This window comes from Onychostruthus taczanowskii, unplaced genomic scaffold (genome assembly GCF_017590055.1).
Source record: "Onychostruthus taczanowskii isolate IOZ18803 unplaced genomic scaffold, ASM1759005v1 scaffold237, whole genome shotgun sequence".
Taxonomy (NCBI): domain Eukaryota; kingdom Metazoa; phylum Chordata; class Aves; order Passeriformes; family Passeridae; genus Onychostruthus; species Onychostruthus taczanowskii.
This window is the reverse complement of record NW_024499651.1, coordinates 52857-197035: the sequence shown is the minus strand read 5'-3', so window position 1 is coordinate 197035 and position 144179 is coordinate 52857. Positions and strand designations below refer to the sequence as shown.

Below are 144179 nucleotides of genomic sequence, written 5' to 3'. Positions count from 1 at the left end.
TCCCTAGTCCTGCTAACCACACAATTTTTAATACAAACCAGGATGCTGCTGACCTTTTTGGCCACCTGGGCACACACTGAATCATGTTCAACTCTGACAACAAGCACGCCCAGATCCTTTTCCCCTAGGCAGCTTTTCAGCCACGCTGCCTGAAATCTGTAGGGCTGCCTGGGGCTGTTGTGACTCGTGCAGGACACCACACTTGCCATGTTGAACCTCATACTGTTGTTCTCAGTCTCAGTCCATATCCCTCTGCAGGGCCTTCCTACACTGCAGCAGGTCAACACTCCCACCCAATTTAATGTCATCTGCAAGCTGACTGAAGGAGCACTCATCCAGGTTGTTGATAAAGATATTAAACAGAACTGGCCCCAACACTGAGCTCTCAGAAACCCCACTGGTAACTGGCCACCAATGGGATGCAGCACCATTCACCAACCCAACCTAGGGGGTTTTTAACTCAGTGAAGAGTGCACTGGTCTAAGCAATGAGCAGCCAGTTTCTCCAGGACAGTGCTGTGGGAAACTGTACCGATGACTTAAATGAAGTCCATGTAGACACATCCACATGAACATGGCTCAGTGAGTGCTTTCACCAGCTCCCTTAGTACCCTCAGGTGGATCTATTCTGGCCCCACAGATTTGGGAGTGTGGGCAAGCAAGTTGCTGACCATTTCCTCCTGGACTGTGGGGCCTTCATTTTACTCCCCATCCCTCTCTTCCAGCTTGGGGGCTGGGTACCCTAACTGGGCAAAGAAAGCATTACAAGCCTTAGCATTTTTTGCCTCTTTAGTTGCTGACATGGTGTTGGCATGGTCTTCCTACATGGCATCCTGTAAAAGCTGATTACCCTGTGCTACAACCAAACACAAAGGCTACACCTCACCACTTGAGTTATTTTCTAGTACTTCAATTGAAGAGAAGAAGCATAAATAAGAATAGCAAACAAAGCTCAGAAAAAAGGGAGGTTTAATTCTCTGACATTACTGTCCCCAATGGTGCATTATTACCACTTAAAATAGGTGTAATTAATTCTAATTCTAATCCTGCTCAGAATTTGCATATTAGGGACAGGCCTAAATCTTCTCTAAAAAAATGTAATATGCCATATATCTTTATGTCTGGTATTCATCATATTAATGTATATTATTTTTCAGGAGTATCTGCACTGTTTGGGATCATTTCTGAATGGAGACTGTATGGTAGGTCTAGTTCAGAAATTTCCTGATAAATTTTCTGCTCCAAAAAACGGCCAAAAGTCATAAAAGTTTTCTTGCCACTTATTAAAACTGATGGCCATTTCTGAACGCTTCTCAATATCCACCCAAAGAACTAGAGAATGGAGCTCCCAGCCTTAAGCCCCCCCACCCCCCAAATTCTCACTGAGTATACTGACCAAAACCTTATTTCCCAGAATGAAAAAATATGACCCTTTTCCCTCCAAATTATTAAAACTTTGAAATTATGAGGTTTTCAGGCAAAGATGTGGGAAAAGGAATACTAGTTCTTTGCAAGTGTGTGTCTGTGCCCAGGCAGGCAATCAGCAGCACTGCTGGCGCAGAGAGCGGGAGCAGCGATTCCAGGGAAGTCTCTTCTGCCCTTTCAGCGCTTCAGGCGTGGTTCCAGTCACAGCCGGCAGGGGGCGCTGCTGGCTCCCGGGGGGCCGCGCGGGTGCGGTGATTGCCCCGCGCCTGCAGGAGGCGCTGTGTGCGGCTCGGCCGAGGCTCCTCACGCAGCAATGGCGGCTGAGGCGACGGGAGATGGCTTCCCTTGTGAAACTCATGGGGAGCAGCCAGTTTCACTGCCACTCTGGGTCATGACCTGGACTGTAGCAGAAACCTTGGAGCAATGGGCTGGAACAGCAGAGGCGAACAGATCCAAGGGTAGCAAATAAGAGTGTAGCAATAATCCTGGCACAGCAGCAGGAACATCATCAGCCGGGTAGACCAGGGGGGTGGGGGTGGAACTAAAGTGTAGCGAAAACCTCAGTGCAGGAGCAGGAAAATGTGGGGGCTAGACACAGGGGGAAGTCGAGCTAAGTGTAGCAAACAACCCCAGACCAGTGGCAGGAAACAGCCGGGGCAGGGAGGTCCAGTTGGGCAGCGATGGACCTTGGCGTCACTCACTGGCAACTGGCAGTGATGGTGAAGGCGGGCAGGTCCAATCGAGCAGCAGTTGATGTTGGCAGCCGGTAGAAATGGAAAAAGGAAATAGACAGAGCCTGGGATCAAATCACAGCTCAGCCCCATCAAGAAAAGCACCTGATCCCCACACCACATGTGGCCGCTCTCCTCTCCCCTCTGATTGTGGAGAGGAGAAGGGGCTGACCCCAGCTAAGTCTTGGTTAGACCCCTACATCTCATGATATTGCTGCACTTCCCAAGAGAAACCCCTCAACCAGAAAGCTCACTCCTCAGCTAAGAGACTGCTGCAACCATACCCCTTCCCCCATCCTCCCCCAGGCCCATCTCAGTGGAATTTGAAGATGCCCAGCCATGTTTTTGTCTCTTAATACTGTCTGTTAATCATCTCCAGGGCAACAAATAGGAAGAAAAATTCCCCGAGAGAAAGAAAAAAATGAAAAAGTCTACCCCCCAACACAAAGATGATTACTTTTCCTTTCCGTAAGACAGTTTGGAATTTCTACTTCTTGTTTCAGAAAGTGAGAATTTTGACTTTTGGACCAGCTTTACCATCTTATGTCTGAAGTAGACAAATCATTATCATAAGAAAATGAACACCATGGAAGAGTATTTTCTGTGCATTTCACCTTCCTGTAGTCTCCTGTGGGTCCATGTGGTATCCTTAACATTAGAATTTTAACATAGTGGTCAGACCACACCCTTGCCGTATTCTGCCTTCTAAAGGCTGCCTGAATGGTGAAGGCAGTTAAATGTGAGTAGGCACTTGATGCAAGGAACTGGGACCTGTTGATCTGTCACCCTGAGTGCAAATGCAGAGGCAGGTTTTGCCCAGGCAAGTTGGCTCAAGCAAAGCCTGCAGCAGCACCAGCTGCAGCTCAGGCAGCCAGCAATGAGTCTGCCAGCAGGACCATCGTGACAAGGGGGGACCTGCAGAAGATTTGCACGGCTCAGCTCTCGGAAGGAAGAAGAAGGAAATATCAAGCTCATCTGGCTGTACTACTGATTCACCCTTGACAAAAAGAGAGCACCCTTCCTCAAGGCTTTCCACAGCTGCTCACAACAATCTGATGAAATCAGTACACTAACCTTGAGCAGGGGTGTTTTTGGCAGCAGTCTCCTCATGCACGGGGTCACCTTCCTGTGAGGCAGACACCCAGTTACATACTCTGGTTCTCGTTTATTTTCTGCAAAATAAAGGCATTATGCTGCTCCACTGCTGCTTGTCCATTGTGCATCCAAGAGGGGACAAGACAGCTGCCAACTGGCACTAAGCTGATTTACATGCAGTGGTGGCATGAGTGGGGAGATCAGAAGATTCAGGGCTAACTAGATTCAGTCATAAGATAATTTTGGTGTTTATGATCATATGTCTGTGATGGGCATTACTCAGAGGTACAAGCCATGCCAAAAGGAGAGAGATCAAGATTATTGCAAAGCCCCAAACAATAAAAATAAATCCATGTTTGAGGAGGGAGATGCACACATTTCATCCTTGCCTAGACATGACTCATCAGTACTCCTCACTCCGTGCAGCCTGAGGAGCTACCCCAGAGCTTCCCTCCCTCTCCCTCATTTACAAACCATGTTGGCCATGGATTTACAGCTATATCACTTTCCCTGCACACCGACAGGCATATTGTGCATAGAAATCCCAGGACTACTGTTAAATAACTTTTTGTCAGCAAAAAAACCCCAATTATTTGCTTTCATTGCCTGACCTTACAGCCACACTACCCACCACTTAGAAACATTGCTTAATTTTCATCATAACATTGATGAAACAAGGAATTGTTATAACCAATTTATAGAGACACAGAGTTTGCTCACAGTCAGCAGCAGATTCCACAGCCAAAGTCAAAAAACTTAAAATCCCACAACTTAAAAAGTAGAGAGTCATCTGTCATCTGTCTCCTTGATTACTCTAATGTTACGTGAGAGAATTATTACAGACAGTCATGTCTCACTGTTGTATTCCATTTTATTTAAATGGTATGCTCTGTCTCACCCCTCCGAAATGTATGGTACATTTTAAGCCTGTGGTCCTGCCCTGAACCATCCTGCATCTGTAATCCCATTGGCCCAAGTCTGATTCCGCGCCCACTTCAATTCCCCTCTTAAGCTGTGCTAGGGGATCAGTCTGGCTCTTAGCCCTTCCTCGCTCTCAGCCTCAACCCCCGTCTTGCCCCTTCCCTCCCCGAGGCTCCCCCTTCCCCCCTTTTCCCTCAGTAACCATGCTGTACCCGGGTTTGGGACCCCAAATAAACCTTCATCTGCTCAGCACCCTCAGAAGCCGTGTGGAGTCTCCTTGCCTGCCTGCTGCTGCCAGCCAGCTCACAGCCTAGGGGGCCCTCCGGGGACCTCCCCGGGGTGCCCCACCTCAAAACGCACCGCAACATCTCACTGCTTTCTAAACTCAATGACCAATTCCCAGATTTGCAAATAATGGAATAAGAGAAGAAAGACATTATAGGACAGGTTTATCTTTAAGCTTAACAACATGCAGATTAATTGCACAATACAACCTCAGGGGATTATGCAAACAAGTACCACATTGTATACATTAAAGCAGAAAGGAAAACAGCCTAGTACAAAGGAAAAATACTTCAAAACTACAGCTGTGGTCAAAGAACTACAAATACATTTATTTAGAAGTTTCTACTGGAAACCTTAATGAGATATCTTGGTCATGCTGGACAGAGCCTCCTAGGGGGAGTCTTCATGCTTCTCTAGCCTTTAAAAGCAACTGTATTACCATTGCTTCAAATTCCCCCACCTCTCACTCCTGCCCTTGACAGTACATGTGGTCCTATAAGACATTTCCCAGATCAGAAGAACAAGATGCCAACTCACTGTATAACTTCCCTTTTAAAAGAGCTAATTTAAGTACTAAGACATCTAGTTTCCAAACAGAATCTTAACCCTGAAGAAGGTATTTCCTAAAGAGAAAGGCATAAAAATTAACCCAGAAAGTTGCTTTTCCAGATATACAAGACCTAACTTGAAGACTTCTGCTGTTATATCAAATCAAAGGAAAAAAAACTTCCTCCTGTTCATTGATAATTAGAAACTGTGTGAAATGAGAAGAAGCTACACACAAGATATACAATTTCAAAGTGTAAGATAAGAAAAAGAGTTTCAATGCTCTTTTCTTGCCTTATACTGCATACAGATTTTTAAAATCCAAATAATTTTACTCTATTTTTAAGGGGCTAAACTTCTGCTTTGTTTCAATATAACAAGTACTTTGGAATATTATTAGAAGTTTGCGCCATTTTTAATTGTTGCATAGCTATATGACAGAAAAATAGTCTTTGACCATTTATAAATTCTTCCTGCCCCTCTACTCTACTCTGGTGAGATCCCACCTGAAGTGCTTCATCCAGCTCTGGGATTCCCAGCAAAGGAATGACATGTATCTGGAATGAGTCCAGAGGAGGCCACCATGATGATTAGAGGGATGGAGCATCTCTCCTATGAGGAAAGGCTGAGATAATTGAGATTGTTCAGCCTGGAGAAAACAAGACTTTAGTGTGACTTAATTGTGGCCTTCCAGTGCCAAGAAAGCTGGACAGGGGCTTTTTTGCAAGAGAACAGGATAAGCAGGAATGGCTCCACACTGAAAGTGAGTAGATTTAAATCAGAAATTAGGAAAAAATTGTTTGCTGTAAGGGTGGTGAGGCATTGGAACAGGGTGCCCAAAGAAGCTGGACGACCCATCCAGTGGAAATATCCATCCCTGGAAATATTTGAAGCCAGGCTGGATACAGCTTTGAACAACCTGGTCTGATGGAAGGTGTCTGTACCCATGACAGTGGTGCTGGAACTGCTAGATGACCTTTAAGGTCTCTTCCAAATGAAGATATTCTGTGATAAAAATAAGTAAATTATACTGATAGATCTCTCATTTCTACAGACTTACTCTTGCACTTGTTTTGTATAATAAGGAGATATTTCATTTAAACATTGGGTTACAGTGAACAGTGTTGGGTGAACTTAAATGCAGAGAGTTTAGCCTGACTGAACTCTAGTGATTCATGAAGATAAGCTCATTATAACTTCAATAAAGAAACCATATCTGACCCAAAGGAACAAAAATCAAAGCAAGATATAGCTGGAGTGCCAGGGAAAATTGCTGTAAGTATGCAGAATAACTGCATCACGTGCTTCAGAGGAAAAAAAAAAACAGCAAAGAAAAAAAAATTTTTCTATTAAAAAGCCACCATTTTTAGGATATTTTCAGGGGTTAAGAATTGATTAAAAAAAAAAAAAAGAGAAAAAGATAGATAGAAAGAAAAGAGATAAATAATCTATTTCAAGGCTAAGTGAAATTTTGGCAAATAGGATAAAGATTAATTATCTCTCTCCCTGCTTGTTTGTAGTTATGCTTTATGCAGACAATTTTTAATTATTTGTGAGCTGGAACCTAGAAACCTTTTTCTGTGTCTAAATATCTACAGAGAACAGCAGTTTCTGGAAAAATACTTCACAATAGAATAACCTGGAAAGAACAGCAGAAAAGATACCATAATCACTGTCCTTTTATATTGTTCTTGCTGGGAGATGAAAAATATCAGTGTATGACATTTATGATGGGAAAGGAATCCCTCTTTCTGCACTTTTCCACTATTCCAAATGAGCCCCACGTTATAACATACACATCACCACTATAAGCTTCTGTACTCTTTTCCAGCAGTTATGCATAAACCATGTTTTAACCTCCAAACCCAACATAGTATAGCTGAGACCCTGCCTCGTGGTTTGCAGACTGCTTACACACCTCTTGTCTTTCTCTTTTTTCCCGCCATCCTGTCCTTGTTCTGCAGCTGCATGATATTACCACCACAGCAAGCACCTTTTACTGTCTGACATACAAGGGCCTTTCACCTTCTTGGAAGCACTAGTTCTAGCAAGGTACTTGTTTGTTCAGTGATTCCTCAGGACATGGTTAACATCTTGCACTTTCTGCTAATTTGACATCAGGCTTTTCATTATTGTAACACCTTCCACTTGGAAATCCCATAGATAAAAGTTATTTGAAGATAAAGCAGTTTTGCTTTTTATGTCTCTCTCATTTTTAAATGAAGATTTCCAAATCCCTGCAATTGTCATTGCTTTCACTGGATACTGACGGGGCCACCTTTCAGCACTATTGTGTACAGAACTTCCCACTCAAACCAAAAAGGGACATCATTCTAATAACATGTCATCTGAAGAACAGTTATCTCTTCCTCCTTCAGATTGGCTTCCTCTTCATATTAGGATCTTTTGTGTCCATGACACAGACCTGTCAGGAAAATCTCATTAAGAGGGATGCTCACAAATGAAGTTGTGCTAATGCATAGATCTTGGTGCTTGGGTATTAGCTTATTTCTTTTCCCATGGGGCAATCCACCTATTCTTACCCTACAGTTTCCTTCTCTTTGTCTGGAAAATAAGAAATTTTTGCTGATTTCAAACATATGCGTAGCATTTCTGCCCTAACCTCTTTTAAAACAAGCATTCATCATTTAATCTTGAATCATTAATGTAACATTTCAATTTTTCAGGTAAAAGCAGCCTGAGATGTTGTAACCATAGGCCTCAGATGCCCTTAGGAAATTCAACGTGCTTTAGCTAAGCTGTTCTCAATTTCAGGATTGTGGGTGTTTGGAATTAGCACTTGTCACATTTATCTTATGTTAGAGTTGTTACAAATGCATCACCATGACTTTTTAACAAGCTGCCACTATAGATTAGTACTACCTAGCTTTTACATTGCATTTTAGATGTGAATCTCAAGCACAATACAGAAGATGGTAAGAAATGTTTCTGTCATTAAGCAGACAAATAAGAGTGAGAGGCAGTGTGGTTAAAAAGCCTGCAAGAGGCTGCTCAGGAAAGCCATTCCTGACAACTTACACGGGGTCAGTAATATCCTGAGCCAGTATGATCTCTCCCTGCCTGCCAAAAAACTTCAGAAACAACTTGGAGATACAGGTCCAAAGAGTAGGGTTTCCATGCCATGCTATGGATCTTGAACCCTTGATGCTGCAAAAGAATAAGGGCAAGGCACAAGGCACCTTGCAAGACTCCACTTCCACAGGCTGACCTTCTCCTAAAATGTATTCTCAGTTGCTTTTTCACCAGGAGTACTTTTTCTGTTCTAGAACACTCCAGTGCCATATTTTCAGACTCTATTCAGACCAGATCCTACTGCTGAAACCACTTGAAATCTTCCCAATTTATATGTGAAAAGCAAAGAAAGACGCTAATCAAAACATGCTTCCATATGAAAATGTCAGTAACCATCTAAAACTGCAATGTATTTCTTTAGCAGATGATTAAAAAAAAAGCTGGCTCTTAGCCAGCCACTCTACTCTGCTGTGCTGTACTGTATCTTCCTTCACTAAAGAACACTGAAGCTTTTTTTACTAATCTTTAACACTGTAAGCAGCAGTCTTCAAAAAGAAAAAAATACGTTCAAGCACCCTTTTGATAGAATAAAACAAAAGTAGTTTAGAAACCAGGTGGAAAAAATAGCAAATTTCTAGTTTTTAAAAGCCAAAAGTTTTTAAAATACTTATTTTAAAACATCCATGGGAGATGTCATTGGCTTGAATAAACAAAATTCCTACTACATAGTTCAAGAAAGAGAAATCTGTGAAGGAGAGCCAGATATCCAAAGCTGAATTTCTTGGTTACTTGCAGAAGGAAGCAGATGCATAACATGCATAGAGGACCATGCTTAAGTGTCTCTGAATCTCTTTATGCCTGACATGTTTTAAGACTACTCAGAAGACATCTCAGGGAGAACTGGAGCACTAAAAGTGTTTACACCTGTGTGTGCCTCAGCACTGCATCTTCTGTCTCAGTGACAACTAAATATTTGCCAATGTTGGCAAAGGGATCAGTGTGACACACCATAAGTTTTCTGCTGTTTATCCTCTCTTTGTGGATCTTTTTCAACACTTTGGAAAGTGGATTCATGCTACTTCAGCTATATTATATGGTTTAAAAGCAACTGGAATAAGAACAAATGGTAATTTGCATACCTTGAGTACAGCACTCAAAACAGAATGAAAAGCACTTTCAGACCTACTTTTGAATGTTTGCACTTGCATGGCAACTTCAGGCTTCAGAATAGGACTTATGGTTGCCATTTAAAATTATTCAAAGTATTATGAAGAAAGGGGCAAGATGGAGCTAAACTTTCAAAGGACAAAAACAAAATTTTAAAAATATGTTTCATAATCATATTACGTGGGTTCTAATTTGAAGATTTTGTGCCCATACTCTTCTTGTAGATAAATCTGCATAGTTAACCCATGTTTTCTTGTGATGCATTACTTGTATTAGAGTGGTTGTATTTCCTCCAGAATTCCCAGTCAGAAATTTTAAACACTAGGAGAAAGAGGAACCTTAGGACACCAGGAGAAACCAAAAGACTGCAGGATCTGACAACAGAAGGAATTATATTTTCAACAACAGAAATAGATTTTCTATGGAAAAGATAACATGATTCGTTAAAAGAAATCAGATTTTCAATTAGCCTTAATTACAAATAGTTACAAATAGTAATGCCCTTTTTATTGGTAGAGGGGCAGCAGATAGTCTAACTGAATTTCTGTAGTTAATCAGTACAACGAATAAATTATCTAGTTAGATAATGATTTAGAAATAATACACACTTCTAAAGGAATTACTTTTCAAATGAGCTGATTAATATTTTTCTTGTACTACAATTTTCAATTTGCTGGCCTCACAAATACTGCACACTGAGAGAAAATAATCAATTTTAATGTCCAAGCAATTCTGTCACAACCTTGATATTTAGTGTATATACACACAAGGGCATGGACAAAATGGAATCATTCACTAAATCACACTCATATTTGCAGACAGTGTATTCAGTGTGTTACATTAAGCAGTAGATGTAAAAATAATAAAGATACCTATTGATATTTCTATCTATGCATTAGTAAGTTTATGCATTTGTTCCTGGGTGAAGGGCTTTTTGTTTTGATTTAATAATGTAATTTATTTTTTTCAAAATGAAGAAACTGGCAATAATACCATAGTTTTTGGTTAAGAAAGGAACTCTGTATTGTTTAGAGGAAGAGCTGAAAATAAACTATAAAAGCAAGAATGTGATATTCAAAACCTTTAATGGTACACAAGGGGGTACTCAAACCATCCCACTCAACTTTGTTTTTATTTTTTTTAAAGGGAATGGAAAAAACAACAAAAGTATTCACAAGGACAGTGTAGGATTATTTATTTCAACAAAATGGGTGTTCACAGCCATCTTATTCCCTGAGCCAATATTTGGAAAACACTGTATTCTAGAAGCAGTTTCTAAAGCGCCCTACATCTTAGCAAGACAGAAGAGGGTAAGGAAATTTCAGTCAGTATTATGACCTATATAAAAGAAATACAGTAAGTAAAATTACTGAAATGATACCTCAGGGATTACTATACTGAATAGATGTTAGATTTTTTGTCTTAGAGGATGATGATTAAGAAAAAGTGGTTTCAAGCTCACAGGGTAGCATTCATGCTACTCTCTCAGTTAGAAGCTTCATTATTGTTTCTGTGCCCTAAATCTTGTCCTATAGATATGCTCAATTTTTCCTTGTCAAGGCTGATTTCCTCCTTCTCAATCTTTTTTTTTTTTTTTTTCACTTATCAGGTTCTTCAGATCTTATTAGAGATAATCAGAAAGACATTATTTTTCTGCTGAACTGAAAGTTGGAAACATTATTGCATAGAGAAATGACAAATTTACTCCTCAACACAAAATAAAAAAAAAGCTAAATTAAAACATAATTATAAGCACTTTGTTTGTCAAAAATAGCTTTTTTCCTATGCTTCCTTTTTAAAAAAAAAATCAGTGCTTTCCATTGAAGTCTAGCCTTTCAAAAAAAAATCAAAAATATTTTATCAATCCTAAAAATTCTCAAAGCACAAGAGACTAAAAAAGTTTCAATGCACAAAAGACTAAAAAAAGAGGATAACACAAATCCCATAAAAAACTCACATGAATCAAAAACTTGCCTTCATGAGAACATAACCATCTAAAAGAGCAAAGCGGCCGACACCACTCTCCTTCAGTTTCTCCCCACTGCCTGCATAAAGAAACCTAGTCCTCTGCCTAGTGTCTTTCTTTTTCTCTGGCTTTCTTCCCATAGTCTTTCTTTTCCAAAGCCATTCAGTTCCAGTTCAAACCTGTTTAACCAAAGCTTGTGGCAGGCTGCAAGGAGTCACATCTGGGGCTCACTGCCTCCAGAAATGTAGAGAGGATAAGCCAAGCCTCTTTCATCTTCAAAATTATTTTAAAAACTGTAACTTTTAGATGGAAATGAGGATGGGTGGCAACAATAGGGGGTGACCCTTTATTCATATTTTCTCCCTTTTTAAGCCCTTACCCAACCTTATGAAAGGATGCATATGGGTAAGGAAGCTTTGTGCCACATGCCTGTACTCTCTGGGTAGGCAGTGGCTCAAAACCAATGCAATCACCAAAAGTAGAGGATGTATTTTGGCTTCCTGGCCTCTGGAAAGGTGTGCTTGGCAGGACTCTGGTAATTTCCATGTCCCCTACTCCTTGGCCATTTTCAAGCAAGGAGTAGGGGACATGGAAATGTCCTGTTTTCCTGTTTGCAGAAGAGCAGTTTCTAGATCTGGGAACTTCCTCCTGTTCCTTCATCTCCCACTCTAGCAGTAGTCACATATTGAGTATATTAAAGATTAGGAAGAGTTTATCAAAGTATTTACACAGTCCACACTCCTGTTGATGTGGCACTCTCCTAGCTGGCTTTCACATATTACTAAATACAACCCATCAGGTCATTTCTGCATTTGTTGTACCAATGAAATTTTAATATGTATTTTCATTATTTTAAAAGCTTATGTATTTCTGGCATTGTTTATCCTTGGTTTTGTCAAATGCACCTAAAATAACATACACAATCCCTAGCACATCCTTGTTCCCAAATTATCACACATTTAATTCACAATAACCGTTCTTGCCTTTTGCCTTATGTTATCTTCAATGAGCAGTAGAGTTGCAATTAGCAAAATCTTGTGAAAGCAGAGCCATACCCATTCAGCTTTGGCAAAACAGAGCTAAAGTTGTACTGATGTGATTCAGCTTCCATTCTGGAAGCTGACAGCTCTGTAAGATGCCTTTCAGCACTGAGAACAAGGATTTCCCTTCCTCACTCATACTGAGTAACCTGGAGATGTAATTTATGATGAATTCACACACAAAATGGTCAGTGGTTCAGTACAAACCAAACATAAGCAGACACATTTCTAAACCCATCCGTCATGCTGCTTACACAATCTGTTGATCCACTGAACAAATATATGTTGAAAGATTAGGCGGGAGTTGACTGCCATTCAGTAAAATAAATGTGGACTAGACTAATTTTCTGCCTGACTTGACACTTAAGGATTTGTATTAAAGGAGAGGGGGAGGGAATTCCAGCCACCTCGATTTTTGGAATGAGATTACCCTTCCAAGAACCTCACACAGAAGTCCCTACCAATGCTCTTTCACATACCAAATCATCTGTTTTTTGAATAAAATTGCTAGGCAAGCAATGAACTGGTACTAAAGGAGCACTAATTCTGCCTATTCAGGTTTTTTTTCTTGGCAGAAGAGAAAAAAAGCAGAAGGATGAAGTCGTATGGTGTACAGCTGTAAGTTAAAAGTGCTGTCATGGTCTTTGTTATACTGTTGTTTCACAACAGAATTGAAGAAAACTGAAGATCATTAACTGAGGAACAGCACTCATGCTGCCTAGGGCCATCCCCTGGCATCCACTAAACCTAGTATTTACTCAGCTTTTCTTTGGTGACAGTCCTTCTAAAAGCAACAGCTTTCCTAGAGGAAGACTCATTGGGTTTTCTCAGAAAAATCCTTCACCAAAAGACATTCTGGGTTTTGGAAATTGTGTCCAAAAACTGCTTTAAATAATGATTTGTTGAGATTAGAAGTAATGCCTAGAGGGAAATAAGCTTGTTTTATGATTCAGGTTTCCCAAGAGACTTGGGAAATACTGGCATCCCCAGCAAAAGGGCTACTGAAAGTTTAGGTGGGTGAATTACCTCAGGTAATTCATCATCACAAAGCATTACCTTTTCTGAGAAACAAACAAACAACAAAAAAAGAAATCCAACAAAAGAAGAAAGTTTCTCATGTGTTTTCATACAACTCTGAATGCAATTATAAATATTTTCACTAGGAATTCAACAGACCTCTGAAGAAATATTGAAAATAAAATAGATACAGCTGTTTTGTCAGGCAGACTGGGCTTTTAGAAACATGGCACAGAAAAATGTGATAAAATTCCAGATTCACTGCAGTCAGCTTTTCTACAGCTTTACTACAAGTTTGAATGACTGTACGTTTTCAAAAATTTACCCCAAAACCCCTCCATCTTTCCATTGTGAGCCCAAAGTTTGAATCCCGCATGCTTCTGGGAATGTGTTTTACTGTAATGATTCCAGGAACTTGTACCAGGTGTCAGTCTTGTGGTCCTAGGTCTCCTGATAGCATCTCAGAACCTTCTATCCTATGATACCTGAAATGCATTTGTAAAGATTTTGGAACAGGTGACAATTTTCTAAGCATCTTGATCCCAACCTCTAACTCTTGCTGCATTCTCACACAAGACAAAATTTGCCAGGCTGGATATGAATACCATTACACAACCCCTTATTGTGCAGTACTCTCTTGGACCAACACTGGCATGTTCCCTTGAATGTTTTGCTACTTCACAAATAAAAACACCTTGCAAGCATCAGTGCTTGTTTCTCTTGTGTTATAAAAAAGCTACCCCTTCCATTTATTTCTTTTGTTTTCCAGTAAAAAAAAAAAAAAAAAAAAAAAAAACAAAAAAAAAAAAAAAAAAAACAAAAACAAAAACAAAAAAAACCACCAAAGCCTTACAATGCTTAACCTGGTCTACCACTTCACTTTTTTGCCAGTCTGTTTAATTTACTCTGAAGCAGATCCTATGGTCTTTAGCACAGGATGCCTTTTTGGTTTGCTTGTTTCAACAAGTGGAGCCTAATGAAATGCTGATTCCTACTGGACACTACTTCACTACCGAAAGGAGCATGTCAGCAAAATAAGTAAGCCCATTGTTCCAGGTACAGCAAACACTGTCCAAACATTACTGCGGCTGATTGCGTCTCACTGGCTCATGTGCAATCACTAGTCTCTGAATATTAAAGTTCAAGTTCACTGCAGGGATGGAAGCATCTTAGAAAACAAAAAAGCCTTCACTTAATAATCGCCTAATACATATGTAAAAACACCCAGGCATACTCATTCATCAGTGCTAGTAGTTTGGTATTTTCTTCAGGTCTTTTATTCAGATGGAATTTTTCCTCCATTTGTAGTAGCTATTAGAGTGTCTTTAAAGATTTAATTCTACCAGAATCAATTCACATAAAAACATTTTATTTAGTTTCTCAGAATTACTTCAGCTTTACCTTTCTTTGATTAAACAAGATTTAATAAGATTAACTTTAAATTATTAAATAAGAACCCCTGTCCCAAATTTTGGGTACTTTTGGCAAATCTTTGAAATAAGAGAGAAATCCAAAACAACAAAAAGGTATAGGAAGAAAGAGTCTGGAAGCATGGGCAAAGATATCTATCTTATTTAGGACCAATGATTCTTATTCAATAAACTGATCCAGCCATAGGTAGGAATAAGGCAGCAGCATTGGCTGAATACATTAGAAATGAATCCATAGTATTCAAATATCTAGATTAATCCCAGACAAAACACAATGTATTAGCTATCTCTAGATACCCTAAGCCAATAATTCAGTCTTGTACACTGGTGTACTTAAAAAAAAAAAAAATAGAAAAGGGAAAGAAAAACTAGACGAGAAAAAGAGGGGGGTAAAGAAAAAGATTAATTGAATAGTTTAAACCCTTCAAAAATAAAATAATCGGGCACTTGAGATTAGTTTGGCAGACCAAGGCTTTTTAACCTAGCTGCTAAAATTATACTAGAAAAGAAAGCTACAATATGGTTCTAATGAATTCATTTGAGACAGTTTGCATTTTAAAGAAAACATAAACTTGACCATCTGGATTAAGTTATGGCAGATTGCTGAGTATTTTTCTTCCTCCAGTCCCACGTATATGAGTAGCAACATCATATTTGGCACAGCAGTAATCTGTGATAGGATCCATGGCTCTTTTGAATGCCTGCTGGTACCTGCTCCAAAATTGTGCAATTGAATGGGAGTCATCATGACAAATGACAAACAAGGAAAATGTAATTTGGTAGCTTCCTTTCCTTCAGACAGCCACTATTATTGCTCTTTCTTTTCATGATGTCATAACATATACTCAGCAAGTGCCATCTATAGACACCCAAGTCAATGTATGAGGCCATTAGTGTCTAAAATGAGTGTTTTGCACACACATAAACACACACACACAAGATTAGCACCTGCCCATAAGATATATGTTATTCATGAGCTCCTAGGAGTGCAAAATATACCTAGTTCAGAATAACTTCTTTGAATTTATTATTCTTCTTCCATTCTCCTCAAGATAGATGGATGTTCCACTTTTTCTCCCTACTCACCTGAAAGGAGGAAACAGACAAGTTATACTTGTTATATTAGGGTTAGCAAACAACAATGAAGAAACCAACAACTAAAAGTACACAGACAGCACATAAGAAATCCTGAACTAGGAGAAAGTGTTTAACATCTACTGAAGTAGCCCAGTTCTCTGTCAAGCACAAAGTACTTGCTCTTCACAAAGCACAACAAAATTATATACAACTGATACCCAGGTCACGCTCATCTGTAAAAACTTTTAAACTTTCTGCCCTGGAGATGAATTTGCCAGCTGCTAAACCCAAGAATTTTACAACCATTTTCTTAAACAAAGACTGAAGTTTCAAACACACTTAAATTAAAATTTGCAAGGATAACAAAATGAAATCCTGTTTGAAAGATGGGAAGTTGAGACTTGGAGTTTTTATCAAAGAGAAAACTCCCACAGTGTATTAAAATACCTGACCCAGCAAAAGGTAAGCAGTGGCAAGAAGAATGTATTTACGATGTCTTGAGAACACAGAACAGGTCGCCCCTGATTTCTGTTTGAACTGCAGTGAACCTTGAATCTCATGAGCAATTTGTTCACCTGTGTGTGCAAGCCACATTATTCACTGTGTTTCATCTCGTAGGGCACATTTTGCATTACCACCAATATCCTCACAGAGTTTTTGTTCTATGCTTATTACGCTGAGAAAATAGTATTTCTACATCACAGAAACTTTAAGTTACACTTGACAACTAGCAAACATAATCTGTACATCTCAGTGCCATTGTAGAGAGTACATGGTGTCTAACTGGATAAGAACACAATGGATTTTATAATAGCTGAAGCTACAAATAGCTGAATAAGGAGCAGAAAAGAAAGTCTCAGGATCTCCTCTGTTCCATTATACTGTGTCCTGAATACATGTGCATATCTGACAGCACCTACAGGAGTGCTGAGTACTCCGAGCTCTTCTCCATTAAGCATGCCCAGAGGAAGATGACCATGAAAAGACTGCTATTCTTTTGAATCTACACATTACATTATTATCACTAGCCAAGCTCACTCCAGTGTTCCAAGTTCATTTCAACGTTCCTGTGACTGCTCAAGTTATACAAAGACCTTTTAGGACAACTTGAGTACAATAAGAGCTTTCTAGTTCTTTTGCAGTTCACCTGCAAAAGAGTAAGTCCTTCTCCATAAAGCCAATGCTGCATGTAAGTGCTGCATTTGAAGTAAAGGTAGAGTCATCTCAGCTGCTTCATGGGAGGGTGTGATTTAGAAAGAGAAGAGTTTTAACAGTTCTCAAGGATGGAAACCACAATGGCATTTTTAAGATAAAAATTCCTTTTTCATTTAACAAAAGGGGGAAAAAACACGACATGATTTTACAGCCCACTCAAGACTGAGTCACAACCATGGAGGAGTTAAAATTATCATTTTTTTCCCCTACTCAAGAGAAAGAATGGTCCACAAATAATTTTTCCCATCAAGCTATTTCTGCTGGACAGGACAAGGAACATCTCTTTGGTCTGCACAGCAAATGGAAATGAGGCAGTAGTCCTTACTCCAATAGCATTTTGAAAAAAACAAAACAAAAAAAACCCAAGCAAAAAATCCTCCCCAAAAAGCAGAGAAGCCATAATGTAAATATCTAGACACTGAAACATGTTGTCCATAAAACATTTGGTATGTCTATTCTCAAAGTTAAGCAAAATCCAACTGGACAAGTGTTAAGCATCTCAGCTTTGATAAGGAGCTGGCAGGAGGTGAGAAGTCTTTAAGATAAACATCAGCATAAGGATTATGTTTCCTCCTTGGTTTTATTGAAGTAATGAATAGACACTAGGGAGCAAGAAAAATATATGGAGATAGGGGCTTACACTAAATAAATGAGGTAATTTTATGGGACAAATACAAGAGAACTGGCTGAAAATTAACTAGATTTTAGCAAAGAAAGGCATATATGTGTTAATATAGGAGACCTACAGTGGCTGTGAAATGTGTCATCCTCCCCTTGGTGGAGCAAGTAGGTCTACAGAGAAAGGCTTTTTTTCCAGTCAGTTGTTTGGTTTGGTTGTGGTGGTTTTGTTGTGGTTTTTTCCCAACAAATTTCCCACTGGATGCCTGAATTGGTAGTTATGAGACGACCTCCCTCCACCCACAGCAGGAAATCAAGCACATATTGATTGCACAAATGACATTCATTGCAAAGCTAGCAGAAATGACAAAAAAGCTCCTTCTGCCAGTACAAGCAGATACTACCCACTGTGGCCTCCTAAGCTGCCAACACCCAGTAGATTTAGATTTAAAACCATTTTTAACTAGTTTCATCTAAAGAGGTTAGTCCTAATTTACCATTCGTGCAGAATAGTGCAGCAACCAACACACTCACCACAGGGATTCCTCAGGACTGGATATTTTGCTTATGTGCAACCCCAAGACAAACAAACATCAAGGAGAAAAAAAGAGTAGAAGAGTTACAGATGTTAGAGAGCTCCTTCAAATGTCCAATTAGAGAATTGGAAAAAGGAAACCCTTCCTCTTAAAAACTCAAAACTGAAGCAGAAAATAAATCAGTGAAAGTAAGATCAAATTAAAGCGGTTCTTCTAGAAGGGAAAAGTTGATTGCTGTGGAATACTCATACAATTGCTCAGAGCTGAAGCTGCTCTTATTGTTTAATTTCTGTTTTCTTTCATTTTGCTTTTGTAATATGAATTTCTTCACATTGGCATAGCAGCAAACTACCTCCCAAGGAGCTGGACAGACAGTCAAATAGCTGGCAATGTTTTCCTTTTGATTTAATGTCTTGCTCGAGGCATATTTTCAGGCTTTGGATGAAAGCTTGGGAAATTGCTATTATAAGTCTTTGACTTTTAAAAGCAGTGTAGTGGGGAAGACACTGCTATAGCACATATTGTGAAACGTTTCAAAGCAACATGGCAGAACACTATTCTGTCACTACCCATGAGCATAACAACTCAAATATAAAACCTACTTTCAAAGATTTCTATGGTAGTAGACCTAGAAAAGCTACCATGATTTTGAACAATACCTGTGGTTTTCTTCATTATTTGCCAGATTTCAAAAAAATTAAAGAGCAAAGAATTTTCAGTAAGATTACCAAAGGATTTTTTTAAATTTTATTTTAGGAGGTAAATGCCATACAATGTTCAGCACTTAAGTGACATGGGCCCGTATTACATCAAAAGAGGAGCTTGTAATGTCATACTATAATTATGTTATGCTAAAAAAGGCAGAGCCTTCGTCTGGGCAAACACCTGACCTGTTTCCTGCTGTATATATATCCAGGTTTCAAAGTTTCCAGCTTGACTGATCAAGAGTTAATAAACATACTTACACTGGGTGTTTTCAGTCTTTTCTGGATATTGTGTTCCTGAACAGGAAGGTGAAATTCCTTACAAGTAAGATGCTTTCCTGGGAACAGAGAGGACCCCTGATGGTACTTACATACAGCTTGTTTTCATTAGAACAGTTACAAGCAAGCTGTCTCAAGTAAGAATGCTGAAACCTCTGCCAAAAGCACATTATAGTTTAACCCGGTTGGTAGCCATTGCCTGGTTGGATAAGACCATTTCTCAGGAACTTATCAAACACACAGATAAACATTTGCTTGGTTATTTGCTCTTCCACTGCCTTCTTTCCTGAGGGTATTAAGAAAAACTCAGAACAATCAACAATGTGCTCCAGCTATGCTGTATTCGGTTCAACACAAATGTAGTCCACCCGAATATCTTCAAACAAGTAAAAAGTCTTGGCTTACCTTTTCGATGTTGCATCTTCATTGCTGTTCAAGTGTGCTATTTCTAATGTATCTCCATTTCTTCTGTAAATGAAAGTCTTCCCTGCTGGCTGAAAAACCATGTTCTTTTCCAATCCAATCCACAGTTACCTTTTTTTCCAGTAAACAAGTCCAGATAAAGTCCTTCACCCTGGCTGGAGAAATGCAGCAGAGCCAGGCTGTGCAATTCCTTCCCCTCAGGTGCTTTGAGTCCACTGCACAGCAGCTTGCTGAAGGGAGGTGAGGGAGATGAGAAGTTCACTATTAAATTAGTGGACACCCCCTAGGTGGAAGTGGCCATGACCAGCCAAGACTTGGTGTCAACCCCACAGACACCTTTACTCCTGTTTTTTTTCTTCACTTGTCCCTGGATTATCTTGGACAAGCCCAGCCACCCAAAAATAGTTGATGATGGGGCTGTAAATTATTTATTTAGAAATTTTGGGGCTTATCCTCATTCACAAGAGATTTGTGCAGAGTCTTTTGATCCCAGTTTCCCACTGCTGAGACTCTTCTCCCCTGAATTTCTCCAAGCAGCCCTTCTCCCAGCAGTCCTCAAACATTGGTCCCACTCCTGCAGCTCCCGATCCCTCAGCTTCTTGCCCAGCACTCCAACCCCAGCCTTATCTCTAGCAGCACTGGGGCTGTCTGGACAAAACAGAGGCCAAACTACAGCTTCCACCCTGTGTACACACTGTTGCTTACATTTCTCCATGCCCAACTTCACAAGGAGTTCACCAGAACATGGCACCTCTGCTCCTCCAAACCTTTGCTAGCCCTTATTGTGGTAGGGAGTAAAGAGCCTTGACGCCATGATTTCAGAAGGCTGAACAAATGCCTTATTAAGCTATACTATATTATACTACATATTGCACTAACTCTATGCTATACTATACTAAAGAAAAAAAGCCATGACCCTTGCAGACAGTCACGACACAGCTTCGACCTAATTGGTCAATCAATCAAAACACCCCTCACCAGTGTCCAATTAAGAAACTATCTTTTGGGAAACAATCTCCATAACATATTCCACATGTGCCAAACAACAGGCACAGCAAGTGAAGATAAGAATTGTTTTTCCTTGATCTTTCTCACAGCTTCTCAGGAAAATCCTGGGAGAGAATTAAGTCTCTCTCTGTTCAAAGAATATGTGACTACCACAAGCCCTATCTTGGAGGCCATTGGTCTCTGCCAACTTATGGTCCAATTGGTTCAAAAGGGATGCTTTGCTCTTCATCTTCACTCCCTCCACCCTATTTCAACCTACCCCCACACCATCCAGCATGAAAAGCCTTTAGAAGGGCTGTAGTTATGCTATATGCTTTTCTTAGTGCCTTTTTTATAGCTGAAAATTGAATCTTTCATAGAATATAAAATAAAAATATTGTGAGAGTTTGCAGAAATAAAAGCTTTTTTTTGTAAATGGACCAAACAATTTTGGATTTTTTTTCATGGTGTCAGATTCTTCAAGAAAATGGTGGGGACTTGGTTTACTCTCAGCTAGAGTATCAGAAAGGTATGGTGCAGGAGAAAGGATATTATCACAGAGTTCAGGAATACTCAGATACAATTTTTCCATGAAAATTAAATACCCAGTAAATGCTATTGATGAAGAACTTGAAAAAAGTTGTGAATTGTTTCAATGGATAACCATGAATATGATGTTGGGTACAATGAAAATTTGAAAAACAAAATAGGTAAAAATTTTTGCTGGGGCTAGAAAAAATGACACTAGCAAAAAAATAAATGTTCACCAGCATACTGCAGTAAATTAGGACCATTTCATGATTCTGCACTTGGAATATTGGAAATTTGTACAGAGGTGGTGAAGATGCATTTTCCTAGTATGGCAAGTGAGAAGCATTACCCAGGAAGGCATAATTAAAACATAAAATCAGACTGATTAAAAACTTGGATTTTTTCTGATGTGCTATTGGCTGTAATAATGCATTATGAAAAACATGGTCTGACCAAAGTTGGACTGACCAGAACTTAGATTGACAACAAACTCTCTTTGAACTAATTACAGAAAAAGGAAGCAAGCACAGTTTAGTGTGCTGTCTTTTGCTGGAGCTCATCAGCTATTACAGGATAAAGGGTGCTATTTATGGTTTGCACATCTTTTCCAGTCATTAAGTGTTGGCTGAGAGCTGGTTTGTCAGGAGCTGTTTTTTCCCCCCTGCCAGTCCTCTTTTAAACCAACCAACTGTCCAGAGCAGCTTTTGGTGCACTCCAAACTCCTCACAGCCGTCTGAATTTTAGTTCTTTCCATAGGAAAGCAAGAGCTTGCAGGTTTGAATTCATGGAAAGAAAGCTTCTGCGTTTTATACAGAATGATTAGTTACCTTGTGGCTCTGTGTAGAATAACAGGCTTGGCCTCAGAGTATGCATGCAGGTAACAGTGCACATAGTGCCATCAGCCAGAAGAAATGAAATTCTGAATACTGTATCACCCAATTTAGTTTGTCTGTTTGTTACAAGAGAAGGCAAATTCAGTGATTAGCCAGGGAAGATTTTCTGTGTCCTCTAAGTGTTCTTTGCTCATCCAGTGTATGTATTGAACTATACAAAAAACCCAGTTTGTTACTAAATTGCAAGGTTTATTTTGAGAATGCAATTAATATGTAATACCTTGGAAGATGAACAGCTATTGTAAATACAGAATAAACACTCAAGCACCACAGCTCTTCTGTTCCTGTATTTGTGTTTTACAAGAAAAGACACACAGCACTAAACTGCATAACTTCCATAAAAGGTGCTCTAATTTAGAAAATCAATTCCTCAACAAATTAGCATTTCAGACTGACACGTGTGCATTCATGATCATAAGAATTCAAAACAGCAGTCCAGAGATGCCCACATGAAGTTCTCTTGATCCCCTTCAGCTGTGCTTTGAACTATGTGCAATACCTTTTTTACCCTGCTGCCTGTGCCTCAGTTCCATAAGGCAGGCCACTAATTTTCTCTAATCAGTGGTGTGAGTGTTCGTAAGCCCTGCTAGCTCATTTACAACAGTGGACACTAATACAACAGGAAATGAACCTATTGGTTTCACTTAGATCCCTGGGCCGCTGCCAGTTACCAAGAGATCTCGTCTGAGTTTGAAAACAGCAATGCTCTTGATTGCAAAATGATTTTTCTCCCTGCTGCTGCCGCCCTCCTCACACTCACTTTTGATCAATACACCATTCTGATTCACAACCACATCTTCCTCAGGAGGCATTGAATCAACTAAGTACAATTGCAAGCTCAAAGAAAATACTGGCATTTATTTTTATGTTGCAAAAAAACTAACTCTACACACCCCCTCTCTCAGAATTCACAGAAAAGTTGAATCTTTTATTGAAAGGCCCTATAAAACTGAAGTAAAGTACAAAATTAGAAAGGTAGCTGTAGTAGAAATGACAGAGGGTGAAACTCGTGTATCACACCATAAAGAACACACGGGAATTGGTTTAAACATGACAGAAGTGAGCTTCCTAGCAGCAAGGAATTTAATGCTAAAATCTATATGTATCCCATTACTTTTTACGTTTCACAGTTACAGAAGAAATCAGTTCCTTTTCATTGTAACTGCTCCAAAACCAAATGTATAATACAAATAGAATTAAATAGCCAAAAAGTTGTTCCTAGCCTGACCAAGACTGAACTGAGCAGAGGTATCTATTAATATTTTTGCATTTAGCTTCATAAATTACCTTTCAGCTTTGTCACTAAACCTTTGAATTTGATACGTATTAACATAATTTAAGTACATAATGGGTTTTTTTCCCATCTGTACAATGAAATTTGTGTATAAGGCTCCAAGATGTCCTCTCCCACCTTCCAATGTGATGAGCTGGGGGGCAGCAAAACCTGCTGCTCATACTTAAGCTTCCTGGAACAGGCTGACTACAAGCATAGCTAGGATAATAATTCCTTCCCTCCTTCAACCACACATAATATAGTCTTTATTCAGCAAAGTCGTTTCATGCCATGCCAAAGGTCAGCTTTTGCTGTATTAATAGTTGCTCTGGGAGGATCAGTGTTGTGCTATCCTACATTTTTTCCTGTGTCTGGAGATGCAATTTCCTACAATCTGCAGGCAATTTCCCACCAATTTTCGTGGGGAGCTAATAGGCTGTGACAGGAGATGGAGCTAGCTAGCAGCAGGCGGCTTCAGAAAAGAAAAATTGCATCTCTGCCACCTAACTGGGCAATCTAGAAAGACAGAGTTTATAGCTTTGTAGTGTTATTGGGCCCCATGCTAACAGTAAATCGTTCAAGCTGCTATCTGAATTTCATATTCTTTTCCTTCTGCATTGTTACCACCACATATCACTTTTTCTATGAATGACAGTCAGACATAGATCATGTGTGATTACTATTTTAACTGCCTTTTAACTAGACAAGCCCTGCTAAACGATATCCACATCAGAAACAGAGAAATATATAGTGTCTCTATCAAATAGTGATATTTTGATTATTTTCATACTTGTTAAGGTTCAAAGCAGACACCTATGGAAAGGGATTAATTTATAAACTAAATTCGAATGGAACAGACGGAGAAAACTATGGGAACATTAAAACTGAGAACACCTACTGTGGTAAGAAAGTCCCACTGATATATAGTACAAAATGAAAGCAATAAAAAAACCCCCAAATATAACTGGTAATTTTTTCCTCTACTCTAGCAGGTTTTGAAACCTAAGAAGTTAATCTGAACAGTCAAATCAGTTCAAAACCATCCATGCAACCATTAATCTTCCAGATTTAAAATTAGTAAGATTAGTAAAGCTCTAAGAATGTATTATATCCACTTTGATAGAAATGAAACTGATTTAAAGCTGCTCACCTCACCTAAGATTACAAAAAAAATTGAATAACTAAAGAAAATTATTCAAAGGCACATTGCACTAGCAACTATTGCAAGTGGTATCTGTCACTGTACTTCCCCTTATTGTTATAGCTAACCCAGGGGATAAATACTGTAAACACATTCTATTAGAGAACCCTGTATATCGGTATGTTTTCTTCAAAATATAGAAGAACAAATTTCTGAAGGCATGGAGGTTATTAAAAACAGTTAACACTAGCTATGAAATTATTATAATTAGCAAAATTTGCAAGGTTAATATTTCTCCCCTTCCCCCCTGCCCAAGAATAAATTAGGTAGAGTAAAAACAATCCCATCTAAATTATTGCTGTCCACTGGGAGACAAAATTAGTACTGAGATGTATAAAATTTTACTATAATTCAACCCTAAGGATTTTTTTTAATTACTTAAGTAATGAAAAAATGTAAAATTACAGTGAACAAAGTGTTGAAATATTCTAACATGCATTTTGAAACTCTCACATTTAAACCACTTGTCATTAATATCCCCTTTTCATATTTGTGGTTTTTAATAAGTTACAGCTAGATAAAATACTGAAGAACCAGGAAGAATTATAAATAGAATACCAGGTCAATAACTTGTACTCAACAAAGAAGAGTATCTACATAAACAAATTTAAAAAGCAATGAAAACCATTCAAAATCCAGAAGTATTTCCTTTAACAGATTCACTGATAAAAATACAAGAGTATCAGGACTTGAAAATCTTGAATTTGACAAACGAAAATCAATTCTTTATCTATACAAGTCTATAAACTTCTTGAAGTATACATTCAAAAATTCAATTATATATTTGTGAATATTCACTCAACTGCTTTCAGAAATACACATCTCACATATCTAACAATAAAAACAACAGAGAAAAATTAGAAGCATTATGTATGTATAACTCATTAAAACATCTCTAGAGAGCTAATGTATATCTAGGAGGAAACACAAAGGAGCACAGTAGTAAACTGATTTCTGTATGAAAAAGGAAACTTATTCCAGTTACTAAATTCAATGTGGACACAAAAGTTGAATCACTCCGAAGTTTTGTTGCATTCATGGCATGCTATGCAAAAACCAGGCTGACATTAAGGACATTTACATACTTAACAGCAATGTTTGGCTGATTCATCAACAATTAGAAAATACTTTGAATTTGCAAAGCCATCAGATTGTATACTTATTTGAAATCTAATTTAAAAAAAATCATGTCCAACTGCAAAAATCCCCCCACAGCTGACTATTTTTTAAGAAAAAAGGGTATCTTTGTTGGTCAAAACTTTATGCTACAGCAAACCACAAAATAAGAGTTATTAGCTTATCATAATTGCAGGCAGGTTTTAAAGTAAGGGAGTAATCCACTGTGGATTGCTGAAGGAAGTGTGACAAAGACTGTGAAATGAGCAGATGGATTTTATTTTAAACAAATTAGGCTCACTAGCAGGAAAGTAACAAGGATTTCTCAGTTTCCAACTGCTGTGGGTTAACTTTCATTTATGACCCCTTCATTCTGCTTGTTAACTTCTTTAAACTGCCATTAAAATCAGTGCTCAAAGGAAAAACAGCATTTATTGTTTGCAGTTACAGGCTATCATCTCCATTTTCTGTGTTAATGACAGAGTATACAAAAGGGATAATGATAACAGTATGTTTGATTGCTTAGTCTCCAGACTGTGTGTTATCTTCACCTCAAACTCATTTTTTGCAGAAAATAGGGTTTTGAAACAGGGTTTGAGAGATACCTTTGTGCTGTGAACATAGCAAAGGCAATCCTTGCCAAGCTGTACACAATAGAAATTAATTCCTTGCAGCATCTCTTCTATGAATCAACATAACCTTACAAAATATGGGCAAAATCACATGTGAAATTATAGGACAGGAAAAATCTCATAATTTTATGTTTTACCTCAGAAGCCACCACAGAATTTTTTCTAGGAAGAGTCAACTATGTCAAACCAGGAATTCCATAAACAATAAAAGTATGAGTATAGAATAATGCAGTTATCTTATATCTGAGTACTTGCTTTAGTAAGGGAAATCATTACAGTGGACACTGCCCAATATAATTAGGCAGCTATCCACTAAAATATTCAATCAGATTTTCCTGTATATTGTATATCATTAACAGGCAACTAAATTCTTATTAATGCATAGCAAAGCATAGAGCCAGAAAGAACATGGACTGTTGTTCAGCTTCTCAGAGTGAACTGTGAGACCCAGATCTAAGAAACATGAGGGCAAAAACCCCAAACCCCACAAAAAACCCTGCTCAGATTTGAAAATGATAACTAACACTTGTCCCCACAACAGACATTTTTTGGTATTCAGTTTTCTGAGTAGCACTTTTAGACTCAAGGAAATAGAAATCCAGCTCTCACGAATTAATGTATCATAGAAGCAGTAGGTTCTTTGCATCTTCAACAACATTCTGCCCTCTGAAGACTATTATTCATTCTTCTGACTTCCCTTCATGTTTTCTTGTTATATTCAATAAATACTTTTTTAAGTAATGTCAGAAGAAAAAAGGAAATAAATCAACAGAAAATAGTAAAAAACCACAAACCAAACACAAAAAACCCCAAGCCCACCCATGTGCTTAAAATATGTTCAAAACAGATTTTTGCTGATTTAGAAAATGCTTCAATGACTGTTTGAGCTCTCCTATATAGTTGAACAGAAATGCTGGGTAAATTTCTCAGAAATGTCAGTAAGATAGGCCCACAGGACAGATTTTTCAAGCACCCAGTTCTTACATGCCTGGTTTTCCTAGCAAAATCTACCACATAGCACTAAGTACTTAAGCTGCAGTGGGACATTTGGGAGCATGTTGCTGAAAATGGGATTATAAGTGCTTGGAAGCAGATCTTGAGCTACAGAAATAAAAGGTAATGGTAAATGTTGAGAACTGGCTGTGAGTTAACTCCCTTTCCTCTTAGGATGAGATGACTAGATGTTTATGGATATCAAAGAAATGTCCACTTCCAGTTCGAACACACAACTCAAGAGTCCTTGAGTAACTATGCAGAAACATTTTGAACAACTTCAGAGAGAAACAGATGTCAATGAACTCTCTGACTGAAATCTCATTCTGGGTGAATTGTGTAGATTGCATGTTAGATTACACCTAAAATGTATGTGCTTCTATGTTCTCGTTTTCCCTTGTCCTGCAGTGTGACTAGGTGTCCAAGGTGGCTAATGGTGTCCGGTTTGTGTCAGCAGTAGTGTGGCTAGCTGGACTAGGGCCAGGATTTTCCCTGCCTCTGGAAAGGCTGCACCTCAGATCCTGTGTTCTGTTTTAGGCCACTCACGACGAGGACATTGAGGTGTGTTCAGAGAAGGGCAAAGAAGCTAGTGAAGGGTTTGGAGCACAAGTCTTTTAAGGAGTGTCTGAGAAAGCTGGGATTTTTTTATACTGGAGAAAAGGCTCAGGGGAGACTTCATCACTCTACAACTCCCTGAAATGAGGTTGTAGGAAGTTGGGTGTCACTTGGCCTCTCCTCTCAGCCACAGGACAAGAGTACACAACTTCAAGCTCAACCAGGGGAGCTTCAGGTTGGATCTCAGGAAGAATTTTCTCATGGATAAAGTTGTCAAGCATTGGAGCAGGCTGTCCAGGGAGGTGGTAGAGTCATCCATCCCACAGGTGTTCAAGAAATGATTGGATGCAGCACATAATGCTATGGTTTAGTTTACCTGTAATGTTCAGTCAAAGGTTGGACTAGATTGTCTTGGGGAACTTTTCTAACTGAAGTGATTCTGTCCATGAATATCCCTGCCATAACTCTCCTGCATTCTGGTGTTTGTCAGGTTCAACTCAGAGTTGTTTCACGCTCCCCATTATGTAATAAAGTATGTCTGTCTGGCAGGACAGAATTAATTGGCTGAAGTCCTACATAGACCTACATTCTCAAATTCTTTCTGTGTTCTTGTGGTAGGAGAAAAAAACAAAATTCTTCAAAGAGACAGCAGAGTTGGAGTCAGTCCAGATTATCCACTGAAGAGAATTAAGGGGTAAACACTTTATCAGTAGTGTGACATCAGAAGTCTGTACTCCTCCTTAGTCCAAAAACTTCAAAATCCACCTTTCTTAATTAATAGAATGGTGGAATTTCCCCATCAACTCAAAATTGCACCAATGTAATAGAATATATGAAAGACTATTTTAACTAGACTACATAATCCCATGGGCTCCTAAGTGGGCCGGTCATTTCACAAAATTACAAACAAACAAACAAAAAACCCCATCAAGAATTAAATACCAAAACCAAAAATCAGTTTGTCAATCTGAGTTAAAGCTACTCAAGTAACTTAGAAGTTCCTGAAATTCTACTTGTAAAAATGTGACCCAAAAATTATGGTCAGTCATTCATACATAGAAATGTGTATGAGACTAGATGACAGATTCCAAATTGATGTTTATATTAAAAAATAACACTTGTTTTAACAGTCTGTGAAAATTATGTTCATTTAGTGCTCTCTCTTTCCTTAAAGGAACAAAAGCCTTTGTAATGCCAAATGAGTTAGAAAGAACTAATGTAGATGAAAATTCTCTCTCATGATACCAGTGGCTTGTGGGCTAACATGGGGAACCTACCCTTGCTTGGAATTATCATCAAAAAGAAAGTCTGACACACTGACAAATACATTGTGTGCAATGATATGATTTTCTGCACAACTGATTTATGAAGGGTTATACCAAGTGCACATATACAAAATATACATATTAAAGCTGACAAAGGATTTTGTTCAGTTGAACTGGTATTACCACAAATCCCCTCTTCATCATTTATTGTTTGCACTGACATCCAAAATGTCTTTTGTAAGGACTGCCTGCTTCTATTCAGAACTGGCATTTGCCAGAGTGGCATTCAGACATCTCTGAATACTGAAGGCCACCCAGCACACAAAGACTGTCCCAAAAGGGGCTGACCAAAGGAATCTTTTAGGACTGTATTTAAGTTGACCACCCTCACAAAAAAATTAATTACCTATACAATAGTTACTGGTGCACTTCTCTTCTCCATGGTTTCCCCCGTGCCTTTTCTGTTACTGCTGGTCTTGGTTAGTCTGTTTCTTCATTCACTAAGCAATTATTTCCACCCGGTACTTTACACAGGGCTACAAGAACTTAGAGAAGTTTGAAGCTTCATGAGTTTTATATCTTTTAGGTGATTGTGTAGACAGACAGGCTAGGAGTTCAGCAAATCTATCTTTTCATTAAAAATTACATCTGCAAGTAGAATATGCTTTACTGTCTGACAAATGAGAAGACTCACAATTTTATAAACATTAAGTGAAATCTGAAACAACAAATGGAGAGAACTACTCATCCACAAGTATGGACAATACATTCAGAAGCTTTCAGATATATTCAATAATTTTCAGACTCAAGGCTTAAAGATATGATGGGGGGAAAAAAAGGAATGAATTTCTTAATTACAATCAGGAAATACATGGTACAAATATGATTAAATTCATACACATAAATTTCTGATTCCATAACCGCTCTGAGACACTGCACATTGTAGAAGCCAACAAAACAAGGTATTTTATGATTTTCCTGACACTATGATTTTGAACCTCCTGAATGGTAAGTGTGATCTTACTAGCAAGCCCTATGCCACAACATATAGCAGACCAATTACACTTGTGGGATTTTTTTAAATTGATATAGATGTGTAAGAACACTTGCATTCTTGGTTCCTCTGATATTGAGTTCAGAGAACAGCAAAGGGATACCCATAAAGTAAAAGCCAAGGTGCTACCAGTTTGGCAAAAACCAAAAGGTCCTAACTAAAGCAAATTTGCCAGTGCTGCTAAAGCCAATGATCACTGCCAGAGCCAGATGTTCAGAGAAATTTCAATATGAAAAGGGTAAAAATCAAGTAATCTTGTAAATACTCTTGTTTTAAAACTTTCTCTTTTAAAAATGGCATAGTAGTTCCAGCATTTCAGTGTAGCAAATTATTTGTAAAGACTTAATTATTTGTAAAGACTGGTGATTCTGCTTTTTGCTCTGCTATGTCTGAAAGCCACATGACCTCCATCTAAACTGGTCTGTCATTTTCATACAGATACAAGTTAACAACTAAGCAATCAAAGATATATACGGATACATATTGATATGAGCTAATTTTAAATGTCTAGGAGACCAGATTATCCTGAATGGGTAATATTTTACATTCTGAATGGAATGCTAATACATTAAGGCTATTACAGTTTTGGATGTTATAACTTGGTTGCAGTAGAATGGTCATGTAAATTGAAAAAGAAAACCTGCATCTCTTCAGACTAGAAACTTAGATAAAATTTGCCCCCAGATGAAAAATTCCTTGTCCAATCAACACATCTGTCAGTCAAGCTTGTTTCTTCCTAGCTACATCTTTGAAAGACAGGGATATAGGCCATCATTAAATGCTAGCAAAATGAGAAAGCAGCTCTTCTTCTGTCTGCCAGTTTGTGTAATCTAAATTAATTGCTCAAAGATATCCTTCTGTTCATCTGTACTCTCCATTAGCAACAGAAATTATAACCAAATTACAGAATGTAGGAAATGTACGGCTCTCACCAGTGCAACAGCAAAGTTTGTTGTCTAGCACACAGTGGAAGAACACATTAGACTGAAAAAATAATAGTTAAGTAAGGTGAACACGTTCTCTCCTCATCCATTGCTCTTAAGTACACTAAGAAAACTTGAGGATGCATAGCTTTGGTAACTGGCTGCTTATCATGGCTCTTCACAGATGTCACAGTGATGCGACAATGGAAAGGACTCAAAGATTGCTCAGCATGAATACGTAGAGCCTACAGGCCTGCATAACATGGGACACTCAGGAAAATTAATTCTAATTAATTTGTAGAGTGGATTAGCTAAAAATCAAAATATTCCTTCGTCAGTATTCTCACAAGAAATTAAGAAGCGAGTTTAACTTAGTTTAGGTTAATTCACTTCACTTGCAACCCTGCAAGTATTTAACATCTTTAAGCAATCCCCTGTAAACTCATACTTTTGGTAATTTAGTTAAATTTACCTGAGTATCTAAGTATAGACAAGACTTTAAAAAGGAAATGGTCATTAACTACCACTTCTCTGTAAAACAGGAAGGATGCAACTTATCTAATCACAGACATCCTTATATAAGAAATAAAGGCTCTGATGTACTTAGTTGAAATGTAGCCTTACATGAATTCTGTTCAGCTGGGGAAAAAAAAGACAGGGAAATTACCTCCTCTTCTAGAGAAATGACCAAATGAGTTATGATCAGGCACATATTACCATATCTGCCAAAGAACATATACATGGGACATCAGAATAAACTTAAACTGCACAGCTTTATGAAATGTTCAATTTTTATATTTACACTATAATTAGTACAAAACTGCCTTTAAGTTTTCTGTAGAACAAGACAATATCTACTGGACTTGATATCCTAGTATGTCAAATCAACTACTCTAAAGTATGATAAAGAAATCTAAGAACAGTTATAAAGAATAAGACACCATTTTCAAACTATACATAGTGTTTGCTTTTGCTTCTAAAAAGGTACTTATATCCCCAAAAGGTTTTTAATTTTAAATAAGCAGGGCAAGCAGGGAGGGGCAAGGGGGAAGACTGGTTGTTGGTACTAAAGCCTTTACTGTAGTAAACTAAATATATTTACAATTTATACAAATATTTGACCTTCAACAAAAATACAAAAACATATCACAAGATGCAAAACCAGGAAACAAGTTCATCTGAGACACTGCTGCTCTACCCAGGACAGAATGCAACTTGAACTGCAAGGAACAGAAAGGTATTTATCCCCCATATTCAGGCAATGAGAAAAATTTGCATGAGGTCACAAAAAGAAAAAATAAAAGGCTCCAACATTCTTCAGTAGACTTGGCTTTTAAAAATTATGTCAAAAACCTAGGCTACATTTGTCCGTCTTGCCTCTGTGTTCCGTCTGGTCCACGTAGCCAATACTTAGCTGCTGGATGCTGCCTTCTATTTTGAAAAATCGGAGTAGTTTCATGGCAAGGTCTGGAACCTCAACACGTTTGTTCCTTCCAAAAATTCAAAACCTTTCTACTTCTACAAACAATTTTGGCCCAGTTCAACCTCTACAATAATATCCCCATCATATTTTTCAGTAGATAACTTCATAGACTGTAGCCTTTTTGTCTCCAGAGCCAGTGACTATGTACTTATCATCCACAGAGATGTCACAGCTAAGCACTGATGAAGATTCTTTGGACTAGAAGAAAAATAGAAATATATTACATCATTAAAAAAATGTCTGTTTACCCTCATTTCATCATCTCATTTTAGGTAGATCACATACGTGAAGATATCTGAATCCACTCCTGGAACTCTGCATGTTTTATTCTTTTTCATTAAAAGCAACATCATCCTCACCTGGAAGATACTGGCTCCATAAGGAGTTCTCCATGCATTAAGAAGGTTATCTTTCCCAGTACTCACAAACCATTTACCTAGAATATAAACCAGAAGGATTAGAGAAACATGAAAGAGACATCTGACAAATTTTGGGTTTTCAATTCACATCAATAAAATCTGTTAACTAATTTCCCTTATAAAAGCTCCTACTACGAATCAACACAGTACTTTTGCTTACAATCAATGTGGATGCTCAGCACGTTTGCAGTGTGTTACATGCTAGGAAATCCCTAAATTTCAAACAGAAATAGCTTTTTACACATGAATCAATCCCCACAGCAGCCTCTAGACAAACAGATGGCTGTTTGTAGATAAGTGCATTTGAATTCATAAAGCAGAGATATTTATGCATTACTTAAGAAACTGAGATGTAATAACTAATGACTATGAAATAACTGATTAGCAAAACATGAATTAAAAACCCTGACCTCCAGTTCTATGTTCAGGGCAACTTACCACAGTAAGCAAACTTGAGTGACAAGACACAGCTCTCATGAAGGTGCAGTTGATACTTGTCCGGTTTATTTACATGTAGCACTTCGACATTGCTGCTCTCCATTCCCACAGCTAGCCATTCACCAGTAGGACAATAACCAAGGGAAAATATCTGAAAATCATACCATATTTACACCTTTTAATTTTTTTCCTATAATTTTTTTTCTGCAGTTAAAATTATTTAGGAAAAGGGGAGAGACAGAGAGAGAGAAAAGGGCAAATTTACATAGTTCAACAGCAAAAATGCAGTTCAAAATTCAAGTAACTAAATAACCCCTGTTTTTATATATTAACTTAGAAAAATAGGAAAAGAGTAGTGTCAGACTATAATTTTCTTCTGTAATCTAAGCACATAAAGCTTCAAAATATTGTATTGGGAGCTGCGAAAAGGAAGAGAGGGAACAGTCTGCCAGTTCTGCTGGGCTCAGTCTTACCCTTGATCCTAAGGGTTTCCTTCCCATCCCACATATTGCCATAAGCTGTAGGAAAATCTAGTTACCTGTGATGTGAAATCATGCTGTTGTAGCTGTCTCCCTTCTCTCAAGTCCCAGGATCTGACAGTGTTATCCAAACCTCCTGTCCAGAGCTTGGTACCATCATTAGAAATGTCAATACAGCTGGCTCCATCTGTGTGGCCCTGGAATTGCCTGATAAAACAAACCAGATTGAATAATGATTTCCTGCCAGAGCTCAAGGTGAACACTGTTGTGGTGTTAGTTTTGGACTCTGTACATGTGTCATCTGTTCTGTATCTGACGATGAGCAAGAATCAGCCCCTCCCTCTCACTGAGCATTAAATACCAGTGTTAAAAAAACATTTTCCAGGTGCTAGAGAAATTATCTGCATCATGGTTAGCTGAATAAAGTAAAATATTTCCTATCAAGTTTTGAAAAAAGATAACAAAACAACAAAACCCCAAAAAAACCCATACCCACTTGTGAGAATATTAAAGCCCATTAACTACAGTTAAAACCACTAAGGATAACGCAGATAAAATCAAAGCGGTCAGAGAATAAAAACTCCAATTTCAGAAAACAGCTTCTGTATTTTTCTTTGGCTTCAAGTCAAGAAGATAAATAACAAGCAGATATACTAATAGAAAGGGATCCAGATAGAGATCCAGATAGTTAAACATAAGTATTGCTGAGTCACAAAGTTGCATTCTCTGTGGCAAGAGATTAGAAAAATCTAAATGGACCAGTTTGTTTTATAACCTTCTCATTAGTAACTCAGCTTTCAGCAACCAAAAGGTCATCTCAAGTTTTTCTTAATCCTTTGGCAAAAGCATTCTGAAGCTCCTGCATTTTTCTTCAGCAATTAGCTTCAAAGTCCTGTGCACCAGTGTGAAAGGTGGAGGGTGGGTGGGGAAAGGACAACTAGCTTGGGAAGGAAGGGTATGAATCACCAAGAGCTGCCACAGAAAGGTCACACAGCATGTTTTGTTTAGTAGCTCTGGTCTCAAAATTCCATGTGCTATCAACCAGCAAGATCAGTGTGGTGGGAACACATACAGCAAACATTTAAAAAGCAAGATATTCACAGATGTGATAGATGTCACAGAGTGCACCTTTACAAGGGACTAAGCATGCATATGACAAAGTGAAAACTTTATATAATTAAAATTGTATTTATTGACCTAAAGTTCAACAGAAAGTAAAATTTGCATGCACATTAACATGACTCTCTGCATGTAATTTTCAGCTTATTATGTATATACAGGAAGTTTAACTGAAACACAGCAGACTAAGCATATTCCTTAGTTTTTGTGTTCAGAACTTTCAAGGTATCATGGCCTTTCCAAATTAGACTCATTGTTCTCAAAATATTGTAAGCCATCACTGCTTTGGTAAGCCTAAACTAAATTTATCCTATAGTAACCCCCTCTGCTTTCCTAAAGAACTGAAACGATCCACCCTTTCAACCACATTTGTAAGAATAATTTTACTACTTATCATCACTAAATAAGATTTGAAAATTCTCTTTTTTACTTAACAAGGCTTAAGACAAAGGAAAAGAACAAACCTCAAATTGTTCCCTAGAAGGCATGTTCAGTCTATACTGGTAACAAACCAGCAAGAACACTGCTTGTAAAAACCTTGCAGACCAATCCCAAATAATAGAGACCTGCAGGAGCTTTTACATTGACTACAGCAGGTTATGGACAAATCCTCAGAGTACATCTTCCGAGCCTAGGCTGAAGCTACCAAAACCAGTTTCTGCCTGACTTGGGTGTAAACCACTCCGCTGAATAAGAGACACTATTTACTTTGCTGTTATAAATCCTATTCAGGGAGATAAATATTTATGTAGCCGTCCAAAGAGTAACTTCTATTAAAATTTTCTGTAAACAACAACTCACCTGACCAGTGTCTGATTGTGCAGATCCCACACTGCAATGTTCCCATCACTGCAGCAGGAAAAGCACACCTTGGAGTCAGGGCTGATAGCCAGAGCATAGCAGGCAGGTGCTGAGGATGTCAGCTCTGCTTTTATACGAGGAGTTGGAGCTGCCAGGTCCCATATGGATAATGTGCTGGCTTCCCCGCCAACTATGAGGGTGCATCCATCGGGCAGCAATTTACAGGAGCGGATGTAGTTATCTCTGTTCTGTACAACACAAATCATCTCAGTTATGTGCCTGCCAGTAATGACCACAAATAATTCTGACTGCATCAAAGTTTCAAGCAGTTTGGTACTTTTTCCATTACCGAAGTACTGAAGAGGAGCCAGCAGGTCTTAAAAGGTTGGAAACACCTACTTCTCATCACTAATTAGAAACTGCAGCTGCAGAAATTAAAACTTCAGACTCCTGTTGTCACAGTCTACTCTGTTTCAAATGTGACAAATGGCAAGTTTTCTATCTCATTACACAAAAACAGAGCCAAAGTAAGCTTGCTTTTCTGCAAATGTACTCCATCAGTGAAGGTCACCAACAATAGAAATATTAAAGCAAATGACCTTTCATTTGGCATTTAACAGCCCTATTTAACAGCGAAAATGTCGTTCTAGTCTCATGCACTTCAGATTTCTAAATTTTTCTTTCAAATACTATTTTGCATTCACAGTATTAAAGCTGAAAGATTAAGGATTCCAGTAATCGTCCTGTATATATGTTGATCCTTTGTTGTTCAACATGATTCTTATTGTACATATTGATCTCTCATTTGTGGTATTATTGTTGATTTGAGAGGTACTGTGGGGGAGTTAGAGACAGAAGACATTTCTACCGTTCCTTATTACAACCTTGCTTGACTGGCAACAGTTTTTTTACAAAATTGATGATTAAGATCTGTAACTCAAGACAGATAAAAATACTGCAAGAATACTACTATGATACATATTTTTTTTTTAAATTTGCAGCAAAAGAGCAGTAAGTAGGGCAGTGCAAATGTTAACTTAATCGGTCATTACTGCTCCCTGACTTAAATGAAGGCTCTTCATCCAGATACATATACCTGCCACAGAACAGAATACCTATTCAACTTCACTATTACTACCCAGCAATTACAAAATGATAGCAGTAAAGAGAGGATAAAGGGTAAAAAAACCCCACCACATTTAATTGGATCTACACTGAAGCTAGAATTTTCATTTACAATGTATATTACTGTACTTGACATTAAGTCTTCTCAGTTAACACTGCACAAACCTCTATGCTGCCTCTAGTGAGAAGCATCTCTTATTGAGCCAGTAGCTTTTTTGAGTTAACTTTTAAGCTACCTATACTATTGCAACCAGTTCCTTTTGTATCCTGAACATGTGAAAATAACCGGCCTATATGTATAACTAGTGAACATAGTGAACAAAAATCATAGCACAACTTTAAGTGACCTTTGTACTGTGTCACATTATTTCAGTATGTGGCCGCTATCATCTTACAGAAATGAGGTTTTCACTCCTCACTCGTGTGAGTCAAAGACCTAGGAAAGATCTCTGCAGCCCTGCATAAGACAAGCTACATTCCTTTTAAACTCATGCACAAAAATCATCAGCATAAGTAGAAAAGGAAAAAATATTACATTGCATTCAAAACATGATATACACATTCTATTCAGACATCTGATCTAATGTGTTACCTGACCCTCAGTGATAATTACAACTAAACAAGCCACCACTGTTCTCTGTAACACTGTTGTATGTTGAAAAAAAAAAAAAGGACACTGGGAAACAGACCTGCCTGCTATTTCCTTCTAATATGAACAAAATCCAAACAAGGACTTTTTTTGAGTCTCTAAGGAGAAGCTACCTTTGTGCATAAATTCCTGTTCACCTACCAGGCAGTCCAGCTGAGAGACAGGGCTCTTGTTGCCAGGGTGGCTGATGTCCCAAACCTTGACACATCCCTTCCCACCAGTGTACACATGCCTCGTGGGGTTGCTGATGGTGACTGCACACACAACTTCCCCGTGGTTCAGGGTGTTGATCTGACGGGCATGGCGAGGGATTCCTGGACCGATGAGGGCATCAGGAGGGAAAGGAACTGGCTGCATCTGACCATCTGCAGTAACATGAAAGGAGTAGGCTCTTTTGGGGAAGGGAAAGAGAGAAGACAAAACATTTTAAAAAATCAGCCATTACAGAACTACAATGCACAAAAAACCCAGTATTTTTAATTTTAGCTCTTCGCCAGTTATCTCACAAAAATCAGACCTACAGTGCCAATTAATACAGGCAGACAAAACCTCAGATGGAGACAAAGATTCACAATTGAAACTTTCAGCTTGACTCAGTTGAAGTATTTGTGTAACGGGGAAGCAGGTTAAATTCCACCCGTACAGACCAAGGTCATGGCTGCTATCCCTCAACCACTTAGATAATCAAAAGACATTTCAGTCCCCGGTTTCTAGCTAACAATTGCAAGTCTCATCACCACAAGTCCTACAGCAGCAGTCCCTCACCAGGCACTACTCTCATCCTTCCATGAGGCTTGCACCTGTTGCCTTGCAGTACCAAAAGCCAAAGTTTTGCTCGATTCCTGCACCTCATCTATAACATCACCGCTGCCTGTGCTCATATACCCTCTTTCCAGATGGCAAGTAGTGCTTTAAACAGAAAATAGAAACACAAAATGGTTGCACACAGATTTCATCAGAAAGCTGATATCATCATATTCTCATAGTTATGTTTTCTTGAATACATACATTGAAAAACCTGAAAGGCTCAGTTTTCCAGGTACTTTTGGCACTTCATTAATACCTTTTATTTGTATTCATTGCATGATTTCCAGTTTGTGGAAACTGTGGGTTGAGGAAGTGACATTCTAGCACTGAATAAAAACACTCCTCAGGGAAAGTACATGAAATTATTTTTTCATGGTCATTGAAAAGAAAGTCAGCTCTGCTCAAGGACAAGGGCACAAATACCAACTAATAAAGGTTTCAGGTGCAGGGGGGGTTCTTTTTTTGCTTCTTTTAACTACTAATAAAAATGCTACTGTAAAAGGCTGGGTTTTGCTATACTAGTGAGCTCTTTTTCTGTTACTTCTGTTCTAAGTGCATCCATAGCTCATGCTTTTGATGCTTTTGTTACATCAACAGCATCCTTCAAGAAGCCAAGGTGGATAAAAAACAGTGAGAGATTAGAATTCTTTTTTTTTTCTTTTCACTAATAAGATGCCATCACTCTACTAAAACATTTATTTTTCTAATATATTCTTTTGTTCAGAACTTCCCTTTCTTTTCCAAATCTACTTTCTTCCTCAGAAATCTTCAATCACTTTAGTTCAACTATTAGTATCCCATCCATCTTCCAAGAACCCAACAATAGATATTTCTATTAAATCTTCTGTCCTGAATAATAAGCTAGTACTTTCAAGGTATTTTACTATACGTTCCCAAGTACCACACAGTTTGAAATGAAGGAACAAGGAAGATGCTTGATTCTAGAACAGACATCACAAAGCAACTGAATCTGCTCTGCTCCTGGGAATAAGACATTCCTTTGAAAAACCATGAGGAGAGATGAAAGAACTCCACAGCTCTTTCATACAGAAACTAAGACTGGAAACAGTCAATCCATGCAATATCACAGTTTTTTCTTAAGTGAAAGGTAAAAACTGGTAAACAGTAACTACTCTTAAACAGAGGAGAAATGAATAGTGCATATGTATGCAATTCCGGTACTCATTCATGTTTCTTTCTTGGGCATATAAGCAGAAAGCTTACTCAGAGAGTACACAGAAATAGAGAACAGGCAAGTGCAAAAGATGACATCTTTTTTGGCATAGAAATATTAGGGAAGGGAAATGTAAGGTAAGAAAGAAAGCGCAATGTTCGCCCCCTTACATGTGCACAAGGCACACAGTATTTTTGTCCCAGGGCTTTTGTATGAAGAATTACAGTCATGATAAAGGCTTAACTAGAAACTCATCCCTTTTGTGAAGAAGAAGAGAAACAAGATTGTAGATAGGTCCTACAAATCCCTCCTTTGAATCCCAAGGTAGGTATTCACTAAACAGATCAGACACAGGACAGGAGAGGAAGCAGAACAGGAGTGGCAACAAGACTGCTTGAGGCTGAACTGCTCAGTTCACCTACAGAATCCAACAAAAGAGTCGTGGCATTAAGACGCTGAAAAGCTTTGCCCCATCCTGGGCTCCAGATCAAAGTCAGTTGCCGAGTATTTGTTAGCAGTAAGAGTACACAGAACTGTACAACTTTGAAGTTTCAGCCTGTCCTTCCTTTTATCATGGACTGAAGCAAAACAATTAAGCACATATTAGGCAATTTTTTCCAGCGTGTCCAAGATTAATAATCTACTTGTCCATGACTTTTTTTTTTAATTTGAAGGTTAGATCTTAAATGTTCTGTTCAATTCAAAATGCCTAAATAATTACTGTTTTGAAATGCTTAGGTGCATACACCAAGCTCCTCAGTTCTTGCTGAGATGGGGTGTGAGGAAAACACTAGAAACAATTTTCAAGTCCTTCCTGTTTACTGTAGAACTGTAGTGACTCATGCTTTGAAACATCGGAGGCCTACCCAGTGTATTTTTTAATCACGAAGAATTTTACCACTGTGTCTGTGTTCAAAGTGGGGCTATAGTAAACATAGAAGCAGTCCCTCTTTTTCAGCATTTGCTTCTAAGACTGGTTGATCAGGAAGCAGGATGACTGAGTTTATGGCCTAACAAATAGACCAGCAATAGTTTCTTACAAGCCAAGACAGCTTTTTCTACAGTGCAACTTATCTGCAATCCACTGTAGAAAGAAATGGCTACACTTTGCCAAATCCCTCTGCCAAGACAAGCACACAAAACAGTAAGTCTTCCTGTTTGCTTGAAGGTATGTAATGCTAACATAACCACTGCCACCATACTTATGGTGTGGAAGTCTAGTGATACGTCTCTGCTAGGTGTTATGGTATAACTTCTGTTGCACCATACTTTTTAACCTTGAAAAGGCTTGCAGGTTTTGCCAGACTGACACTCCAGACACTCCCTGTACAAGAAAAAAGTGTCTGTCTCCAGAAGAATACAGGACTGGAGACATCAGCAGTGCAAATGACCATCTGCAGCTCAAACGCTGCACCCTTGGCTTCCTCGTCATCATGAGAGAGATCCTGCTGCTTCTGGGAAGGACTGTACTTACAGTTCCACACCTACAGAAGATTCAATTTTTAGTGCACTAGACATATTCACAGGCCTCAATTCTCAAAAATGACAAGAATTTTCATTATCTAACCTCAAAGGAGTCAACAACTACCAAAATCTGCAAATTCTTGAGTTTCCGAAAGCTCAGGATTTCTTAAGAGGCACCACTTGACCACCCATTTTTCTTTTAGAACTGATCCTGTATGCCAGAAGCTGCTGTTTAGTCTCATGACTAGCACAGTTTTCTGTCTCACTCAGAGCATTCTGTCTATATGAAATATGGCTATCCTATCATGGATTCCATGATTATCCCTCTTTGGTCAAAAGAGAATCCTTCCTTGTTGGGCTAACAAAAAACAAAGGAAATTGTCTTATAAAAATGCAATTAAAATTTAATATAAGATAATGTAAGTACATATCGAGTAATGCATATTAACAGAATACTACGACAAGAACAATTACAAGACAAACTTCTGTGCCTTTTGCTTAGAAGGGTTCTGAGAAATAGCACATTATTTCTGAATAATGGAAATAGTCTTCTGAATTGCTGCATCCAGAGACTTCTCTTACATGTGTCAAAGCAGTACTGAGAACCTTCAGAGTCCCTATTCACAGCAACATGGTTAAGTGATACTAATACAAACCGGTTTCTCAGCTTAATTCTCCAATTTCCAAATAAGTATACAGCAAGTAAGTATCATCTGACATGCTGAGGAGAGTTCAGGATAATTAATTCATTACCCAAGAATATAGCAAATTAACTAGACTACCTGCCAGCTACTCTAAGTATTCAAATTGATGTACAAATGCACACAATTCCCGCCTACTAAAGTAATGTCTTAAAAAAAATTGCTCAAAACCTTCCACTTCATCTCTTCAATTCAAGCAGACTTCTTTAACTAGCAGAACAATACTGCTGACAGCAAAACACAAAAGCAAAAAGTTCCTTCCATTCACAACTGCATTTTGCTTTCAGCTTTTCTTTGCACTCCAGCTCATTTTTAACTGTAGTTATCACAAGAAACAGTGAACATCTGAGTGTGTTGTTTCATCATAAAGAAAAAATGCCAAGAAATAAGGATAGACATATTTGTACAGAAATGACTGAATTTTTGTCTTCATACATGTCACCAAATTATTCTATTGAGAGATAAATGGTAGGGATTTACATAGCCTTTAATCTCCTATAATACAGTAAAATTAGTCTTCCTTTACAATATCTCTCATTGTATATTCATGGTAGAAGTATGAAGATCTGAAAAACAGAACAGAACTGAAATCAAGCAATTCCAGAAGAGTATAGTATACCTCTCCACAAACACAGTGAAATGCCAACTTATAAGTAGAAGAAGGAAGATTTAATAATTACCACGTAAAGTTTCCCTTTCCTACTAAAGGAACATATATTTTCAGCTCTTTTTACTGTCCAGGAAAACATGCTGAGAAATATACTTGTCCTCAATACTACCACTAATTCAGAATTTTAGACACCAGGGAAGCAGTACTATGCACATAAATTGTACTACTAATCTTGAAACTCTGTATTTAGTCCAGAATCCAGCTATTAGAAGACATGGTTCACATAAATCAGAAATCCAAAATAATGTTATTTCAGCAGCTGTAGAATACTAAAAACTAAGTACTTATTAGAAAGACTATGCAAAGCAAAAATAAATAAAAAAATTATTAGAGCAACACACCAAAAACTTACAGTCCAGGGCATGTTCAAATGCATCAGAACAAAAGTGTTCAGGACTCAGACATGCCATGTTCATGTCCAAGTGGATTTTTAACAGGCTACACATTTTTCTAAGAAGTAGGTCATTAATAGACCTCAGAACATACAAGGCTTAATAAAACCTGGGTGCTGTCAGAAGTACATGTCCTTTAGAAAGAAGGGAACATAATTTTATCTTGGGTGAAAAAACAGTATAAGCATAACTCTTGATAAAAAATGTGCAGCCTAAAGCATACACATATGAGTGGGGATTCAATAGTTCAATTTGAAAATTCTCTGTCCCACTTGCAACAAGACACACTAAAACTTCTCATCTAATAAAACAAATTCAATGCATCACCATATTGGCAATCAAGACAAAGGCTGACTTTGAAAATAAACAAGGCGTACTCCACCAGTTGGCGTGATTATATCCGCTCTCTATAGAAACTACAGAAGAAAAGCTTGAAGTAGGTGAGATACTCGTAAATGCTGCAGGTAGCAGAGAGCATCTAGCCAATCAAGACTAAAACATGAGATTGTTTTATAGCTGCCAATGGAAACACAATTCTGTGAGCTTATGGAGCTGTAGGCTTGCTTCACTAAGATAAGCAAAGAAGTAATTTTAGAAGAAATGTACAAGTAACATGACCACAAAAACCCCAAACATTGCAGAACACATTAAATTAAGTGACAACTAGGGAGTATCTATCAAAGTAGGCAGTGTATGAAGCAGTGCGAATAAAGTGGTAAAAACATTACAAAAACCCAAGCAACCCACACAGTTTCCCCCAATCCCTCCCCAGAAAGTTAGCTAAATTATGAGGATACAAAGTAGAGCAGTATACATATATCCTTGAATAGGGTAACAACTAGAACTCAGCCACAGAAAATTTCTGTGAACAAAATTTCTGAACAAAAATAGGTTTTGCTAGATTACAATATAAAATATTGCAAGGCAGTGAAATATGCTGTTGAAAGTTTATGAATATACTTGTTTAGAAGTAAAAACTTAGAGCAACTCAATTATGCAATTTTCAAAAGCCTTTTATTTAAGTATGCCAAAGTCTATGAAGTCAGCAAGACTGTGTCTGAGTTTTGAGTACAAAACCTGATCCTTACTGCACTAAATTTAAATACACCACATTTGATACACAACACCAACTCACTGAGCCCTCACTTCACTAATCTTGTCAACACACCACCAATTTTAAGTACAACCAAGATTTAACAGGTTTCTCACACTGTCAACATACAGCTAAACCTGTTCCCAGAAACATGGTGGATAACCACAAAAACACATTCAGGATGGCTTTTCAAACTCAGTCTGCTATTGTTATAGGAAAAGATCAGAAGCAAATATACATTTTTTTTGGCCTGTAATCTGGTATCCTTTCAAGGATATTTGCAAGATTAACATCTGAAGGTATCACTAGTCCAAAATCAAAGTAAACGGAAATGCGCGAGTACGTAATTTTCACCAGAGCCTGTCTGACAACTTAGCATCCTTGAAGTAATAGTTTCTAAATGTTTCCTAAAAATGCAAAAGTAAAAATTGAATGTAGATTGGTAAATAGACATTATGTAGCGTGAATATCCCGCACAGAAAGTTCAACATGATAAATAAGTTTCAAAATTATGTAAGCACCTAGGCAGAGAAAAACTACACTAATTGCAAGTTTCTGTCGAAAGAGAAGTCAGGACTGATTGCCAAGTGTGAACAAAGAACAGGTTCTAACAGAGTGTTGAAAAAACTGTTAGGAGTTCTCTCTGCCTCATTCTCTCCAGAAAAACAGATGAGTTAAATTTTCTCTGTTAGTATCCTCATAGACTACTTGTCCAGAAATACCTAAACATTAATTGTGTATTTTCAGAGGTCATACATGCTCATGAGTCTACTGCACTGGTTAAGTTCAGGGTCAATGGTCTACCAAAGCTAAATTACTGAAACATTTCATGTATGCTGCTGTTTAGTGAAACATCAGTAAGTCACAGCATCACAGAACCATTTTATTTAATAACTGCTTCACCAGTAACCAAAACTTTTAAATAAAAATAACTTATTGTGGAAACTCTTCTACATCTATGCACCACCTGCTCCATAACTGCTTCATCATCCTCTTGCTCTCCAGCTGCACTCAGAAAAAAGTTCTGAATAGCTTGCTCCATTATGCAAAGTGTGTGTAATCTGTTGCTCCAGATACCTACTGTCATCAGTTGCAGACTCCCATGCCTGATAAAACAAGTGCCAGACAAGGAGTCTGCAAGTTTGCAATACACATTTATCCTGTTGTAGTGCAAATTTTAGTTTCAACATATTTTTATCTAACACACTTTCCCACTATTTACCGTTAGTTTGTCATCCTCTTAACTCCCCCCAGAAAGAATGAAATAAAAAAAACCTTAAAGTATACCTTCAACAATTTGTAAATAGGTATATACACATCTGTTTTGGGATATGACAACTACATTTGAGAACTTTTATGCTGCAGGTTTTACCTAGAGAAGTCTAAAACACCCTCTTAAAAACAACCAGATACTATCCCCTTTGAAATCCCTGTTCACTGACAAATCTAACTTCATTCTCTCTAAATATTACAGATGTTACCAAAATGTTAAAAGTTACTTACGGTTTTCCCCCAGGAATCCCTGCTAGATTTGGCGGGATTCCAGGTACTCTCATGTGAGGAGGAGGATCAAACCCAACCTGACAACAAAAAGTGAATTAATCTCACACTTGGAATTTCTCATCCATTTCTCAGCAAGTCTCTTTTCTCCCCTCCCAAGATACTATGCATTTAACCAAAAGGTGGCTTTACCCGCAGTATCAGATAACTGCATGACCCTCCAATGGGGAGCAAAACCCAGACCTTTTCCCTGAGCATTCTTTTGATAGAAACACCCATACAAAAGCAGAAAGTAATTTATCGTGCATTCACACTAAGCATTATCCAGCAGTCCTGGTTAGCAGGAAGAGTTCTGTGTTAGCCCTGGAATCAGAGTCCAAGTCAGCACCAAGCTATGCCAGTGCTCTTCACTCCTGAGAGAGCTAGCACGTACTCAGGCTGGCACAGTGTGGTGCTGGAAAGTAGCTCTGGGCCCCAGCTAGGGTCTCAATGCCTTCACAGCATTCTGTGTGGGCACAGCAGCTGAGAGATCTCTCAGACACATTGTGGGGTGCAAACAAGCTCGTCCACAGCTTAAAAAAAACCATTCTCTTTACATACTGCAATTCCACTGAATTTTTATATCTTGAGTATGTTTATCAAATAATCCAAGCAGAAATTCTGGACCAAAAAGACTTCATTTTTCTTCTGAACACTATACTAGAATAAACACTGTTACTGCTTTAAAAGGAGGGTGTAGGCTATTTAAAATTTGCACATTTTCACACAAAAGCCCTCTTTACCAGTTTGAAAAAAGCGGTCATAGAAACAATAATGAGAAGTTGACAAGCATAAAAATCCAACTTTGCAAATTTACAAGCAGGAAAGTTTTCCACGCAGAAAGCTGCCATCAAGCTCATGTTTACAGAATAAGGCCCCTAGGTTTTTCTGTGCGACAGCCACTGTAACTACCAGGTTCCATTTACTTCCTATACCCACAACAGCAACTATTCTTAATATACCTGATCTCAGAGCTCCAAAATAGGTACTGACCAACTTCTCAGGTTGATTTCCACAAAAAAGCCCAAAAAAATATAGGGATAGTGACCCAGATAAAAAGACTTTTACACGCTTAATGATTAATTTGTTATGTCTATATGGAATACAAATGTGGTTCAGCAACAAAATAGCAGATGTCCACAGCTACAGTGAAATACTTTGTGTGTATGAAATTACTTTTGCATTTACAGCAGCACAAAATTTTTTGGCATTTATTCATCAGTTAAAGCCGTGATGAAGGTGAAGGACAAAGAAAACATACATTAACACACTGAAATTCTTTGTTTTCAAGGTGCAAATTTGTTTCTTCAGCCACACAGCAAAGTGAAGCATGCAGTGAAGCACGCAGTGAAGCTGTCAAGCCTCTGGCACTGTTATGAGATGGGAATTCTGCAGTGCTAAATGAAGCATGCAACTTTTCTCAGTGAACCACAACTCACAGGACTGAGATTGCATGCAACGTATGGCCTACCATAGGAGATCTTCCATAGGCAACCACGGCAGCTGCAGCAGCAGCAGCACTCATCTGGGGTGACATATTGTGCAGACTGGCGTAGGCTGCCCCTGGACTGGTTAACTCTCCATTCATGCCAGCATGAGGTACCATTCCAAAGGGAGCAGGGTATGGTCCTGGTACTGCCAACGGTGTCCGCAAACCTGCAGCTACAGAATAGCAAAATTAAGGGGGTTTATTTATGTATTCCTGCATACAGGAAAAAAGCCCCTTTTTTTCTCCCCTAAAACACCTTACCTTCCCCTCTCACACGCTGTCAAGAAACATTGCCATAATCTGTCAGTACCACCAGCTCTTTTCAGTGTAAATAAGATCTACTGAAGTCTGAACTTGCTGATTACTTCTAGCAATCTCTTCTAGCATTACCTATTTCCATTTCTGTAATATTACCCTGTTTACATTAATCTCTTCTTTGCCAAATTAAGCAGTAAAGCTGACAGACATGGTTTACACAGCTCACGTCTGAAGCAACTGTGTGTACCAGCCTGAATAGCAAAAGTAAACTTCCCCCGGCATTTGTCAAGCTGTGCACTGCAGCAAATATTAGTAGACTCAGACAAAGACTGTGGAAGAGATTGCATACAGACTAAGTACCAGAAACTTCTGAGAAGTCTTTTTATATTACATTCAGTCTCTGGATTATTTGCAAAAAAAGATAAAGACAAAAGCAAACAAAGAAGACTAAGAGACAGAAAGATATTCAAACTCCTGATAATCCAAACATCTGCTTCTCATCAAGCCCTCTCTTGATATCAAGAACAAAGCATTATATTTAGTTAGCAGTCACATGTGTAAAAAAAAAGATTAATTTTGGAACCGTAAAAAACCATGAGGTAATGCATTTACCAGCTTGGTTAACCAGAGGGTCCATTGTTGGAGGTTTGCCAAGGCCTGGACGGAGTCCTGGAGTTGCACTAGTGCCTGGGGTTGGCACATCACCTCGAGGAGTTGGTGTGCTGGATTTCAGAACAGGCGTGCTGGCTTTTTCATGCTGGTATCATTAAACAAATTAAATGAGTATTATTTTTAATCCAGGCCATATTATACAATTTATCACAACAGCAGCTGGGATGCTGGGCACCTACTACCTAGTCCCTCAGCCAATTTTCATAAATCCACACAATGCTGACAACATTAACTCGTGAGAGAGAAATGTTGACCTTTTTGATTGCTGCCAAAATTAAAATAAGAAACGTAGGAAGTTATTTTCCCTCTTCTACTGACATATAAAAAGGAATGCCTGAGCTCATTTTTTTCTTCAGGAAAATACAGTATGCATTACTTTAGTTTGAAATCATTAATATCTCAATTATTTTGTGACACAGAAAATCTAACTGCAAAACCAAAATACCAACATAGTTGATAGTAGCAAAAAAATCCCATGACACAGAGCATAAAAAAAATTGTTAGGGATACTACAAGAAAAAGCCTGCAAGGAATAACAGCCTATTTAGAAGAATTTTACAAAAACCTGAAGAACTTCCTAGTGACTATATACAGGCCATGTTAAACCACAAGTTATTGCTTCCAAAAAAACCACCAAACCAATGCTTAAGCAACTCTTGTTCCTTGTAATAAATTTGCAACTCATTTGACAGAAATGTAGGAAATATAAGAAATCAAAACAAGGCAGAAGATACAGATGAGGAAGAAAGCTCAATAATACTTTAAAGATCTGGAAAAACAGAAGGCAATTTCACTGAGAGGTAATTTGTGCCACAAGTAGTTGCAGAAGAGTGGAGAGTCAGATTTTATAAGAAAGAAGACTAACTGGACCACTGACTGCTACCTACCAGACCCATTTCCTTGGATTTGAGTGAAGTGGAACTTCCTGAAGAGGCTGTAGATGCTGGACTGCTGGAGGCATCCTTCTTCAGTAGGCGGGCTTTATCGATACCATTTTCACGTGGTGAATGAGTGGGACTTGCCCTTGGGGAAGAAGGATCCTAAAACAATGGGAAGGGAAGAACAGTGTAGAACTGTGTCATAAACTGGTATACAAACACCACTAAGGGGCCTATGGGAGGAAAAAAAAAAAAAAAAAAAAAAAAAAAAAAAAAAAAAAAAAAAAAAAAAAAAAAAAACAAAAACAAAAACCCACCAAACTATAAGAATTTAAACAGTAAGTGCAAATGACAAGACGTTTTGTTATCTTTGTAGAAAAAAAGCTGAAATCCCTTCAAAAGCTGAAATCCCTTCATCAGCCTAGAGAAGTACATAAAGTCATATAATAAGCAATATGTTTTTATTTTACACTACATGTAATCATAAATTGCTTTCAAGCACAGAGCTTGCAAAGCATACCTTACTAAAGCAAGTGCGGTAAACATGGTAGGAGCAAGGAAGACCAACAGAAACTGCAGTAACTTGACACAGTTTTTATCATGTAGTTCTCCACGCTCTGCTTCTCGCAATAAACATTTCAATAACCGCTTATAGGTGATAAAGACCTTGCTTATCTCTGACTTCAGAAGAGGCAGACTCATGCCTTCACAGATTTCACAGAGTATTTTGAGTTGGAAGAGACCCACAAGGATCACTGAGTCCAGCTCTTAAGTGGAATGGCCCATACAGGGATCTTTATATGCCATAATAGCTGTCACATTTTTGCTAAACACCATCTGTAATCGCCTTGCCACTTACATCTACAGAAAAACTGAAATCACCTCAGGTGATTATTTTGCTCTGTTCCAGAGGCACTCTCTGCATTTACTTTAACTTGAAATAGCCAGCCCCATGAGTTACAATGCTATCAGAGCTCTGCAGGTTCTCCACGCTCCTCTGGCTCATAAGAATAGCACCAGGGAGAAATCACACCTCACAAAAGGGCAATAAGTCTACTGACTGATTATTAAGCAGTTTCATTATAAGCCAACCTTCTGAAAGGATTACTAAAATCACTAGTTGGACACCCATTTTTCTACTTGGCTGACATTGTTTGGGCACCTCGGGCTACTGAGGGCACCTTTCTCTCTACCAGCTTCTCTCCGTGTATTTTTCACAGACCTGAAGAACCTCACTACCATATTCAGGCTTCCTAAATCTGTGCGTTATATGAAATAAAAGATGAAGAAAAGGGAGCACCCATCTCTTTACCTTGATGCCATTACCAAATCTCAGCCCTGGAGGAAAAAAAAAGCGTCTACAATCTCTGGAAAATCTTGTAAACTAACTTCATTCTGAAAAAACAGCATTTCTGGAAAATGTCTTTAACGCAGGAGATAAAAGTACAAGCAATTTTTAAGGTAATTTTTAAAATAACAATCCTACTATGAAATATAACATTAGATAATGTCTTCCTTTTTCATTCAGGACAGGAGTTTGAAAACCTCAGCCTTCCACATGCAGCTCACCACAACCCTCTACACTACAGAGCAGCTGTGAAGTGTCAGAACGTTAACTGCGGAGAGAACAGACCTGGACAAAGCAGCAGAAGGAAAAACTGAGAAGGCAACCAGAAAAAGCTCAAAGGAAGACACAGTACTAACAAAAAGGAGAAGTTGTGAATATTTTAACATATCCACAGAGGATTATTTTTCTTCTAACAACTAAATGTACTTTTCCTTTCACCTTTGGGCAAACGTCAAGACTACAAAAATGAAAAAAGTTACCTCATTGGATACATCTACAACCAAGTTATCGTCACTCTTGTCCCCATCACTGTCCTATTAAAAATAAATAAATATAGTGTTCATTTCAATTAGTACAATAAGAGCCCAGACAGAAAGACTATGCATCTACTCAGACATTTTTTGTTTTTCCTAAACAAAAAACAAACAGCCTTTCATTAAGTTATTAGCAGTAGGGAGAATAATTTAAAAAGAAATACAACACCTTATTTCTGCTATAATAGTAAAACCTAAATAAGGTAGAACTAGTTGAAAAATGAGGATCTCAGCATCCGTGCAAGATGGTCCAAAACCCCTCCTTTATTATCATCATAAACAGTGTTATCACTTCTCCTAAGAGAGAAAGGTACTCTGCTCATACACTAATCTTCTGCTAATTTAGAGAAAGTACTGTTTGTGCATACCTGGAAAAATGCCAAAAAACAAATCTCAGGAAAGTAGTGCTTTTTGGCATGTCTGACGAATCATCTTCCTTAAAGTGATAGTACCATTTTTCCCCTTTATTTTCAGAAAGGCAAGTTTTGAAATCAAAAGTTCTGGGAAGAAAAAACTTCAGGAATGCCAAGGAATTTCAACATTTCTGTCCAAGAAAAGCAAAATACTTGGACGTTCCTAAACAGAAATGTTCTACTTCAGCTTGTCAAACTGCATTTTGACTATTTCACTTAGATTGCTGTTCACCTGAGCTGGTCTACTAATGATTGCTGTTACTGTAGTGCGTCCTGGTCCCTCTCGCCAACCGAGGCCAGGATGCCCCAGCAGACACATTCTGATAGAGAGGTCTAGTGATTTCCACAGCATCCCAGAGTGTTTCAATCAGAAGGCAAGTCTTGACTCAAAATCAAACAAAGAAATGAAGTGAATGTCAAAACTTTAAATTTTTGTGGGAAGAAGTTTGACATTTCCAATAAAAGTACTACTTTTAGTTAAAAAGCTTGTATGCAAACAAACCAGACATACAAGATTGCTCAATTGTCCTCCATCTCTTGCTTTCAAAGTGTCTGAGCTTTCACACATGAAGCTAAATACTTTTCTCACTTCGGGCCACAATGTTTTTTGTTATAAAAACAAAACCAAGCCCCCCAAAAGCAACCAAAGAAAAAACCCAAAACCAACCAGCCAACCAACCAAAACAACCCCCCAGAAATCCAACTGAAAAATACTCCCTAACCAACAGGTAGTTTCAACCCTTCCTTTCTGTTAACAGCTGAATCTTACTCCAAGAAATAACACAAACATAATAGGCATCCAAGAGTGCCGCTGGACACAGAATGGTCACTCTATTTGCTACTCAGGAAGCTATCCAATCAACAGGTGAAAACAAAGGACATGGAAGCTTCAGCTCCGTTTATCTGCCCCCTCTTGAGAAGCATGAAATACTCAGAGTGCTAGAACAGGTGGGAGAATGTGGGAGAAAGGACACTTGTTTCCCAAAAACGCCCCTCTAGAGGAGGACAAAATTAGTTGAAAAGCAACGTTTAAGTGAACCCTAGTGACTCTGTCAACTTAATAAACAGAAACTTCCTGCGACTATCAAAGGCATCTCCAGTAACTTCTACTAATGTCAGAAAGGTCTCCTCACTAATAAATTCATGCAGTGAAACTACATAGGTACTAATTTGAAAATTAGTCATAAGTTAAAAAGCGGGAAAAATTCACTTTCTATTCTTATTCCTAAAGCTACAGGTCCTACAACTCATTTATATTCCTTTTGACAAAAGCAGTATTTCCTTGTCCCTACAAGGGATTAATCTAAAATGAGCTCAAAATCAGCAGATCTGTATTTGCTAAATTGGTGGACCTTAAAAAAAAAAATTATCTTAAAGACTGGAATAAATCTGGAACTTTCCAAAATCTTTGCTTTGCTCCATTTTTTTAACTTGATGCTGCCTTTAGCTGTAAAATCCATTTAAAAGAAACAGAGGGCAGAAATATACTTAAAATGTGGATTAAAAACTGCTTCTACTGTGCAATAGCATCCTTTACATTTCTTTATGGTAGAAACACAAGAAAAACAAACAAGTTCAGCTTTTTCTTCCTTTTTATATCACGCATAGCTTAAGAATGCTTAATCTCCAAATATTTAAAATGAAAAATGCCAATAGACTATCAAACCCTTAAAGCTGAGGGAGTAACATGGGGAAGTTTGCCAAACCCTTCTGTAATCAAAACATTATTATTAGAAAGTGGTGGAAATACAACTTATAAAACCATTAACTGCATTAAAATATCTAATAGCTGCTCAAAAATATTATCCAAGTGGAAATAAATAAAAATTACCCTACCAAATACTGAGAAAATAAAATGGCACCTAATTTTCTCTTGGGTTTCAGTAAGCAAGAACTAATTAGTGATCTGAATCACATAAACCAGACAATTTGCCACATTATTGCTGTATCAAAGTACAGTATGTTCTAACTGACTTGAATTTTGCTTTTCAGTACTCTCACACACCAGTCCTAGTCTCTTAGGCCTGTTTAAATACCATCCTGTGTTTTGGCTGAGCATTTAGACTTGAAGTCAAAAGCCTATGTGAACCATCTGAGGTTCACACACATTGCTGCACGGAAGAGTCTCTTTAAAACCAAGCTAGTTAAAAATGCAGAACACAAAACTCTGAACTTTCAATATTTCAATTTGCTTTCTGTTGAAATTGCCTTATCAGCCAGAAGTAAAATTCAGTAAGTTGGTACAGCTTGACAGCATATGCAATTTGTAATGGTAATTATAACTCAGCATGGTAATAACTACTTATGATTAGAATTTACCTCTTAACATTAAAATTTACCTAACTCCTCTCAATAACAAAATCCTTCATTTCAAACAAACCTGCAGTTTCTAGAGGAGTCCAGAAATAATGTCACTCAAACTCTGAAAAATGCCCCAGAGCACACTGAATCCCAAAGAGCTACTCCTATTGAGGACTATTACTTCACAATATCCCAAACTACTGAGGCACTCTTCCCAAAATTTGAATCTTGTGCCTCTCAGGCACATATATTCATGTACTACTTCAGCTATAGGAAAGTTGCCTTGGTCTTCACAGCTCTTTTATTCCTCATACAAGCACAGTATGTGCAAATAAATTAATCATTTCCTTGACACAGATTTGCTTACATAGTGGCTGGAATCCTTATCATCCACCTTTCTCTTTTTGATGTCATTGGCATATTCAGGGCCATTCCTGCGTTTATCTGTGCTTCGTAGACTGTCGGGGACCAACAGAGAATTACTCTGTAAAGACAAAATAACAAGATCAAAAATTCCTTTTAGGATTCCTCCATATATTCCTAAAAACTCAAATTGATGTGATAGCTGTTTTAGAAATGTGATACGTACTTAGTCTTTTAATTCAATTTAATTCCAAACAAAGTCCTCCAGGCAAACGTGTACAGCTTCACACATTCTAAGAAGCTTGGCTTTTCATGGTTCAGCTTACCAAAAGTTTAGTTCACTTGTCAGTCACCATCTATTTAACTAATTAATTCAACTGAATTTATTGTTTAGGAGAAGAAGCAGGCATGCAAGTAACAACCATTTTATTATTTTTTTAATTTTAAGATTACATGTAAGAAATTTACGACACAATCTGATTGATCAGTCACCTTTAGAACATCATAAATAGATGAGGCTTTGGTATGTACACCTGCAGGTATGGACAGATAAACAGCAGCTTGACTTTAATGCCTAAAACAACAAGTATGTGCTGAATACGGTTATATTGTTTGCTGGAGTAAACTCCAATTGGATTCCTTCAACAGATGTATTGCAAACAAAGATCAAATATTTTTACTTCCAGCATAACATTCACTACTAGTGTGAAATTAAGGCTAAAGTGTTGCTTAATCAGACTTGATCTGAAGAACTGAGGCCAACACAGGCACACAAAAGACAAAAGCAAAGACTAATCTTTTCCTCAAACTACACGGACTGCTTTCATTCATGCTAAGTTATGCTAAGTACAAACTGTTGACCCAAAGAGCATTTTAGACATTTTTCAGTCACATGACAATTTGATATGCCTGTGATTCCCGATTTCCATCTCCATCTCAGTTCCAGCTAAAGCATTAAAATGTGTTACAATGAGTTCTTTTAAGTGCAGGATTAGCATATGCAAGAGGGCAATTTGTTCACTGATGTGTTAATGGTGTGAACAATACTGAATGGGTTGAGAAAAAAATCTCCTTTCACAAAGACCTGGTAAGCCTAGATCCTAAAAGCCAAGTACATGCTTAGATAAATAAATATAGGCTCACATAAATGTATAAGCAAACACGCGTTTACATCCATACACGTATCTTTCTCAAGAGAGAAGTCTAATACCAACATGAATTTCAGTGTAAGCCCTCAAAGGACATATTTAGATCGACCCAAGAGACAGAGATATTTACTTGTAATATATCATAAACTTATACACTCAAATAGCCAGTGAACTGTGCACTGAATAGCTTCCCCTTTAAAACCTGAAGACATCAAGATAGTTTTGCTCAGACACAAATGTTTAGCCCCAAGGAGAAGGACAAGGAAACAGGGTACATAAGGCAATCTGAATCCCCTTTTTCCTAATTCAGAAGCTGCACTTTAAAGCCAACTCTAAGCTCTTTCATTCATGACTATTCAAGCTAAACAAATGCCAAAGGGCTTACATAAAGCATATAGGAGGGTCTATTGAAATTCAGTATAAAGAAGCTCAAAATGATGTCTTTACCGAAATGTTTTGTGGCTAAAAGGTGGGCTTGTTGGATCATTGAACTAATTGCCTTGACAAATACATTTGGAATTTAACCCCTCATCCCCTCCCAGATGCACACAAATTCAGGGATTCACTACTCTGAAAACCATTAAAACTAATTTTCAATATTTTAATGTTAAATCCATCATGCTTGTAGCAGTAGAAACATCTTAAGAAGCAGTAGAAACACCTTAAGAAGCAAGATGTCAATTTAAACTTGACCAGAGGTGTCTTCCTCTTAAGGAAGAAAGTCTTTTGGTTAAGAGATACTTTCCTTAATAAAAAAAAACTAGGTATCTATTTTTCTGTTGAAGAATTTAGATTAAAACAATTAAAGCAAATGCAGTAAAGAGAACAAAGTCAGCTCCTCACTTTAATTTCCAAAAACAAAAAAGTGAATAGCAAAAAGGTGGCAAAGAGGCAACATTTGAAAAAATTTAGCAAACCTGCTATTTGGAGCTACAGCTTGCAAAATCTGACAACCTGTAGGCATAACTACAATAGCTGATTATTTTTTTCTTTTTAAATTTAGTCTAACTAGGCAATGCTTGCAATATTTTATGTGTTTGTCTTGTAGAACTTCAAAATTGTAAAATAGAACATAGGAAATCTCAGCTCCCACTGTGTCCTAAACACCAAACAAATATTAGATTTGTTTTTTCTCTAAAAGACTGATGGTTTCTCACACAAACATGTAATTATATCGCAAGCTTATTGTGCAAAACATATCCCCTATGGTCATATTTACACCACCTTTCTATAACTTACCACATTAATTTAAACCACTGTTCTCTGTGATCAGAGCATCCATGCTAGGAAGCTGTTGTAGAGCAGCTTCCCAACAGCTACATCAGAAATTGCAAGATTGTGCTGTTTTTACAGCAAAATCTATGAGTAAACTCAAACATTAAAAAGTTCCTGCTTTCCACAGAAGTTCAAGAAAGTTCTAACAACTGTGACTAAAACCAGGTAAAGAAAAAACAGCTTGCTATTGTAAACTACTACCATAATTCAAACTACCAAATATTTAAGATTTCATTTAACTATGTGAAAATATGAATATTTTAAAATAGTGCAAATAGTAAATCCAGAACACTGAAGAACAAATTAAATAAATGAAAATACAAGAACTGGTAAAGAGATAATCATATAAGTCTTGGGCTATTAATATCTTTCACCCCTGTAATGTTAACATTCAGAGAACACTGAGAACAGCATACTAAAAGCCACCTTTCCTCATTTTAGCTCTGGTAGACTTTATACTTGCTGTATATCCACCATCAAACAGGGCCAGCCAGAATCAGCAGCAACAGTTTGACAACATTAGAGTTTCCTTATCTTCTCTTTAGAAGAGCAATCTGTTTAGTTCCCCTAACTAGGTCTACTAACAACTGATTTATTTTCAAAAGTGGGACAAGAATTTTTAATTTAGCTGCAATTTTTTTAAATAGCTACAGAAATTTTCAGCTGGGATAAATCTTCAATAATGATTCAGGTTATGCAAAAAGGGCAAAAACATATATACATATGCACAGTTTATATCCTAAAGAGAAACTGAACAGCACCAATTTTTATTTTGTCTTAATTTCAACAGATTAGATACATGACTGAGGATACTCTTTTCATACTTAAGAGTTCCATTTATTAAGGATTACCATTTACAAATCACGAAACTGAGATCAGAGGAAGTGGTCAAAATCAGTTTCATGTGTTCTCCTGTCAGAACTACCAGACCGCTTAAATGCTGTACAATAGGCAACTTGTGATCCCAAAGTAACTCTGCTGCCAACAAAAGTTAAATACTGAAACCACCAGAAGGCAAATATGAAACAAAAACCTAGTCCTGATGCATAGAAAGAATGTAGGTTCCCCACTAGGAATATAATGCACATTATTCAAATGCACCTCTTTGACTGCCACACTGCTCCCCCACAGGAACCACTTCCAAACCTCAACTATGTGTGCCAGAGATGCAGGCTGGCAGTATCTCATTTATCCCATTATTCCACTTATAATACATTTCATACAGAACAGTACATATAGAACTGACAACTGACTTGACGTTGATCATTGCATCAATTAAATAACAGTGTTCACACTACATCTGTGCACATGGTTCAACTGCACCAGGTCCCAATTAAGATGTTCTCTAGTGCTGGGTTCCTTAGTCCTCTCGCTCCCCTTTTCCCCAAAGATGTGCACACACACAGGCTTGCTCTGTGCTTGGCCATTCCCTTGCAGTACATCCATGCCAAGGACAGCCACCAGCCATCACAGCCAGTTACCACAGCTAACAACTTGGGCCTGCCTGCTGTGCTCAGTAGAGCCTCTGTGTTTATTTCATTTAACCACGCATGGGATCTCTGCCCTGTCGCTGCACCACACACAAGTGCAGCCTACAGACATGCACAAATGGACAGGAACACGTGCTGCTCCTCCTCGCTGAGCAGGCAAAACAGGATCAAGTCTAACAACAAAACATCAGTTGCTCTTTGTTAGGACTCACTGACAGAAATAGAGTAGATGCTGGAAGATGGGCTTTAATATACCCCAGGTAGGGAAAACAAGATTGCACTCAAAGCTATTCCACTCCAGAATCATTAACTTCAATTTGTTCAATATGCTTATTGCAAATATGCATGTCAGAAACCCAAAAGCTGACTTATGAAGTCAGTAGGTTTTGTGTCAAATTACTCCTAATGGAAAGATGCTTGACCTCACCTTTTATTCAAGCACCACTTTAATTTATACTGATTTTATAATCACAAGACTTTAACAAGGAGTAAGTTGATTTCAGTATTTTTGATCTACTGTTTTTCAAAATCAAGATATCCATAAAAATTTTTACCAGACCACCTCAATCTCATTGCCCTTTCTCATCAACCTTATGCTGCCTTCTATCAGCTACAAACTAAACTGCAACATAGCAACCCAGAGCTCTTACATATGAGCAATGTCTGGAGCCATTCTTTCTTCAAAAAGTCCAAGAAACATACTTGTGGTATGCTGATCAATACCCTAAACTTACAATACCATAAACTTACATACTTTTATTAATTTCTTCCCCCCATTAAAAGAATTAAAACAGAAAACAAAAACAGCTTACACATAATATCTTCAAAAAAGTATCACTCAGTTGTTCATGCCCACCTTCTCCAAGACTGGGATGTAAAGAATAGGATAGAGAGCTCAGGGCACAGAATATTTTTCTATTGTAGGAAAAGAGCATTCACTTTATAAAACAATAGCAATATTTACACTTAACAATGAAGGCAAAAAAAGGTCTGGGAAAATTTATGAGTACTTCCTAGGCCTTAGAAAATAAGCTCAGTATTTTTCATGAGGACACAAGATAAATACCAACTAATGTAATAGTTGGTATTAAGCACATAATGAAGTAAGATTTCACTGTCTGAAAGCACATAATGAAGTAAGATTTCACTGTCTGAAAATTACTACTGTTACAACATAGTGCATCAAAACATTTGCACTTCTGTGCTGTCCAAACAGGATACTAGAACAGTGGGAAGACAAGTGATAAATGAACACCCACAATGAGTTTGAAAACTGCTGCAAGCATGTTTCCTAAAGAAAAAAATGTGGATATCCAAGTTGTTTTATACTGATATGTCCCAAATCTTTCAGTTTCAGTTGCAGAAGTCCTTTGCCTGGCCTCACTACCTGCAGTCAGAATTTGCCACATTAGAAGGGATGCCTGCCTTTGCACAGTAACACGACCCACTTTGGGATGGTTAAGAGATAAATCTGCCAAAACCCACCAGCCATTACCCACGTAGGCACACAATTTACATCTGACAACATGGTTTTAGCACTCATGTAAGAAGCATACTATTATTACTAACTTACTCATTACACAAACATACATTTGCCAAAAAAATTTTCTTCATTTTACTTTCTGGAACTTGAGCTAATATATAAAAGAAAAATGCAGCCCTTGCTATTTAGATATAACAAAAGTAGTTCAACTGTCAAAATAAAAAATAATTAAACCACGTCTGTATATTAATTTATAAATACAAGAATGTCACTAACTGTGGTGCATTTCTACGCATACAATGCATAAAAGCTCATTACTGCTTAAGGAGACTTTAAAAAAAATAAATCCACATCTAATTTAAAAATTAATATGCTCCAATCTGTCACAGCATGCTTTAACCCAAACTTATATCATAAAAACTCAATTTAATACCCCATAGACAGGTGCTTAATTTTAACTTTTCAAACTGACATTTTGAGCTGTTAGCTTCTACTGATAGTGCCTGAAGGTCATGCTAGACATATTTGATGGAAATCATAATGTAGAACTGCACAGTAATACCGAACATCATGGTGAATTTAGGTAACTTACAAACAGCCTGTGTTTGGTGTCTTGGATGATGAAAGCACGCCTGCCAGGATTTTTAGCAGCACCATTACTTTTAAAATGTTATTCTGAAAATCAAACTGATTTTATCTTCATGACCTGGATGTTATAAAGTGATTTCAATCACACATAATAATCAAACAGACCTGCTGCTATCCCTCGTGTACTTGGGACCCATTTCCTATTATCCTTAAAAATGTATTTTACATTAGGAGAAAATTCCATTAAAAATACAAGAGAATTAGAGAAGTTTGAAGAGCCCATAATTCCCAGCTGATCATTTTAGCCACAGAGTTGAACTTAACTATCTCTTGAATTATTCTTTCATTGAAGGTGTCCTTTTACTGTTAAGATTTTGATGTAACAACGTATTTAAGCAATTTTAAGTTCAAGTTCACCTGTATTCAGCTATTAAAGTTTAAGTTAGCTATGCAGTATTATCCTGCACTGAGACTAAAAGGAAACTAGAATGACCATAGTATCCAAAACTCAATATATCCACATGGCAAAATTCCTTTATGACGTAAAGCCTCAGATTATTTAAAAGTTAATTACTGATAAAATCGGCATAAAAACAGTCTGCTTCAGATAATAAGCAAGCAATCATCAGTTAGACATATGGCTACAGAAGCAACTGCAGCAACAACTTTACATAGTTTAAGTAGAATTTACATCCATAGTAAACTAAACAAGTGATCCTGCAACTCTCCCACAACCCAAAAGTGAGGTTTAATTTTTCATAGTTTTCCTTCCACAGGCGAGAACTACTCTCAGCTAGAAGATTAATTCAGAGTCCAAATTTCACAATGCTAAGCACCTGATTTTAAATTCAACCGTCGACCAAAATTACTTAAAATTAAAATTAATTTGACCAAATTACATGATGGACAGGGCAGGGGAAGCTGGGACCAACCAGGGCAAGGATAGGAAACATAACAATCAAAACAAAACACAGAGCCATTCCTAGCTCGGGATTCCTGCAGTCAACTAACAGAACTCAAAGAAGTATGTCCCACACAGAGCAAAAAGCCCTTAATAAGTCAGAGACTTCATAAAAAGCCAGCTTAAAATTATTTCTGCAGATACACTGTCATCAATAACATTAAGCAGGCTGAAATGAGTGCTTCTTGCTTAGTAATCTAAAACTAAAAAACTGCTGCAAAAGATATGCAGATAGTTTCCAGTAAATAACTGTCAAACAAATCTCGTATATATATTAAATAAGCAGCAATAAAAGTCAGAAGTTTAGTACTGTACAGCTATTTGTCAAATAACTTTTCCTAGTTCTTGTCTTTTGTAATTGAGAAAAGGAACAAAATAGAGCCCAAATTAATCTGCGACATAAACACAATCAGCTTTGTTACTTGAATTAAGTTGCACACGACCATCTCTAACAGATTAATAGAGCAATATCACTCAAAACAAAACAGCATGAAAAGCAGCAAGTAGTTCTTTAGAGGACTTTTCAGACAAGGCCGATTCTATTACAGCTTATGTCTACAGGGAAAAGAGTATCGCTGTAGGAGTTATACCTGAAGCACAAATTAAGTAGTAATGACATTACTATGGCTTAAACAGATGCAGTTAAAAAAGCCTCTTAGGGCCAGACACTATCATGACACATTTAAAATTCTCGCATTTAAATTCCTCACCTGTTATCCAACTCTAATTCCTGAAAATCCTAGAGACTAAAAATCTTAACTCTGGACCTAAAATGCGGTATTTGCAATGTCCTTTTTGATTTGCAGCTTCGTTCCCCCTTTCTGCCTTCAACAAGCTAACTAAAGTTCCAGTTCACCTAAAAGCATTCTGTTCAGAAACAAGACTCCTTCATGCAGTCCATCAAACAGATGATCTGGTGTTCTGCATAAACCAAGACATATCTTAACAGAAAACACATATGCCTTGTATCATGAAAATAACTAAAAGGAAGACAAAACAGACAAACAGCACATCATCTGATTATTACATTACTGGAAATGGAAACGTTAGGAGGAATGTTGGTACTTACTGTGCCTGGCTCTCTGTCTGCTCCCGCAGTAACCAAGAAATGGACAGACATGCCCGTTCAGACACAGAGGCAAGAACAGAAATAAAAAAGGGGGGAAAAAAATTAGAACACAAGCCCCAAACAGTTTTAAAATGGCTTTTATTTATATAAGTCATTGCACATTCCTAATACAGTGATTTCCTGAAAATTACAGTCTTTGTAAACATGATTTACAGTTTAACCATACACAAAGCCTAGTTTTATTTCAAGACAGAATAAATTATTTTCTTTTCAAAAATTAGTCAAGTGCAATTTTGCCCAATATTTAACTGAGTACTAGAATTTAAGCTTATGAAACTAAAGTAACAGATGCAATTATCTAAATATTTTGTTTGAACACATTCACTTCAAAATTTAGCTTCTTGTTCCCCCTACCTTCCCACCCACCCATTTAACAACATTACTTTCTTTGAAAAAAATCACCATTATGCAGTTTAACAATTTTCCACAATATGGTGCAGGCCACTGCTATTACAACTAAGCATTTACCAGGATGTCAAAAGGCCCTGCAAAGCATAGAGCACGTGACACCCAGTGATCCCCTTTAAAATATTGAAAAATTCCAAGCTGAATTTTTCTTCAGTGGTTTATATGCAGACAGTTTAAAGTTTGCCAACAGTTTTTGTTTTTTTTTTTTTTTTGTTCTATATAACTTGAATTCTTTAGAGATGCATATAATTTGCAGCAATGCGCAAATTTGACAATGTCCTAATCAGGCCTGCCATGCCTCTCACCTCTGTGGTGGTCTGCATCGTGATGCTTCTTGTCATCTTTTATTGCCAAGTGAGACTGCCCACCCAAAGCACTGGAGAGGGCAAGAAGGCCAGCACTACTTCCAAGTGGAGGGATTCCTGGAGGCTGAAGTCCTGATGGATGAGGCGTTAGAGGCACTGGAGGTCCATGGCCATGGGAGAGATGCTGAGCCTGCAACTGCTGCTGCTGTTCCCAGTGGTATCATCATCCCCAGATGAACAATGTACAGCACATAGTTTGGGAAGGATAAGGCAGAAGTTTGGTTAATTATTGAGAATCTATAGTGCATTTTGACATTAATTTGTTTCTTCTTAATCTAGTCCCTCCCCTTTAACCCACCACACTATATACATTGCATTGTATCATGCTGTCTAAGAACAACTCTGCTCACATCCCAGAAAAGCTAGCTGGATGCTTATTTTGCAGCCTGATGCATAACTTCAGCAATTATAGGTCGTTTTGGGCAGCTACTGCCCGCCACAGCATCTCTGGCAACAAAGAAAAGCAGCAGAAGAACCAAACGCCTTTCCCCTTCTAGAGAAAGCCAAATCAGAGCTCTGAAAAAAAAAAAGTTCCAGTGGCAAGATTGATTTAAGCTCACATCCCTCTCTTCCCCCAGTTGGGAAGCAGCAAGTACCTTTCTGTCCTGAATATTAAAGAATGTAAAAGATATGATGAATTTCATATTTAGTAAAGTTTAATTTGCATTTTATTCTAGCCAAGGTTTGTAAGGTAAAGATGGGAAATTATTAATGACTTAACACTTTAGAAGCCAGCTTTGAGGTGAAAATCCAGCTATTTTAAATAGCATGGAATTCTCAACAAGAAACATGAAACATGGTATTAATGAATACCTCCACCTGTTTTAAAAGGAGCGTGCAAAATCAAAATCATAATCAGTGTGGACATACAACCCTGTAACCAATCTGCTAAAATAATCTGTAAGCAATTTTAGAAACAGAGTTTTAACGTTAGAATGTCTTGCCCCTAGTTTAAATATTAAGGTATTTTCTAGTTAAAGCTTCCATGGTTTTATTAATGTTTACCAAGTTCAGCTATCCATTTAATTTGCCTAAAATCTTTAGCACAGGTTTTTTTGGGGTTTTTTTTGTTTTGTTTTTATTTTTTTAAGAAAATGAAGCTTCAAAAGTACCTTTATCTTAGTCATAGCTCCCATAATCTCCTCCAGGTTAACAGATATTCTGCCTCTCCTACTTCCTTGTGTCTAGGCATGTGAATAGAAGACAGAACAATCCTCTCCACCTTGGCCACTTTCCACTATCGCTCTGCTCAAGGCAGATACCAGGAAAAAGCTAGAGTGCCATCCAATTTATGGGATCGAAAAGGAGACAAACCTGTGTCTGAACAGGATGAACTCAAGTTTGACCAGGTGAATGCTAGTGGTCCTGTAAGAGCATGTAAAATTTTTACAGTACTGCTGGCAGCTACTGAAATCATACCTGGACTGCAGCTTACAATATTTCACACATCGCACCAAAAAAACTCAACTCAAAATAATGCAGAAATATTTAATCTGTTTCTTTAGGTGTGAAGTCTTTTCAAGACAACCTGTCAACAATACCTGTATAACATCTACTGGCATATGAATGAATTTATTTATTACTATTTTTATGTATTACTACTGAACTCCTACACTTTTAATTCTCACAACCCCATCCCAAGACATGCCTTGAGCTGTTTATAAAATTATGCAGACACAGAAGCTGACATTCAAGAACTCTGCACTGCACTTGCTAATTTTTCAGTTTTCTGCTGTCCCAACTGTCAGGAACCAATCATTTACTTATTTTGAATTACAAGACAATCTTTAAGTTTACCACAGTCCATCCACTCAATTCTATAAAGTCACATGTTTACCAAATCTTTCTCACACCATATGTCAGGAATTTCTTTTTGAATGCTGCATAAAAAGCCATGCTAGTCTACACTTCAAAACATACATCTGATCATCACCCTTTTCAGTATGTTTAGAAAACAAGGTAAAAGAGAACTTATTTTTCTAATTTAATGTTTTTATAAAAGGCAACATTTTGAAGGAAGCATTAAGAATCATTTTGGTTTTAAAGTAGTTAACATAGTAGACCACTTTCTACAATATCAATCAAATTTTGCTAGTGAAGCTTCACTTAACTGTAAGGAGCACTGTAAGGTCTGACAGGTCTGCAGAGGTTTGGTTTGAGGATTCTGCTTGTTTTCTGAACCCCGCCTCTAAAGAGCAATACGACATCCCTCTCCACACAGACTTTAACAAGACTTCAGTAGTTTTCAGCACATTTCCTCAAAATGTGATAACCTAATATTTTGGCAGCCTCTCTCAGAGATCGTAATTTAGTCACCTCTTTCCTCACTGACCCCTTCAGCCAGGTCAGTCATCTGCACTCTAGCTCAGAGGCACTTTCAATCAGCAGTACTGTGCAGAATTGCTGGAATCAGTCTTACTTGTCCCCAGCTGCACTATCACCCCACATTACCTAGTTTTGTACACAACTGCCTATGAATAAAAAGTGATTTATTCTTTCCAAACTCATTTCATGGAGAAAAGCCTCCTCCCTTCTCCAACAATAAGCTCAAACTAGCTTCTTTTGTAGAATGACCACAGGAAGGTTGAAACAGGGAACAGGAGTTAAATTGTTTCAATTATTCTCCCTACCATTTGGGAAGGGTATGAAGATTATTCATCTCTCTCCTGCTTGGTTTAATTAGCAAACAGGTTAACCCACTTGATTTCAGGAAGCACAGGTTAAAGTTTTAAGAAATGTCAGGGGCATGTTACCTACCATTTCCCTGGCTCTGGTTTGTAGCCTACATACCACACATTGTGAAAATCTGAGAAATGAGGAACAGGTTAATGCTCTATAAAAGGTTCTGAAGCTGGGAGTGGAAGGGTTGTGTCCTGTGCTCACTGGTGGTATTGCACACAGAGAGCAGGGAGCAATGGGCAAGGCGTGATGCGAGCGCTGCAAGTGCACTGCAAAGCTGCTCTGCACATTTTTGTAGCTTTGCAAATGGTTACTTGCAGGCATGGTACACAAAGATCTGTAAATATGGCACTATGTGAAACTGACTTAAAACTGAAATCCTGATCATGGTCTTTTAAGCCACCAAAGTCATGTCATGATTTCATGTTTATTATCTGATGTTCATTGCTGTTCAGGGTTTTAATATACTGATTTATTGCTTATGTGTTATTTATTCATAACAGGTTGGAAGTTCTCCCTAAGAGATGAGGAATCATCCATGAAGATGATCCTTTCCAGAAGTTAATATTCTTTTTATTTAAAAAACTTTAATTTTTAAAAGCATATTGTATTATCTTTGTAGAAGGGACAAAAGTGTGCTGCACACAAAAGAAGAAAATGAAGACCAGGGAGAGGGATAACAGCAATGTTCACCAGATGCATTTAGTAACTAAACATTTGCCATAGTAGATCCTACAAACAATTATGTTATGCATATAATCACTTTCCCATCACTTCAAAGACACTAATGCCTGCTCTGTAACCTTTTAAGAGCTTAGCAGCAGTGAGATATAAAACGGAGTAGGCTGGCAGCAGTATCATGGTCTACTAGGCATGTTCATTAGCAGTTAATTAAAAACTAGACATCTGCCATAAGAAATGTGCTCAAAAAAGGATGAGTAACAGGTCTGTCTTAGTACCAATTATTATCATTACTTGCAGAGCAAAGGCTGTGTCCACTTTCAGAGGAAAGTGGGAAGGTAGAGAAGAGTGCAATGATGCATACTTAAGTGACTGCACTTAAGATAATTAGCCACAGCAGTGATTTGAAAAATATCTGTAGTTCACCCACCATTTTGTTGCAAACCCGGAAGTTCTTCATATTTGCAAAGGGAGAAAAGGAATTACAAACTCATATTACTGTACTGTTTAGATGCAGGTTTTATTGCCTCAGATTTTATATTTCCCAGTGCCTCCATAACTAAATTGTAAAGACCAAAAACATGGCATATAAAAAACAGCGTTACTGTCTCTGAGCAAGCACCTCCTAACAATATCAAAGGTAGTACAGCTTTTTATCTCCCACATTTTAGACAAAGCCCAGCTATGAAGAGATCTTTAATCAAGACTTTAAACACGGAATTACATTTTCAATCTCTGACAAAGACTTCCAAAGACAGAGTTAGTATGCCTTTGTGAAACAGACCTCCTATAAGTAAACAGTGATAGGTCTCCCTTAGGCTCCTTGCTCATAAAGATGGAAAACAAGCTCTTACAATCCCACTCCTCACCTTAAAGCAGCTCTGGTGAGGTCTCAAACACCTGATTTTACTTTGACACCTTTTTAACTTAACGATAAGTTAAGTTTTTAATTCTTATCATTAAGCACTTAGAGCATTCTTCTGTTTTTAAACAGATGTATGGATGTACTCTGCTGTCTCTTGAAAAGCACTGAATTAAAAATTCAGATGTGGTGGTAAATGAACAGTGGAAAAAAGGTTATGCTTTGTCCCAGACTACAAGAGCTGTCTTCTCTTCTGCTTTCCTAAATAAACACTTGAAAAATAAACACAGATTTTTTTTTTCCAAAATCTTATCAGCACTAGCATCAGTAATACTATCAACAGTTGCCTCCAAGTTCCATAGAGGTGTTCTGAAAAAATATCTGGAAAACACAAGTCATTTAGAGACATAATATAAACATACGTAAGCACAATGTAAACAAATGTAAAGGATGTTATTTCATGTCAACTTTTGTAAAACAGAAGAAATGTGATTTTGTTCAACTCAAGCAGAAAGACATGAGAGAAAAACACATATTACTGTGTTCAATTTCATTATCATATCCACTTCCTTTCCAAAGGAACATCTTCAAGTCTTTCATTTGCTTTCTTGAATTTCTTAAGGAAATGAGAGCCTGCATCAAGTACCTGCAGCCAACAAACACAGAAGGGAGCTGTCCGAGCACATACAGGTAGTTGATCAAGGAATAACCTTTTCCCTCACTGCTTAAAAATATTCTTAAAATCTATATTGCAAATATAACCTTTTAAAAAAGGAAGTACCTCAAGACTAGGCTCCTTTCACATCCCATTTTTTTCCCTCATCCTAAAAAAACCAAAAGCCCTGTATGTACAACCCACAATACTGGCAGTCAAATTTGGCAGGAGGAAACTCAACAAACACTCTACACCATTAATTAATACTTACATTTAAGTTTCTCTAAGTACTTTCCAAAGAGTATTTCAGCTATAGGGAAGAACGTATTTCAGGACAACAAACAATCACTTGGAAGAACATATTTACATTCTTCTGCAAAAGTGACTATATCCTTGGACATGCAAAGAGTAAAAGATACCATCTACTTAAGGCTTCTGGCATGTCTTTGATATGGCCCCTCACAAAATTCTTGCCACTCAAAGAAATAGTGCATTGAGGGATGGATTATTACATGGATGAGGAACTGGATGGACGACTGCATCTGAAAAGTCAACGAAACTTAACCCAAAGAGTCAATGGCTTCACACCTCTGTGGAAAACAGTAATGAGCGGTTTCCCTCAGGAGTGCTAAATGTGACCAATACTACTCAACACCCTCATCAGTAACACAGGAAATGGGACAGAAAAAATGGTGCCTTCTGCAAGTTTGCAGATGACACCAAGCTGTGCAGTGCAATTGATTCCCTTAAGGGAAGTGGTGACATCAAGATGGGCTTTGACAGGCCCAAGAAGTGGGACCATCTTATGAGGTTCTCAAGAGGTTTAACAAGGCCAAATGCCAAGTCTGGGACCTGAGATGTCTGGGCACAATTCCTAGACTGGGGGGCTGAAGGGCTTGGGAATGATCCTGATGAGAAGGACTGGAGGGTGCTAGAAGATAAATCATTTGATTACTGCATCTGCAGCCCAGAAAGCCAACCGTATCCTGGCTGCACCAAAAGAATTTGGCCAGCAGGTGAAAGGAAGTGGTTCCGTTCCTCTTCTTCCCTCTATATTGTGGGATGCTTACTGGAGTACCATGCCCTGCTCTGGGGTCTACAGTGCAAGAAAGAGATTAACCTACTACAGCAGGTTCAAAGGAGGCCCACAAAAATGATCTCAGAGGGCTGGAACACCTTTCCTAAGAAAAAAAGACAAAATTTGGGTTGTTCAGCCAGAAGGTTCCAGGAACACCTTATTGTAATCTTTATATACAAAGTGGGTCTGTAAGAAAATGGAAGGAGACTTTTTACCAGGGCCTCTAGCTACAGAACAAGAGGCTGTGGTTTTACACCGAAAGGTGGTAAGTTTACATTGTACACAATGACAAAACTTTTATGTTGTAGGCAGTGAGACACTGGATGCCCCATCCCTGAAGTGCTCAAAGTCAAAGTTGGATGGAATTCTGAGCAACCTGTTTCAAGGGAGGTGTTCTTTTTCCCCATGGCAGAGGGGTTTGGTTTGATCTTTGAACATTTCTTCCAACCAAACCTTTCTATCATAGGTAAGCAGATTTATTTATGAAATACCAAATATGCACCATTTACTGCTCCATTTCCCAGTTTTGCTTTGACAGCAGCTGTCATGTTTCCTTCTTGATGCTTCTACATGTTTATTTTTCCTTGATAATATCACCACACAAAGTGTGCTAATAGTCCCCACAAGACACTTCCTTCTGACCTATTTCAGCCACTGCAGCAATTTACAAAGCTAAGGTCTGAGTTTGCTTTCTTTTGCTGACTGTACGCAACTGTGAAGAGTGGCTGATACACCAGACAGCTGAGATAACATTCACAGACAACTCAACAGCCTGGGAAAATGGACTCACAGGAATTTCATGATGTTCAACAAGGGCAAGTGCAATATCCTACACCAGGAGGAACAATACCATAAACTCATGTATGTTGGGATGCAGACAGCTAGAAAGCAGCTTTGCAGAAAAGGTCCTTCCATACCAAACTGCACATGAGCCAGCATCAATGTTCCCTTATGGGAAAGCAGGTGAATAGCATCTTGGGCTGCATTAGACAAAGTATTGCAGCAGGTCTGGGGAGGGGATCCTTCTCTACTTATCTCTGTGGGAACTACAGCTGGATTACTATGTCCTTTTCTGGGTTTCTCCTTACAAGAGACATGAACAAAACAGAGAGCATCCAACAATATGTCTAGAGATGGCTAAATAGTCCCAGGTCTCTCAACCCTTCCTCATATGACACAGCCTAGTCCCTTACCTTTTTAGCCGAACACCATATGGCCCAATGAAAGACAAGAGGCAATGGGTGCAGAGTAACACATAGAAGCTCTTCTTAAACATCAGAACACACTCATTTTTTTGACCAAGCCCTTGCACAGGCTACCCAGGGAGCTTGGGAGTTTCCATCGTTGAACATACTCGAAAGCTGTATGGACATAGTCCTGCAAAAGTGGCATAAGTGGCCCTATGTGGTCCTGTTTGAGCAGGGGAAAGTAGATCAGATGACCTCCAGTGGTCTCTTCCAACCTTACCAATTTTATGATTTGCAGACTGTAGAATCACAGAACGCCTGAGGCTCCAAGGGACCAGAGGGGGACATCTGGTCCAACCTCCCTACTCAAGCCAGGTCATCTCAGAGCACGTGGCACAGGATTGTGCCCACGTAGTTCTTGAATATCTCCAATGAGGGAGACTCCAAAACCTCTCTGGACAATGTGCTCCAGCACTAGGTCACCCACAAAGTAAAGAAGTTCTTCCTCATATTCAAGTGGAACTTCCTCTGCATCTGTTTGTAACAGTGGCCTCTTGTCCTATTGCTCATCACCACTGAACGGAGCCTGAATCCATCCACTGACACCCTCCCTTCAGATACTAATAAACAACGATGAGGATATCATTGTCATCTCAATCATCTCTTCTCAAGGCTGTAAGCCTTTCTTCATAAGTGAGAGGGTCCAGTTCCTTAATCAAGTTTGTAGCCCCCTGCTAGTGACAGGCCTGCCACTAGACCACGTGCCAATTCTCACTGCTTACTGTTGTCTCCCTGTTTAAACAAGTTTTAGAAAAGTGAGTCAGATACTACTATAATTTCTTAATTTTCTAACTACTTCCTATGAAATATTTGTTTATTTTGGTCAATTTGGTTTCCTTCCTTCCTCGTCTTCTAAACCCTTTATTTTGACAGGAAGAAAGCCACACTCTATAACAGTAAACAAACTCTAAAGTGCCCACCACTGCATGTCTAGCTAATGAGCCAAGAATGTGAGTTTATCAAGTTGTTTGAAAACTATCCTTACGTGTACAAGCCACAGTGCCTAATGTGGGAAGAGAATGTCCCTTCAGAAACAAAGAATAGTGTCTTCAGCAAGTCTCTTCCATCTATAAACCACATGAAATGTCATTGTACTACAGAAATTTAAGTCCATAAAAGGACATTGGCAAAAACTATTCAAAGCTGTATACTTCATACATACAGAATTTGTGTGGCAGTGGCATGAATATTTAAAGGCCCAACTGTCTCATGGGTAAAATCCTGTTCCTTTTTCATGCTTTATTAAAGGACATGTATATGGTAGTGTCTTGGGGTCTTCACACTGATTTTCCACTCCCCAAAAAAAGCAAATGAAACCCCGCAACTTTACTGGGAAGAGAATTTATGTCAAATCAAATATCCAAGTCAGAAAGAAGATGTAAGTTAACTCAAGTCTGTTAAATTTCTGAACAGAAAGCTCTTCAAAGTTTTTCCCATTTCCTGTTTTTGCTTGTTCAGACAACGCAAACCACACTAATAAGTATCAATTGCACAACAACATTTTTAAGCAGTAAAGGGTTGCATAAATTGCCTCTCATAAAACAGAAAACTGATGCTATACTAGGATAAAGGCAGCTTGCCACACACATTCCCCAAACAGTCCTTTTTTCACAAATTAATTTCAGCCCCAAGGTAACTGAAATAAGACAGAGAAGGTGTATCTCAGTGCTCCACTGTAAGAACAGTAAGCTCTTGTGTCACTTGAACTATTAAGATAAAAAAAAAAAGATAAAGAAGGTCCAGCAACATGCTCAAAGTAATCCATGAACCTACTTCAAAATAACATAAAGCCTAACTGGAAGCCTGTACCCCAAAGTTCACAATGACCCTACTATTGTTTAACTTGCTTATCAGTGACTCGGACAAGGAAAGACATCTCTTCAGCAGATCACTGATGACCTGCCACAGAGCTGGAGCAGTGGCCATACCCCAGAGTGCAGCCTTTCAGAAGGGCCTCAACAGGGTGGAGAGATGAGCAGAGAGGAACATGCTAAAATTCAGCAAAGGCAAATGCAGGGTTCTGCACTGGATAGGAATCACCCCAAATGCCAACACAGGCTGGGGCTGACCTGCTGGAAAGCAGCCCTGAGGAGAAGGAGCTGTGGCTCCTGGTGGACAACAAGCTGTCCGTGAGCCAGCAGTGTGCCCTGGTGGCCAAGAAGGTCAATGGTGTCCTGGGGTGCATGAGGAACAGCATTGCCAGGAGGACAAGGGAAGTGATCCAGCCCCTCTACTCAGCCCTAGTGAAGCTGTCACCTGGTGAAGTTATTAAGGTGATTAGGGAAATGGAACACCTCTTGTATGAGGAAAGGCTGAGAGAGCTGGGCCTGTTTGGTCTCAAGAAGAGGTGACAGATGGGTGCTCAACACTGTCTGTCAGTATCTGATGGGAGGGCGTCAGAGGATGGATCCAGGCTCTGCTCAGGGGTGCTGAGCAACAGGACAAGAGGCAATGGGCACAAAGTGATGTACATAAAGCTCCACTTGAACACAAGGAAGAACTTTACTCTGCAGGTGACCAAGCACTGGCACAGGTTACCAAGAAAGGTTTTGGAGTCTCCCTCAAGGGAGATATTCAAGAACCATCTGGACACAGTACTGTGCCATGTGCTCTGAGATGACTGGGCTTGAGTAGGGAGGTTGGACCAGATGTCCCCCTCTGGTCCCTTCCAACCTTACCCGTTCACTGATTCTGATTCTTTACATATGTATTCTTTGGCTTGCATTCTGAAATATTTTCTACTTTTATGAGAAATTTTGAATGTTTTCAACACGAAGAGAAAGGAAAATTCTTCAACATCAGAAAGGCTTGGGCTGCTCTTAATTACATGGCCAGTACCAGTACATACACAGTATTTTTGCTGAATCACAGGATCCCACTCTTAAATTTTGATACTGTAGTTAGTTTTACAGCTTCAGAACTAAGATACAGGTCTCCAATGCTTCCCAATGTAATTCAAAAAGCATTTAAAAATTAATATTCAAGGGTAATTTATTAATCATTGATTAGTTTCCACATTACCACTACATATCGCAAGGAAGAAAGGACTCTTATCTTTCCCTTAATATAAATCTGAGCAGCAACTCTTATCTTCTCTGGGCCTTCCTGTCTTACTGTAAACAGCTAGATTTCACTGCTTTTCGTCCTGGCATCTTCAAGGGCAAGCCTAGGCACCAGAATTAGAAAGATAAGAAATAATACACTTCAGATCACTTTTGTAGACAGTAAATGACAGGTTGGGTGGCCCCACCCAAATGATTCACCACCACACCCAGTAAATAAGTCCATCAACTGTTTTTCCACTAAAGTGACCAGCAATTAACTATTTAACAAATTTTTAGCCATAATTCTTAAATGGCAGGATTTCCCATTAACATATAGGGAATAATCATATAGCACTGCCAGCAGGACTGGCATCTTCACCGGAGAAGGTCTGCACTAGCAGCCTCTCTAGGCAGTGCAGCCTCTGTGGGTCATCCCACTGCACGCAGGCAGAGCCCTGCAGCAAGGATGCAGGGCATTGCCAGCAGATGGAATCCTTCCAGTTCAGTGACATCTTCTCCCCAAGGTGCATTAACACTCCCCCTACCATAGTTGCACCCACACAAAGGCTTTTGCCGACAGAAGAGGGTTTTCTTCCTTCCCCCGTGCTTTTAGGCAATGCAAGTCAACCTAAAACTCTGTAGGCTGTACCACGTGCAGACCCACTGAAGCATGAGGGGAGCAACACAACAAGCAGCCCACAAACTAAAGAAGCCCCTGTGCTTGTCTAACCTTTTATGTATGTACAAACACACCATATTTTATATGACATATACACAGTATTTTATGTCTTAATATATTACTAGCACATCGTTACATATAACTTTTACTATGTACTGTTCTGTGTAGGTTACATATATATTGACTGTTTATACCTCTAAAAATGTACTTCTTTGGTATGTTTGTACATATAAAAAAATGTGCATTCTAGGGCTCATGTAAGAACAATTTCTGCCTCAAACACAAAAAAACCCAAAAAACCAAATAGAACTGAATCAGAAGACCATGTTTTTAAGGGTCCTTTATCAATTATGTTATTTACCTTGTTTTTGACTTAGATAAAATCTTGTTGTTGGTTCTTTTCCTTTATTAGGCTAAAGTCTAAAGAAAACAGGGATAAACAGCAAAGCTGAAGGCAACCAGGAGAACAGGACTGCCATAATGGAAGAGCCAGACAAGCCTTTGTAAAAAACAGACGTCACAGGACAGGAAGGGCAGAGTCAGAGTCACCACACAAAAAATGATCCTTGCTTGGGAAAACATGTCTCCACCAAAGACTTCCCAGACTCTAAAAGAAAGTAACAAATTCAGAACCACAGTCTAAAAGTGGCAGAAGATGACCTTAAAATCTCCTGGTCCAGACAAGACAAAGGCTGGTTTTCTGAAACCATTCATGTTCCTCTATCACTATCAGTGTAAGTCAGTTCAAGAACAAAGCTTTTCTTTAATTTTAGACAAGTACATGTTGCCTTCTCTGAAGGCTCAGATGCAAGTCTGAAGTCTCTAGAATGAAGCTGTCAGCACACACTGCTTCTGCTCTGCAGAAACTGCCAGCACATTTCATTTCTGCGGCAATCATAAATTCCTGCTATTACTCACCTTCTAACCTCAAATCTAGTATTTGCCTTTTTAGCTACTGTTAGCATACCACCACCATCCAACAACACTTCAAAAGCATGCTCCTACTGCACAGTTGCCAAAAACAACTAGTTCAAGCATGCACCAATTTGGAAATGACTTACAATTACTCTGGAGGGTTTTATTACTGACGTATGATTATCTTAAAAAGTATTTATTTTCCTTCCAGGCTCTTTTAGTCTCCAGAAATTTAACTCTTGCTGAACATGACTGACATTATTAAGTAGCAAGGCTTTTTGTAAATTAAAATCTACAAGTTAAACAGAGGATTTGAAATTATACTCACTATCCTTTTGTCCCTGCTACTACTAACTACAAAAGCATTCCAGAGACACCAACAAATGAAAAATATGACAGTCATAAAAAAAGCAGCACACCAATCTTTATTTGGTATTCTAAGCCAGGACCAGAGGCTTGTATGTTTTCTCTACATTCGATAACAATTACTTCTGAACATGCATTTAAGCACTTTTGCTAATTCTTCCTTTTACTTCCTCACTACTGTTGCCTGTAAGTACTCAATCTGAAAAGCCAGTTAGCCAGCACCTTTAATAAATAGTACGAGATACTGTTTCAGGCAGTTGCATATTAATTTCAGGCAATTAACTGTTATACAGGATAGCGATCTTGGTAGTTCAGCAAGTACTCTGAAAAATGCAAAAATAATGCAGTTACTAGATACCAGGAATTCTGCAATTGAAACAAACTTTTCAGTATGCATAAGACTTACAGTAGAAAAATACTGTGGAAAAACCATGTCTTTGTTGTGCCTTTACTACTTCCTAAAGTTATCATCACTGCCTACGCTAGCCTCTCTCTATTCAAGAGTAAGGAAAGCAAGCTTCTTGTCCAGTCCTCCCACACAGTCCCAATCTCAAGTCTGTCTTGCTCTTCTTCCATGAAAAACACAGCAAGAAGGTTGCTGTTTTCCTGTACAATTCCAATATTTAATATTTACAGTATTTGTGTCCTCCTATTCTTCTCTAGCTGCATCCTAGTCTGCACCTTCCTACTCTCAAGTGACCCCATTTTTGACACTGGCACCTAGTTAGAAGTGTATTTTGCCTGCGCAGTCCACATCACTCCCATCCATGCAGTGGCAATTAGTTCACCTCAGTTTATCAGTGTTTCCTTCTCAAAATCTGTATGGTTCACTCTTTTCACCGCTTTTACTGCAAAGCAGGCCAACCTGCAGCTCTACATCATTCAACATACTAACTCCCAACAACTTTCTCTACTCCTACTCATGTTGGGATGGGACAGCTTGATGAACATAACCACCCTTCATCCTTACTCAACTAACTTCTTTACATTTCATCTCTCCTCATACACAGTCCATACACAGTTTTCTTTTGTCTGCACCAACCAATTCAGCTCTCCCACCCAACTCCTTCCTCCTCCCCAACACGCCATATTTCCAACTACTTTCCAGACAAGTACTGAAGGTTACCTCACATTTTATCTCAGCCTACTGACTCTTTACCTATTCCAATTCCCCCACATACCTCACTATGAAAGCAAAGCAGATATTTGTAAGAGAGAAAAATTATGTACATCTCTTTATTTTGTCTCCTTTTAATTAAAAGCTTCATTTTTATGAATATTATCCACTTTAACACTATGTTCAAAGCAGGTAAGCTATTCTCCTTATACACTTGAATCAAGAGTTAAATCACTTTCTAGAGGAAACAATACTTCCCTCTAGGATTAAATAACTTACCCTGTGCTAATTACATGTATGAATACATACACATACTGCTCCAACCACATTCTGCAAATTCTTGCTTTCAACTGCACTATTCCAGAACTTGTATCCAGCTTCAGTTCCTTATATTTCACCAAAACCATTCTTTCTAAAGCAGTCAAAACCAAATCATTTGGAGGCAAGTACACAAAATGAATCAATCAACTCTTCAATATCAAATCCTTCTATCTAACCCTTCCCAAAACCACATGTTCCAATTAGACTTTCTTTTTTTCACTATTATCACACATACATTTTGCCACTAAATTTACTTCACCTCTGCTGAAAAACAGTCCAGTTTTGAGATCTACAACATTGCAAGTATACACACTATATACCCAACACCCACTCAATAAAAAGGAATCTAGCAAGAGGTACCAACTCACATTTGGTACCTCACATGTTATCTCATAAGAATCTGCCTTCTCTCTGCATCCACATTTGCAGCTGCATATCTTCAGGTTTTCACACTAGTTAACAATATTTTTATTCAACGGTCATCATACTTTCACTCCTTTCCTGAAAGCTCTTAGGCTTCACAAATTTGCACTGTATACTTAGTCTCATCTTTGACTTGTAGTTTAGATACTAGATCTTGATGAGAGCCACCTGAAGTTCTTTTGTTTTTCTTTTTGGGCAAGATCCAAGGTGAAGCTTTTTCCATCCGACCCACATGAAGCCTTGCAAGACAAGGGAGGTCTGGCCTGCAACTCAATTCCATTTGACTTGTGGATGCAGTGTTGCCCTCTCCAGCATGACTGAGAATACCTTCTTCTGCAGAAAATTGTCTTGTTTAGACACTACCTGCCTTGTTTAGATACTACCTTCCTCTATATCGCTGCTCCAAGATTCTTCATTTTCCATCAGTCCACAGAGAGTGGGTGTGTGGAGGTGAGGTGTCAAGAGGAAACCAAATTAATTAACACCATTCTTTCATATTTTACACACCTTCTCCTAGATTTTCTCTTTTGAGTAGGTCAAGCTACTAATACCTATCAATACCTCTCCATATTTTTCCTCCAAGCTTAGTGACACTAACAGTAAAAATCTGACCATTGTTTGGGGGCTGGTATTTTGAGAACACCCCTATCATGCTGACAAGTACCTTCCTCCCTTGCTATCTACTTTAAACTGGTAAACTAAATTGGAGGTTTTGTATTCTAAAAGTAACTACCATGAATCCTAGGATAAAACTAAGGTTTCTGTGAGCTCTAAAATATGAAGAATAACCCAGCACGTTGCTACACAATAGAGCTCCTATTGCCAGAGTTCAGTAATTTAGACTTGTGGTTATGGAGTTTATGTTAAAAGTGGGGGGAGTGTCTTGTGCTCACTAGATCTCATTTTATTTAATTTACAAGAACTAGGCAATTTCCACTCCCTCAGCACATAATGCAGATCATGCCTGAGAAGGATCTAAAGTAATGCTACAGCTGCTTAGCTCTTTCCCTTGCACTAAATTCTGCATTCGTTTCTGCTCTAGTCTGTATTTCTATTTTATAATGAAACACACAGCCTAGTTATTTATAGGCTTTCTAAGGATTAACTACACCCTCATAAGAATAAACCCTCAAGAGGTTAACCTCATCCTCTTAAGCTTCACACACTACAATCCCAGAGATAGCTGGCAACCACAGCCAAGAGAGAAAAAAATAATCCCACATCTTGCTAATCCTTTAGCCAATCACCTCATGCAACAGTGGAGAGGCCTCTTGGAGGCCAACAACTCAATCTGTCTCAGGAGAACTGTCAGTCCAAAAGATACATATTTCACTAAATCATTAGCAACCCACCTCAACAGGAAAAATAAGACATACCTGGCTTCTTAGTTGTATGCTGAAATCACACATCAAAAATACTGCGCTGAAGAAAGTTTCCTGTTTGCTGCTTGTATTTCTCATTCAGATATTTGCATATTTGATTCATAAAACTAGTCTATTGATTGGAAAGTAAATCTAATCTTCCATTGTTCATACCTAGACATACCAATTTAACTGTCACTTATACTACCTAACATGAACCTGTTATTTTCTAGACATATATCTCAAGAAAACAATGGCACAAAAAAACAAGAAAAAAGTGAAACAAAACATAAAAAAGCCCAAACCACCCACCAAAAAGCCAAAACAAGCCTTCAAGTTATACCATAATAGTCTACCTAATACTTTCATACAATGATCTAGTCTTCCTCAACTGCAGAAGTGGACACTGCCTGCAGCTGCAGCAAGGCCAAGGAGTTAATGGGGGCAGTTATCCTTTTAGTTAGGGTTTCTCATTTGTTCATTATTTATCTAGCAAAATTGCTACTTCATTCTACTCTAATATAATAAATATTAAATGGTGCTATTAAAAAAAAAAAAATTAAAGGAGATTGTTTAGCCACACTGCTAACCCCTGGCTGACAGTAAAAGCCTTCAAGAACATGTAGGGTAAATGTACGGCCAAGAGTATGACTGTTAATACCAAACATCATCCAGGGTTTTTTCCTGAAGTAAGAATTTTTAATCAACACAGAGGATTAGCACTGCTTGCAAGCTCACTGAGTCCTACTATATTACTTTCTTTAAAACATGTGTCAATTTATTCATTCTATTTTGTACATGCTTAATATACACCTATTCCAAAGCCTGGCTTTTGATTTTGTAGTCAAATTCTCTGAAAAATCCTGGTCCTGTGCGACTATAAGTCTCTATCCTCATAGTCTGTCCTCTAATAGGCTTCGCTCTTCTCAACTGGAAATAAAACGTAAAAAATAAATGTAGTTCAAAACTATGTTGTATTTAAAAACATTTTTCCCGGTAATTCCAATGTCTTTGTTCCCTTCCAGAATTCACACATTGCACAGAAGTAACATGAATTTCTCTAACTGAAGGAAACCAACTGGGAAACTCTTGAATCATCTGGCGTCAGGAAAGAACAGCCCTTAAGGACAGAAAGGAAGAGGGGGAAAAAAGGCAAATCCTGGCAAAAATGCAGAATTTTATTTAGTCAAGAGAGACCAGGCAAGTTTGTACCAGCTAGCAAAATGAAATTTCCCTCCTATCCTCAAGAATTATCATATGCGTGTATTTTAGGTAGTGTGACACCAGAAGCCCCTCAATTGCATCTTCTGCTGTTACAGATTGGTCCAGCCTATTTGCATCATGAAAAGAAGTTTGATGATCTTTCATGCCCATAATAGGTGTCTAAACCGTTAAATTACTATATCTTTTCTTATCTTGAAAGACACTGCACTTTAGCAGCATGGCCCTTCCATTGTTCTTTACACTAAGTCGGGCCCCTGAACAATACTGACAGCTGCTATCAAACTGCGCCGTGCTCACCCTCGGCGCAGCTGCCGCTTGTAGGAACAGACAAGCTTCTGATGTGTCCTCCCCTCTGGGGAAAGGGCTTGACACCCTGAGTGCTCAGCAAGGGGGAGCAAAGGTCCACTGAATTGTCAGTCTGATTTTATGCTATTCAGATTTTCCAGGACATACACCGTCCCTTTCAAACAAAACCAAGCATATGTCAGAGCATGAAACTTATTGTGCGGCACAAGGTAACTACTGATTAATAAGACTGTAAAAGATCACTGGGACATACATCTAATTTTGGCATTATGTAAATGTGTCCACCTACATGGTCAAACAAATTTTGTGCCCTGCATGTTAATTTCCTCTCTCACAGTTTTGTATTTATAAGGCATCGTTCAGGAGTCTTTCAAAAGACACAGGAAAGTATTTCTTTAGGTAAATCTTGGAGGATTATAAAACAAAAATGTTAGAGCCTACTATTCCTGCTTACAAAGAGCTTCCCTCCCTGCTCCCCAAAACTTCTGAAGTTCTTGGTTCCATGTGGTACTTGTAGATCCTATGGCTTTTAAGACTGTATTGTGCGGACATTAAAAGGAAGCAGATGACATGCTTGAGACAGCAAAAATTGGTTTGTCTAAGTAGCACTATTTTAAGGCAAGAAAGAACCTTTACAAATATGTTTTAATATGTTTCCTTTTCCTCCATAAATTCTTCTTTAAAACTAGTTCATAATGAAGGGTTTTCCATTCCATTTTCATCCTTAAGAAGCAATTTGTTTTAAAAAAAAGTAAGAAAGTACGGTTCTCTAATCTTTGCTAATCGAATACCACAAATATACATGTGGCGTATTTCAAAGATCAAATCAGGTATTCATAAACTAATTCATTACACAAGCAAAGCATAGAGGAGATTCTGACAAATACAGATGTAATTGTGTGGGTTTCTAAGATGTGATTAGCAAATCAACTAAGTAACAGTCAAAATTTGATAGGAAGGAAAAACAGCACAGATTTGAAGGGGGGGTATGTTTATGCAAAGCTAATCTGTCAAGTGTAATAAAGCAGCTTGAATAAAATTTAAGCTGAAAATCCACTGAAGCTCCCCATTTCAGGGAGGAAAAGCTATTAAAAGGAAATGAAGGTCACCCTCCCAGTTTATTTCACCTAATTGACTGCCAATAGCTTACCACAGGCAAACCGACTGCAGATCTGCAATTGAGAAACTGATGAAAGGAACATTTTCAAGCTGAGGCTCATTCTTTTAATCCTCCCTCTCTCCTATTTTTTTTTTTCCATCTCCAGTTGGGATGTAATTTTAAGCACAGATGGATTAACTGGTTCCATTGTCTGTAGACGTCATTGGACTATGGCACTGTTAATCCGTACAGCAGCATGTCTAATTATCATTACAAAGTGTCTGAGGGAACTATAAAGACCAGCAGGGCATCTTCTCACAAGCAATTAACATAAATTGATAAATGAGTAATTTGAATCCGCTCAAGGCACTCACATATGAATAAAATCAGAAAGGACAGGTTCTTGTTTCGGCTACTTCTTTCACTTAGTCGGAAGGGCAGAAAACATGAGAAATATTCCAGACTTAGTGGCAGGGGAAATGAACTCATACAGTGGAAGAAATGTATGGTTCAAAAAGTTCATTAATACAAAGCAAATGACTTGTGATTGACAACCAGTCACAAGCAAGTAGTATTAACTTTTTTAGCATATTTAAAAGCACATTCTTGGTGAAAGGCTATTAGAACACTGTGTCAGACAATTAATACTACTTCAAAAGCAAGTGAAGTTTCTATTCAGTAGCTTGCTAATTTAAAATTCATGAAAGATTCACAAGAAAGGGAAAGAAAGAAGCATGAATAGTTGTATAAGCTCCAAGAACTCAAGTGTCACAAAAAGCATGAGGAAAAAGTATCTAGCTCAACTGACTTACAATACCCATAAATAAATAAGCAACTCTCCTAAAACTCTATTTCTTGCAGAAGTTTTGTTACATGCAGCACCGCTGGCCAAAATTATGTTCTGACAAAGTAAACTACTACCCTTATCTCTGCTAAAATCTATGTGAAACAAAATCACTTCAGCAACAGAGGGCATCAAAACAATGTTAGAAATCAAAACACCAAGTTTGTTTTAAAAATAGCAAAGCAGTAAGATATGAAAGCAAGTTATACACACTGTAGGAGGTAGACCTGGAAGGCCACGTACCCCGATGATGGCATTCAATTCAGCCATGGTCACTTGTTTGGCACGTTCTACAGCTTGGGCCACTTGTTGCTGATGCTGTTGAAAGAAGAAGGGGTATAAGGAAGAATTTGTGTTAAGGTATTACCACACCATATCAAACCAGGATCACAAACACTTGAATAACCAGATTGTCAGCAGAAGCCCACGCTACCCAGTGCAAGACATCTCATGCAGGTAAAAGGTAACAATGCCCTATTTTTCACCTGCTCAGAAGAAAGGAAGAGACCTGAAGGCAGCCTGCTTATCTCTTCCCCTAAGTCCCTTCATTATTAGTTGTCTGGCAAATGAATAATCATTTTTAATGGAGCTGACAGGACAATGTTTTGTTTACATTAGTTTCAGTTTTAACATTTATGGACTCTGTGCCCACATAGCAAAGCCAACTGAAATTTCAAACCAGGAAAAGCTGCCCACAACATGCTAAAATCACAGTCATTCAGACTAAATGTAGGTCTACAACTTAAATAGTGTTTTGCACAGGAGCTAAACACTCACCTTTGATATAAATTATGTAGAGAACATAAGCATGCTTATTTCACTAGATCTACACTTGACAACTGAATATCTAATAAACAATCACCATGATTAGAAAAAAAAGCATTTTCTCGTATTGCTACTATTTTACAGACTCCCACTCTCCTCAGGCAATGGATGAGGCTGAGCCATTGTCACCAGTTTGAACTCAGATTTGTTAGATCAAATTAGCAGGGGGTTTGCACACTTCAGCTATAACAGATGGTCCTTACACTGGTGTATTGTGATAATATTAACATCTTAAAACTAGCTAATTTGCAAACAGAAAAACAACATAATCACACTTTAACAGCTGAACAGTTTTACTTACTTCCTGAGACAAAAATGGGATGACTTGTGCACAAATTGTATTCAATCTCTTCGCGATTTCTGTCTACAGAGTAAAAGTATTTTGATTAAAAACTGCATTTTAGGGGGTTTGACATATTAACCAGTATAAAGTATTATATTAAGTTCAGACAGTGAAGAAAGTAACAAAATATTACCCATTTTTCATACTACTGCAAATATAAATACTTAATATACAAGGCCAGACATGGAAAGAAATTTCGTTAGCTACTCTAGGACATCTGCCATGTCTAAAGCATCGAATCTGTACACACATTTAGGCACAAATCTGGTCCTTGTATATAGTTCATTAACAAGCAGAGCATTTTTGAAATCCATTAACTCCAAGATAAAGCCTTTTAAAAGATAGATTTATTACTACTCAAATTATCAAGCAGCATAACATGAAGGCAGCAGGAATAGAAGAAAAATGCTTCTTTCATGATCAATTTTATCTGCCTATTAGAAGGTAAAATGACAAATATACCATTGGGAATACAAAAGAAATACAAAAACAGAAGTGAGTAAGAATGGAGACAAAAAGTACAGACTTCTAAAATACATATTGAAAGATAATTAAAATAATGCAAACAAGGAAAAAAAACATCAGAAAATGGGATCTTGTGAACAGCAAATTTGTGAAACCATGAATAGCAGGAGAAAAAGGTTAGGAATAAGAGAACAGAACAATCCTTCAGGGAAATCAACAGAGATTACAGCAGGACAAAGAGTTTGAGTCCCACTTTTCAACAGCTTAATATATCTTGTACTTCTGCATCTCCCATTTTGTCATGTCAACCTAAACCCTGGAATCCTGGTGGGGTAAAGGGATCTTTTTCTCTCATTATTCAGTGTTATCTGTGTTTACAGCCTTTCAGACCTATACATCTGCCCATAATTCAGAACCACTATTATAACTAACCCTCAAGCTACCTATACAATTTCCTCAGTCTTCCTTAAAAACAGCAATTTTAGTCACTGTAGCACAGTTGCACAAAACCAAAATCAGCATCTGGACAAGAACACAGTTTATGTAAGAGACACTGAACAGCTCCTGTCCATCTCAGTTGTACAATTAACCCATAAAGATATTTCTTGGTTAGTTAGGGGTTTTTTTTTGTTTGTTTGGGTTTTTTTGGTTTTTTTTTTTTTTTTTATGTTTCAAGACAGAAGAAACAAGCAGCCGCTACTATGAATCATTAGGCCTTCTATGAAATCACATGTATTAAAGCTGAGCAAAGATAAACTCACTTAAATCAGACTAAAACTGTTAACTCTCTGCCAAGCCTTTCCCTGAACCTTCCCATAATTCTGAGGTTTTTTAAGAAGACACTGTGATATTTTGATCTTTATACATCAGTCACATAATAATTGGGATACAAAAATCAACCCTCTAGTTTTATGTCTCAGGAGACAGGTGATTTGGTATCTAAGCATAATTAGCAATCTTTAACACCTCCTTGCAAACCTCTGACAGACACAGGGAAGATACATGATGGCATCTAGACCTGTAAAACACCTCATCTCTCTTGACATGAAGCACTCCACCCGACCAAAGCCTGATATTTGACACACCCAAAACTATATAGTTTTTCAGAAGCTTCCAAAGAAGTTGTGGGATGGTTTCTTCCGAGGATTAACAGGTTTCCCTCAACTAAGGGCAATGAAGTGACAGTTGCTTTACAGGAAATCTTTGCCCCCTGCAACAATGTGAAGATATCTCTATTCTCCGCTGAAACACCTATCATTTCACCGGTACCACAGCGGTCTTCTCCATTCTGTCTGGGCCACAGCCATAAAACATCCATAATTCCATGTTTAGCCTTCAGTACTAGTACTACACACATAATAGCAAAGCCAATACTTTGAAGTTACCAGCTTATCTATTACTGATCATCAGACTTAACTATTACCAAATCTGTTGGTATTTCTCTGTTAAAGGAAAAAAATCCAAACACATGTACTAATGGGCATTTTTCCACATACCTAGTATATCTTGCCAGAAAGCAGGGTATCCATCAGCTGGTATTCCATCAGCTGTGGAAATGTAGTCTGTTGCATAGCAATCTGTTTGGATGATGTTTAGCTAAGATGTTTAGGATCCAAGGACTTAATTGCCCTAGACCAATGGGATTAACTTTGTTTTTCAGACAGGAACAAGTATGAATCATAGCAGGTGACAAGAGGGGATAGAGAAAGAATAAAGTAAAAAACTCAGTGTCTACTGCAAAGTTCTTTGGCCTGTATGGGCCACATAAAAGTCTCCCTATTCTGAGGTAAATTTCCTTATTGTTGCTATAAGAAAACAAAATGCAATCCTACTTTTAGTAGAGACTGTAAAATACGCAAGCTGTCCATATTATTGGAGTTGTCTGCACCAAATCTCAAATATCTGAGCTACACTAATAATATAGTATACATGACATCAAACAGTAAGATAAAAATGCAGTATCATGTGCATCTGGTAATAACTGCCCTCCAATGAAAGTCAGTTAGATATTTAATTTATTTTCTAAAAATGAAGGCAAAATCAACTTTCCCCTTTTCCACACCAATCTTCTGTTTTAGTTATTGTCTCAGTATTATCACACCTGATTTAGTGTCAGAACAGAAAAAAAATGTATTCTTCTTAGTTTTTACCAAAGCTGGGCATCATTGATGACCATATATGAACAGCAACCTTAATTCAAGTACAGTGCTAGATAAACTTAAATGTACATGCCGTAAAATAAGTTTATTTTGAGATTTCTTGCTGTTGTTACAAGTGTCAGTTAAGAGACATCTACACTGAAAACTGAAATGACTATTCTATTAATCATAAAAATGTCTGCTTGCATTTAAAAGGCAGTTTGTCTAAGAGAGTTTTCACACACGTTTTAAGTACTTAGCATTATTTATCTACTATGCAATTTAATGCACCTCCTGTTTGCTGCTCTCTAATATTAAGTAAAAAAAATTAATTCACAAACATGTTAAAAGTATTTTTGTTGTCTAGCAATTTGTCAAAGTTAAATTTTAATGTACAATTTATGTAATTTTGCTAATCAAGAATTGTAAGAAGTTGTTTTCAGAACTGAGAAAAAAGGAGTTATTTTAAATGTAAATGCAACAGTTCAATAAACAATGCACGTTTGCTTTTTAAGGTGAAATACCCTCAAGTATGCATGTGCGTGTGCCTGTGAGTGTGTACACATTCATTCCGGAAAGCAAAACCCCTTTCTGAAAGAGTCAAGGAGAGTTTCGTTAATCAAGACTAGACATCAGTAACTGGTGTCATTAGAGTAAGCCTCCAGACCTGGGGCTCATGAATTTGAAAGTCTTAAAATAAAGGTACTTATCTCCTGTTTCTAGAGGCCTTCGGATATAACATAACTACTACCCAACTGCTAATCTTGAGACATATAAAGAAGTCCTAAGGGTGAATAAACAAAGGAAACTTTGCAGAAAGCTGCTCAAACATAGACAAACATGACTAATTGCTCATGTTCTGTGGCTCCTTAAAGCAGGCTACAGAAGCCTGCATCTCTTATGGAAGTCCTCTGAGCTCTACGGCAGCTCTCAGCAAAGCATCTGAAGTGCCCTTAATTGTTTGTGTTCTTAATGCAGAGCCTCTTGAATACATTCATTTTTAATAGAGAACTTGAGTGTGAGGCCCATCAAAGAATAACAAAACTACATCATTCGCTGGTTCTTACTGCTGTAATGATTGTCTTTTGATTTATTTGCAAATGACTGGCTTGTCAGACCCCTGACTGAAGTGCTACCCCTCCTTTCTGAAGTATCATTAAAAATTAACATGAAGGAATTCAGCTGCATTTTGTAAAATTAAGTTGAGCTGATGGATTTTTTTCTCTTCACTTGTGTAATTTTTTTTGCCTCTGTTCCATTTAGTTAAGGACTTAAATGTTTTGACCTAACCATTGCCAAACTCAAGTGTTTGTACTTAAGTTTGTCTTGCACACTTGTTAAAAGTGAATTCTTAACATAATGACAAAGAACAAAGCAGCCAGACTAGCTACTAAATACAACACTCATTTAAACAAGGCTTTTTACTATGGACTTAAGCTTGTTTGTAGAATTTAATTCTGTTTTCCTTCTACATTGTTAGAAAAATGTATTGATCTGTTTTCCTTTACAGCAGCCTGCTCCAGATAATTTTGCCTGTACTTTGATAGCCTGTACTTTCCAAAGCTCCAAGTAAGGTATCATACCTAAACCACCACAATTTCTTGAAAAGAACAGATTTTTTACAATGAAATTAAAAGGAAGTATAATACAAGTATTCAAGTTCTGTTTCACAGCATAACAAATGCCCACGTGTATTTTAGCTCTAATGTAAGAAGCCCTAGCTTGTGGGAACCAGCAGTTTAACTTCTGAGTGAAGAACACAGACTTTCTCTGAGGAGAATTAGTTAATCCCCTTTCAGCTTCAGAGGTTTAACAGGAGTAATTTTGGGTTTGCTACAGCCAGTGTCTACCAATACATATCCCAGTACTAACTTCAGCTATAGGATCCGTGGTGATTTAAGACAAAAATTAAATCTTACAACACATTAGTTTTAGCAATCACTTGCACTGCAACAGCTGCTCCATTATTATTGCTGAGACTCAAAGCTGTCCAGATTCTATTTTACAAAGCAATGCTTAGCTAAAAATGTCCATTTTAAGTCAGAATCTTGTTATTCTTTCCTGCACTGAACTTCCAGCATCACAAAGTTAGATCAGATCTGAAAGCACTATCACCAGGTCTGAAGTATGGGTTTATGTATTCTTATTTATTACATTTTCATTTATGCTATTATTTTGATCCAATTTTGAAAACCAAATTTGTAATAAATTCAGAAAAATACAGCTTAGGAACATAATTAAAAGCAAAGCAAAAAACACCAATGTTCTGATAATACCAAAGAAGCATGTCCTAATTCATTCCCTTCAAGCAAAAGAAACAGAGAATCAGCCTTTAATGCATGGAAAGGAATATGCTGCTAAAACACATTCACAAAAGCTTTAGAAGTTAATTCTTCAGCACTTTGCCTCTGCTTACACCTTCAAGATTTAGAAAGCCAAGTATAACACTGAACTCCTCCTGGAAGGACAAAATGGACTTCCTGCCATTTACAGCATGTAACACAGTAATCCACTGGGGAGGAAAGGTCAACGTTGCACTTTTGGTCATTACTGAATCATTTGAGATTATCTGTGGTGGGGATGAGAAGAAAATCGAAGCCTATGCGAATGCTGCAAATGGCTTGACCTCAGGCCCAGTTTTCATCTCCATCTGTTTATGAGGCATGTGAATAAAAGCCCTCTTTCTGGGACATGCTTGACCATTTTTTTTAATCCCCACTGCAAGCAAAAACTCATTCAAATACCCAAAGACTTGTGAAATGCGGTAAGAAAATATATATTTTAGTCTTGCGCTGAAGTTAATATCCATTTAGCATTTTAATTTTTCCAACAGAATCACTGAAGCAAGCAGTGCACTTAAATGACAAAGCCATTATTCTTTTTGTGATCAAGACCTTCGAAAACAAGAGAAAGCAAACACATTCAGAGAGCAATTACCAAAAAAAAAAAAAAAAAAAAAAAAAAAAAAAAAAAAAAACAAAAAAAAAACAAAAAAAAAAACCATATTTCACTGTGCTTAGCTTTCTGTATTTCACTGTACTTAGCTTTCTGCATGCTTTCTTAGTACTTGCCATAGCAAGACTCTAGCACCTCCAAAAATTAGTTGCTAAAAATTCAGGGGATGAGGGGATGTTGGAATTATAATTAAATCTCAAAACCTAAACACTCAAAAGCTTCAAATGATTAAGGTTAGCATTCTGTGAACTTTGCATTTCATGAGTTACTGAATCCAGGTTGAGCACAGAGATATGCATATATTATGAATGCCCTTTTATTTAAAATTAATACACTACATTCCATTTGGCCATGGCTGCAAAAGATAAAAAAATAAAAATAAAGGCAACATGCCATTTAAAAGTTTAGGCCCCCACAGTATATCAATGTCAAACAACAGCGTGTCAAGCGAAGATTCAATTCAGGTAAGTGCCACTGCCAAATTTTCTTGTTCCCAGACGTGCTTTAAGATTATTTTATTGCTTAAAATTTAATTTGTTCCAACTTGCGTTTCCATGACAACGTTGGCTAACCCTGCAAATCATTTGGGTAATTGGATATCTTATCTTTCTATTGCTCTCAAATCCAATGATTCTGGAAGAACTGCAGCAGCCAATCAAATTTACAGGCCTCCTGAGTAATAGACTTGCACAAGTAGCCACATCCATCTCCCCTTTTACTGCCGTATTAACCAACCTGTGACAAACTGCGGAAGTCGGCCTTCCAACTGTATTTTAAATTATAAACACTGTCATCACTAATACTCTCACCAATCGAAAGGAATGAGAAGGTTTATTCTCAACAGATACTTGATATTCAATCTGACAAGAAGCAATGGGTAGCATTCCTTTCAGCAACAGAAATAATCACTGTATTTTGGGCATAAACTTCATTTTAGCATAACATGTAATTAATGAACACAGTTCTCCTTCTGCCCCACATTAGTACTACTCATTTTAATTGTGAGATCAGTCACCCACAAAATTATATTAAAATCCCAGAAGACTAGGATGAAAAATCTTTAGCAATAAAAAAACCAAAAGACCACTGTAATGCTAGAGGGAGTGGGGAAAGGAAGAAGTAGCAGAAATATTAACAGAATAATAATTCAAAATTATAAAGATACTGAATGCCACCTAGTTTCCACAGTGAAATTAGAGAGCTTTAATTCAGTACCTAAACTACTTTTATCTGAATCCTCTTAGATGCTCATTTAAATTACAGAAAGGTCACAATAATTTAAACATAAGCTACATATGATGCATAAGACAACAGCTACACTTGCCAAATACCTACTACAGATTTGGATGCCATTCAAGTGTAAAGTGACTGGATATATTTCAGATGTCTAATTTCAATGCTTTATAAAAATAGAGAGAGGGTGTGTGTAACTCTCAATGAACCACTGTACACAACTGCCCATCCCATTTACAGCTCCAAGTCCTCTTGAAACAAAGCCAACAGGCAACAAAGACTCTGTTGTCAGGATGTCGAAGTGCTCCTTTCACATATCTTCACTATGTCAAGACTCCTCTTAAACTTGGCTAAAGAGGGCAGTTACCACATTTCTCTTTAATCTAACTTCAGCCCATCTTGCTTAAGGACTCACAACTACAAAAAGTGCTTATCTAAATTTTAGTTCCATTGTTTAGTTTCCAAGTCTAAGCTAACCTTAAATACACACAGAAGTATTTAAATCTCTTAAGTGAGTGCACAGTTTGTTTTACTTTCAAGCTGTTTTCCAGAACACAGAGTTCCCACTTTTATTTAGATTCCAAGAGATGCTGAGAGAATCAGCAGCTGACTCTAATCCAGAAGAGGTCTTTGCCACCTTTTCCTCCAGGGACACAATTTCTTTGAACCATACTGCAGACATCTAGAGACCTGCCAAACATCTCAACAACTAATCAGGCAGAAAACATTACTATAATACAAATGGGGAAAAGACCAGGTTGGTAGGCCACTACATCAGGTAGCTGAATAAACTCACAGGAGACATCCATCCAGTAGAACAGCCCAAAGTACCAGGAGAACCAAGAGGTTTTTGGGAGAAACATGAATATCAATGAGTTCCCTTCTTCTCATCTGACTACACTCTAATGAGTTGTTATGGTGCTCTGTAGGCAGCATGGTCTCCAAAATTATCCAGCACACTTTGCAGTATTATTTTTAAGGTCACTAAGAACTTGATTCACTCTGGACAACTGAGCAACACTGCACTACACAGTAACAGGGAGATGACAAAGAGCACAGAAAGATAAAAGAACATAAAAAATATAACCCTAACTGCTACACTCCTACCAGGAAAGAGCACCAGCAGCTCTTCATTCACTTTAGGATGCTATTTTAAAACTACTTCCTATTTTGCTCTTACTCCCATAAGCGACATTTGAATTTCTGCAAATATCTTTTCAGTACTTTTCACACTGAGCCACTCGATTGGGATGGCAGTAAAAAGTCAAAGCTCATACACCGCTGGAGAAGTATCTGGAATACATTTCTAAAAAAATCAGAGCATAAAGTTCCTCAAACCAAGCACACAAATTTACATTATGCAAGTCAATAACAAAGCTCCCAGTCAGGATTCTGTCCTTATCAACATTCAAGTAAGACTGTAGCAGCAGTAAGACTAGAATTTATTTACTAGAACAATATATATGCCATCCAACAAAAGAGAAATATTAAGACAAGGGTCTGAATAATGGGGGGGGGGGGGGGGAATCTTATCATTATGCAACAATCAGACTTTAGAAATAACTACCAAAGTAAGCACACCAACTAAGTCACATGTACTACTCTAAATGTGGTTTCACCATTTTAAAATACTTAGTACAGTCACATCTAAGTTTCAAAAATCTATCAAGTCAGAAAAACAATTTAAACACTTATTCATATCAATGCTTCAGGTGCCATCAGGTGACTCACTAATGAATAACAAGTTAAGAGGATTGACAACTCCTTTGATAGTAACTAGTGGAACTACCCACTACATAGGATTTACAAGGAAGGTGAACACAATGGGTATTTTCACTGTGTAGGGGAAAATGGTTCACAAATCTTTCAGCAAAACTTTGGGAAAATGACACTAAATTCCATACCCATTTTATTATTTTTATATATATTCTGTTCCTTACAGGAGAGAAACAATAATAAAAAGACTATCTAAATTGCATTCTAATAGACAAGAGTGTCATAAACAAACACAGCTCAGAAATACTTTTCAGCAAAAAATATCAGAACTATGCAAAGTCCAAAAAGGTAAAGTAATTACAGATAAGATTGAAAGATTATGTTAACATCTTTGCTAAGAATCTGACAGTCATAGAATTATTGAGAACAACACTAGCAGCACAGCAAAAACTTCATGGGAACAAGGACAATACTGCTCAATTATTAAATCATGTACAGACAAAATCATTTGGCGTTTTTTTGAAACTAAGTCCTGCATTCATGATAGGTCCAGTATTTTTTTAGTATTTCCCACTAACAAGCATAAAGATCTCTTCATTTACCCTAATCCTCAGTTTCCAAAGAGTTTCAAGCTGAGAAAGACAGAATATGCTAAAGAATAGCTTCAAAACTCACTTTACAGTGAATGGAAAAATGGACTGAAAAGTAAAAAGGATAGGAATAAAGGCCCATAGCATGCCTAGACAGGAACATAAAAGAAAAGGAAATAATGGGCCTTAGGAATGAATCTCTTGGTCACATAGGATCAGAAGTTGAACATAAGTCAATAGCAGGCTGTTGCAGAAAAGGCTGCCACCGCAGTAAGCCGTTTTCTACGTAAGCCTTCTATGCTACTCAGCATGGCATTTCCTCCCCTGGAGTACTCTACTTCAGCTGGGCAACACCATTCAGAGAATGAACACTCAACTTCAGAGGTATGCAGCACGGTTCTGGAAGGCAGAGGAATGATTTGCTCTCCTTTTCCAGGGTGAAGAAAATGCATGGTAGAGAGCTGAAGCTACAACAGAAAAGACTGAAGCTGTAACTGAAGAAGCACTTCAACAGCAAGGACATAAAAGCAACCTGTTACCTGAAGAGCTTGAGGGTTGCCACTCCTGTTGAAGTCTTCGCTAACAGACAGAACAAGCATCCTATCAGCAATGACCTTGGTACAGCTGATCCTGCTAGGAGGACACAGGGAGGCACTCGGTCCCTGCTAGTGACGTGATTCTAGAGTTCGTATTTCAGTTTGGATAAACAACCTAAAAGCTTTCCACAGGTCTTGTTGAAAATTTTGCTTTTGTTTAACTGACAATTTATAGTCATCATTTGAGGCCACAGACAGCTAGCCTAGTTTACTGTCTGAAAAGTAATGGATGGAAATATAACAAGCCATTTTACAAGAGAAATTTTACAACGATATTTTACAACAATAGAAATTCAGAATGACCTTACACCCTTGCACCTTAAAGATGGATGTTTTACCTTTTTTTTTTTTTTTTTTTTAGTGAAACAAAAAGCTTTGTTGTAAATAGGAGCTGTTGGAGCAAAAGTACAAAAGAATGATCTTTCTGTAAGTAATTTTTCCCAAGAAAGTGTAGGGTTTTCATCTTTTCTCCACAGCTTAATTCAAATTTCTGCACTTGAAGTTGAGATCATCATGTCTTGAAGCAAAGAGCATGGCATTTCAAGGGGTTTAGAACACTTAAAAAACAAATTCATAAATAGGCAGATTTCAACAGATCATAAAACCCACCCAGCTTCAGACATCCTTTCTTTTTCTTCAGCTAACAAAAGCAGGTTCTCATAGACTTAATGTCTCATCAAGATGCAGCTCAGCAAGCATACCCATTCCTGCTCCCATTCTCCAAAATGAAAGCTATCTTTTGTTTTTGCTTGTTAATCCATAGAAGCCTTTAAAATGGCACAAATAGTGATGGCAGCATTTTGTTCTCTAAATCAATTTTATCCTCAGCCATCAACTAGATCTTCCAGCACACAGAAAGATCAGTCCTTCCCTTCTAATTCAAAAATCCATACTACCATTGTCCTTGCAAACTGCTAAACAAGCAGTATCGGCAATGCACTTGTGTTCTGTATACATATATTTACTGCAAATCCCAGTGGCTTGCTTCCTAATGCAGTTTTCTATTGTGTCTGTTCTTGTGTCAATACAGTGACTGGTCACCTTACAAGTAAGTTGCTTTGACCAACTGTTTACACAAACATCAAAAAGCTTCAAGACAAAGGAAAAAAAAGACCAAAGAGAAGAAAGAGAACATCCATGTTGCTGAGGGAGGGGACAAAAAAAAAAAAAAAAAAATCCAAAAACCCAAACAAATTAAGAAGTCTTAAACCAAAACACAATTGAACCTCAGTTTTCTGTTTTGTTGTCACATAGCCAAAAAGGCTAGTTAGCTGTTCAGATCATGTATGAAGTACAAAATACTTTCAGACAGGCAGCCCTGACACAAAGCTTACCTAACACCCCTCAAAGAACTTTAGTCTGTAATTTAATCATCAGTGCTAATTTGTTCACAAAGAACAAATGTTCTGAAGAACATAAAGAAAAGGTGGGACCAACTTAGCCGATCCCCAGTTAGTGACTAGACTCTTCTAATACACTCTACAATTTCTCATTAGACACAGATATTATCATTATAAAAAAGTTCAGGGACATTCACCAAACACAGCAACTTCCTGAACTGATTTCCCCATACTAGAAAGTGTATTTTTAAAGTAGGCTTGCTAACAACTGAAATAAGATTCAACAGTCAAAACAAAAGAAATCCGAGCATCTCACCTTGATGCTGTCAAGATTCATATAAACCTATGGAAACAATATTAAAATCTCTAACTTGAAAATATAATCAAAATAATTTCAAGGGAAATTGGAATCAAAAAAGGCTTATGGCACTACTTCACAGGGTAGTAGTATTTTAAATTTTTGTTTTGTTGGAGGTTTTTGTTTGTTTGTGCAGCACTAAGGCTTCTTTCTTAAAAGAGACAACCTCGGGAAATAACTGATTTTTAAGTCTAACCTGATTTAACTAGAGTTCGGTTAAGATTAAACTCAATTTCAGCAAGCTCTAATCCACTTTTCAATCACCTCCAGCACTATGCCAGAAACAGTTCACCGCTGGAGTTTCACAGGGGCCTTTGCTGCAATCTGTTTTACTAATGTGATCAGCAGCACAGCCTGGAAAAGACAGCAAGCAGCGAGTAAGAAAACTTGCTCCATAAAAGAATTAGAAAGGAAGTAAATACAAAGGCTGCAAGGAAATAGAAATACATTATTTTATCCATAAGAAAGTAAAAGCAACGGCTGAAGAATTGCAAAGAGACCTTACAAGAGTAAATGGGCAATGAAACAATTGTACATAAATAAGATTTACACACACTAGGAGTAGACATCCCTAGCCACGTAAAATGATCGTCCCTGAGCTTACAATTATCATTCAAGATAATTCAAGAACTCAAATGTGAAAGGAGTCTCCAGCAGTTCAGCATTTCATGGCAGTGAAAAGGAAAAACTTGGAAATTTTACTGAAGAAATAAAATTTAAAAAAAAAAACAAAACAAAAACCATCCAAAAAATGAAAAATAAAAAGGTGGCAAAGAAATTAAGGTAGTAACGGAAATGGTGGAAATGCAAAAGGTGGTAATGGAAATGAAATAGAAAAAGCTAGTAATACTAATCTCTCATTCACCAGCATCCTGAGAGCTGCAGAGACTTTTGAAAAAGGGAACTAAGAACTAAGTTAAAAATTCAAAAAGGTTGAATGAAAAGAAAGTGATCAAAGAAAGCTTCACAACTGTTTAAGCTGGGACTGCCCAGCCTTAAAAGGAGTCAATATAGATGGGCTGAAAGAGGTACAACATTTGGACTCTGTTGAAAACACAGCTCTGCATCAACACCTTCTGTCCTGAGAAGCAGTGACCATCTTATAGAGTGGAAACCAGGATCAAAGCAAACAAAGGTGGGGGGTTGTCCTAAATCAGGCACAACTTTCTCCCCACAACAGTACAGCAATGGTGGAAACACACCAGAAAGTAGTTTTGCAGAGGAGGGCTCTGGTGAACAAGTTGAATATGCATCAGCCCCACAGTCATCTGCTGATGAAGGTTACACCTCATGTGAAGACACAGGAGAATGACTGTAACCAACTGGCTGATTGTAATAATTCCCCTTTCTGCTCCCCTTGTTTGGCAAGAAGGAAGATGCTGCTAAACTGGAGCAAGTCTCTAAGTGTCACCAGCAAGATGATCAGGCAATCAGAGCACACATCATACCAGGGAGAAAATAGATTTGATCAGCTTCAGGAAGAAGGGGATTAATGGGGAGACAAGACCTCATTGCTGAAAAACAAGTGATTATGGAGAGGACTACGTCAGCTCCTTCTCAGAGGTGCACAATAGAAGAACAAAAGGCACACAATGGTTACCAGTGCGGAAAGGCAAACTCCCAGTTGGTGAAGGATAAAATTCTTCACAATAAGGGCAGGTCAAACACTAGAAAGTGTTGCCCTGACATGTCACGCTATATTACCTCCAGAAAACTGTTCTAAGTAGAAATTTGATACTTACAAGAACACAGATTGCAAATTCAGCTTGACTATGGGATCAACCTGCAAGAACTTTAAAAGCCATAGCCTCCAAGTAATCATAAGGACTAATCTGTTAAACTAGCTGTTTTGACAATTAAATGCAGACAAAACTATGAATTCTCCCTGCCTTTTTCCCCTTTCTGAGAGGAACTATGTAAACAACTATTGTTCAAATACCTACATTTAAGAATTCAACTAAGAAGTGTGATGCAGAAAGTGACAATACTAGTGCTTGACATAATTGCCATTAGACATCCCTAAATCATACCTCAAGCTGAAAACTAATTTCATTAGTTCCATTCAAAGCTGTTATCATTTTTAAAGCAGGTACTGTGCAGTCTTCTGATAAGTGCCAGTTGATCCAAAATTGTTTTTAAAGGCTTTTACTGTGTGCCAGTGGTGATCTATCAAGTCTAAAGGATCCTAATTTCCCATTTTGCATAGGAGACATTGCAATTTTAGCACTTTGCTGCAAACACTCAAGTAGAAAGGGACAAAAGGCAATTCAGATGCTCAACTTGATTTTGTATAACAACCAGCAGAATAAGGAAAACCATTAAGCTTTCCCCACAGAATCTGGTGTGACAAAAGCATATTGCACACTCAGAAAGCATCTCCCCTACTCTTTCCCATACCCTGAAAGTTACCAGCACTTTTCTTCATTCCCTCCTGCTGAACACAGATACACAAAGTACATCAACACACCTTGTGATGGAAGCTCCAGTAATGCAAGGGAAATATAACAATGTAGCTGGTAAGAATAGTGTTCCTCACTCTGGCTCTGTGAGGAACATGAAATCTGGTAGACTAAGTCTAAAATGAGAGATGATCCAGCCCTATTTAACATATATACAGTGTTTACATTCTGACACGCTTTTAATTAAGTTCTATATGGAGCTGACATAATAGATGGTATCTGACAACATGGTTATGTGAAAGACACATGGAGATGTACTTCACAGTGCCCTGAATCTGTCAGATAACTCCTTCACAATAATGTTGGCCTCAAGCTTGAAACATGGTTCAACAGTCACAAAAGTTGAGGAAATTACTCTTAGTCTTTTCTCCTCTTTAAAATTAGCAACTCTAATTGTGGTTGAAATAGCTAGGCTGCTGACACAACTGTACTCATTTAGAAACCAAATATTTGTAGAATAAGTACAATTTTTTCAGAGAAAAATACTGTCACAATCAAGCCTACCATTTTCTCTTTTAAATAAAAACAGTTTTTGCATGTCTTTTGTGGCTGTGCCAGCTGTAAAACGTTCTTGAAACATTCACTGCACACCACCAAAACCTTAAGGAGTTTTTCATTCCAATAATTAAAATGTAGGAAAAAAGAAGAAAATTAATTTATCTTTAAATCCCTTTCAACAGCAAAGCCATCCTACTCAAGAGCTGCAGAGAGCTAACTAAGCTCCTTAATTCCCTCCTGTTTAACCCTCTCCTGAAGACTGATGTTCTAATGAGATATCATTAGAAGACTTTGTCCTTTGCCACGAAGCATTAGAAATTATTCCCACAGAACAGTCCAGGATAAAACAGACACATAACTCCTGTACAACTGGTTAACACAATGCAGCTTTGGAGCTTGTATACTTTTCTACAACAGGCAAGATACTGAATGACAGGTCTGCCTCCAGGCAGGTCACAGAGATCAAAAAGACCCACCCAAAGAGAAGGAAACCTTGCTATTACTGCTGGGACAACAGAAACCCAACGCTGCAGTAGTTTATAAGTCTAGCACTGCTGAATTTTTTTTTTTTCCTGTGGCTGCCTGCCAATGAACAAAGATAATCTTGCACCTAACCAATCCAGACATTAAATGCACAGGAAACCTTATTTTCTGACTTATGACAGAAGATGACAAGGAGAGCTGGCGAAAATAAAGACACAGTGCCCTAGGAGCCAAGGGCAGCAACTCTAAGTACAGCAGGATTTTTAACACCCAACCAACTATTCATCTTGGCACTAGCAGTTTATTCATGTGCTTTGCCAGCCACAGATGTCACGTTGAGGAAAATCTCTCTTGGACAGCATAACACAGAAAAGAAACTGAAGACCACACAATGTTCTTATTCATTCTGTCTTGACACATATGAAAACAACATCTAAATCAACCCATATCCTCCCTAAACAAATCCTCAGGTGGTTGTTTCTGTTTCAGATATGCAAAACTTGTCAGTAACTATTCACCTTAAAATAATTTCTACAAACACAGTGTGTCTCCATAAAACATGCTCTTAATAAAAAAATCTCTGTAATTATTTATTTGAAGTTTAAAAACCTAACCTATGCAGAAAAAGAAGGAAACAAACAAAACCAAATCTGAACCAGACACATATGTGTCTAAGAGATTATTTCCTGACCACTATTCAGCCAGCAGGTGAAACACAGCAGCACGTTGATTTAAGCACACATCACGCAGTCAAGCACTGCAAAGGACCAAAGCTAGATATGAGAAGGAAGCCTTTCCATGGCCGTTTCTAGTCTTAAATGCAACATATTCAAGTGAAAAGCTCTGCTTTTTGTGTATGCAAAGTTCACCTCAGTTAAGTTCATTTATAACAACATTCAAGTCTTGACTAACTTTATTTTAGTTAAATTATAACAGATTATTAAACTAAATGAAGAGAGAACTGCTGACACAAATCCATCGGTACAAGAACTCAAACTCATTTACATGCAGGCTAACTGCAAGTATTTCATTTTATCTAAGTGACTGTACCTTAACAGTGATGTACACACCACACTCCATGAATAAGCTCTGCTGCATTGTAATTTTGTTTTTCAACCAGCAGCCCAAGCAGTCTGAAGTGTTTCACACAGAGCAAGTACAGCATCCAAACAGGAGGAAGATCTTAAAAATGTTAAAGCTTGTTCACTAGAAAGTTTCCCCATCACTGCATTTTCCAGTAACAAAGATGTTGTCAGAAATGACAATTTTTCATGTCCCCTGATGATGCCTTGCTAGCATTTGGTTATAAGCCATAAAGCAGGAATAATTTCAGCCTGTCAGGAGTCTAGCTAATGCCCAGTTTCCCCCTAGAGAGAATTCCTGTCAAACGTAATGAGAGCTCCAAAGGCCCTTTCTACAACATAATGAGCACTTAGGCCATGCTGGTGATCAGCCAGCAAAAAGCATCAATTTGAGCCTGGCTACACCCTTGGGGGTAGATGTCACCAGTTAATAAGAATTATGATTACTATCTGTCAAAAGCCTCCTCAGAACTTATCGTTAGAGTTGGAAATTCAGAAGAATGTCATTGTTAGGGTTTTTGGTTTTTTTTTTTCCTTCCTATAATCTAAGGCCACCTACATACTGAACTGCAACACCATTTGGCATCCTCAATGCAGGCATCTAAATCAACAGCCTTTAACATGAAGGTGCTACTTTCACCAGAAATTAGAATTACTTAACATGTAGAAGCATAGTATCTGAGATTCACATCCAGAGAAATGTATTTATACCTTCAAAAGCCTATTATTTTCTTAACAGCATGCACAGAGCAAGTGTGCGCTACTGTCCCCAGCTACAACTAACACAAATATAATGTTCTGTCATAAATCTTAAAAGCTTCCGAAGTATCACCGCCTACTGGGTACGTAATTCTAATTGCCATACATTCAGAACATTAAACCTTTATACATATGTTAAGGTCAAAGTGGGAACCTTAGTTCTCACCCACTTTAATCCTGTGGGTTTAATTGATTTTACCTAAATTCCTAGTACCCTAACTGAAATCACACATTCTCTTCAAAGAGCTCCTGAAAATAACATCCATTTTGCAGCAAATTATCTCCCTATACAGATACTGGCTTCCTCACACATTACAGTATGTCAAGAAGTTGTTGAAGAGAAAAAAATTCAAGAAAATCTCAAAATCACAAAGCTATGAGAAGTCATCTCACAGAAAAATGGACATTCTTCTAAAACAAAAGCCACAAGACAATTTGTTAAGCTACAGTACAGAACCAAGTCAATTACTAAGCTTGCTGCTCCATCTGGTTATTTGGTGCATTATTAAAAAAAAAAAAAATTGTCACGATACAACTTCTCGACTTCTTTTAATGGCATTTTGAATTGAAACAAGCAAAAACCCCAAAGAATACCTACCCAGATTTGAAGACGGAAAGCTATCATGGAATTACAATGCCACCCTATCAAATATGGTATTTTTAGGGAAAAACAAAACAAACAACAAAAAAATTCAAAGAGTTCAGAGTTACAAAAGCAAAACTCAACTCTGTAATTCACTTGCTTAATGAATGTCTTTGAATATACTGAAGATCTGAAGCCTGAACTAATCAATTTCTTCGCTGTGCCCTAGCCGGTCAGCCATGCTCTTTAATTTAATAAACAAGAGTTTTAGATGAAATAACACATACACATCAAGAAAGAATAGTATTGTTGCACTTTGAAATGTGTCCAACTGTGCAACTTCATCTAATGATAATTTTTTTAAGAGGCCATCGATTTCTGAAAGACTTATTGTACTAGCATCTTGATGAAAAAGTGAATGTCAGCATATCTACAGAATACTTACACCCTGCCATTAATGCTTTATTTGGCAGACAATGACTACTCAATTGAGGGTCCTCTGGGCTGTGCAATCATTTAGCTTTTCTTCTCTTATGAGGTCCTTAGTGTCTTGTTCCAGTTCAATACTCTTTTTATTCACCATTATAGTGGCCATAAGTGTGAATTTTATGGGAACTTGCAAACTCATAGTCATAACTAGAGCTTTCCAAGTCACTAATCTCTTCATACCTTTATAAGGCAGGGATTTGAGTACCTATGACTACATATGCTACACAGACACAGGATCAGTTCTACATGTCAGCGCCTCTACCAGTAACAAAACAAACAAACAAAAAAACCCAACCCAAAAAACCTCAAACTTGTAAAGTACTAAACTGCATTTTTAAAACCACAGATACAAGATCTTTCCTATTAATGCCAAAGTCTTTCAGAACCAATACCAAAAAAGGAATTGCTGCTTAACCTAATCTACACCTCATCTGACAGGAGGTAGGCAAAGGTCTACTAATCAGGCTATAAATCAGGCTATTGATTCAGACACTATACAGTCATCTGAGCATAAACAGCACAGCTACATTTAAATGCACCAGACAGACTGCGGCTTAGAAAACAAAATGTCTTACCTGTTTGTGCATTTCAATGTTTAATCCATACGACATTTCATAGTACTGCAAACAAATGAGCATACGTTATTTTCTTATGCTGACTTTCATTGTATTAGGAAATATTTACTGAAATAAAGATAAAAACAAATACGCTTACCATCACATAATGCCTCTGCATTTCCGTCTTTTCACTTGCCAGTTTCTCACATTCCAATTTAAGGCTACAAAATAGATCATACTTTAATGTAACACGTCATTTTTTTGGCATCTACCCTCCCTATTTGTATTTTGACAGATGCTGCTAATTAAAAAAAACTCAAACTGACTTGCAATATAGAAAGACTTAATCATACTTGAAATAAAAAGGCCAAAGAAGAAATTTAAAGAACATTTCATAGATGCTGTATGAGGCCTGAACTGTCTACAAAACCTAAACATATCCACTCTTCATACTTTGACAAAGAGCTGCTATTAAGTGCTGCAACTTACAAGTTAGAATAGGATCTGAATTACCTGTAAGTACTTCTCAGGAGTGAAACATATAAAAATATAGGCATTTCTTTCCATACAGCGTTTAGTAAATGACTGCCATGTAACACCACTCACATTTACAATTACAGCTTGAGTATAATTCTTGCCTTAAACGTATTCTAGCAAATGTTACCTTGCCTAGTGCTTGAAAAGTGGTAATTCTGACTATCATTTACTGGCAAGTTTCTTTTCCATTTTTGTTTACATAAACAAAAGTAAGCTGCATTTGCATGTCTCATCACAAACCCTGATATAATGCTGACTACTTTCACTGAGAGCATCAATGTTTCCTTTGTTTTCTATCAAACTGGGTTTTTTTTAATTATACTTGTGAGCATCCTATGGAACAGTTAGCATGCAAGCAGTATTTTTCACTCATACAAAGCCAGATGTTTAGAGTTTACATTGTATTTCTTAAGCAATAAATGGCTTAAGCAAGTTAAGACTACAGTATCATAGGTAAAGGAAGAGGAAGCACAACTAAAACAAATTTCTGACTGGGAAACTTGTAAAGCTTTTACTTCTCTCCAAATGTTACAGGTGCACATAAGTACAAAATCAATGAAGATTAATGCTCCTTAACACCAGATGACCAGGGTGAAAAAGAACCAGTACCCTAAATCTCTGACAGGACTTCAGCAGCAAGCACACACCCACAAAGAACTTCTGAAGGGCAGAGCAACAACGAGTAGTTGTTGCAACTTCCATGGATTCTGGTAAACTTTGTGTTACTACTCTGAGTACTTGTGTGTTTTAACTGTCCTCCCTGGCTCTCAACCACAGGACGCTGGCATTTTATTAATTTTTGCATTGACACCACACACAAATGAGCAAACATGAGAAGTAGCCTCCTTAACGCACTGCCCCACAGAACTGGTGCAGTATATAATTTCTCGTGATATACTGAAATGGCCCCTCCACATACAGGTTCCCAAGACACACTGTATTTTTTCAAATGCACAGAGGTGCCGAACACTGCAGTTTCGACAGCTCAGCTCCCGCAGCTGCCCGGGGAGCAAGGGTCCGTTCAGGGCAGGGCTGTCTCCCCGCACGCTCCTCGTTCCCTCGGAAGCCCGCGCCCGGCCGCGGACCGGGGCTGCCCGCGCTCCCCTCCCGGCCCGTCAGGGTCCCTCGGCGGGGATCCGCCGCGACGCCGCACGCCACCGCCTGGACGCGCCCGTTCGCTGCAGCCCCCCGCGGCCGGCCGGGGACAGGGCGGCACTCCCTGGTCCCGGGGCGGCCCGCCGGCTCACCTGTGGTACTGCGCCTGGAGGAACTGGAACTCTTCCTTGATGCGGTCCAGCGACTCCGGGATGGTGAACTTGAAAGGCTGGCCCGCAGCCTGGTGCGGAGTCTGGCGCGGTGGCGGCACGGGAGAAAGATGCACGTTCAGACACTGCGCGGCCGCCCCGCGGGCGAGAGGAGGCGGCGCTGTCCATCGCGGCCGGGCCGGAGGGATGGAGACAGCGCCCGGCCCGGTCCGCCCCCGCCCCGGAGCGTTGCGCACTTGTTACCCACCTTCCCGTCCCTCATCTGCGGTGGGGCTGAGGTTAACCACGCTCCGGCTCCGACCCACCCGCTCCTGCCGCCGCCTTCTACACGAAAGCGGGAAGTGCCGGCTCCTCCCCGCCGACCCCCGCCGCGGAGGCTCAGCCAGCCCCATTCCGGGCGCTGCGTACGGCGGATGCTGCCTGGTCCGGCGGCGACCCCCCGCCGTCCTGCCCAAGGCAAGTAAGTTGCCCACGCAACAAAAGTATCGGGGGCCGCTCCAGCAGGCAGGATGAGCCGCTCTACCCCGGAGAGAATGAACTTGTGAGGGCGCCTTCCTCTCCCTTCCCCACAGCTTCAGCCGAGCAAGCGAGCTGGAGGTGCGCCCCGGACTGCCCAGCCCTCGCCCCGCGCCCCGGACCCGCGGAGCGGAAGCCCAAGTCGTACTTACGGGATGCCGGCTCTGGGGGAACATGGCTCCGGCCGCGGCGGGTCTCCCTTGCAGCGCGGCTCTGGCGGCGAGACTCCCCGCCCTACCCCGGCTTCACACCCGGTGCGCCAAGGGGACAGGAGCGGCGACACCCGCCGACCGCCTTCCCTCCGCCGCCGCGGGCAGCAGCGGGGCAAGGCGCGGCTCACTGCCCCCGCCGCGGGGACATTCCCCAGCCGCGGCGTCCTTTGTTGCTGCTGTTCCAAGGAGGACTGAAGGTGGCCGGGAAAGGCGGACGGGCCGCGCCTGGGACGGTTACCAGCGCTCCGCGCTCTTTCGGCTGCGCTTCGACCGGCGGGCGGCGCCCGCAACGCCCGGGCGCGGCGGGACGGGACCCGACGGGGCGCAGGGGGGAGGCAACAGCCGCCCCTCAGCGGGAGCGAATAATCCCCTTCACGGACTCGCAAGTGGTCGATGCGATTGTAAGACCGGAAACCCCAGGCGGAGGCGACTCCTTTCTCCTCTTCTGTCCCTTGTCAAAAGGGGAAAACCCAGCCGTAAAGAGCGGATCGCAGTGTCCGCGGCGGGACCGTCGCAAGCCGAGGGGGCGAAAGAAAGTCTCCAGGCAGGGACGCGTTGCTCGCAGGCGTCGGCGCAGGGGCCAAACCACCGGCAAGACACAGAGCGATGAACAAGGGAGGAAGGCAGGAGGAGGAGGAAGGAGGCGGGCGGGGGCTCTTGCACAGCCGTCGCCGATCGGAGCAGCTCCAATAGCACATGCACGAAACGCTGGAGGGCAGAGGAAAGGGTACCACACACGCAGCAAACTCTTCCGTTAGTTGCAGAAAAGTCCCCAGGACAAAAGGAAAACAAACCCCTCAAAATGCTCGCTGGCCTTAGCGTCCAGGAAACCAGCCCCGTTGGGGAAGATTAAGAAAAAAAAAAAAAAAAAAAAAAAAAAGAAATTAAAGCGTCCGTTTGAGGTTTAAATCAGCTCCTTCTTCGTGCAACAGCACCACTACAGCCTCTTACAGGCGGGCGCGTATTTGGGAGCTGCGCGTCTCACCAGAGCCCCCCGAGCGCGATACATCGCGGCGACATCAGCAGCATCATCCTCATCCTCGGTCTCCTCCGCGGTGGCCCGTCGCTCCTCGTCGACCCAGGATAAAGTTCCCCCCCAGCTGAAAAATCCGAACCCGAGCCTACGGGAACACCACCGGCTTCCTTTGCCCCGTCCCCTCCGCGCCGGCCAAGGGCAAGGGGAAGCCGAGGCGGCGGCCTGGCGGGCGGCGCTCGGCGGGACCTGAGCGCGGCTGTGGCCGAGCTGGACACCCCAAGCTCGCCCGCGCCGCTTACATTAGCACGCGGTTTCACACTCCGCCGGCTAACCAGCCGCGCGGCCCCGCCCACTCCGCCGTGCGGGGGGGCGGTCGCCCAATCGCCAGCCCCGCCGCCAACGTGGGCCCGTGACGCGCCGCGGCTCCGCGGCCCAATGGCGCGAGCCGGAGTCGCCCCGCCTCTCGGCTTTCGCTGGGAAGCGTCTCCGTGGCGGAGCGGCGGGAACGCTCGGAGCCGGCCAATGGGAGGGCGCGGGGTGCGCGGCGCTGCGGGGGGGCGGGGAAGGTCGGCGGGAAGGAGAGCGGGGAGGCCAAGCTGTCCATCAAAGTAACGTGGGGCCCTGCGCGGGAGGGCGGGGCTGCGGCAGCGGGCGCGCGGCGCCTGCGCGTGTCACCTCAGCCTACGCCGGAGCCACTGGGCGGCCTCGTCCGGTGGGGGAAGCGCGTTCGCACCGCACTGCCCGCCCCGCGCACTGCCCGCCCCGCGCACTGCCCGCCCCGCGCACTGCCCGCCCCGCACGGTGTCCGCACCGCACGCTGCCCGCACCCCGCACTGCCCGCAGCGCGCCCCGGCCCCACACCGCGGGGCGACGCGCGCTGGCAGCGCGGCGGGCTGGTCGGGCGCGCGGCCCCGCCTCGTTCGCCAGACGAGGGCGGCGGAACCATGGCACCTGCTGAGAGCGCGCCACGGAAAACGCCGAGGGGAAGGATGAGCCGACCCGCGTGCTTGCGCGGCTCAGGGCACGCCAACTGCCGTGCTGGTTGGAGTGACCCTCTGATCAGACGGAAGTTGTCCTTTGGGGAAAACTGGCTTCTTTTTAAGAGGGGCCTGATAGAGGAAAGCTGTCAATAACTTTGGTTTATAGGCCCACTTGAGATAGATGAGGGTCAAACAAATTCCACAGGCTGTGTGTGCTTGCTGAGGAGATGACAAATGGTGACATAGCTTGCAGTGGGAAGTACACTTCAAAACATATCCTCTATTAGCAAGCACCTTATTCATAGCAGAATTCCGCAATGAAGTGTGAAATACCTTTGGACTTAAAACAGTGCCATAATACACACTTTTGCTGTTGGTATATACTTGTGTGCTACCTAAAAAGAGGTCTTAGAACGTTGAACCGCATCATTTAAACATGGTAGGGGTAATGCTACCGTCTGCATTTTTTTTATAATTCCCCTCTAGCCTTTACTAGATACAAATTACTTCCTTAGAATTGTATTGTGCTTCATATTGTATCCTAAAGATAGAGCAGTCTGTGTTTAATATTTGATAGGAAATTTAATGTTTTGCAATATAAAAGTAAAGCTTTACTCATTCAGAGTAATAATCTCCCATTATTATTTCCAGAATATTCTGTATTCCCAGTTTTACTTAAAAACATCCAACACAAAAGGGAGTGAAACTCTCAATCTTCTGCAGTGAAAAGTTTGAACTTCATTCCAGGACTGCAGAGTTTTGTCAGTGAGCGCTGGTACATCTGTGTCTCCGTGCATGTCTGTATACTTGTATATGTCTACGTGTAATGGGGTCTGTACCTATAGGTGTACGTATATATGTGCGTTTCTGTTTATGTATATGGTACATATGTGCATGCATCCTGGGGAACACATAAATAAACGTGTGGGCTTTTAATGGTTTCTAAGAGATGAGACAAAATACCCTTGATAGTGAGCTTTGATAGATTGTAGTTCCCAGGACGGGAGTGCAAACTTGTCTGGTGCTCCACCTGCATAAGCAAAGCTTAAAGTCTTGCACTCTGTTCCCAGCTCTTCCATTGTTGTCTTGGACTAGCCAACTTGCTGCTCTGTTCATGGCGATGGAAAGCTTAATTACTTAATGCTTATTAAAGTAGTTAGATCTTCAGATGAAAGGTGCCATAAAAATGCAAGCCATGATTATATGCTTTGTGTGTGTACCTAGTAGCTATGGAGTCTATAATAATGCAACACTTACCTAACTTTTGTTGTACTTTGCTTAACCTGCTGGCACAAGTTGTTAATGAGTTACTGACAGATATGACATTAAAACAACACTGTGTTTTGGAACATAAACAAAAGGAGTTTGTTTTTTTCTAAATTGCTCACCAACATGAAAGTTAAAATGTCTCGTTACCTGTATTTGTCAACATTAAAACGTCCAAGGCATGTTTTAGCAGAGAGAGAAAAGCTCTGTTTTCCTGGTTCTTATTAGCAAGTGCTTTTAAACTACTTTGGTTCTGGAATCAGACACTTAAGGGCATTTTGAATCTACTCCATTATATTTGAGACAGAAGAGCTGTACAAGCAGATGTAGAATCAAATGTGCTGTTTTGTTTTTTGGGTGGGTTTTTTGTTTTTGTTTTTTTTTTTGTTGTTGTTTTTTTTTTTTTGTTTTGTTTTTTCCAAATGAGAGCTACTGACATTACATAGCAGGAATAATAACCAACATCATCTGATATTTAACTAATTTATAATGCATCATCCCTGGGTCATTAAAACATAAAAAAAATATTTTTATTGGATGGGTATAAATCTGGATGAATTCCAGGAAACTGAACATTCTCATTCCGTGGTAATATTCACTATTTACACCATAGAAAGACAGCAAAATATGGCTAAGCATGTTATATTCAAGTAGGTAGCATTTCCTACCAGATCATTCTGCCACAATGCTGTATGTACTCTACACAATTTTCCAACTGGATTAAAAATACTTTTAAAATGTCTGTTTCATGTTTCAAAAATAAAAATATTTCCTTCAGTATCAACCCCCCCTACCATTCTGTCCAGTCATCTATTTTATTTTGTTGCTTGAAATCAGTTGGTTTTTACTGTCAAAATTTTAGTGTTGTCTTCCTACCTCGTAAAGCAAAGGGCCTAATCCTAAACTGGCTACTGAAAATTCACACTGGAAGCAGTTGGAGCTTTGGGTGAAAAAAAAAGCACACTTGGGTCAAAAATGTAGGTTAAATGTACTGAAAGGGTTTCAGATGCAGCATCCATTCTTAAGTGAAACTGTAGTGTTCTGTTTAATGCACTGTTTATTATTTTTTTCTTCACTGTTCACAGTACTTTTTATGAGCAATATTTATTAACTTTGTGCAAACTGGCACATAAAACAAAGATGTTGATGATGTTAATCACTAGGTGTTAGCTGCAGGTGGGCAGTAAACAATTTAGTGTGATTTGTCCCACTCTTCTGCTCTCTATGTAGTGAGAGCAAGTCAATAGAGGAAGCAATTCTAGAATTCAATAGACTTTATGCTTTCAAAGTTTTAGATAAATCACTGGATTTTCAACTGAAAGAGAAACATGCATATGTTAATGGGTATGGGGATTGTTCTATTTGGTTTGTTTGTTTTGGGGTTTGGTTTGTTTTTTTTTAATGCCAGTGTGGTGCAGGTGAAATAGAAAAAAAACTCCCTGAATCATATAGTATATGTGGTATAGTAGTGACTGTCTATAGAGTTGAAAGAATAGTAATTATTATAAGGACATGAAAAACAATATCATTTTTAAAATATTCCTTTATTTGTGAAGTGCAAATGATGTGAACAGCGTAAAGCAATTACATTTCTAATTATTTTCTGTCTTTTGGCTAATATCCATTACATACCCTCTTAGTAGTTTGATTTCTTTTTAATTAGTAGCTTTTCTTGTAGGCAAGAATGTTCAGAAAGTTGCACTAGGTCATTTTACCATTATGACTGTATTCACTTCTTCCCCCATTCCTTCACCCTTAAAAAAATCCCTGAGCTGAATTAAAAAAAAAAAAAAAAAAAAAAAAAAAAAAAAAAAAAAAAAAAAAAAAACCAAAAAAAACCCAAGTCAGTAGCAAATCATGCAGCAGTAAAACCTCAAATAGAATCAGATCCAAAGAATCCCTTTTGGCTTCACACAATATGGTAAAATTAGAGATTGCAGGAAACCAAAAAAATTTAACTGGGAACGTTCGAAAAGAAATGACTGGGCTTTATGAAAATGACACATTGACTGGCCAGTGTGGTTTTTTTATTGACAGTTTCTTTGTTGAGGCATAGATCAAAGAAACCTGCATATGTTTTCATTTTGTTCTAAGTCTAACTAGAAAATTACATCCAGATGTTTAATAGGCATTCTGTTGGTTTTCTGTATTGATTAGATATGTTGGTACTGTTTGCTTACAAGTGTAGCCGGATCATTAGCTAATGCAAAGAAATGTTTGTAGCGAGTTGCTAATTAGGTCTTTTGGAAACTCTCCATACTAAGGAACAATTTGTACAGTGGCCAGAAAAACTTGCGGTACTTGAGAAGTCGCTTTCCCTTCTGCGTCTGGGAAAAAACAGTCAGTCGCTTTCCCTAATCTTCTTTTGCCTACAGGGATTGCAGCTTGATCCCAGTGGGTTGAAGTGCAGATAAATTAGGAAAAGACCACACACACACACACACACACTCACACTCCCCACACACACTCCCCCCTCTGCTGCCCCCAATCTGCTCCTTTAGTCAAAAGTCAGTTGTACAATATTAGAAAAAGCTAGCCAAAATGGAGTGCTGAAAACTAAAATGTGTTAAATTCTCAACATTCATGTTATCAAATACACATCATTTTTGAGCATACTTTAGAGACAGATGGGGAAGCCCTTTATGATAAATGAGTGTACTTGAATTCATTAGTGTGGTACTTATAATTAAAGTAGTTCTTTCCCAACTTCACTACTTCTGCAGGGTACTTCAAGACAAAGCTTGGGGAAAGTGTATACATGGATGACAGAAGGGTGAAAGAGGAGAAGAACTTTAATCATCTGTGTTTTGTTAAGCACTAAAAGAGGTCAGATGTTTACAATATTGACAGAGAAATTGTTGTAGACTTCATGGCTCTGGCCTGATAACCTTCTAGGTGCAATGTCACCTTTCAAAGGCTGCTTGACAGTGTCAATGACCTTTCTAATAAAGACCACTTGCCGGTGTATCACACTTCAGCCCATAGCAGAATGAGGCCTCCATTGCAGGAGGTGACAACTAAAGGAGCAGTTTGTGTCTATTTTGTACAGTAAATGAGAGTGCATGATCATACCAGCTCCCTGATCCTGTCATCACACACATGACAAAGTTTTACTCCTGGAAATAGTCACTTTGAAGTCCATGACAATACTTGCTTGAAAAAAGATGTCTTTGTGTCAGACTTCACCAGATCAGGGCCATGCATACAGAATAGTAGGTTGTGTGTGACATACATATGTAAAACACATGTGCTTTTACCAGTGACGCCATGCAAGTGTAGAAGTTTAATCACCCTTTTCAGGAGCTATCTAAAAGGGAAGGTTGCCACAAAAGTGCAGTTAATCATTGCACTTCAGTGGACTAGTTATGGTATACTATTTTTCCTTGCCTGGCAAAATACTAAAACATTTTCATCCTGTTTTTGTTCCATATATATAGTCTTTTGACAGGATTAATAGGAGGTTTTTTCCCCTGAGCTGTCAATAACATTAGAAAGAGTCTACAGATCACCATACTCTTAGACTTAATACCACTGGGGAAATAGCATTGAGGTAAATGGTCTTGTGGAAACGATGCTTTCAAAACATTTGTGGAAATGGCTGGTGGAAGTTTCATTGTATAAAGAAAGGGATTGTCTGAGAGGGAGAGATGGCTCCAAGTGCGCTGGCATTTCAGGATTAGGAACAGCAATTAGCTTGCCGCTGCTAAGGTACATGAAGGTAGTATCTTTTACCCTAGTATCTGTTCTCCATGTATGAAAGCAGCAGCCTTTAGGAATCTGTAAAGAACAGATGTGTTACAGAAATATTGTGTGGAACCATGGGTCTCTGTCAGCCAATAGGAAGCAGATTCAGCTGAAAGTTGGCTGGAGTTTGGCAGCTGTTTCCTATTATACCTCTGCCTCTCAGTTCTTCAGAAGAAGTTCTTGCCTACTGAGGTTATAAATGCTGTATGAACTACTCTTATACCAACCTCCTAGTCCAGACCTCAGAATTCAGTCTGGTAGAGTCTAGATGATAGCAGATTGTCCTGTCCTCCTGTCTCTTCATAATGCAGATGCTGTAATGGGCTGGTATGCTACAGCAAACATCTGTGGAGATGCTCTTCCAGTACTGGTGGCAAAAAGGCATTAAATGTTTTTCCAACTCCCCCCATCCCCCAAAAGCTCTGGGCTCCCATATTCTTGTGGAAATGGAATTAACAAAAATATTTTGTTAATTTTGTTAACAAAAATTTCTCCCAATGAAAAGTGGAGAAATTATGTGAAAGAAGCATCCTCACTACACAATGATTGTGCTGGTAGTGATAGGGAGGAGAACTGTAGAGAGGAATTGAATCAGGAGGGAACATATCAGTACCAGTGTGATGCGTATAAAAAGGAAATAATTAACTGTCTGAGTCATCCAGCACTGTCCACCTCTCTGTTTTTCTACTTACACTGCCTTTCCACTACATTCAATGCAGTCTCAGTTTATATCCTGAGGGGCTAACATGTGATTATTAATAATTAACAACTGTGATTATTAATAGAGTATATCCATTTTCCAAAATGCGAAATAATAAACTCCACCATTTGACATACACATATCATTGTCACTAATATGTATAATCTACTCAGTCATCATCAAGTGAATGTCTACATGAAGCATCCAATTAAAAAGGCATGTCTTGCAACTATGCATCTATTCTGATACACTGGTATGCTCATAATCATTGGCATCACCCAATAAAATGTAGGTATGAATGTAAGGAAAAATAGATCCATCCCATTCAATTCCATTTACATATTACTGCCTCTAAAATACTGATATGCCTTCTGTTGCAGAAAACTACATCATGATTACACAGACAGTGGAATAATCATGGTTAGCAGTACAAATATTTGAATATTTAGCAGTAAGAAAGCATGATGAAGAGTTAATACTGCTTGTTGAGGAGAGAGCAGCCAAAGTCACTGAAAGGATACCTTTTGAAAACAAGAGAGCTAATGAGTACAGTATAGGTGAGGCGTTGAACATTGCTTGGGTGTGGAGGGAATGATGGGGGGAGGGAGGGGTTGTGTTTCATTGTTTCAGGTATTTGTTTTTTGGTTTTTTGGGTTTTTTTTGATTGGTTGGGTTTGTGTATGTCTTTTGAAAAATAAGGATTTTCCATCTATCCGCCTGAGTTCAAAAGCAATGAAAAGTATGCACATATTCATATTTTGCTATTATAAATTCAATAGTTGGTAGTAAGACATTTTCTACACAGCCTCTCATATTTTCTGCTGTAGTTTTACGGTCTGTTAATGTGCTTATGCATGCTCAGGTGCTCAGCTGTCCGAGTTAAGTAGCATCCATGAAGAAGAAATCTCAATGCAACATGACTGTAGAGCATAACTCAGAAGAATGTCTGTGCCCTAAAACTGGCAGTAGAATGTACTGTGGGAACAGACTGAATCTCATAAGTGAAACCATTAAATCTTCATTAATTTTGCAATAAAATAGTTTGCAAATTTGACCCATGTAAACCCTAAAAAGCAGAGAGCAAGTAGCACAAGGCATACAGGAATATTCTGGGTTTGAATAAGGTATTTCACTTGATACATTATTAGTCCTCTGAAGGTGGGACAATACAGGAGAATTTTATAAATTCTTTTCACATCTGCAAGTGAAATCTCTCCTCTCCTCTCCTCTCCTCTCCTCTCCTCTCCTCTTTCCTTAAACTATCAGTTTCACTGGGAGGAAAAAAAAAACAAATAAATGTAAGGAAAAAAAATCACAGATTGAACTTTAGGTCAGTCTTAGACTGAGATCTAATGGGAAATGAAGAGACTGTGTTCTAAAGAATTTTTCTTTAAGTGACTCACATAGGACTCCTGCTGAACTGGTCAGATGCTGCAGACAAGGTCCCACATGTCTTAAAATAAGTTTTGAGTATTGGTTGTTTCTCTTTGAACTAGCCAGCCAAACCGCAAGACAACTTCTGAACTCTCAGTTGAGTGAAACTCCCCACAAGCAAATTGCTCAACAAAGTCTGGTGTATTTTGCCCCTGTGTTTGAAAACAATTGGGGCTAGAGAGAAGCATGTTTACTTCTGTCCCAATTTACTTCTATCCCAAGTTGTCGGACACTTCACGGAAGGCCTTAGGAGTGCAACAGGTAATTTATGGAGCATTGCACCAGGATGGTTGTCTTCTAATACTTTCCCTTGAATGTGGGCTGTCAGCTGCAGCACAGCCATAAACCTCATCACCTTAAACCTAACCCTAACCCTAACCTCTGCCTCACACATTATCCTTCCTTGTTTAATAGCATAAGTCAAGCTGATGTGTGTCCCCATCCCCTGAGTCATAAAGCATGAAAGACTTTCAATGAATGAAGTACAGGGCTCACGATAGGGCTCTATGCATTCAACAGGTCCCAGTCACTTCAGATGAGGTAAGATTTCATCCTAGGTATCTGACATGTTTAGTAAAATACACTGAATGCCCTAAGATGTACTGAGAATTTTCCTTTCTCTCAGAGAGAAAAGCAGCTGTCCAGAATTACCTATGTTGACGTAATTGTCAAGCACAGCTTTCTTTTCAAGGAGCCTGGGCAATTGCAGAAATATTTCTGGGTGTAGAATTTTACTGTGGGGAATACTTGTCCCTCTTTGTCCACTCTTTCTTATCTTAAGGTCTTTCATAATTTTGCTGCTCTGCATTACTACCTTCTTCTTTTGTCTAAGAAGAACATCTGGGGCTGGTTTACTTACTTGCACAAAGAAGTACTACAATGTCTGCAATTTATCTGCAATACAGTATTAAAAAATATTTATAAGCAGCTCTTGAGTTCACAAAAAACCAATTATTTCCCAAGGTGTCCTTCTGTCACTTGCTTTTGTTTGGGTGGGGTTTTTTGGGGATTTTTTTTTGGGTTTTGGTTGGTTGGTTTTGGGAGGGGTTTGGGCAGGTGGTTTGGGCTTTTTTGTTTAGTTTGGTTTGGTTTCTGATTCATTTGTTTGGATTTTTTATTTAACAGAGTTTTCTAATGGGAATGTAACAAAAATTTAAAAATAGATATCTTCAAATCATCAGCTGATTATATTGATAGTGCCCTGAACTTTTTTATGTCATTGCAAGACATCTATAGTAAATCTCCAGTAAAAATGAAGAAAACATCTATTGGGGTAGTGAGTATTTGAAAAGCATGAGAGAACGAAAAATAGTGTTTAATTTAGGTGCTGATTTAGATATTTGCTTTGTTGAATATTTTTCCATTGAATGCATTTGAGAAACCATCTCAAGATGTCTCGGGTCTAGTAAGATATTTTCTTACTGAGTGAGAGAATTATTACAGGAAACTGGGCTACTAGCGTCTGGACCAGTCCAGGAAGATTTTTCCTCAATACAAGGCAGAATGTACTGCCTTAAGCTTCTGATTGAACTCCATCTTCTATTTAGTATGTGACTATTAGTTGTCCACATAGGAATAAGATATATCACTTGAATAAAAAGTGAATATTAATGCTTTTCCAAATTTTGTGGAAACGTATATTCTGTAAATATCCTCAATATATGAAATAATAGAAAAATATTTAAATCTCTTCCCAGCTTTATCTTGCATTAGCTGAGCAAAAAGGTCAACTCACAGGTACTATTCAGGGCACTAAGTGTGGTATATACAAAATTGTGGCTAAGACATAAAATATTATATGATACAGGGTATAATTTTGTTTCTTGACTGTTTTGAAAAAAACAATTTACTGTTTTTCAGTAAATAAGAAAGTTCTTTATGCAAAAAAGTATATATATATATATGTAACTACATCCAGTGACGTGTACATGAGATAAGGAACATGGAGATAAGAAATACTGATCTGTTTAATTCCCAGGCAGTTTTAAGAGCATCAGATGCTAGGAAATGCTGTTGTCTTCTGTTTTCAGCATTTTAGATCTTCTGTTCCTTAGTATAAATGGCAAACTGAACTGGCACCTGAAAAACAGTGTTAAAATGCACTGAAAGTATTGGCATGACACTGATAAATGCAAACAGCCTGTTGGAAGGCATACCACCTTCATTCAGATGATCTGTTTGAAAATGTGTGTATCTGGGCAAACAGACTTATTAATGTAGCTTTTAGCACAAAATAAATACATGGACAATAATTTAAATTAAATAATAAATATCTGTTGATATCTTGAGAGGAAAAAAGCTCCTGGAGATAGTTCTGTAATTAAGAGTCTAAAAGACCTTAACTTGTGAATCATATGATAAGGAAATGGTGGAATATTCTTGCAGATTGGGTTCCTGTTTATTTTTTTTCCCAAAGTTTTATACAAAAATATGGCAACATATATCTCTTCCTTTTATTAAAAAATATGATTTTATTAAATGCAAAATCAGTGATAAAAATGACACCATATTAAGTGATTGAAAGTTGTGCTTTAGACATTTTATGGATTTTTTTTCTTACAAGTCACTCTGTCCATTTCTGGGGCTATATAATTCAGTCGGGTGGGTTTTAACACCCACGTTTTTAAATATGACACTGTTGTTCCACTTTTTCTCTTCCTCTGCATACACCAGTCTGCACACTCACATGCATTCACACAAAAAAATACATCACAAATCAAAAGATGCTTAATGAATATGGAGATGCAAAGCCACTGGGATTTGTGATAAATTTATGCAGAATAGAAGAAATTACAAAATTATTTTGGTTGTGTTTTGGTGAAGAGGATTTTCTAGTCGATATATATACTTGGTCCTTTAGTTTATTCGATGGGAGGCTGACATAATGTTTTACATTTATAGATAGGAAGCAAACAAGCTGTGAACTTATCTTCATCCTTGAGTCTGGTTAAAGGAGAGCATGAGAATAGATTGTACCTTTGTCTGGGTACAAAGAACAAACTGTGAGACCACGTAGATATCTTATGTGTGGTTCACACTGAGTCTAGCCGCCAAGAAAAAAGCTATACTCAGTACCAGACTAAGATTTTTGTACTGTGAAGATTTTGTATATGGCAGACTAAGATTTTTGTATAGTGTTGGAGCTCATATAGAATTGTGATATGTCTGTATTTTCTATTTTAATTTAAAACTCTCCATTACTGTTTTTAGAACATATTGTATTATTTTACACACATTATTCTCTCTTTTCCCGTTTGAATTACCCCTGCTGCCTACTTACTGGTGAGAGAGGGAAAAGATATGTCATTCAAGGATGCAGAAATTCCTGGCAGGACATACTCAGAAGTTACATCTTGCTCTTCAGCTGATGCAGAGCAAAATGAAAGATTCAGTGGTTCACTAGGAGAATCCAAAAACTTCCGCTGTGATGTAGTCCTCAGGTTTTATGAAAGAACACTGGAGCCAATAAATTCAGACATTCCTATACCACTTCACGTGTATAGTGGTGTTGGTTTGGTCCCACGAAATAATCACTGGTTGGCTTTATTTTTTAACATACCAAGTAACACCCTCAGGTTTCAGGGTAAAAACAACCACAAATATGAAATCCTGTTTCATCCAGTCTTGTAATTCCTAATTTGGCTTGACGTCTCTCCCTTTACTTTAAAGGGAAGTGAGAATGTTTCTGTAAAGCAAAGAATAAATTAGTCAAATAACATTTTTTGTTATATTAAAAATATTCTAATTCGAAACTTTGTTTTAATCAGTCTAGATCAAAGTGTCTGTTGTTTTGTTACCACTTAAAACTAATCTTTTACATAAATCAGCTGAATAGTCATGTATTAGCGGTACTTCAAGAAAAAGGGTTTAGTCAAGTGGAGTTATTATTTTGTTGCAGGTAGGTTGGGCTCAGACATTTCTCTGCTATTTGTAAACCCAGACTTTTATCCATGGGTATCTGAAGGATATGGAAATGGGGTTCTGTCACTGAGGATAGGGCTGGTTATGTGTCTAGTGATTCTTTCCAGTTCACTGGAAAGAATCACTAGACAAATAACCTAGTAAGAACTTAAAGATCCAGCTACTGCTTCCTGCTAAAAGACCTCTCCTTTTAGTTCAAAAATAAGTTTGTAAGTTGTAAATTAAGTATCAGGGTTCCATTGATGTTGGAGGTTATTAGAGGGAAGCAGTCACAATAACAAGGTCAGGGTTTATCCCTTTTGCTTTTTCTTTTTCCCCTAAAAGGAAACTCATAGAATTTTATTCTAGGGCTATATCTCTTTCAAGTAGAATACAATAAATATTATGGCTAAAAAACCCTGAGTACTTCTTTTAAAGTACTTTTTAAATAATTGCTTTGGAGTAGTTTGCTAAGTGCCTAGGTTTTGGCTTCAATTATCTCATTGTTGTGTGATCTTTGTAGGAACATATTTTTTTTTTTTTTCATGTCATCAAAAATGTGCTTTCAAGGGGCGCAAACAAAGATTCATGTGACCAAACTGTTCTCCACAATTTAAGGTTCTTCTTCAAAGTATGTGGGTCTATGCTCACATATTGGTTGTGGAAAAGATTTAAGATGGAACTGGAAGCATGCCAAAATACAGTAAAGATACATAAACCTGCTTTTCAATTAGTGGTCACAGTTAGGTCACTTCCAGTGTCCATGCTATTTCATCTAGAGGTTGTTATCAACCATGTACTGGGTGTTTTGGTGGAAACTGGTCCTTGAAGCACTTCTGCAAGGAAAAAACATTCTGTATTGCTTGTAGTTTTCAGTACACTGACTTCCCTTCTGGAGTAAGGGGAAGTAGTTCAACCCATTGCAATGGGGAACTTGCTGTAATAACCACAAAACAACCTTGAAGAAGTGAAGAAATATAATTGGGTGCTAATGATATATTAATATAACTTTCAAAGAGCACACTCAGACCTCCACTGGGAAAAAAGCAACTGTCAAAACATTGAATTTTTCATTTGGCATTTACAAGTGCTGAAATACAAGAATAGCAACCATACTTTATTGATCAATACAAACTGCTGAAATGGCACTAGCACAATGAGATAAAGTGCCAACATGAGAGAGGGCCAACACCAGCCACTGGGCGCACTGTCTTAGCTTTCCACAAAATATAGGGATAGGAAATATGTACACCAAGAGAAGAAGCTTGCTTTTTCAGAAGAGAGTGCTGTTGACACATAAAGGAACACTGCCAGTGGTTCCCTTCTCCTTGTGTCAAGGGGGATGCTAATATCAGATACTTTCACCTGGTAACTGCATAACAGTGCTTTTGATGTGGAACAGTTCTGTGCAGGTTCCTCTGTACAGCCCCAATTTCATCTTCTTCATGAAAAGTTTGGGGTGTGTAGTCAGATGTAACCACAAAGATACCTTTTTGGTTATTTGTTTTTGTCAAATATTAGTATTTTGGTTAGAAATTCATGACAGAAGAGAGGTGCAACTGAAAAAAATAGTAAGAGGCATCTGGTGTACCCAAAGATTTAGCAACTAAGCCAATATGAGAAGAAAGAACTCCAAGCAACATAAATCACAGCTTAATGTTCTTAAACATCTAGATCTAATAGAGCTGCAGAAACTCTAAAGTGAAGGAGCCACATCCGCAGACAGAAGGATTTCATGCTAGCCACCACATGCAAGATTGACAATGTGTGGTCATAAGCCATGTCTTCTTTCTGGTGGAGTTTCTCCTAACCTTTGGCCAAAAACAACTTTAATACAATCTTTTGATGGAAGTCAGAGCAGTTTGTGGAATATAAGCGGCATTTCTATACAGAATGCATGGTTTGGTTTATGTACTAGTAAAAAGCTCTGTTTTATCTATGCTGAATGATAACAACTATGGAAAGTATGAAAAAATCAATCAACTTACATTTTAAATCAAATGTATGTTGAGCTTTGTCATAAGCAGAAAGTCAGGCATTTCTACATTTTTATATGTATGTTTGAAATAATAAAACTAATTTAATGTGCTTCTCTTTATGCTGTAGTTCAGGCCCTACATTATTTACAAAAGTAACTTATGTTTTTTTTTTTCATATTAGCCATTTTATAAATCTTGACTCAGTTTTCTTAGACCTGTGACGTATCTTAGTGAGAACTAATATGCCTTTCTTAAATAAGAACAAAATCCAGTGAGTTGCTGTTATGTGGTAGAAGTCAGTGAAATTATCTTTCACTTCAACAATATCTAGCAGAACACTCTTTTGAAACTCTACCAGGTGTCCTTCTTCATCTAGCTTCTAACATCTGAAATGTAGTATACTGAGAAGAAGCAAAGACCTAGTCTGCTCCTAAGAAAGTCTGATTCTTTTTGGTGGGCAAAAAAAACCCCTCTGTTAATAATATATGGTATTTCCTTAGGACTGAGACATTTTATAGTAGTCTCAACTAGAATTAGTAGATTGGTCAACAAATGGTCACAGCCAGGTGATTGTGTTTCCTGCTATATTATTGCTACTACCTTAAATTTACTTCCTTGTCTTTCAGAAATCAACTACTTTCACAGTCTTTATTAAAGAAAAGAAAAAAAAAAACACAAACAAAAACCAAACAAAACCCCAACCAGCCAATCAAAGCAAAAACAAACATAAAAGCCCACCAAAATCCAACACAGAGGCTTGTTAAAGAAGTGCAAGTTCATCCAAATTGAAAAGTGACATTAAAGTTCTGCATCTTTGTAATGTCATTGCTTCTTTTTAACCTGCCCCCATGATTCCTATTCACGTTATGAAGTTGAAAGCAGTTACAATTGAAAAAATGTTTTAAAAAAAATCTCTTTTCCTAAAGGACAAATTTTTTTATATTTAAGTGGTCTGGTAAACTTCTCTGAAATTTTTATATTCCCTTGAGTTATCAATGCATGTGAGAACCATTGATGCACATTGATATGAGGAAATACCTGGAAATAACTTAGTAGCGCAGAAAAGTTTCAATGTCTGCTATGCAGTAGACCATGAAGAACATTAACTTTTGGAAGATCTACAGCATTTCATGGGCTATGTCTTCTGGAAATAAATATTGTGATTGGAAACACAGGTTACTTCTATGTCTTCCATAAATTCTTGAAGATTTTTTTTCCATTGTTAAAGGTTTCCAGTTGAAAAGATTCACTTATTGTAAACTTGAAAAAAAAGGTCTCTCTCTCTTTTTATTTTCTTCTTATTATGAGAAGAAGTAAGTATTAAAAAGCAACAAAAGAGCAAAGTAAGGTATTTCTGAGAAAGCACACCATGCTTCTTTTGTACCATGCTATATTCCTGCCTAGTAAATGAGAGAAAGGCTGTGGGTGTGGTCTACCTGGAGATCAGTAAAGCCTTTGATTCTGTGACCCACAGTATTCCCCTGGAGAACAGGCAGCCCATGTCTTGGATGAGTGCCCTCTTTGCTGGATAAAAACTGACTGGATGGCCCGTGCTGGGCTCAGAGTGTTGGTGAATGGAGTTACATCCAGCTGACAGCCAGTCACTAGTGGGACTCCCCAGGGCTCAGGGTTGAAGCCACTTCTGTTTAATGTCTTTATTGATGGCCTGAACAAGAGGATCAAGGGCACCCTCAGTCAGTTTGCAGGTGACACCAAATGGGAGGAGAGTGTTGATCTGCCAGAGGGTCAGAAGGTGCTGCAGAGGATGTGCACAGGCTGGATCAATGGCCAAGACCATCCAACAAAGCAAAGTACCCAGTTCTTCACTTTGGTCACAAGCATGCCTCCCAGTCCCAGTCCCCTGGGGGACAGATCTCCGTGAAAATTTGAAAGCAGCAGTTGTCAAGAAAGAAGGCCATAAAAATATGGCCTTATAAAAATAAAAAGCATTCCCAACATCCACAGATAGTTGGTGGCTGAATAGGCAAGGTGAAGCACGTGCCTGTAGGCCTCACCTGTTATGTGGAAATATCTCTATAGAAGACTTTGAAGGGTTTAGCGGGTAAGTCCTAAAGAGAAACTGGAGACTGTGTAGGCAGGCCTCAAAAAGTAGAAATACAACAGGGAAATGTCAGGTCCGTCATCTAAATAAAAAATAATTCTTACATTTCTCCTAGTGCTGGAGAATATTTAGGAGCAGTATATACTCAGACACATGGCTGGCAGAGAAACAGCCTTGGTTTCTCGTGCTAGATCTGTTGGATTGCAGCTACTGACCGAGGTGACGAAGTGGCCTCTCGTTCAGTTTGCAGATGACTCCAAGTCAGGCAGGATGTTGATCTGCTGGAGAAAGGAAAGCTCTAGGCCAGAATAGATCCATGAGCTGAGGCCAATGATTTGAGGTTCCTAGCTTGCATCCAGCATAGTGTGGCCATCAGGACTAGGTGAGGCTTCATCCCCCTTATGTGGCACTGGTGAGGCACACCTTGAGTCCTGTGCTCCGTTCTGGGCCCCTCATGGCAAGAGACATTGAGGAGATGGAGCATGTCCAAGAAAGGGCAATGGAGATGGTGAAGGGTTTGGAGAACAAGTGTTATGACTCAGCAAAATTGCTTATTTGTAGGTTATGTATCTGAAAATTCTGGCCCGAACTTTTTTGTTTGTTAGTGCAAGGAAAATAATTATATCTCAATTAAAAGAGAAATGTCCACAAGTAGGCAAACAGGCAAATGATTGCTAATACAAAACCTGGAACATAGATTGCATTCCTTTTTAAACCAGTAGTGTACCTATAAGAATATGGTTTATTATCTAGATTGTCAACTTTTATCCTTTGTTTGTGGAACATGTGATTTGATGTTTAAATAGAGTATTTTCTTTCAGATTTTCAGATGGTGATAACTAGGGTATAATTTATCTTATTAATTCTTTCAGTTTGCCTTGTTTACATGACTAATGTTCCTGCATCATGCATATCTGATGTCAGCTCATGGCTCTGTTGTCTCTTTGTCTTCTCAACTAAGCTTAAAATCAACAAAAAGCTTTCCTATCTTTTCAATCTTGTATTTCACCTTACATGCCTGTCAGATTTTAGAAGGTGTGTGAAACTCCTTTGGAAACAAAGTAGTAACTCATGTTTACCACTGAGAGAAACAATTACCTGTGTCTCATTTCCAGTAATCTGCTTCTAAGAGTAAACAGTTTTTAAAAAATCCTGCCTTCATGCAAAAAGAATTAACTTCCTTACTGCTCAAAGCTTTTTATTAGTGATACTGTTTCTCTGTTTCTATTTGTTGTAAGATACATCCGAGGGGAGGGGAGGGGAGGGGAGGGGAGGGGAGGAGACGGAGAGGAGAGGGAGAGGAGCAGGAATAAGAAACTTTGGTAGTGCTCAGGCAAATGAGAAAAGATTATACGTGAGTATGGCAGAAAAGGACTGCTTGGATCACTGAGTCAGTCCCCTGCTTCCATTTGTGCCACGCAGTGAAAAAAAAAAAAATCACATGAATAATAAGATTAAATTGTCTATCTTGAGAATTCCATATTTAGTAGTTAAACAAACTGCCCATGTGCACCTTTAAGTCCTGTTACTGTTGCAGTCTGTCACTGTTACAGCATGGCACTTCGTTATGTTATATTACAGTAGAGTTTTGATTGATACTTAAAATACGTTCAATTTGCTTAAAGAAAAATAAAGTCTTTGAGACTGGAAGATCATTCAATTTGTAACAAAAATTTAATAGATAAAAGTTTCCTTATGAACCTTGTATTTACCTAAGATATTTTTCCTAATCATATTTTTAAAAATATTTTCTTTTAAATATTACAACTCAGTTTTCTATTACACTTGGAAATAATTAAGCATCTTGTTTGCCTATTTCAATGTCATGGAACCAATTTTTCACAAGTTTGAGATTGCTTATATTAATTTATATTTTCATATTTTAATTAATGAGGTTGTGAAAATTTTGCAGGCATTACAACATTCTTCACCATTGGCTTCTCTTGTTTTGTAAAAATAAAAATTTTTTAATGCTGTAAAAACAATACATTCTTGCATGGATGATTGCCATTTTATACTGCAAAATCTATGCTCACATGATTGTGCTTCTATGTGCCTTTCACAGAAAGTCATTAATGTCTCCCTTTGTACTGAACTGAGGTTTGGGATCCCTTTGTGATAAACACACCACAAAAAAACCCCAGAGATTCACAATCTGAAATTAGACTTTACATTCATCCTTCTTGGAATATTTTTTCTCTTTTAACAATTAAATAAAATCTGATCAGTGTTAAAGATGCAATGTAGAGGAAGAAAAGGGAGCAGTAGGCTTGCCCTAAATGTCTTTTCATGAACTGCACAAACCAAATGCATGCCAAAATTCCACATCCTGCTGTCATGGACAATTCAGCAATGCACATAATGAAGAAATGCTGGGTAAGCTCTACTTGAATGGACAATACTGTTGACATCCAGATCAACCATTATTGTGAAATCCAGTGGCAAAACATAAAGTGTGTCGTTACAGTGTAATTATAAGGTTATCTTTATTAGACTTTATGTAAGAGTGCAATTAATTTAAAATGGGAAAGCAGTAGGAGACAAAAAAAAATTCTGAGTTATTCTTATGTCTATTCTGACTTTGTCTTTTGATGGTTTTACATTATTTGGTCAGCTACTGCATGAAGCCTAAAGCTCTGCTGATCTAAAGGTCATTGCTTTTAAACACCAACTTTTGCTGCAGCAGATACTGCATTGGAAATTAAAGGTCTATGCAGTGAAACATCTGATGAATAGTATAATCTCTGGTGAATAATCTAATACATTGCTCTTTCTAGAATTACTTTTTATCTGCATACATGTGCTTTTGTACTGTTTGGCCTACAAGAACTAGTTTAAGAATGTTAAGGAGATTTTCCTCTTGTGCAATTTTGATTTGTCACACTGTATAGAAGGAAAGCAGTTTCCTACTTTTTGTCCTGTTTAAAGCAACTTTTGAAAGTCACTTTGTTTTAGAGAAAATGCATGTCTCACATATAGAGCAAACCTGTTTGTTTCCTTCCCATAGTAAACACCCAGTCTGAGTAGTGTCATTATAAGGGCATTCTGGCAATGAGCAGGAGACTGAATACCATAATTTTCATTTCTGTTTGTATGTCAGCCTATCAGGGTCATGTCAGCAACAGTGCTTTTCTTACTGTATGACTTGTTCAGGAGAGGAGTGGCAAATGGAAATACTGCTCTGAATCAGAAAGCTGACACCTGGGAATGAATTTCTGGCAGATACTAGAAAAAAATAGAGATTTTTAAATAATTTTCTGCAGGCAAGGAGTCTTTTGAATAGAGGGACAAAATTTAAATGCCATTGCACACACCCCTTCAATTTTGTCACCACCCACTTTCTTACGGAAAAATGTAATTGATCCTCCTAGGGAAAATGACAACAATGAAAGTTACTTTTAAATACAGTAACGGTATTAGATATGAGACTAGTTGTCCATAGTTAAAATACACTGTTTCTTTTCTGGGTAGAACACTGTTACACTGTACCAGGACTGATAGATGGTTATTTTTCACTATGGCAAGGCTAATCTTGGCTCTGTGCAATGTAATGCTTGGTGCTGAGATGAAGACCAAAGTTACAGGGATTTTGAAGAATGTAGGAAGGAGGATGATTTAAAGGGCCTTCTGATTTTAAAAATTGTTCCAATATTTTTCAGTTACCTTTTCCACCATTTCAAGTGAAATTGAATCCTTACTCATACTGCACTGTGATGCCTTGTTGAATTGTTTAGGGATATGGCCAGGCTCTGAGCTGAGGCCACAGTTCATATGGGGGTTTGAGACTTTTGACAACCCTTGGTCTTATACCATAAACTTGGTGAATATACAGTTTTCGTACAACACAAGAGAAGGGTGATGCCTATGGACAGCCCTAGAGAGAAAACAGAGCTGCCTGAGCCTGGATACAGGCAAATTTCAGGACAGTCTGATGTCTTAATTTGTATCTAAGTCCACTGCTTAGCTTTTGGATTGAGAGGCTATATTTCTTGCAAGGAGCATGTACATCCACAGCTAAGGACATTAGCCTTTTCTTTAGACAGCTGGGAAAGCCAGAGTCTCTTAAGTGCATTAGAGGAATAGAAGGGAGAGGGAAAGAGTAGAACTCCATTCCCTGTTTTTCCAGCATAGCACTGTTTCAGTTCAGCACCAGCCATCAGAATTTCAAATCTATTCTCATGTGAGGATACTTTATTTTTTCCTTCTTTGCTTCAGCATATGCAAAAGGTCCATATGACACAATGTTCACAGGTTCTAGGGCAGGAAGGAACACCTTTTTTTTCCTTGTCAATCATTAACTTATGAGACTTCACTCAGTGTATATATTAGGCAATTATAAATAATTAAAAGTCATGTACTTCAGAAGTAATGAGGGACACCATCATGCTTTCAGTGAGAAGCTTGACTTGGAGCTTCTTTATTTTTTTGGACAAACAGAATTTCCACTCTATTGTTGTTATAATGTTGTTTTCAAGTATAATTCTTATGCATATTTCATTCTACCTTGTCATTCTTGGGCTGCATTTAAAGAGATCCTAGCTACATTTCAACCTCTACAAGTATTTCTGCATCTTCTGATGAAATAATATTACATAACCACAGCAGCATTTCTCTGAAGATGCATCTTGCCCTTTCACAAATAAGAATATATTTCACAAGACTTTGCTTATTCACATAGGGTCTGGCCAACAAATGAACTTTTGTATCAGAGCTGGTGAGCTGTACCTGTCTAATATATTATTAGCAAACTTTTGAGAATGCATTTTGTTATAAGCCTACTCATAAAACTTTGATGAGGAATCCTGTCTAATGTCCCCATTTTCTGGGTAGAAACTGGTGCTTTAGATCTTCCAGGATTTCACTAACAGTAAATGTGGAAGTCCAGTAACGAAGGTAATGATGAAAATACTCTCCTCCAAAAAAAACTTTGTTCAACTTTTTTAATGTGCTTGTTTATATTTTTCATGACTGCAGTATGAACCAAGCAGTTGTTAAAACAAGGAAGTACATACTGAAATCAAATTTCTGTGGGGTTGTACTAGGGCTGCATTTAGGCTGAGTATGCAAATTTCATGTAAATCATTCAGGTACTGAAGGACTGTGGATGGTTTTAAATCAACTTTGTCCTACAAGCTGCATTTAAGTAACAGCTTTTCAATCGGTCAAAAATAATTTCTCCTTTTTCACCTTGAAAGCATATTGCCAGCATTATGAAACTTAATTTTGTGAGCTTTTACATACTCTAAGTATTTTATAATATTTTCTTAGAACAAGAAGCTGAAATGCCATCTGGTTCCACCAGTCTCGGTTAAATATCAATGATTAAGAGGTTTGGTGACATTTCTTTATAAATTATATACTGATAAAACATTTCCAACAAGAGTGATCATGCAGGACTTCTGATCCCATGACTGTCTTTTTCCACACTTCAACTTTAGATTGGCTGAGTATTTGTTCTATTACAACAGCCCTGAACTATGCAGTCCCTTGCAACTGATACATCTTACTTGTCTCTGCAGTGGTTTATGAGTGTTGTTCCTACCTCTCTCTTCCCCTTAATCTTTCTCCCTTTCACTCTCTCCCCCTCCCCTTTTCCCCTTCTCCCTGTGGCATGCTGGAGAGGAGAACTGGTGACACAAAAGGGAAAGATCATGGCTTGAGATAAAACCAATTTACTGGAAACAGCAATGAGATAAGAAAGGGAGCAGTAACAGCAACACAATCAATAATGAAATCTGCAGGACAGGGGAATGATTTGCAAATGATTGTTTGGAAGTGGGGACATCCTGTGCTCCCTTTGCCACATTTACTTAACCAGAGGAACCCTTCTCCCTGGGAGAGATTCCCTTTTCCCCATCCCTGGCAATAACATGAGATGGTATAGAATAACCTCCTGGTCCTGACTCCTCCAGGGGAAGCGGAGCTATGAAAGCTGCCTACCAAAAAGAGATCTATCATTCTTTATCTGAGGGGTGAGGAAGAGAATGGTGTAGAATCCCCTCAGTAATATTAGAGATGGAATCAATGCTGAGAACACTAATTCAGAATGAAAGTCATGTCCTGGAAATTTCCATTTGCAAGGCAACCTCTCAGAAGCCTGTAAATTCGGTTTGCATGCCACTTATGCCAAAGGGGTGCCAAGACTGGTGTGGCTCTTTTTTCTATTGTTGGTTTGCAAGTACCATCCTGAAAACAAGAATTCAAAGAAGTAATAAAAGGAAAGAGCTTTGTTTCCAGCAAAATTCTAGGTAATTCCATGAAAAAATAAAGATTTTTATTCAGAGGCGGTTAAACTGCCAATGAGCTCCTAGCTAAAATCCAGACAGAAATACTGTCAGCATCAACCCTGGATCAGAAGATTAACTTTAATGGCAAACTATTGTTCTGAATTTGTGCTTTTACTGGCCAATCCCATTAAAAAGCATTATATTGCAAAGTCCATGTTTGTTTAGACCAGCATCTTTTATTTTGTGGGATTTGCCTACTTTTTCTCTTAGATAAATTTTGTGGCAAATATTTTTAACTATTGTTAATGTCTGTGCTTGTATAGAGTCCATGACTATACATTTCTAATTGTATCCTGCTTTACAAGTTACTTAATGCTAAATTTCTGTGTCTTTTGAAATTGAGATGCTGTTTCTTTGGTTATCACTGTAAAGTCTAGCGTATACATAACTGTGCTAGGATACAAAGACGGAATTTTAGTAAGTTTTTAAAATTGTTATTTTTCAATAATACTGTTATGCTTTCAGTACCTCTATTGTTTCACATGCAAGATTTTGCTGAAATAATCTAATATTATGATAGTTTCATCCCACCTCCCATCTCTTTAGGTCACAACACGCTGAAAGAAGCACCAGGCCCATTTTCAAAGAAATAAGAGCGGTGCGGACATCTGAAAAACATTTTTAGTGTTCCAAGTCTGAACTGAACAAGTTCTTTTAAATGCTTTATTATAGTTATTCTGACAATCATTCACCAAAATACCATATGTTGCCAATAAATAAGCCTTCACTAGATAGTCATAGTCCCCTACAACAGACATAAGCACTTGTTAATTAAATCTAATTAAGCCAATATCATACATAGTAGAAACACATGCTGACTAATTTGCTAGCCAAAGTCAGCTTGGGCAAGTCTTCAGCTTTTGGCAGATAGATGACATCTCAAAGCCATGTGCATTAAGGGGAAAAAAAAAAAAGTCAGGCTATTTGGGAAGAAATATGTGAAAAAGGTTTGTGTACACAGACACAGCCCTTATTAGATGTAAGTCTAATTTTTATTATGGCCTGAGAGCCAGCAACAGATCTAACTGAGAGAATTCAGTTGCAGAAAGTGTCTCAGAGAAAAGAGAAATCATTCTTCACCACTTTTTTGATTGCTGTGGGGAAGAAACACCAATGGGTATATGACCAGAAGTATTGTGCCATTGCAAAACTCACAGACAGCTGTGTTGCACCTCTCAGTGAGATATCAAAGGCTGGTTCAGTAGAAGTACCTACTCATCAAATGCTGTAACCCATTCAGAGAATACAGAGAGCTTTTATAAAACTATATGCCCTTAGTTCACAGGTGAGCTTTCAAGATCACTAGCAGGTCTCTTCAGATATTTTTCATAATTACATAAATATTGTAGGATCTGTATCACCTGTCAAAACATTAGCAGGCTACTTTGACATGAGAAACAACAGGGAAACATGCACAAAGCTATGCATGCCACTGTTGTAATTTTGCTTTAGAGTCGATGTTATTGACAAAAATATGACTCCACTTTATACTCATTTTAGTTCCTCCACCCCATTCACCATTTCATCTGTCTGGTTAATGTCTTATTCACCCATATATTTCAGCTAGTACTTATGCAGAAGCTCTGGCTGAGCTCTGTCACCTGGGGCTGTCAGTGTGGAGAAGACACCTGCAGTTACAACTGCCTGTGCACAGCGGTGGAAAGGCTGTCTTAAGCAATAGGACACGTTTGTGCTTGGAGTGTTAGTGGCTTTCTCTGCTTATGGATGAAGCTGCCTGATGGTTCCCACAAAACAGTGTTTCCTCCTAAACACACAGTATATAAAAGAGAGCAGTGGACTTACAGTTTCATGAGGTTATATTCCTATTTTTAAATAATTCTTATTTTGACTAGCGAATTTACTATGCCATACCTGCTGCCTTTTGAAAGCTGTGAGCAGCAATATACCATGAACAAGCTGAGAATATAACTTTGAATGCAAGAGATAGCCATGAAACAGAGACAAAATTAGAAACATTGACATGAAAAACATGATTCTGTTTTGCCACCACCAATCATTGCAGTTTCTTATCCAGAGGCAAATTTTATGGTATAAATTGTTAATAAGACTGAAGAATAGCTAAATGATTATTCTGATATTATAGTTGTCTTAATCTTTCTATGTGAATTCACTCACTTTTCCAATGTCTAGTATGACATTTTAAGCCTAATTCAATGAAATGAAGGCTTTTTTTTTTTTTTTTTAATTTAAATCAAAATTTAATTCAGATGTCTCATATGCAGCCAAATATTTGTATGAAATATCCTGGGTTTATGAATATTATATTAAGAACATTTATTAGTTGGAAATTTCAATTAGCCTATATTTACATATGCAATATTAAGCCACAAAATTGCATAAGTTTCTAATTACTGTAAAAGAACTAAAATTATTTACAATGTTTAAAGTAACAGCAGGGAAGTTATTGCACTGGAATAATGGGACAAAAGAACTTCTGCAATAACTATGGATTCCTTGGAGAGCTGATTTACACATAATTCCCTTCGCTCAGGAATCAAAAAAAACATTGCAGTCATTTAAAGTTTAGAATACGGTGCCAAGAGATGGTGAAGTTATAATCAGATGATGAATTTGATCACAATACCATCTCATACAGAGTGATGGAAGATTGCAGAAAAATATGCAAGCAATTCTTCTACTGAAAGTAATTTGAATTATTTTCCCTTCACATACAAAAGGGAGATTACAACAGATCCAGGAGTTTCCACTGCTGTTCTACCTGTCTAGAAGTTTTTGAGCCACTAAATGCATGAATATACTGCAGAAAAAGTTAATTACTAATATTTCTTGGGCCTCTTCTGATTTTTGCAGAGCAGCAAATGAAATAATTTTTCCAAACCACATTTTCCCCCTCTGGTACAATTTCAAAAGATGCAAGGACAAGCTTAAGATGACAGAATATGTATTCAGGGTTACAGGAAAAACATTAGTACTCATTGTTTTCAGATTTTTTTTTTCTCTGAAGGGTAACTGCAAGATAAATCCTTAGCTCTGTGTTCTGCAGATTATAGCAAATCAGCATTTGACATGGATGATTAAAATAGACTCTTGTTTCTAGAATCAGTAGCTAGTTACAGAAGATTGTCATTTGTAATGTTTTGGAATCAGGTGTTCAAGAAAGTTGTGCTCCTCAGTCTTTCTAATGAATCTTCCCTGAAAGATTCTCTCATTTACTTCATCACTTAACTGTACATCATATGCTTACACAAACTATTTTAAAATGAACTTTTTTTTGAAATTGTTTCTAAAATGGGATGCATTATCTTGTGTAAAGGCTCTGTGTATCTTGAGCAAACTATGTGTAGGACTAAGTTAATAAATACAGAAACCCTGCTTGCAAAAGAACAGGTTTTGTTTGGGGATTTGCAGGTACAAGATATGCTTAAAACTATAAGAATTTTACTAACCTGTGAAGAATTTAAATAATATGTGCTCACACAAAATAATTTCTTGCAAGCAGGCACAGGTTGAATATAGTGGCCTTTATTGTGCCATTAATGTAATGTCCATTGCAAATCTCTGATGGATAAAATTGGATTGGCATTAAAATAGAGGCTTCTTCCTCCTCACTGTATCATTTTCATTTTGAATCTGAAGGTTTTTCATAGAAACTTGACCACAGATTTCATCAGAAATGTCCTTTTTCAGGTCAGAATGACCATTCAACAGAAACCATTGTAAAGACAACACACATAGCATATGGATGAATAACCAGAGGAATAGAGCCTAATTTGAATATTTTGGCAGATCAGACCCTCATCTTTTTTTCCCTTCAGATTTTCAATTCATAAATATTTATATAATTTCTGGTTTTTTATTCCAAGATGAAGGTAAAAAGAAGTCAAAAGTTTAAAATTCTTGTGGAAATTATCTTCCCAGCACCACGTGGAAATTTTACTACTCTTCACAAGCATTTTCACTTTTCTTGAAAAATAAGAGAGATATTCTAATATTGGCTGTTACAAATTTTCTAGTTTTTGTACTCAAGAATGCTATACCAGCCTTTTTCATAATAATCTACCCGAAGATGGTAAAAGGATCACTGCTGTATGATTAAATTTAGCTTGAGTAAAACAGCTTGATCTCCCTGCTTGTCAGCAGTTTCATCCTTAAAATAGGGTAGTAGTCTTTATTTAATAGATGCTTGTAAAAGTCTGTTTTGGTCACTAACTCTTTGAAGATTTTTAAGAAGTGCTTATAGATCTTTGTACCGTGCATGTGAAAACTATTCACCTAGTAAAGCCCTCCTCCAAATTCCTGCCTATGAAAGCTTATTTATTTCTGTAAGAATGCTCCTTTGAGAAGAAATTTAAAAGGCCTGGTTATAGAATCAAGCACAATAATTTTTAAAGTACAGTTAGTCTTTAATTATTTCTTTCCCAAGATGAAAATATATAATCACCCACAAAGTCTGTGCTTTCTAAATGATTAAGTCAGTATAGAAAAAGGCAGATTTTGTGTGTTAGGGTTTTGGAGGAAGGTGGGGCTAGAGGCATGAATTATCCAATAAAATTAATTTTGCTTAACAAAACAGTTTTATCATCAGTTTGTTTTTGTACCTGTGATGATTCATAAAATTATATAAGGATAATCAAGAGCCTGATTTGACATGACAACTTTGATTACTGGGGCTAGAATAGCAAACAGCTTTCTGAAGCAGATCATCTTAATTGTAGACTTTCTGCTACTAGCCACTTTCAACAAACCTGTAAACCATTTTAAAGTCTTCCTTAGGTAGGAAGGTCAATGTTCTGACTGCCAGGAATAGGAATTTTACAAGGAGGTGAATAGTGAGATCAGTTTCCTTTCCAAACGAGGAATATGTTACTGTCTGATTGTGCTCCTGAAGCTGACCAAGGAAAGACAGATACAGTGTTTAATGTAATATAGTCATTTAATCATTACAGTTTGGCAGCAATCCTTGAACCAAACTGCTAAAAGGCTTATCTATTGCAAAGCAGTATTTTTAATAAGTTTTTTTCTAGTATCACTCCACTGAAGAAAACCAGAGTCCTTTTGATGTGACATATTTATGACACATAGTAACAATTGCTGATAGAAGTAATGCAACTGAATTATAGAGAGAAATTATTTTAATGCATTGCACAGTGTGCCACGTAACTGCTTCAATTTGTATGGGTCTGGCTGGGATGGAGTCAACTTTCGTGTCGGCAAGCATTATGGTGCTGTATTTTGCATTTAGGACTAAAATATTGTTGAAAACACACCATTCTTTTGTTTATTACAAAGTATTTTCAGAACAATGTAAAGGCTTTTTTGTTTTTTTTTTTGTTTGTTTGTTTTTTTTTTTTCTCCAACTCCACAGCCACTAGGCTGAGGTCAAGCAAGAAATTAGAAATGGTCACAGTCAGACCAGCTGACCCAAACTGGCCAAAGGGGTATTCCATACCATGCATTGTCATGCTCAGCAATAAAGCTGGTGTAGCAGGAGAAAGTGTTGTTTGGGGGGGGCCTTATGTTTTCTGGAATACCGGCTACTCAGACAGTGGCTGTCTGCTTGTGGGAGGTGGTGATTGCTTATCTTTGCATCACTTGTTTTTTGTCTTTCCTTTATTTATTAAACTGTTTATTTCCTCAGCCCATGAGTTTTCTTGATTTTGGTCTTTGTGATGTCTCCCTTGGCCTGCTGGGCAGGGAGCAGTGAGAAGTGCTTGGCTACTTGCCAGGGTCAGCCCAACACAGTTACACCTGCAAAATAGTTTTCTAGCACTCTCAGTGACATGTGTTTTTACTGGGGAAATAGAAAATGTTTGTCTTTTGAAAATATGCCATGTACTTCTGTTATAAATCATGGCACATGAAAATTACCTGATTCCTTTCTCAAGTGTGAGCCTGTGTGCCTTCTCCTTGAACATCACAAATACACACAAAAATATATGTATGTATCTGCAAACAAACTATTTAGTCAAGCTGCTTATAATTCCTATATCCCTGCGTCCAAGTTTCATCAGAAAAGGAGGAGAGTCTGGGCCTACAACAGTAACCCTTAATCCCATAAGTACCTCAACTGTTGCAAAAATCCCTGATTTTCACCCACTAAAATCTACAAAACTGGATAAAGAGTTACCTAGCCTTTCTGGTTTTCAATCTTGAATACTGACTTCTTTTTTTTTTTTTAACTAATAAATTGACACCATTACACTTCCCCATATCTCTGAAAACTCCTATGTATTTTCCCTGGAATCAGAAAGTGTTCTAAGCATGAAGAACATTTATTTGATTTAGGGATTTTATTGACCATAAGTAGTTTGCTGCGTTTTGTTTGGCACAACAGCCTTGGTGTGGTGGCTTCATGGCTGAATTTTGCAGGCTTTGTGCAACCAGATCCGCAGTTAATGATTCAGTCTGGCGATATTTCAAAAACAGACTAAATCTATCCACTTTTATTTTAAAGTCTTCTTTTCCAATTTGTGGCTTTCATTTGGGAAGCATTTTTTTAGTAACATCATATGCCCTTTTACATATGAATAGCAGCTGCCTGGCAGGAATGAAGGCTTTTTTGCAGTATTTGATGTCAAGAATATGTTTACATGTTGTTGTAATAATTTTTGAACTCTGAGGTTATTCTAACCTGGGACACTGCAGAGTAGCAACAATTTTTACCTGGTGTGAGAAGACTCAGAATTTGGGAATGTGTAAGCACAGTGGGATACACAAACAGCTATTTGTACATTTTCTTTTACATCAAGCAATGCAAGCAAGCACCAAGAGCAAGACGCAGTTCACCCTAGATGGCTTTTGGTGCAAATGTTGGAGTCTTAGATGGGAACATCCAAGGTACAATGGAGTGAAGATGGAACTTTTAAAGGATAAGTCTATTGCCAAAAAAAAAAAAAAAAAAAAACAAAGCCTTATAGTGAAAGGAATTACAACCTTGAGTTGTCTTTCTGTACTGTCTGTACGAGAAGCATAGGAAGCTAATGTCTATAGATTGGACAGGGTAATTCCATCACTACAAGATCCTTGTAGGATATGGTTCTTTCTGTCATATTTTTAGGTATCTAGACACCTTTAAAAATATCTGGCCTACAAATCCCAAAGAATTTGCTTAGATAACTAAATAGGCATTAGACTAACACCCAAGTACCATGATTTCTGTCCTTGTAAAGCTAAAGGAGTTTGGATTAACTGACCAAGTAAATGCTTCAGTTGAGAACATTGGAGCTCATTGCTGTCAGCAGTAGAATGAAGTTAATAAAAATGACAATATAAACAAACATAAAATGGTACTTTGGGTGTCCAAGCCTGGCCTAGAAAAATATATTTGAAAAGTAGTAGCACAGTTCATAATTTTCTCAAATACTCAGCATTAAGTCCTAAGTCAAATTCACTACCATTTCTTATATGAACAGACTTGCTTCTTTGAATTTATGTTTATGTATTTGTCGCATAATTACAATGTGTGCTCTTTGCAAGTGCCTATTTGGTGACCTTGAAAGGAGAAAATATCTTGCAATGCTGGTGCTGTATTTTTAAAACTAAAGCAATTGACAAAGAAGCCTGGTGTTCTGTTTTGGAGAAAGTCTGATTTCATTATATTTTGCATTATAAAAAATGTATTTTTATTGATACAGAACATGAAATATTGGGTTTTATACCCTATTACTTTCATATGGAGAGAGAGTAAGCTATGCAAGGAGAGCATGTGCCATCAAAGATGCATTGTGCCAACGCAATACAATGTGGTATTTTGCAAGATAACCTGCTTATTGACAAGGAAGTGACATCACTGCATCAATTCAGTTCCAGCTTTGATATTGCTGTATGTCACTGCCTCGTACTTTGAAGTTTGTGATTTGCCTTATCCATCCCAATAGACTGGTGTGCAGCCATAGGTGAAGGTCAGAAAACTTCTGGATCAAGTCAGTACTGGATAAATACCTAACACTTCTGCACTTATTTCTCCTACATTTTTCATCCTTAGATATCTTAATTGCCTTCAACTGATCATTAAACAGACATTACTGATATCTGCTATCTGTGGGTTTCTCTTAGCATTACTCTTATATAAAAAATACAGTATTTGGTTTTGTTAGGGTTCTATTTGTTTTTAATATACCCATATAAAGTTTGTTTTGTTAGTGTAATCAAAGCACTTGGTCTTGGAAGTAGGAACAGATAATGGTAAAAAATTGTGAAGACCTTTAGTTTTCTTTTTTACTCTTACACTACTTTGTACAAAGAGGATTTCTATAATGACTAATAGGCTTTAAAGTTATTTTTTTTCAGAATACTGGCTGTCAGTCATGGTCTTTATCCTGGCATATTTCTCTTAGATACTTAGATACATTGCAGAGTCTTAGAGAGACTGTTCGATGAACGTGATAAAGGTCTAAACATTTATCTTTTCTCCACATGCTCTGATAAATCAGCTTTATGAGTAGAGTGTGTTTTTTATCTTTATGTTAGCCTCTGCAGCTAAGTATGCAGATTTACCCATAGACTGATGTCTTTAGCCTTGGTATAATTTTGGAGTGTAATGCTCCAAGTAACATTTGGCTCTCACACTAAGGTAAAATTCTGGATCTTCCTTCATCTCATTTTTAGTAAGCCAAGAGGGAAACCAGCTACAGGCAAGCATCCATTCCTGTTACTGTCCTTCATGGGAATACCAAACAAGATCTGATTACTATGATTCTGAAAGATATGAAAGTCACATATCCATGGAGTCACACTGCATCAAACAACTACAAACATAGTGTTGAAAACCAGCATTTCCGTCTCCCTGGAATTTTTGAAAAATAAAAGCTAATCCCCAAAACGACTACACAGAATTGAATTTCTGGAATGTAAAATAGAATGTAAAATAGGTTAATTTTTAAAAAATTAAAAAAACAGAAACCAAAACATGGATGGGAAAATAACCTATAAAGTTTTACTATTTCTGAATTAGTCAAAATATTTTGTGTAAAAAAATGCGAATGCAGAAGAGGTTTGTGGTTCATTTCATCACATCATGGAAGTCATGTGAACAACGTTCAAGTTTTCGTACTTGAGATCTCCAGTTCCTGCTGAGCTGCTGGCCTTTCTCAGGCTTCCAGGCTCTAGTTTCACAATACTACAAGGTTCACAAACCAAGCTGTCTACAGAACCACAATCCAGCACCTTAGGGGAAAATGGTCCAGGCGTGCTACCCAATCTTGTTGGGCTTTAGGCTTTAAAGAACCACAACAGCTGTGATGGCAAGTGAAGAAATAGCTCTGCAAAGGCATGCTGACTATTACATCAGAAGTTCATTAAAATTAACTTTTGTGCTTCCCGTGACACAACAATGCCTCAATCAAAAAAGATTTTTCTGAAAAAACTGTTGTTGGAAAATATTAAGCCAGTGTCACGAAAGCCTCAAACTGACAGTCATACAACAATATTTTCCAGAATTATTTTCCAAGTTTAGTGGCCTTTTTGTGGTTATTTGGATGAAGAGGACAGTGAAAAGAGTTTTTCATATGGTCACATACACACGTCAGCCCTGTTAATTGCTGAATTTTGAGAAATCCTGTTGTCAAATGAAACAACATTTCTGGAAAAGTTTTAGGAGTGAATGGTATAAGTCAACATTAAATCCCAGTGAACTTCAAACATAACAGCAACAGAATTAACCTCCCTATTACAGCACCTCATAGTATATAAATTCTAGAAATATTGCTTAATTGCTAGAAAATATTTCTATCTAAATTAATTTAAGAAGGTACACTGGGTTTTGTTTCTTCCTTGAACTGGTTTCCAGAAATCATCCATGAAAAGCCCACAATGTTTTTGAATTACTGTGGTTGATTTTGAAATGATCATCACATAATAACTCTCACCAAAATTGTCCATGACTTCGCCATCATCACTGCTTAATGTGAGAGTTGAGTAAATAGGGAGTAAAGAAGTCTCTGGTGGTTGGTGATTACTACTGAGCAAGAAAGAGAAGTTAAAGGCCCCTTACATGGTAGGCCCATGGCATTAACCAGATAAGAAGCATTGTTCATAGGAGGAAGGTGATTCCATATGTATCAAAGAAAACTCTATTTATCAAAGATTTTTCCATTTATTGCCATAATTTTAAATATTAAGATGAATTCAGATAGACATTTGTAGCCTTCAAGCCTTCCTTCATGCCTCTTGATTGAACTGTAGATAAAAGAATTTGCAATTGACCTTAAATGCTTTATGGAGATACTTTGATTCTTCTTTACAGGTAAGAGAATTTGATACTTTGATTGTTCTTCATAGGTAAGAGAATTTGATTGTTGATTGATTGTTCTTTATAAAGTAAGAGAATAATTGAATTGCATTTGAAGACCATAACTATATTTGAATTTAAAAATTGAATTTCAAATATGTTAGCTCTGAGCTGGGGCAGCCTCACCTCGAGCGCTGGGGGCTGGTTTGGGTGCCACAATATAAGAAAGATATTAAACGATTGGAGAGCACCCAAAGGAGGCCAAAAAAGATCATGAAGGGTCTTGAGGAGAAGCCTCACTTGGTCTATTCAGCCTGGTGAAAAAGATATTGAGAGGAAGTCTCATCGAGGTTACATCTTCAAGAGGGGAAGAGGAGGGGCAGGCACTGATCTCTCCCCTGTGGTGACAGTGACAGGACCCAAGGGAGTGGTCTGAAGGAGGTTTAGGCTGGATGTTAGAAAAAGGTTCTTCAGTCAGAGGGTATTTGGGCACAGAACATCTTCCCAGGGAAGTGGTCACATCATCAGGGTGACAGAGTTCAAATGTTTGGTCAATGCTCCCAGGCACATGGTGTGACTCTTGAGGGTGGTGCTATGCGGGGCAAGGAGCTGTTGCTTGTTGTCAATGATTTTTCTGAGTCCCTTCTGACTCAGCTTATTCTCTGATTCTTTTTTAGTTAGACAGCCCAAATGTTAATGGCTGTGAATCTCCTTCTGGTACATGGAAAGTATAAATAAAACTCTGTCTGGAGGACTGTGACAGGAAAAGGTATAAGGGCTAACCAAATCTCATACTGGATCCATTTTGGATATGCTACTGCTCTTGAATTTCAGAATAGTAACCTTGATTCTCCTGTCAGCATCTAGGCATCCCATCTGTTCATCTATTGACTGTTAGTAGCCTCCTGCAATGGGAAGTTAAAATACTGTGCCAGTCTTTACTATGTTGCTACCTGCCTAATTTCACACCAACGGCAAACTCAGAGATTTTTACAGGGACAAAATAGTGCAACTGCTGCAGCAACCACGTTTTCCATCATGCAGTGGAAAAAAATAAGGTCAGGGTGGGCTTGAAGGGTTGTAAAGCTTTAGTCTGCCTGAATTATTTTATGCTTGTGAAAGTTAAGCAGATGAGAAACACATTAAATAAGATGACAGAATTTAGATTATACCTCCTCCCCTCCTCGTGCCCCTTCCAAGTCCTTAGCTCAGTGGATAAATTCCTCCCCCCATTCCTTTTTTCCTCTTCTTTTTTTTTTTTTTTTTCAATTTGCTAAGATGCTGAAATCTGCTTTGTGTGATTTATGAAGGAACTTGAAGCGATTAGTTTCACAGTGCATGAAAATTCCTCAAGTTCAGAGGGATGTCCAATCTGTTACACCGCAAGCTGTTGACTGGATGAGAACATGAGCAGCTCAGAGCCATAAGGAGATTGTGTTGAGTTATTAAACACTTGTGGTAAAGCTGCTTATTGTTAATTCCCCAATGTCCTGCTGAAGTGATCGGATAAGATCAGATCGGATTAGATCAAAGAGCCTGGGAACCAGCCTTTCGAGCAGATTCATTTAATCAATAAAGAGGGTCTCCAAAGAGAGAGGGAGGCAGTACCAGGATCACGAGAGATTAGAGCAGGGAAAATAAGAAAAAACAGATTATTTTTCTCTGATTTTTAAAATGTGATTCTGTAAGCCAAAGCATTCTTTTATGTGCATATGTGTGTGTGTGTGCAAAAAACAGCCAAAAAGTATATAAGTGCTTCCTTAAAACTTCATTACCAAGCAGACAGTTCTAAATGAAGTATTTTGCAATACAGTAATACTTAATAAGTCAAGAGACTAAAAGTATTATTAAAGCAATCAGTACCATGAAATACCTACTGTGAAAAAAATAACCATTAACAGCATTTCAGCAGAAGCAATTTTTGTTTTAATGATTCCTTAAGAATAGGGGATTCTGGGTGGGTTAATGTGCACAATTTCTGATCTTGCTTTCATAAAGAATAAAATGGGAACAAAACTCAATAACACCTCCAACAACAGCCCCCACCCACCAGTATCACATCAAGATCAGAATGTATTAAATTAATAACACTGGCAGATGTTGTGGAATGTGCATTGTTATAATACGTGTAATTACAGTACAACTGCTGCTGTTAATGCTTGTACAGTGAATAGACTTGTGTATAATTACTTGCAAAACCTTGCTAAATCTGTACTAAAAGCTAGAAGCTGTTAGTAAATGTTTAGAAAGTTAACCCACGGAAAAAGGAAAAAAAAAAAAGAGGAAAATTTGAAGAACAAGAAATCATTCATTCTAACAAAGCAATAGTATAACTCCTTTCCATTTCTAGAGTAGCAGAATTTGGCCCAAAATAATTTGGTGAGAGGGACACACTTCTTTCAAAGATTATTAGCTCTAATTGCTTAATAAAAAATTACATCTACTTTTACAGGTTGCAATTTATATTCAGAGTCAGTTAAGGATATATATCTACATATCCCTTGTATAAAATGTAATTTTCTATCTAGATAGGCTGATGACTTTAGGCCCTGCACACCTTTAGCAATTGTTAATTACTATGGGATGGTTTAACACTATTTTCCAAATCAGCATGCATGCATAAAATGACTGCAATCTAATTTGACATATTATTAGTGATGATTATTGTCAGAGATAAATTAGATTGAACAGAAAATAACCTTCATCCTTAGCATGTTTTAGCTCTCAGAATTAATGTGATTTGGTGAACACATATAAATAAAAGTCTGATGAGTCCCTGCTGACTGCAGGGCCTGCTGGTACTGAAGTGTATCAATTTCATGCAGATGATGAATTCCTTAAGCATTCAATGATAATCATGCTTGATTTGACAAGACTTTCTCATGCTATTTTAGGGCCTTAATTTTCTGTGAAGTTCTGTCAAGTGCTCATCAAGCACCCACTTATCTCCCTATCTTAACCTGGCAGCCAATCCAAAGGTTGCCTACCAGTGCCGCTACCAGTCCCAGTCCATTAATATTCCTGCCATGTGACTGTCCACGGAGAGAAGCCAATCAATGGCTGATTAACATTCAGGTCACATGATGCCCAAGGAGAGTAAATGAGTTACACAGTAAGACATCAAACAAATTTTCATTTTGAAAGAGTGATTGCTTTTTCTGCTGCTGTGATGTTTGTCAAATTCACTCTAGCCTTGTCCAATTAAGCTCCATGAGCTGAATGACTAATGAAGAAAAGAGAATGCTGTGCCAGCATGACAGTTATGAGATGTACCACTGAATAAGAGCTGCTGAAGAAATTTTTTAAAATTAAAAAAAAAAAAGCCAAAATTATTGAAAAATCACATCTGGATAACTGGTGTAATTGCTTTCAAATTTCAGATGCTGTTGAGAAGTCTCTAGTGAAAAATATAAATTGCATCATGCTGTGTAGGACATTTGTTTTCTGTCTAACTTCACAATGGAAAATGAGCTTGCATTTCCTAATAATAAAATTATTTTTGAGATTTTTGAACAAATATACATTAACTGGATTATTGCCAGCAAATGTGCTAACGAACTTTCACAGTCTGCTAGAGACATACTGATAACAGAAAATTCCACTTTTAAGCATCAGCCAGTATGGGTAAAAAAAATCCTTACATTATGAAACTGAAAGGAAAAAAAGGAAAAAGGAAGATATTTAGCAGATGAGGCTAAACAAGTGCTCCGGATTTTAGAAGGAAGTAGCTTTTCTGGACATTGCTTGAAATATTGTGAGATTCTTAAATAATGTGGCACAATTCTTTGTGCATCATTTGAGGAGCTGATCCAGTATGGAGTTTTTATTTATTTTATTTTATTTTATTTTATTTTATTTTATTTATGTCACTGCTACATATTTGTTGTTAAATTAAAAGTTCTTAAGGAAACAAAAATAAATGTTTGAATAGAATTATAATCGTTGTTAGCAGAAAGCTTTTAAAGTGAAACTACATTCTGGGACATCACTGAAAGTCTATTTAGTCAGAAAGTCAGAAATTGCATTTTAGTGCTGATACTCTACTAAATTCTGGTGATGTGTTTGGACTAGAGACCCTATGACTAATAAAGCTTTCATCCATTCACTCAAAGAAGTTACAGTCACCTAATGGATTACTGAATATATGAAAGAGTGTTAGATCCTACTTATTAGGTTCTAGCATGAAATTAGTTATATTCCCAAGGCATTCTGAAGCAATATTTTCAAGTTGGTTTAATAAGGGTGTTAGAACATGCCAATTAACTGGCAGCTGAAATAAACAGTAGTTGGACAGTAGTATATAAGACAGTATATCTGCAAAGCTAATAACATTTTAAATGGAACTTCTTGGTAGGGTGGCTCAAAGTGCTGGAAGGAGGCAAGATGTGGAGCATGCTGTATTCAAAAGACTGTAAGTCAATTCTCAGCACCGCTGGTCAAGGATGGAGACTGCAAATAGAGCAGCAATGAATTTCTGAGAGTCAGTGAGAAGGAGGAAAAGGAGGCAGGGGACTAGCAGTTCATTGACGGTAGGAAGGGGGTGTCAAGCAGATACTGCTGAAGCAACCTGTGGTGAGTGATTTGACCAAGTGCCTGCCTTTAAGGCATCACCACAAAGGCACATGATGGAAGAGTAAAGGGATCAGGGTAGAAAAGAGAGAAACACATGGAAATAGCAATATGGCATACTGCTTTTGTGAGGCATTGTTCCTAGCAAAGTAGCTCTGTAAACTTCAGAGATCACTACTGCCTCAACATGAAATATTAGCTGTTAGATTACTGTTTTACTTGTTCCTGTTGCAGCCATACCACAGAGAATTCATAGGCTCTGAACCATTAGCTGCGGAAATGCTAACAAAGCAAAAAATGGTGAATATTGTTATAAACAACACCACTTGCTGAAACATTTAAATCAACAGTGGAGAAGGTGTCTAACTTTCTGTCAGTCACATTAGGTGGTTATGAATAAAAGAGTATTCTACTTTCTGCATAACTTTGCATAATTAATAGTTTTTCATGCAAACTATTGTTTGCCTTAATTGTTGTTTCAACAGCTGTTTTCATTAAATTGTAAAGCTCTTTGTGTCTAATCCTTTGAGCTGCACTATTGATAACAAGAACACACTGGAGCTAGCTTTAGAGGAAGAGGGTCCCTGCCAAGCTGGAAAGCAGTCATGAAGTTACTTGAGAAATAAGGCCCTACAGTGGGACTGGTTGTGTAGCTAATCCATTAGTCTTTTCAAAAGGACTTTGCTCTACGCCCTTATGGCTAAATTGACCCAACAACCTATCAATGCTTTTATTTGCTGAGTGGCTGTCCATGAAAGGTCTCCGTGCTGGATCCAAGCTGTAATCAAAGCCTCCATCAGTACCAGGGCCCTGATGACACAAATGGCCAAACTTTCAACGAGGCTGGCTGGTTTCCAGCCATGCCATTTTAAAGATACAAAGAGGCTGTGTTGTGCTGTGGAATTCATTTTCTTGTTTACTTCCTACAGAAACAAGAGCATAATCAGCACTCAGTGCATCGGATCAGACCGCTGAGTTGTTGACAGAAGCCTGGAGAGGCTTGCCAGCTTTCCACATGAAACACTGGCTTTCTTCTAATACACCCCCCACCGTCTGTAGCCCTGCCAATTGTAGCACATCAGAGCAACCATTGAGATAATGACCGTGAAGTCTCATGATACACTTTGATGAAGTGTAACATTTTTTAAAGGATTTTTGTCTGTGCCAAAATGATAGAGACAGCTGACTAAAAATCACCCCATCAAAATCAAGGCTGATGAACAGCAGGCAAAGACATGTGCTTCCACAGAGAAAAGGGAGGAGAATTTACAGCCAAAGACTCTCAATCACTATGTGCACCACAGATTCCTTTATTTTGCTTTTAAATGATCCTTTGTTTCAAATGAATGTATGTAACTTTGCCAAGAAAGCAATTTCCCCAAATATTTTTTTAAAATTCTGCATCAAAAAATGATTCAGCATTTAGCATTTATGATGTTGAATAAATACCTTTTCTATACAAGCTAACTTTGTTTCTTAACATTAATTTTTTGCAACCTTGCAAAGTAATATTTTGAAATACCTGGGACTTAAACCCTTCACAGCCTTTTAAAAATTGTCTGGTGACAACTCATTGAACCAACTTAGCTTACGGTAAAACAATTGGAGATGTGTTTTCCAAGCAAACCACAGGGAAAAGAAACAGCAAGACGGTCACTTAGGCTTTTACCGTGCTTGCTTCAGCAGTCCAATATTTTTTGTAACAGGAAATTCATTACCAGCAATGGATTCATTGATACACACCAATGCTAAGTAGCCTGGTTTAGGAGGCTGGAGAAAGTCTGCAGAATTTCTTGAACTGGCCATTTACTATGGATCTAGACCACCCCACTGTGCTGATGAAAGTGCAGTTAGGAGGTCTTTGAGCTGAATCAATTTGAGTTGGAATTTTCCCAGTGTATCACAGTTACATAAACACCTGTGCAAAATATCTTTGAGCTGAATTAATGGCATAGGGGTGCTGGTGGGGGAGGGGAAGAAAGGAGAGAAATGGAGTGGGAAAGAGAAAGTTGTTTTCAGTAGTTTTCAACATTTTTTGCTTGTAAAAAGTGGGTCTGGTGTTTTAAACTGTCTTTAGTGTAACCAATGCAAGAGCTCATGCATGCCTATTTTTTTTGTCTCCTCAGTACTGTAAGCCTAGGACAATGTTTTTAAAGTCTCTTTTTTCTCTCTCTTCTATACTCAAATTGTATTTTTTTCCAAGCTCAAATATACACAGCAGGCTGGATATATACACTGGCAAAGAAGGATGCAGTAGTCTTCTGGAATAGATCAAAAGTATTGGCAAGAGAACAGAAGTACAAACTTCACTTTGAACCCAGGTACACAGCATGCTGCAACCAACAGTGTTATAAGTGTGCAGAATTCAGTGCTTTCCACAAGATAGATGTAGAATACATGTAGGGTTTTTTGCTTCTTTTTACATCCCATGTCTGGCTTTGAAGAAAGAGGAAAAATTTGGAAGAGAAAAAAAGTGGAGACAGGATCTATTTTGAAGTGGGGATTTGTTTCAGCATCTACTTTCTGAGTAGATGAGTAGATGAGACACCTTCTGAGTGTCTACTTTCTGAGAAATGCTTACTTAAAGAGGGAGGCAGTGCAAAACAATTCAGTGCAAAAGGATGCTGCTTCCCATTACGACTCAGCCTTTGTAGTAGATTAAAAACTATTGGCACCTTGTTTTCTTGGGAGATAGCTCTTTGCTCTGCAGTCTTGATATAATAAGACAGTATGTGGTTGCTTTCTGTATCTTGGGAAAAATGGATCAAACTTGAGTAGATTTCATGT

General features: G+C 38.2%; 1 protein-coding gene across 3 annotated transcripts; it reads right to left on the bottom strand.

Moving 5' to 3' along the window:
- Window positions 1-31986: 31986 nt before the first annotated feature.
- Window positions 31987-103363, bottom strand: TLE1 (TLE family member 1, transcriptional corepressor). 3 transcript variants are annotated; one of them, XM_041405596.1, is made up of 21 exons: window positions 103226-103299; window positions 102805-103076; window positions 102540-102640; window positions 100913-100976; window positions 100774-100818; window positions 82413-82475; window positions 81500-81604; window positions 62326-62527; window positions 61553-61569; window positions 53543-53659; window positions 50408-50461; window positions 48590-48742; window positions 47643-47787; window positions 46755-46945; window positions 45248-45324; window positions 37585-37834; window positions 35670-35917; window positions 33809-33956; window positions 33271-33421; window positions 32773-32849; window positions 31987-32611 (listed from the first exon to the last, which is right to left on the bottom strand). In XM_041405596.1, exons 2-21 carry the CDS (start codon window positions 102817-102819, stop codon window positions 32504-32506), a joined length of 2331 nt encoding a protein of 776 aa, XP_041261530.1. In that variant the 5' UTR covers window positions 102820-103076; window positions 103226-103299; the 3' UTR covers window positions 31987-32503. The 3 variants fall into 3 exon arrangements, with proteins under 3 accessions (XP_041261530.1, XP_041261529.1, XP_041261531.1); XM_041405595.1 differs by lacking the exon at window positions 102805-103076 and having other exon boundaries at window positions 103226-103363; XM_041405597.1 differs by lacking the exon at window positions 102805-103076 and having other exon boundaries at window positions 62326-62530; window positions 81530-81604; window positions 103226-103363.
- Between the last annotated feature and the right edge of the window lie 40816 nt (window positions 103364-144179).

Coding starts and splice junctions, on each gene's coding strand:
- TLE1 (XM_041405595.1), bottom strand. CDS start 103,249: ATGTTCCCCCAGAGCCGGCATCCC. Junction 82,476..100,773: donor ACATTGAAATGCACAAACAG/GTAAGACATTTT, acceptor TTTACTCTGTAG/ACAGAAATCGCGAAGAGATT. Junction 46,946..47,642: donor CCCTCTGGTTAACCAAGCTG/GTAAATGCATTA, acceptor GCTATTCTGTAG/CTGCAGGTTTGCGGACACCG.